Raw genomic sequence first — 144179 nt, 5'->3', positions numbered from 1 at the left:
CTAGCATGTCCAAAGGTCAGTTGTCAATCTCCTCTCTGGTCCAGCTGGTGAATCTGGGAATCTTGAGGCAATGTTACAACTGCCTCATGTACACAGACAACCCTCTCCTCCCAATAAATTCCAACACATGTGAGAGATGCAACCATATAGCCAAACTGGAGGCTAAGTTTTCTCAACTCAGTACTGGCGTAACCAGTCAGGAGGAGAAGGAAACCACACTCACTACAATTCCAGTCTCACATAGACCTACCATGACAGCAAACCAAACACATAAACACAAAAAAACATACTCAGAGGCTCTAAATAAAAATCTGCCTAAGCAGCAGAGACCTCCAAAGCAGACATCCAAGCAACCGCTATTCCAAAACAAAACGCGTGCAATGCATAGCTCACAAAGCCAGTGTGCCAAACAGTCACAGGTCTTAAGGCTAAACAACACACCTGATAGACTTGTAATAGGTGACTCTATCTTCAGGCACACTGACGTCCCGCTCACCAGGCTGAACAAGGAGAAGGTCACGGTGAGCTGCCTGTCGGGTGCTAGGATCCATCACATAACACAGGTCACTCCAAAGCAAGTACAAATATGACTCAGTCATTGTCCATGCTGGTGTGAATGACCTGAGACGTACCTCTCTGGACTACGTGAAAAGAGACATAGAGGAGCACTCTGAGCATGTAGCCCAGGCCGGTATGACCCTGACCTTGAGTAGCATCTTACCCTCACCAAGAATGATGCCACAATATGAAGACAAGATGATCAATTTCAACACTTGGCTTAAGAATTGGTGTCATTCAAAGGGGATCCAATGCCTGTCAGCCTGGGATGACATGCTCGATAAGCCACGATGCTTCACTAGGCACGGCTTGCACCTGTCACCCCTGGGCTTTTGGATATTGGCAAAGGCTCTTGCCACCCCCATAGTACCTTTTTTAGGCAAGGCTCAAAAGACAAACCCACCTCCATAGGTATCACAAGGGATAAGAAACTAAGAGTAATGCTACTCAACGCCAGAAGTCTAAACCTCAAGGTGCATGCACTCGAAATGCTCCTTAGCATGGAGAACATCGATATCTTTGCAGTAACAGAAACCTGGTTCAAGGCTCCCGAGAGCACCCCAGCACTACCAGGTTATACCTCATACCATGATTTTCGGCCCCAAAACTTGGACTGAACCACAAAAGGAGGGGGGAGTACCAATATTCGTCAAAGATACCCACACCTTCAGGTTGGTGGCACAGCACGAGGCATCAGAGACTATCCATGTGCAACTAACAGTGCGTAAAACTGCCTTCCAGTTTATAGCCTGCTACAGACCACCCTCCCAAACTCAGGAACCCCACTTGGCCTTCCTGAGAACACTGGAAAATAGGAAGGTCTCTCCAAACACCATTATATTGGGCGACTTCAACTACCCAAACATAGACTGGGAGCATTACTTTAGCTCCAACACCCTAGCCCAAAGGTTCATAGAATTTATAAACTCAAATGCTATGGAACAACTTGTTACCACTCCCACAAGAGGGGAAAACATACTGGACCTGATCATCACCAACATGGGGATTCTATGCTCCAGACCAGAAGTGTATCCCTCACTGGTAGGATCAGAAAATAAACTAATCTCACTGGATATTCATATCCCGACCCCACCCCCTGCCCAGAAAACCACAGTGAAAAACTTCTCTAAAGCAAATTTCACACTCCTCAAAACCAAGGTGGAATCCTTCAAAGCCTCTGGGCCTGTGGAAAATACATCCCAGACCGCAGAATCCTTTATAAAGGCATTCTATGAACACCTTCAGGAATGCATGGATCATGCAATCCCAAATAAAACCAAGACCCAATCCTCCAACGGCAGATGTCATGTCTGGTGGACCCCAGCCGTAAACAAACTATACAATAGAAGGAGGAAGCTACTACATGATAGAGCAAAATCCCAAAAAGGGAAGGCATCTCTGATCAGTATTAGCAAAAAACTACGGGCACTCATAAAATCGTCTAAGGCCAGCTTAGAGAGAAAAATTGCACAGGACACTAAGGATAATCACAAGGCTTTCTTTATTTATGTCAGGAACCTGGGTGGGAATTCCCAGATATGCTCAGAATTAGTCCAAAATGACAAAAAATACACCGAACCCACAGACATTGCCAACATCCTAGCTGACAGGTTCAGCAAACTCCCCACCAAAAGGGCAAATATCTATCCCAGCAGTGTGCTGCCCCCCCTGACATCTGAGATGCTCAGGTAAGAGCCGCCCTCTCCAAAGCAAAAAACACAGCATCAATGAGACCAGACGGTGTCCCGGGCTGCATCCTACATGAACTCCAAGAAGAGCTAAATCCAAACATAAAACTACTGTTCAATCTCAGCCTTACTACAGGATATGTACCCAAAGAGTGGCGTACAGCAACAGTGATCCCTCTCCACAAAGGTGGTGCCTCAACAGATCCTGAAAACTATCGCCCCGTAAGCCTGACTAGCTTGGTCTGCAAAGCTATGGAAAGGATCATCATGGACCTCATAAATAAAGATATTGGGGACCTACAGACACTGGATCCTACTCAGTTTGGCTTTGTTAAGGGCAGATCCTGTCTCTTAAACCTGGTCGATTTCTTTGAAACAGTCACCAAGGCCATTGACGAGGGGAAGGTGGTCCACACAGCCTACCTGGACCTCGCAAAAGCCTTCGATACAATACCCCACTCGGGCATTATAGATAAGCTCACCAGCTTAAATATAAGCCCCTGTGTCACTAGATGTTTTGCAAACTGGCTCAAGGACAGAACCCACATGGTTAGAATTGCTGGAGCCATGTCAGACTCCAAACCAGTTACAAGTGGTGTCCCACAAGGCTCAGTCCTGGGTCCTCTCTTGTTCGGTATATATTTCTCGGAGGTACAGGCCAACACGGAAGGACTGTGGCTGACCAAGTTTGCAGATGACTGCAAACTGGGTGCCATAATCGACTCTCCAGCCAACACAAGCATCCTCCAAAAGGGCCTCATAGAAACAGACAACTGGTGCCAGAGCCATGGCCTCAAGCTAAACGCCAAAAAGTGCATAGTCATCCCCTTTGGCAAAAACAAAGTGCCCACAAATTACCACATAGGTGGTAATCCATTAAGTACGGAAGAAGTAATTAGGGACCTGGGGACTCAAGTTGATAGCAATCTTTCATTTGACAACTATGTGGCCAAAGTGGTTAGAAAAACATTTTATATAGCCCACCTAATCATGAAGGGATTCACATCTAGATCAGGGGAGGTCATCGTGCCCCTTTACTCACCCCTCATCATGCCCATAATTGAGTACAATGCCCCTTTTGGGATGTACCTTACCAGACACCTGCAGCAACTGGAAAGACCCCAAAAGTGCTTCACCAAGAGGATCAAAGGGCTCAAACAGATGCCATATGCTGCCCGGTTAAAGAAACTCCAGCTCTACTCAGTAGCATACCGCCTGCTCAAAGGTGATCTGTGCCTGACATATAAAGCCATGTCCAACCCAGAATTAATGGGCATGCTGCACCTCAGAAAATCCAAATCCCGTCGAGCTACGCGCTCGAGAGACTTGAACCTCAGCACTGAAATAAAGAGGACATGCTGGAGGGACAGATTCATAACCCAGAGGCTCCCTTCACTCTGGAATAAAATCCCAGTCCAGGTTAGGCAGAGTCCCTCACTGACACTCTTCAAGAGGAATCTTGATGAGTGGATGGGAGATCGTAGGTTTACCCCGGGTATCACTTCTGTGTCACTGTTAGACAGAGGCACAGTATACTAACTTCGAAAAAGGGCATAGCAAAATTAATTTAAAATGGGTGGTGAAAGCCAAACACACTCTGACTAGGCTTATAAATGCCCTAGGGCAGATAGCCTAGTATGACCCTATGAACTTAAGCCAAACAAACGTCTTTCAGACCCCTTAAATTACAGAACTATATCAATCATAAATTTTAATATAAAGATTTATGCTTTCCTTCTAGCCAACAGACTTAAATCTATCCTCCCTACCATACCATCACCCCCTCCAATCAGGTTTCCTTCCTAATAGAAAGGTTAGCAATCATACACTAACTTGTGATCCTCTACAAAGCTTAAAATCTCAAAATGGTCAGGAATATTTCCCTTTGACAAGTGATGTTTCTAAAGTATTTCATGCAGTACTTTAAAACTTTTTATTTACAGGTATGTCCACATTTGATATTTCAGAAATGTTTTTCAATATATTCATATTCTGTATAAAACCCTACCACCAGAATTTATATTAAGTCCACCTCTCTCCCAATGTATATAAAATGTGGGTTTAGAGATCATTGTCTGCTATCTCCCCTTCTTTTAAATCTTTACCTAGAACCGCTTCTTATGTATCTGTCATCTACAACCTACTTCAATTTTCTCAAATTTCTGAACATTAATAATCCTTTCAGAGCTTTTGCAGATGACTTAAATATATAGCTTGACATTCCTAACTCAGGCATCCCTAAAATATTAAATACCATAGACTCTTTTGGAAAAATTTCCAACTACAAATTAATCTTCCAAAAATCATTATCACTTCCTCTTAAGACTAACTATAATCCATAAAAATTGCCAATATAAATCAACCTCAAATAAACACAATGTTAAAATATCTAGGAATCACATTTCACCAAGACTCATCCTACAGTTATACAGCTAACATCCTCAACATTTGGTTATATATTTTGGATGATATAATTAGTTGGTGCAACCTAAATTTTTCCTTTTCTTTCAAAAGTAGCCATTGTAAAAATGAATGTATTTGCAAGTATTCCTTTCTTTATGTGGTTTCCCTTCAAAAAATTCCCAAAACATTCTTAAATAACGTCACCTTGTCACAAAGCAAATTCATCAGTCAACCAAGTCAGTATGCATTTTATACAACAACTAATTTCATTTAATAGGGAAGGGTTAATCTTACTGATTTTTATCTTTACTACTTAATTATTAACTCAAGTAGATCACTATGTATCATTACTTACAATCATCTTAAAAATCTTTGTTGGTCATATTGGACAAGAATATAAGCTAACACCATAAGATCTTGTTCATCTAATCCTTTAGCCATCCCATTCCTAGATCCCCAAACCTTAAAGCAACTTAAAATTAATAAAGCTCTAATTAATTTAATCCTATCATTCAAAAGTTTATTAAAATTATTAAAGATTGACAAAGTTTTAAATTTATTATAATATAAAGCTATCAAACAAAATGCTAGACTTATCTAATTTTACTCTGACTAAAAATAAGCCAGTCAGATAATGTCTAACATTTTCCTCATCATCCTTTGATTAAATCAGACTTATACTTACCACAAGGGCGACCTCAGTGATGCAGCGGTTAGTGTTACCACCTCACAGCAAGAGGTTTTATGGCTTGATCCTTAGCTTGGGTGTCTTCTGTGCAGATTCTGCATGTCCTCCCTGTGATCACATGGGTTTCCGCTGAGTGCTCTGGTTTCCTCCCACATCCCAAAGAAAGTAGGTTGATCGGACACTCTAAATTGGCCCTAGGCATGAGTGCATGTGTGTGCCTTCTCTGGAAGGTTGGGCACTGGGCTGGCAACTCGACACTGTAAAACTTCACTGCCAATCATAAGCAGACAGGCGATCCACTGTGGCGACCCCTAACCGGGAAAAAACAGAAAGAAGAAGAAAAAGAAGAAAATTTATACTTACTAATAATTAATCAAATTATAAATATCCTTTCACCTTTATTTCCAAATGGGTCACATCTAGAAAACAACTTCACTTTTTTCAATGAACTTTATTCTTCCCTTTGTTCTGATAAATTTCTCTCTAATACATAAAAACTTATTATAATTTATGAATATTTGATACTCTCTGATTGGGCTAATATGCATTCTTCCATCTCAGATAAGGATACATTATCCTAAATATTCAAATTGAACAATACATTTATACCATTAAAGAAATTGTATTATACCATTTATTAAAATTAAATTACCCCTACTTAACCCTTTATAAAATGGCCAGTGCTACCCTTGACATTTAGCTTCCTGCACAGCCCATGGGACAGATAAAGCCAACTAATTCCACGTCATATGGGGCTGCAGATATTCCAAAAAGCCATGGACCACTCTGTCTGCCAAATTAAATTCTAATGGTTTTAAAGATTTACAAATTTTATAGAATTCTGCAATTCGGAGCATCCTGCCTATTGATATGAAATCCAAAGATCTTAGCCTATTGATAGCTATGTTCATGTATATTACAAAATTTGGTTAGTTTTAAAATCTTTAAAATGGAATGCATTCATTGAATGCATATTATAATACTATAACTGCTTGAAATTCTTAATCAGTTCTAAGAATGGCAAAACTAAGTGACAATCAGTTTCTAAAATAAAAGTCAGAAATCATCTCTTGAGTTGTCTTTTAATGAAAAATTTTCTAAACGGTAACTACCATGGGTCTATGTTCAGCCGTTGAATGAAAATTCAATTGAAAGGCTGAACATTGAAATCCAAATATCATAGGTTCACTTACCGACCATTAATTTCAGTGAACGAGTAATACTGGAAAGTATCTACTTGTCCAACACTTCCTCATGTCACAAAATGAAGTATTTAAACCTACCCAGGTGAGGGAGCTTCACCCCTCACACCCTCCAACATGAATGCCTTTGCCCTCCACACCCTCCTAACTATATATACCAACTCCAAGAACACACTACAGTGGAGAAAGGGGCAGACAGGGAAATGTTGGATAATTTGTTACTTTCCCTGTGTTACCCATTCACTATAATGAAAGTTCAGTAAGTGAACTTTCAATGTTTGGGTTTCATCTGATGGCTGAACATTAATCCAACTACCACATACACCCAACACATTTCACAAATGTATGCTATCAGTGAAGTATGATTCTACACATCCACTGAACAAGCTTCATTGTTAACTTTATATTTATTCCATCGTGCTTATGATAATAAATCTTGTTTGTATGTAGTGCATACAGTTATTTATGTTTTTCGAAGACCATTTTTACCAGTGTTACCACTGGTTCATTGTATTTTGGCTCATTATAACCTTCATTACTTGCTAAATTCACATAAAACATTTGAAATAAATGCCTACACTAAATTGCTGGCATTGTGCATTACCATAAATTGCCTTTATGAATCACCATCTAGTTATTTTGACTTTTGACATTGCCAATACTCCTAATGCATTTACACAAGGAGTATGAAAACTGGCCTTCAGTTGTTTCATAAATAGGATACATGCTCAAAGAGTTCTAGTATGGAAACCAATTTTGGAACTGAAATTGGATTTAAGTTAGACATGATCAGGCTGTGGAAACAGAAAAAATAGGGAAAAGAGGCTTTAGATTTGATGGAGGTCTATGAAGAGACCTGAAAAAGATGCTGTTAAGGTGAGGTGCAAAAGAAAAATCTAAAAAAGGGAAAGAACATAAGTTCTGGATGCCAACTTGGCATAAATCAAATAGTGATTCTACACAGACAAAGCTCCAGGGGGCGCAAAATGTGATACCACATAGACATAATTTCATATGGAAACAGAATTATGTAGAGAAAGTTCTATGTGTAAAGATAAACTGAAAAATGAGAATTTTTTTTTCAAGTTCCATAGAACAGGAGAAGATATTTCCCAGAGACCATAAATATCTACCTATGCAGCAAGGATGCCATACAGTGCACTGAGATGGCAATACTAGAGGGTGGTATAAAAGAAAGTGGAAGAATAGTTCCTGATGGTTATAGGAGAGGACCCTACAAAAGCTGGTGTCTAACTGGAGGTCCAGAATGACTATACTATGTCTGGAAAACTAAAGATTTCCATGGAAATGGACAGGGACAGAAAGAGGGAACATCTTTACAGTAAATGAGTCAGAAGCCTTTGTTGATCATAGAAGTCCACTGCATACTTACATAGGCATCTCTATGTCAACAGCCTATCTGCATCAGTAGCACAAGCTGGGTTGTATGCATAGGATTCAAATGACAGACTGGCACAAAACTGCACAACTAATAGGTAGCATCCTAATTATCATTTGCTCATAGGAAAGAGTTAAAAGACTCAGAGAAATATAGGATGATACCTGTTTTGTCATCTGCATGAAAGCCCATAGAAACTGCACCATGAATGGTAGCTACTGCTATGATGTGCAACCACTGGAGGGCATTTTTGGAGAAAATGGAAGAATGAAAATGTAGTGTAAGGGATTCTGTGCCAAAATCCTTATTAGTTAGGAAGATAGAAGACAGTAAGTTAAAGGCAGAGAGAGAGAGAGAGAGAGAGAGAGAGAGAGAGAGAGAGAGAGAAAGAAACAGAGGTAGAAAGAGAGATACAAATTCAATAAATAATTGCACTTACTACAAATAATAAAAAAGAGAAAGATAAATCAAGAGAGAGATAACTCCAGGGTATAACTACAATTCATCTAGGGAATAGGCAACAAGTAAGAAAGAGAGAGAGAGAGAGACTGAAAATTCAGTAACATCTGAACTGTTTCATTGTTTTTCTACATGGCTATGTTAAACAGGATTCAGTGGCTGGGAAGCCAAGATGTCTGAATTTCTTAAGCCCTGTAGACTGTTAAGAAATTGGGAATTAACTTTACTGAAGGTGCAAAACTAATTTTGTTTGCTAAAGGCATGAAGAAGCCATGAATGTTATAGTAACCACCTATACAATGTAAATAATCTCTGAACCTAAATTCATTAAAGTGTTTATTTTGAGCCAAGGGCTCACATATGTTGTCTGTTTTCTTTTCCAGTAAATAACTCGCAAAGTTTATAACAAATTAGCTGTTTCCTGTCTCTGCTTTATAAAAAGTGAAAAAGCTACAGAGACTCAATAGTAAATATACCCACATACTTTATGGATTGCCTTAAATTTCAGAAAAGCCTTTAACAATAACACAGCCCCCAAAAGAGTGTAATGCCCTCATATAACAACAGCAATTCTTTCATGAGACATTGCATGTCTGACTGTGAAATACATAGATTTAGAGAAAAGACTCAAAATAAACTTTTTTGTTCAAAATAAAAGTGCCATTATTTTTAAACTTCTATAATCCATGGGAGGACCCACAACCAAAAAAATGGCAACTGCCTTCTATTTACTTCAGGATTAGGTCGAAAATGTAACATTCCTAAAGCCCAATTTAAGCAATACAGCATGCTCTTAATTTCTGAAACAATTTTCTTGTATTCAGGGTCTCTGAGACTTAGAACATTTGATTTAAGTAAATTCCAGAAGGTTGTTAGCCAGATTATTCAGTCCATTGACATTTCATGCCATTACTTTCAATTTAATAGTATGGAACCAAAAAGCATAGTCACCAGATGCAATCACAGTACAAATACACAGTTTATCCAGAGAGACAACAATATAACCTTTTTTTTCCCCAGATAAAAATGGAGCTTCATCAGATAATCATCCCTGTCACTTGTGTGTTCAAAAGAGACAATGAAGCGTTGTAATGGGTTCAAGATATTTATTGTACATAAACACATCAGGAACAGTAAATGGAACACTTACTTAAACTAACTGACTCAATTATTACATCAAACACACTCGCATGGGCATCTCCATTCATGCCTACATTCACTCTGACTAACTGTAAAAAATGGCACTGATCTTGCATGTGCTCAGTAACTTATATGCATGTGCTATCTAATTACAGTGGCTGACTATGTACAATATATGTAATGATCTACATCCTCTCTCTTTAATTTGTGCAACCTGCAATTAGAGAACAAGACATTTTACATGCTAGATATCACATCAACATTTAACAACAAATTTGAACTGAAGTCTAAGTCACTGTGTATTTTGGAGTGGGTCTGGAAATTCTACCCGATCTGGTCACATAAAAAATTGGACTGGGTTTAGCAACAGGGATAGTCTCTGGGATTCTTTCTCAATTGGAACTTCAGGGATTACATCAGGATTACTTAAAGAAAGTACACTGTCCTCTGGAATTCAAAGTGTAGACGCATTGAGAGAGAGAGAGAGAGAGAGTCATCGGCACAGGCAATCTGTTGTGCCACTGGTTCAGAGACTGCTAATATATGTCTTCAATTCCTTCTGAAATCCATTCCTTCAGATTGTATGATGTAAGATCTCAGTTTTTCATAAAGATTTTTGATGACACCCACTCATTCATATCCTTTAGATGTTTGCATTCTCACAACTTTTTGTCTTAATGATGTAAGAAGTTTGCTGGACTTATCATAGTACAACTTTTGTGACTGACATTTTCTCAAAAGTTGAGCCTTGACCATTCTCTTGTTCCTTGCGTTTGGTACTACTAATTGTTTCCTGATCAGTAAAGTTGTTCTTGTCTGTCTGGACATTAATCTCTGAGCAGGTAAACCAAGCAAGGTATCTAGTGGAATGTTTCTGAGACTGAGTAAGTTAAGAAAAACATTGGTACCATCTCTGTTGGATTTCTGAAACAAACATTTCACACGTTAAACTGCACGCTTGAGTAATCCATTGGACTGTGGATACTCAGGACTACTAGTAACATGGATGAAGTCCCAAGATGCAGCGTATTTCTTTAACTTCTGACTTTTAAACTGTGCACTATTGTCAAATATAACTTTGTGCAGACTACCATGGGCATATAAATGTCTCTTCAACTTAGCAATGACTCTGCTGGACATTAAGTTGGGAAGAAGGTCAATTTCAAACTAATTTGAATGACAGTTAATGTTGACTATTCCATTTGAAAATATCAGCAGCAACCATCGACCATGGTAATCCAGGAATCTGGTTTAGCTGAAGTAGTTCTTTTTATTGGTGAAATTAAGTACTATTGCAAATTGTACATGCCAGAGTTTCCTTCTCTGTATCTTTTGACAAAGAAGGCCAAAATACTATGCCTTTTGCCCTTCTTTTGGAAGAATCAGTACCCAGGTGACCATGATGCAATAATTTGATGTATTCCTGCTGCAATGCTTTAGGAATTACCACTTTATGACCTTTCATGATGATTCTATCTTCCATCATGAGCTTGTCTTTGTAAGAAAAATACTTCTATATTTCAATTGGTAGACTAGTTTGTCATGCTGGCCATCCTTGACTGATAACATGTTTCAACAATGACAAAAACTTTCTGACTTCCATGACTTCAAAGTCTTTTTTCTCATTTTCATGTTGCTCTGTTGTATGTCTGGGTGCTCTTGACAAAGCAATAATAAGGTATAAATATTTTTTTGTATGCACCATATTGAAATCGTACTTTTGCAATTTTAACATCATGTGTTGCGGGAATGCTGGGCTGTATGCATTGGTTTTTCCAAAATTGTTACTAGAGGGTTGTGATCAGTCCCTATTTGGATAGGTCTGACATAAATATAATCACTGAACTTCAAACATGTGAACACTACTGCCAAAAGCTCTATTTCTGTTTGTGCATACTGCATCTCTGTTTGAGTTAAAGTACTGGATGCATAGGCTACTGGCACACCTTCCTGGAGACATGTTGTGCCAAGACCATACTTTGAAGCATCACATTATCAACATCATAATATCTCAATGCGGGTGGACTGGCAATTTTCTTCTTCAGAATATCAAGTGCTCTTTGGTGTTGTTCCAGCTAAGACCAGTTTACTTTTTTGCATGTCAACTCACGTAAGGGTGATGAAAGCTTGCTCAAATCTGGAATGATCTTTCTTAAACAGTTGACCATACCAAGAAAACATTGTAAAGATGTGACATTTTCTGGAACAGGCATCTCAAGAATAGCTGCTTGCTTAGATGGATGTGGTTGTAAGCCAGAACTAGTAATCAGATCACATAAGTAACTTCTTTCAGTTTGAATTTGCATTTCTGAGGATTCAGTTTAAGACTGACTTCACATTCAAGGTCTAGAACTATCCTAATGTTTCTATCATGTTCATCTTCACCACTGCCCCCACAATAATGCTGTCTATGATGGTAGCACATGGAAAGCTTGTAAAACTTTGTGTGATGGAGCATTGAAAGACTTCACTGGCAGAATTTATCCCAAATGGCATTCTCAAAAATCTGTCTCTCATTAACGGCGTACTGAAAGTGGTAACAATGAAGATTTGCAATCCAGGGAAATTTGCCAAAAGGAACTTTTTGCATCGAAGACTGAAAAAATAGTGGCATTTGGCATGAGAGTGGTTACTTCTTCTATGATATGCATCAGATAATGAGGATGTTTAAGTGCTTTGTTTAAATCTTTTGGATCAATACATAATCAAATATCATCTGAGCTTTTCTTATGAGCTACAACCATGGAGGATATCCTTTCAGTCTGTTCGTCTACTGGAGTAAGGAAACCTAAATTCACCATTTTGTCAAGTTCTACTTTTACTTTGCTCTGCATTGCTATTGGAACCTTCCTTGCTGGTCTGACCACTTCATGGTTTAACTTCATGGACTATGTGACTGGATGTTTGCCAAGCTCGTCTTTGAAAATATCAACATATTCATTAAAAATATTCTGTGTAAAACTATCATTGTTGTTTATACTTAGATGGTAGACTTCTTTATTACATTATATCAGTCCCATTCTCAAACTGTCTTTTAGGCCTAACACTGACTGCACATGTCTTTTGACTACATAAAACTGCAAGTCATAGCTCTTTTCCATCAGAATGGCATGCGAGAACTACTGCATCATCAGTTTGGATCTCTTCGCCACCATAAGCATATAGTCTTGCAAACTTTGGTGAATCAAGTTTCTCACCAGCTTTTGGTTTAGCAAGCATTTGTGCTGATATAACATTGCAATTGGATCCAGTGTCTACTTTAAGCTCTATAGGTTTCTCATTAATTCATACAGCACAAAATAGTTCACTCTTTGCTGACAACTGATAGTCTACTGTATTAACTGTTTCATCAATCACAGAGACACCATCCACATAAAAAGTTTGCTCCCAGCTCTTGGAATTTGCAACAGTTTCTATCTGATCTACTTGGTTCTTTGGATACTCTCTTTTAATAAAAGAATGTGCCTCTTTAGACTTGCAAAGCCTTTTGAAATTATTCCACATTTTACATCTGTGACATCACTGACCAAAAGCTAAGCACTTCTCTTGTTTAGGTTCACGACTGCCTCCACAATTACAACAGTTAACAATAAGGTTTGGTATGACTGTCTTCAGTTTATATTTCTTTTTCATGTTAACTTCATGCTGTACACTATCAACATTCACAATGTTAGATACTGTATGCATGCTTTTCTCATTTGTAAGCATATTCACATGCTTTTCTGTAATCTCATGTATCTGACAAATCTCTATGGCTTTGCTCAATGTTAATTCACTATCTCAAAGCAAAATCTTTCTCACTGCATCATTATTAACTCCACACACAAGCCTGTCTTTTATTAGCTCATCTTGTAAATCAACAAATCTGCACATATTAGCTTTATTTCTCAAGTCAGTAATATGTGCTGCTATAGTTTCAACAGGCTTTTGATCTCTTGTGCAAAATATGTGCCTTTCCATTGTAATATTCATTTGAGGGTTACAAATTTCTCTAAATTTACATTTTAAGCACTCAGGGTCTTCCTGTATTTCAGCGTGTATCACAAAATGGTGGTTTCCCCTCCCCTGCATATACAGCAGGTCCATACACAAATGAGCATTCCCTCTTAATGGCTTCCAAGCCAGCTAAATTAAGAAGTATAAATGCCCTTGCATGTGCATCTTTATCAGAAAATTCAGCCTGTATGAAAATATCACATTTTTGCTCAAACAATCTCCAATTTTCTGCAGTATTGTTATCAAACACCATTGGCCCCCGTCTGCAAAATCTCTCTGCCATAACAACAACATTTGTTAATTATAAGCACAGACCAGGTACAAAATCACAGCAATCTTTCTGAAATGGCTTTGCTTTACCACTGCAAACAATGTGAACATTCTAGAAACTTTGGATAATTTGAATAGCTTTAGTTTATGTGAAAAAGTAGTACATTTAAGAAATTTGGTTGTGTTAGCTTTTCCCTACCGTTTAAACTCATTGGAAATTTTTCAAACACTTCTGTAATTATTTTGAATATCATAATGTCACAATTTCAGACATTTCATTTATTTTTGGTAAATTACTTTGAATATTTTGAATGCTTGTCCACTTATTCAGTGACTGACAAATCATTTGAATGAGTTTAAGTACCTTTCAATAACCACTGACCTAATTCATACCTATATATTTTTCCACTTCTAACGTTGTGCCTCATGGTTTGTAAGCTGCTTCAACTTCAGATCCCATTCTGACACCATGTCACCTGTCTCGTGTGTTCAAGAGATGTTAAAGTGCTATAATAGTTCAAGTAACTTATTGTACATAAACACATCTGGAACAGTAACTGGAATATTTCTTAAGCTATATGAATCACTTATTACTTCAAACACACTCATGTGCATCTCCATTCATTGGGTTGGGAGGGTGGCTTAATGGCTAAGGTGTTTGTCTTACAAACACAAGGTGCAGGGTTTGAGTCTCACAAGGGATAATTGGCTAGGCTTAAAATGGCTCGTAAGGGCAGTCAGCTTTGTATTAAACTATGAACCTATGAATCCTGCATTCACTCTGTACAAAATGGCACTGAACTTGCTCAGTAACTTATATGCATGTGAAATCTAGCTACAGTGGCTGACTAGGTACAATATACTCAATGATTTACAATCCCCTCATAAAAATATCACTTTAAACACTTTCAAAAAGTTCCCTGTAGTGGACAGTTTAAAAATACTTGGTAAAAGTATATAAATAAAAACAACAATCTCATAACTGGCATTCTGAAAAGCTTTGCAAGTTATATTAAATAACAGTTAAATTGCTAATTAAAAGTTCTATAAATATTCTCTAAACATTTAAATACTACTTAAATCGTATTTCATGTATTTGTCAACAAACTAATAGATCATTTTTCATTTACCTTTGGCTTGCTGTTAACATCAAGTAACAATCACCAAAATAGCTCTTTTTCTTTGAGGTGAACTGAACAATCACCTCATCTTTTAAAGGAAGGAACCTTTTCCACAAAAAAAAATAAATAAATAATTTCAAAAGACTCACAAGCAATATGATGCTTATATAGTGCATTCCTTTCATCCGTATTGTTTATAGCATAAATGTGATGAAAATTATTTTTGTGATTGTTTTTGCAGTTTTGTCAACATAAAATACTGAACAGGTTAAGCATTGAACTACATATATTTTCTACATATATTTTTGTCTTTTACTTTGGAAAAGGTTTCTCTCTTTGATAGAGGAGATTATTCAGTTCACCTCAAAGAAAGACAGCTATCCATAAAGAATGAAAGAATACACTATATAAGCATTTTAGGGCTTGTGGATCTTTTAAGAATTTTTTTTTTTTTTGAAAAAGTTTCCTCCCTTTAAATGAGAAGCTGATTTTTCAGTTTACCTTAAAAAAACATAAGAGAGAGAGAGATTTTATAACCAAGACAGAGCGATCAGTGAAATTGAAAATTAAAATATTTATTTTCTGATAAAGATTATGGGTACGTAGTGTATATAGAAATATGTGAATGGCTGCATATAATCTGCTGTTCATGCCAGAAATAAACCCAAAGCAAAAAAAAAAATAAATAAATAAGTAAAATTAAACCTTGTTAGTGGAATTCTAACCTAAAATGGCTATATGATAAAAGGAGAAAATTCATAGTCAAAATCAGGAAGAGCATCTCCATTAAAGACAAGTACTCTCTTATACAATTAAATAAAAAAAATAAGAGATTTAATTAAATCCAACAAGATCAACTATGAGGTTAGGACAGTATCACAAGCAAAGAACAATCACTAGGCAATCGCATACCTCTCAGCTGTCCAGATTTTCGCAGAATGCCCAGATTTTTGCCTCTTATTATGGTCTGTTCTTCATAAAGTATGTGTGTTTCTGGCACATCAAAAGTCCCTAAATAATGACATACATTTGAGTTTCTGACGTCATACCCTTCAAGAAAATTCAAGAATGTGCAACATAACCCAAATCCTGTTATTCTAGCAACTTATTCAAAGGTGGCCAGCTCCAAAGAAGTATCTGAGAACCCTAAGGGACTAAGTGGTGGACATTCATCTTCGGACAATGGTAATATTAACAACAATTATAATGCACATGATTTGGACAAGTTTTTGGAACTGCCATATGATTTCAGTAATGTTGGTAAAAATAAGGAACAGCCCAAAGTCAATATTGACCGTGGTTCTATGAAAGACATGATTTTTAGTTTTGGGAAGAAGCTGAACAATATCAAAGCCTTACAGATGGACAATTTATATTTGCGTAAGTGTATAGATAGCGGAATTGTTCCTATGGGTTTACGTTTTTTTAAACAGCCCATAGGAGTTGATCTTAATGACACTAACATACGGGCATGTAACAAAATATTTGACAGTTTTGGAATTCAATTCATGGAGTTTATCATTTCATGTAATGACAGTAAAATGAGTTTGTTATTGAAAGATGTTGATGAATTCAACATTTCTACAACTAACGACTTATTATACCCACAATGGGAGAAATTACATATTAAACAATATCAATATTCAGACAGTAGTTGTAAAAAGATGTTTGACAGAAAGTGCAAAACATTTTTAAGGGATATGAAACAATATCAGAATCATTCTGCATATAGATGGAATAGAAATGTTTATGAGAGGAATGGATTTAGAATTAACAGAGGAGATCAAGATAGAGTGGAAACAAGTAGGGAACACAATAGGGGGACTTTTAATGGGAATGATTTTTTAGACGAAGAGTCATATGCTGGGGGAATCGCAAATGGAAAAATCAGGATTGGAGACAAGGGGAAAGAGAGAGACGACACTCTTATAGGGTTCAACTAGACAAGTAGAGGAACATCTTGATTCTATTGTCACTGAAGGAGTTATATGTAGTTTAGGGGATTGCAAAATATACAATTACACACAATATCCCATTGACAAGGAACTTTTTTCTCTGTTTTCAAAGGGTATGAAATACATCTCTAAGAGAAAATTTGATGTAGTAGATTCTTTAGTGGAGTTGAAATTGTATTTGAGAAAACTTAATTTGGGGGTATTTTTTCAGGAAACAGTTTATGATGACAAGAAATCCCAGGAATTGAGGAAGAAGAGTAATTTTACTCCACCTATGCACAATACTTTAAATATTTTTGAAAAAGTAGTCAGTAAGAAAATATATGAATTATCAAGTAAGGTGCAGAACAACAGAAGTTATAGTAATTGGAGTTCTACAGATGATAGGGTATTAAGGTCCCTTTGTGATGCTCATAACATCAGAATCATGACACCTGACAAATGGGGTGGAGTGGTGTTGTATGATATGGATGTATATGTACAGAAAATATTTGAAATACTTAACACATCTGAGCAATATGAGGCATCTTCCATAAACCAAATCAATATTGCTCATAGAAGGATTTATTTATATTTAGAGGAGTTCTTAATAGATGAGAGAATTGACTCGGATTTATATAGATTCCTGAAAGTAGATTATCCCACCTTGGCCACCATTGTCGGGATACCAAAAGTACATAAAAATATTAACAATCCCCCCTTTAGACCCATCATCTCCGGAAGTCGAAGTAAAACATTCCCCTTTGGTAAGGTTATAGACCACTGGTTAAAACACATATATTCCAGGATACCACATTTAGTTAAAGACTCCTGGGAATTTCTTGGTAAATTTAAGCATGATTTATGGGAAGAGAACTTGTTATTTGTCACCACTGATGTAAAAGAACTTTTTTCATGTATACCTCGTATTGATGGGGTGACTAGATTCATCAATAGTGTAAATAGGTACAGTCAATTGGACAAGGGCCAGGTTGAACTTCTTTCGGAATTCATTAACATTGTTTTAGATAACAACTACATATTCTTTGAAGAAGAATTTTGCAAACAGATCTCTGGAGTGTCAGTTGGGGTGGCATGTGCCCCCATATATGCTAATTTAGTATTATTGGATTGGGGGGAACAATACATATTGTATACCCCTTGGATGGAGCACATAGGATGTTATGTGAGATTTTTGGATGATCTGTTTGTATTATGGAAGGTAAATGAAGAAACCCTGGATAGATTTATAGAACATATTAATGAAAGTACATCATATTTAAAATTTATGTACAGTACCAGTAGGACAGGAATTAATTATCTTGACACCTTTATTTTCAGTGATGGAAGTACTTTTCAATCAAAAATATATAGGAAAGAAACTTTTTGTAATGCCTACTTGGAATTTTCTAGCAATCACCCTTATACACAGAAAAGAAGCATTTTAAAAGGGCAGTGTATAAGGGCAGCTAGAATGACGTCTAGAAGGGATGATATGATGGAAGAAATTAAACTGATAGGAAACTTATTTAGTCAAAGAGGATATCCCAATCAGTTGGTCAGGGATGATACTGAATATGTGACTAAGGAATGGGGGAAAAAATATCCACCTCTACTAGGGAAAGAATACACTTTACGTAGTGACAGTGAATTAACATCTACGAACAGGAGGTATCAAAAGGCATACATACTTGAGTATGGACAGCACGTTGGGGAGATTAGAAATATTATAGACAAAAATTGGAATATTCTAACGAGTGATGAGGGGATATGTGAGAAGATAGGGGATAGACCAACATATGTTTACAAAACAGGAATGAATCTTAAGAGATTGATAGAAATAAGAACTAACTACAGTAACAATTATGGGAAGAAGGGGCAGAAGGGGACCAGACAATGTGGACGTTGTAAACAATGTTCGAACATTTTGTTAGAGGAAAAAATTAGTCTGGAGAATAGCCTGAATAGTACCATAATTTTTAGAAGGGGTAATTGTCAATCACAACATGTGGTATACTTGGGGAAGTGTACCTCTTGTCCAAGTTTTTATGTTGGGAAAACAGATAGAAGGCTGCGAAATAGAATATACGACCACCTATATTGTATTAAGAAAAAGGATAAGAATAATGCACTATCCAGACATATAGAGAACAGTCAGGGTTGTGACACATTCAAATTTGCAATATTAGAAGTGGTCAAAAGTAATCCAAGGGGAGATAATATAAAAGCCATTTTAGGGGAAAGAGAGATTAAGTGGCAGATTAGACTTAACGCAGCCAGCTATCCAGGTATTAATGAATATATCCCCACAAAACCCCGCATCAAGGTTTAATGTAGTATTCATATGATGTTTTTTGAATTTTATTATTATTATGTACATATTTTATATATATTTTTTTGACAAATTCATATTTATTAAGTTATTACAGTAGTACATAACACATTATGTGGAACATCAAATACATTTTCATGTGCATGTACAATTTTAGATGGACAATATGTATTTATATTACTTCAAATAGGGATATATATATACATGTATTAGTCATGTTACTTCAGGTATATGGTGTATTTTATCATACAAGTAATTATACACTGTAAGTTTTTTAAGTACTATTATATTTTACATAGGAAATGGAGTTGTGGAAGATTGTACTTTTAAATTTTAATTGAGTACTTAATTGATCAGGTGGTATTTTAGGCGGTCTTTTTTAAACTATTTAAGGTGTGGTAATTGAGTTATTATCTGTTGGATAGATGAAAGCGCTCAACAGTGTTTGTATCGTACTACAATAAATTAGATCTTGGAATATTGTGGACTGTGACCTTTGTTCTGGGGAGGAACTTCTTATTCGTTTGATTTTCATTCTAGCAACATTCTAAGTTATAAGAGCAATATTTAAAATCAGTCCTTATTTTAGGGCATTTGTTTCTCCATTATTTTAGACTTTGTCCAGATGTCTAAGAAATTGAAAGGTATAGGTCTTCTTCATCTGTGTCTGGAGCTATACCGGTATCACACACCAGTGTGCTGAACTGGTGGTGAATGGTATCACATAGCAAATCTGTTGGTTGATAAATTCATCTTAAACTTCACCCCCCCAATGCACCCCCCCCAGTTTCACAAAGTGAAATTCTCTCGAACATACTTTCCCCAGCTAACAGCAGGGGCCAGATGCTGGCCTGGCAGCACTCCCTAAAGCCAAGAACACCACCTACATGGGTCCAGACAAGGTCCCCAGTTGCCTCCTGAACAGTCTAAAAACATGACCTACCAAGACCACTTGAGGCACTCTTCTACTACAGCCTTGAAACAGGCTATGTTACAAGTGAAGGACCACAACATTCATTCCCCTCCACAAGAATGGACCTTCAACTGATCCAGGGATATACAGACCCATCTAACCAGCCTAATATGCAAAGCCATTGAAACAAATTATTAGGGAAATTATAAACAAGGACACTGACAACTTACAGACACTGTACCCATCTCAATTTGGCTTTAATAAGGGAAGATCATGCTTAATTAACCTTGCAGAATTCTTTGAGAGGGTTATCCATGCATTGGGTGAGGATAAAAGAGTCCATATTGTATATCTTGACCAGGCTAAGGCATTCAATACAATACCCCATTATTTGCTTAACCCACTGAATTGCCAGCTAGCTCACAGACAGGACCCAAGAAGTCATGATCAGTGAGACCACCTCCACTAAGAGACTGGTCACCAGCAGAGTACACCAGGACTCCATGCTGGGCACACTCCTATTTGGCACCTACTTCAAAGAAGTCAAGGTTAATGTTCTAGGCTTCCGGCTCACCAAGTTCACGGATGGCTAAATTGGAAGCTATTATAGATCCCACAAGACACCGACATCTTTCAAGTGGGTTTGACAAAGATAAATACTGATGCCAAAGCATGGTCAAAACCTCAATGTCAAATATGTATTAAAATGCCCTTTGGGAAACTGTCAACCCAAGTTAATTACTCCATCAATAAAATGCCCATAGGAGTTAACCTAGTAGTAAGGGATATGGGAACATAGGTAGACAGCAATCTGGCTTTTAACCAACAGGTGGCTAAGATCATAAGAAAATTATTCTAAGACTTCCAGCTTATAGTCAAAGGTATGGCATCCAGGTCCAAGGAAGTTACAGTGCCACTCTACTTGGCACTTATCAAATCTGTCATTGAATACAATGCCCCCCTTGGCATGCATCTAACCAGACACTTCAAACAGTTGGAACATCCCCAATGGTTTCTTAGTAGAAGAATTTAGGACAGTAATACATTGTCCTGCAATGATAGCCTAAAGGCTCAGCCTATATATTCAGTCTCCTACAGGCTGTTGAGAAGGGATCTTTGTCAAGCTTATGGGCTTAAACAGACCTAGTCCTCATGGATCTGTTGCACATGAACAAAACAAACAGGGCTAGAAACACTACATCCAGGCATCTGAATGTTACTTGTGACATAGACAGAATGTGCTAGAGAGACATATATGTGTCACAAGTGATCCACACACTGCGGGAATAGGCTCCCCATTCATGTAAAATAGAGTTCATCTCTCACCCTATTTAAACAAAATATTGATAATTGGATGGGACATTTTAAATGTATCCCTGGTCTGGCACACATGTCCCTTATGGACAGATGCCATCAAAAGAAAAAAAATAGGCTAACACTGTCACCTAAAAGTCCTTAGTTACCATCATAATGACATGCCACCACCCCCACATGATTTGGGGAGTGTGGCTAGGCTTGTAAGCGACATAGTGATTATGTGTCTAATGGCAACCCATGAACTTATGAACCTATGAACAATAGTGAACAGGCCAAGCATGTTTTTGCTCAATAGCTTTTTTCTATATGCTGCTGGATTGCAACTCCTCATTTGTGTCTGAACTACTTTTTATTTCATTTGTAGTTATAAGGTTACATTACCATCCTGGATGCTTTACCTATGCTGCTGATGATAGAAGATGTTTACTCTTTGCTCAGTAGTATCCCTGCCCATCCTGTAGTGCTGTACTATCTCTGTTTCATGTAGTCTGTGACGACCGTGCCTGGTCCAGCAATCAAGGAGCCTCAATCCTCACCACTAACACCAGGGAGGTTGTCTCCTAGAAGAGAGGAAAGGATAACTAATACAAACAGTAAAGTACAATTTCCCTTAAGTGCACACAGAGATCACAGTCAGTTTGGGGATGGTTGCTCCCTTGCTCACCAGGTCCACAATAATACTCCCCACTGGCACAGCTATAGGGTCAGGGTCTCAGCCTAGCTGAGCAAGCTAAAACCACCAGTACCCTCTCTGTCCAACCAGTGCTTCATGACCCTGCCAAGTAGCTGACACAACACACTATCAGATAAGCATTTATATAACTTCACGGACACTCCTAGGAAAGGCTGACACAGATTCTCCAGCTGTGCCCCTTTACCCAGACTATACGGTAGTAATTACTGCCATCACCCAACTAATAATATCAGTTACTAAAAAGCCCTTAAAAGGACATCCAATTATTACTGTGCAATATTATAATCCAATGGTAGTATGACTAACAGTCAAGGCTTACTTTAGAGTGGCCTATTACAATAACCTCTATAAATATGCAATGTACTCTACAGCTTATCCATACACAAACCAGCCACAGGTAGAAGGATTTAAAAATATTTAATAATAAATAATTAAAACACAAGACAAAACTACTACACCACAGAGATATCTAAGAGTTCAGAGATCACACAGAAACTTAAAATAAAAATAGTAGTACAGGTCTGATTTCAAAGAAAAATACCTAATTAATCTATACTAGCTTTAACTATTCCTACAAAATGTCACAGTGCTAGAAACTTACATGTGAGCATAGGCAGAGTGCTGATAAGTTGGCTGTCCAAAGTCAAAATGTTTTTAGTCTCTTATGAGAAATAGTATTTAAACATTACTAACAAACATGTCTCTAAGGCCCTCCCAAATTACATCATTTTTGACACTTAGGTTTTCCCAGTATTCATATTGTATCATCTTAACACCTGGTCTGAGTTCTCAGGCCACAAACTGCATTATTTAGTAATCTAACACCTGCACAGAAACTTACAATAATACAAGACATTTCACATGTATATTCTAACAGAAACTAGAGCAATAAAGCACATTCCACATCTAAATTCTGGTCATAAACTTTACCATACTGGAGCTGAATTCTAACATGAAAGGGTCACAACATGCTTCACTGGGCCAGTAGAGTGCAATGTTGCCACATATTTTGCAGTTCCACATTTCACAATGTTTTTTACATTAAAAAAAACATGCTGTTTTTTACATTTATTTACAAATGCCAGAATTATATATCAAATTCTATTAGGCTAGGCTGGCGACCTTCGCCTATCTCTCCCCAATCATCACATAGTCCATGGTAGGTCAAACATGGTATGAAAACCATATGCCTTCTAGGCCAAGGTCTGGAAGCAGCTACAGCAGCACTGTGTTGTATTAGAACCTGTTGCACAGAAAGATTTATAATGGCTGCTGCAACACCTAACATTTTTCAAAGTTTCCCCATGGCTGTATTCCAGCATGTCGTGGAATTCAGAGCTAATGTGAGTGCAGTGTGTTCAGTCTTCTTTTATATATTTCTGAATCACTCCACCAAAATTATTTGCTTCATTAGCATGTACTTCAGCTATTTAGTCTCTGTTTATTTGCTCATTAGCATATTCATCTGCTAACCCTTGTTTTGCAGCTAGCAACAACATATACTGGAAATGAACTGATACTGAATTTATATGTCTATGATCATGGAGATGAGTAACAGAGAACTGATAATGCATGTAAATCAAGGATGACAGGGATCATTTAACAATGAAAGAGGAAAGGGATAATATTCTGATGCTGAATGAGTTTGCTGTTAGCTCAAAATGACAGAGGCCTCTTGGACTTTGGAAGAAAGGCATTAAAATATGATGATAACAGGTAAGTGATCTTGCTGAAACAGATACTTTTAGGATATTCAGTGGTTGTGGGCTAATATAACTATATCTTTTCTGGCTAAACTTGATGTGATTTTATATAGATAGATATACATAAAAAGCAAAGCTTACATGGAAAGACTTTCCTTACAATTTCACTGTAACAAAAACATGCCATTGATAGTAAGCTACTAAAATATTTAAAAAAGGCACAAGTACATAGCAGATTTAAAGACATTTCAAGATTATTATGATAATTAAAAAGGAGTCAAGAAACTCAGTCAGAGATAAAAATTAAAGAGGGCAAATATTACTAAAATTATAAATAACAGTTATTAAATATTTGTAAATATACTGGAAATACTGAATCATTTTTTTCAATTATGTATGCCAGACAATGAAAATGGACAGTATGAGACTATCTACTGAAGTTTTTAGAATGTAATGCTTACTAAAATTAATATTATGCTTTGTACTGCCTTTTAGTTCTAGTAATGGTTGTTAAGGGTCTGTGGACTAGCCAAAGTGCATGGTAAATAAATCAAACCAGTACAGAACAATCATCATCATCATTAACCACTTTTCCTCATTTTTCTACATGGAGTTGGGGTGTAACAGTTGCCATCCCTCACTATTCAATCCACATTCCTGTCTTCTTTGACACTTATGCCTGAATGTCATAGATCTTCTCTCACACAATCTATCCACTCTTTGTTGGATGCCTTTGTTTTGTCTTACCTTCTTCCTGTCTGTCCAAAATCTTCTTCACAAGATTTCTTCTGCTTTTATGCTCATGTGCCTTCACCACCATAATTTGCTCTCTTTGATCGTTTCTGTAACTGGAAATACTTTGACTTCTGCTCTTATGTCCTCATTTATTCTTCTGTCCCACTCTGTGCATCCTACCACCCTTATCAGACACTTCATTTCCATCACCTCTAGCTTTCTCATCTGCTCTGCCTTTACTGCCCAGGTTTCTGTACCATACAGTAGTAGTAGTCTCACCCCTGTTTTGTACACCTTACTTTTCAGCTTTTTTAGCATTCTTCTGTCATGCACAATACCTGACATTCTATGCCACTTGGATGCAACCTCTCTGATTCTAGCTTTGACCTCTTTATTCAGACTTATCTGTCAATCATCCCTCCCAGATACATGAAGCTATTAACCTGCATCATGATCTGAATCAAAACTGCTCATCTCCCATCTTACTTTGGATTCAGATCAGGACAAAATATAACTGACCTGATATTTGCAGTGAGACAGACAGTTGAGCAGAAGCTAGAGATGAGGAAAGAGTCCAGCTAAGCATTCCTAGACTTGGAGAAAGCAAGTGAACAGGTCCTAAGAAAGCTGCTTTGGGCAGTACTGCAGTGGTGTGAAGTCCAGAGACACTGGTAGAATTAGTGCAAGCTATGAACAAGGATCCAATGACTCAAATATAAACAGGGTTTCTACTGGGAGCAGGTGTGCACCAGGTTTCAGCTCTGAGCCCATTTCTATTCATACTGGTGATGGCCTACTTTAGCAAACAGGTTGAAGAGAACAGATCAACAAATTAGATGTATGCAGACAATGTGACATTACATTACAGGTGGACTCTGAGCAAGAACTTCAGCAAAGGGTAGGGGAATGGAATGCAAAACTGAAGGCACGTGGGATGAAACTAAGTACAGCTAAAACAGTGGTAATAACAGAGAACTAGGGAAATCAGAAGAAGTTTAGAACTGAGGTAGAATGAAAGATAGAATCTGGGAGGGGTGGTTGATGAAACGAGAAGTCTGAATGAAGAGGTCTGAGTGAGACTAGCATACAAACAAGCAAACAAATAAATAATCCTGCCCACACAATTGTTTTTTAATATACATTAGTCCCTTAATCATAGGTTCATAGGTTCATCGGTAGGTACTAGGCTATCTGCCCGAGGGAATTTGTAAGCCTATCCAGAGTGTGTCGGCTTTCGCCACCCCATTGATTAATTAACTGATCCTCTGTCAAGCAGAGCCAATGAAGTGATCCCAGGGGTGTATTTTCTGTTACCCATCCACTCGTCAAGGTTTCTCTTGAATAGTGTTAGTGAGGGGCTCTGCCTGATGTAATTTGGAATTTTGTTCCAAAGCATGGAGAGTCTCTGTGACAGGACTCTATCCCTCCAGCATGTTCTATTTATTGTTGTGACGAGGTTTAGCTCACTAGAGTGCATGGCTCACAGTGACTTGGATTTCTTTAGGTGGAGCATGTCCATCAATTCTGAGTTGGACATGGTTTTGTAAGTGAGGCTGAGTTCACCTCTGAGTAAGTGATATGCCACCGAGTACAGCCGGGCTGCATAGAACATATGTCTGAGACCAGTAATCCTCTTGGTGAGGCACTTTTGTGGTCTTTCCAGCTATTGGAAGTGTCTTGTGAGGTACATCCCAAATGGGGCATTGTACTCTATGATGGGTCTAATGAGTGACGAATAGAGGGGCACTATAACCTCTTTATTTCTAGATACAAACCCTTTAGTAATTAAATGGGCCACACAGAAGGATTTCCTAACTACTTTGGCAATATGATTGTCAAAGGAGAGATTACTATCTACCTGGGTCCCCAGATCTCTGATTACCTCTTCTGTATTAAGGGAGCTACCACCTATGTCGTAATTCATGGGTGTTTTCTTTTTCCCAAATGGGATGACTATGCATTTTGTGGCATTTAGCTTGAGGCCATGACTTGACTCCAGGTGCCCATCTCGGTAAAGCCCTTTTGGAGGATGTCCATGTCAGCCGGAAAGTCAGTTATGGCTCCCAGTTTGTAGTCACTGGCAAACTTGGTTAGCCATAGTCCTCCTGTGTTTGCCTGTACTTCTGAGAAGTATATTCTGAACAGTAGGGGTCCCAGGACCGAGCCTTGTGGGACACCACTTGTGACTGGTTTAGAGTCGGACCTGGAGCCTGCTATTCTTACTGTGTGAGTTCTGTCTGTAAACCAGTTGGCAACCCATCTTGTGATGTAGGGATTTATGTTCAGGCCAGTGAGTTTTTCTGTAATACCCGAGTGGGGAATGCTGTCAAAAGCCTTGGCGAGGTCAAGGTAGGCTGTGTGAACCACCTTTCCCTTGTCTATGTCCTTGGTGACTGTCTCGAAGAAGTCAACCAGATTTAGTAGGCATGATCTGCCCTTAACAAAGCTGAACTGGGTCGGGTCAATTGTTTGGAAGTTCCCACTGTCTTTGTTAATGAGTTCCATGATGATGCACTCCATAGCCTTGCAGACCAGGCTAGTCAGTCTTATGGGGCAATAGTTACCAGGGTCAGTTGTGGCCCCTCCTTTGTGGAGAGGAATAACCAATGTTGTGTGCCATTCTATTGGCACATAGCCTGTGGAGAGGCCGAGTTTGAACAGCGTGTTTAGGTGGGGGGTTAGTTTGTTCTGTAGTTCATGCAAGACGTAGCCTGGGACACCATCTGGTCCCACTGACGCTGTGTTTTTGACTTTTGAAAGGGCTGTTTTCACCTGTGCGCCTGTGATTTTTGGGACACTACACTTTTCCGGTATTGTTGTGGGCTCTTTTGGAGGTGAGAGGGGGATGAAGTTTGCACTGAATCTATCTGCCAGGATATTGGCAATATGACCTAATGTGCTATAATAATACTTAGATGCAAAGCAGAATTTCTTCTATTACTGCTGTTCAGAGTGCTGTAGCAAATTGCAGCTGTGCCTATATGAAATGTGTTGTTGATGGCAAGGCAATTCAAATTTCTCATTTTTTTACCTTAGGTTGTGGGCTCTCGTTTACGTCTTTGAAATACTGCTAATCAAGAGTACACTCTATCAAAATGCTTGTAAATGAGGAACACATAAAAATAAAAAAAAATAATAAACATTTTTTAGTAATAACAAATATAGGGTAATAATAATGAAAAGGCAGGAATGTGAAGTTTCCAAGACATTTGTGTGATACAACACTATGTGGATTTGAACCCTCAGGTCAGTGCAGTAACAACACTCACTCATTTGTGTTTTTATCTGTCTTTGCCACCAACACAGGACCACAAAAATGCTACTTTCTCATTTGATTCAACATGTCTAGATCAATGTGATATTGACAAATGCTTTATGGTAATAATAGTCCATAATATATTAATGTTAATTTGCCAACAGTGCCAGCAATTTTTTCTCTCTTTTGTTCTGAGACTCTTCCCCTCCTCTCAACTTAAATATAGAAATGCAATGTCATGGTAATTTATTTGCATCCTTTTTCAATGTGTAATACGGCTGATCAGAATTTCATGCACATTTTATGCTGAGGATATTGTGCTCTTACTAAAAGGATATCAGTGCTGTTGAAGTTGTTCTCATAGCTCTTAAGGTGCTTATTTTAAGTGTATTTTGCTTGATTCAAACACTTCAGTGAGAAAAATCACTTCAGTATTGCTTGTTATTGTAGTCAGTGCAATCAGAAACACTTGTTAGCAATTAGCAGCTATAATTGTCATTGCCATCTCTCTGCAGTCCTAAGGCATGTGCATACTATCATGTGGGTACTTATACTATGTTTACATACTGTTCACCATGTAATTTCTTGGTAATCAGGAATGCTAATGATTTCACACCTCATTTGAATCTTCACAGTACTCGAGGGATGCATCTGCAACATATAAAGGTAATAAAATGTAATGGTGTCACTATGGAAGTGGAAGGAGTGGAGACTAATTGGATAGAGACAGACCATTACAGCTAGCTACTTCGATGAGACTGTTATACATAAGATTTGTTTGTCCACTTCATAAAATGCTTTAATTTTCATATTTTGAATGTGCATCAAAATGCAATAATTTTTTTTTTCATATGTATGCGATTTAAAAAAATCATTGCAGGTATACTGGGCATTTGTCAGTTCTTACTATGCTTTCTAAGTTAGTTTGGTTAAATCACTGCATCATGTTATCATTTGCTATCAGAATTTCACCAGGTGCTGTCGACAACTGTACTGAGTTTATCATCCACTTCAAAGGGCTGTGCATGTGTAGGTGATGGAGGTGTTAGGCTTATCAAATGCTCTCTGACAATCTCCACAGCAGTGGAGAGACCAATGGAAATTGTCCAGGTAGTTGAACTTTACATTATTTCCTATTTATTGATAATACTGCCATCAAACAGACCTCTACAAACCTGCTGTCATCATTATAGACTTTTTCCTTTTTTCATGGTGCTGGGGCTCCTTTAACTTGTGTGTAGTCTGGAATGAGCATGGTGTGTTCAATTGATTTGTACTGAGGATGGGTGCACTGCTTTCATTTCAGAAGAATGCTTTTTGTATTTCCTGAATATTTTTTTGTTTCATGTCATCGCTGAAGCATTATGCCAGCATGGATCCTTCCTGCTTGACAGAGGCAGAGGTGATATGTCAGCCAGAAAAAGCATACGGCAGCAGGTAGTCATTGATATAAATGCAGTGGGAGACATGACAGAAATTATACTCAGGTGCTGCACCATGTCACTGATATGATTACAACCACAAGCAGAAGCGCAGCTGTGCTAGCATGAGAACAGCTGCCTATGGGGATGTCCTGCTACTGAACAATCACTCACAGAAAATGAGCATTTCCTCTCCCCCCTATCAGAGATCTAAACAGCTCAAAAGACGGTTTACACAGACTCATTCTGATGTGGACAATAGGCCACCTTTTATATATATATATATATATATATATATATATATATATATATATATATATATGTATATATATGTATATATATCTATAAAAAACATACTCGACGGCTCTAAATAAAGGTCTGCCTAAGCAGCAGAGACCTCCAAAGCAGACACCCAAGCAACCGCTACCCCAAAACAAAATACGTGCGACACATATATCACAAGGCCAGTGTGCCGAACAGTCACAGCCCTTAAGACTAAACAACACACCTGATACACTTGTAATAGGTGACTCTATCGTCAGGCACACTGACGTCCCGCTCACCAGGCTGAACAAGGAGAGGGTCACGGTGAGCAGCCTATTGGGCGCTAGGATCCGCCATATAACACAAGCACTCAGGTCACTCCAAGGCAAGTACAAATATGACTCAGTCATTGTCCATGCTGGTGTGAATGACCTGAGACGTACCTCCCTGGACTACATGAAAAGAGACATAATGGAGCTCTCTGAGCATGTAGCCCAGGCCAGTATGACCCTGACCTTGAGTAGCATCTTACCCTCACCAAGAATGATGCCACAATATGAAGACAAGATGATCAATTTCAACAATTGGCTTAAGTACTGGTGTCATTCAAAGGGGATCCAATGCCTGTCAGCTTGGGATGATATGCTCGACAAGCCACGATGCTTCACTAGGGATGGCTTGCACCTGTCACCCTGGGCTTTCGGATATTGGCAAAGGCTCTTGGTACCCCCATAGTGCCTTTTTTAGGCAAGGCTCAAAAGACAAACCCACCTCCATAGGTATCACAAGGGATAAGAAACTAAGAATAATGTTACTCAATGCCAGAAGTCTAAACCTCAAGATGCACGCACTTGAAACTCTCCTTAGCATGGAGAACATTGATATCTGTGCAGTAACAGAAACCTGGTTCAGGGCTCCTGAGAGCACCCCAGCACTACCAGGTTATACTTCATACCATGCTTTTCGGCCCCAAAACTTGGACCGAACCACAAAAGGAGGGGGAGTATCGATATTCATCAAAGATACCCACACCTCCAGGTTGGTGGCAAAGCACAAAGCATCAGAGACTATCCATGTGCAACTAAGAGTGGGTAAAACTGCCTTCCAGTTTATAGCCTGCTACAGACCACCCTCCCAAACCCAGGAACCCCACTCAGCCTTTCTGAGAACACTGGAAAATATGAAGGTCTCTCCAAACACCATTATATCGGGTGACTTCAACTACCCAAACATAGACTGGGAGCATTACTCTAGCTCCATTACCCTAGTCCAAAGTTTCCTAGAATTTATAAACTCAAATGCTATGGAACAACTTGTTACCACTCCCACAAGAGGGGAAAACATACTGGATCTGATCATCACCAACATGGGGACTCTATGCTCCAGACCAGAAGTGTATCCCTCACTGGTAAGATCAGACCATAAACTAATCTCACTGGATATTCACATCCCGACTCCACCCCCTGCCCAGAAAACCACAGTGAAAAACTTCTCTAAAGCAAATTTCACACTCCTCAAAACCAAGGTGGAATCCTTCAAAGCCCCCGGGCCTGTGGAAAATATGGCCCAGACCACAGAATCCTTTATAAATGCATTCTATGAACACCTTCAGGAATGCATGGATCATGCGATCCCAAATAAAACCAAGACCCAATCCTCCAAAGGCAGACGTCCGGTCTGGTGGACCCCAGCCATAAACAAACTATACAATAGAAGGAGGAAGCTACTAAATGATAGAGCAAAATTCCAAAAAAGGAAGGCATCACTGATCAGTATTAGCAAAAAACTACGGGCACTCATAAAATTGTCTAAGGCCAGCTTCGAGAGAAAAATTGAACAGGACACTAAGGATAATCACAAGGCTTTCTTTAGTTATGTTAGGAACCTGGGTGGTAATTCCCAGATATGCTCAGAATTAGTCCAAAATGACAAAAAATACACTGAACCCACAGACATTGCCAACATCCTAGCTGACAGGTTCAGCACAAACTTCTCCCCCCCCTCCCCACCAAAAGGGCAAATATCTATCCCAGCAGAGTGCTGCCCCCCTGACATCTCAGATGCTCAGGTAAGAGCCGCCCTCTCCAAAGCAAAAAACACAGCATCAATGGGACCAGATGGTGTCCTGGGCTGCGTCCTACATGAACTTCAAGAAGAGCTAAACCACAACATAAAACTACTGTTCAATCTCAGCCTTACTACAGGATATGTGTCCAAAGAGTGGCGTACAGCAACAGTGTTCCCTCTCCATAAAGGTGGTGCCTCAACGGATCCTGGAAACTATCGCCCCATAAGCCTGACTAGCTTGGTCTGCAAAGCTATGGAAAGGATCATCATGGACTTCATAAATAAAGATATTGGGGACCTACAGACACTGGATCCTACCCAGTTCGGCTTTGTTAAGGGCAGATCCTGCCTCTTAAACCTGGTTGATTTCTTTGAAACAGTCACCAAGGCTATTGACGAGGGGAAGGTGGTCCACACAGCCTACCTGGACCTCGCAAAAGCTTTTGATACAATACCCCACTCAGGCATTATAGATAAGCTCACCAGCTTAAATATAAACCCCTATGTCACTAGATGGATTGCAAACTAGCTCAAGGACAGAACCCACATGTTTAGAATTGCTGGAGCCATGTCAGACTCCAAACCAGTTACAAGTGGTGTCCCACAGGGCTCAGTCCTGGGACTTCTCTTGTTCGGTATATATTTCTCGGAGGTACAGGCCAACACGGAAGGACTGTGGCTGACCAAGTTCGCAGATGACTGCAAACTGGGCGTCATAATCGACTCTCTAGCCGACACAAGCATCCTCCAAAAGGGCCTCATAGAAACAGACAACTGGTGCCAGAACCATGGCCTCAAGCTAAATGCCAAAAAGTGTATAGTCATCCCCTTTGGCAAAAACAAAGTGCCCACAAATTACCGCATAGGTGGTAATCCATTAAGTACAGAAGAAGTAATTAGGGACCTGGGGACCCAAGTTGATAGCAATCTCTCATTTGACAACCACGTGGCCAAAGTGGTTAGAAAAACATTTTATATAGCCCACCTAATCATGAAGGGATTCACATCTAGATCAGGGGAGGTCATCGTGCCTCTTTACTCATCCCTCATCAGGCCCATAATTGAGTACAATGCCCCTTTTGGGATGTACCTTACCAGACACCTGCAGCAACTGGAAAGACTCCAAAAGTACCTCACCAAGAGGATCAAAGGGCTCAAACAGATGCATATGCTGCCCGGTTAAAGAAACTCCAGCTCTACTCAGTGGCATACCGCCTGTTCAGAGGCGATCTGTGCCTGATGTATAAAGCCATGTCCAACCCGGAATTAATGGACATGCTGCACCTCAGAAAATCCAAATCCCATCGAGCTACGCGCTCGAGAGACTTGAACCTCAGCACTGAAATAAATAGAACATGCTGGAGGGACAGATTCATAACCCAGAGGCTCCCTTCCCTCTGGAATAAAATCCCAGTCCAGTTTAGGCAGAGTCCCTCATTGACTCTCTTCAAGAGGAATCTTGATGAGTGGATGGGAGATCGTAGGTTACCCCAGGTATCACTTCTGTGTCACTGTTAGACAGAGGCAGAGTATACTAACCTCGAAAAAGGGCATAGCAAAATTCATTTAAAATGGGTGGCGAAAGCCAAACACATTCTGGCTAGGCTTATAAATGCCCTAGGGCAGATAGCCTAGTATGAACCTATGAACCTATGAACCTATATATATATATATATATATATATATATATATATATATATATATATATGTGTGTGTGTGTGTGTGTGTGTGTGTGTGTGTGTGTGTGTGTGTGTGTGTGTAAGGCTTGTAATACTATTGTAGTCATCTTTATGTGTTACTACTACTGCATATGAAAATATTGATACATGCACCTTACAAGATAGAAAAATCCAAAAATGCTGGGGTTGGGATGGTCAGTCTGATTCTGAGATATTTATTAAAGGGAAGACATGCAGAGCATTATTCTCTTGTCTTTGTGTCACTTGCATTGTGTTGCTTATTAGCTTTGTTTCCACTGCTTTCTCCTTTTGCAGGGGCATCAGAATTACCATGTGATAGACTTCCTGCAGATGGTTAAGCACAGACTTTCTTTGATTAGTAATAACCATTACTTAGGTGTAAGTCTGAGGAGAGAGTAAAAAGTATTGCATTCCTTTTACATCTGAAATTATTTAACATGAGTGCGAATAGCCAAGTTTGGATCATATCTACTCACTATTTTGCTCCTCCTCCTTGTGTTTATTGATTGTTATCAAGGTGATCCTACAGTAGCAGTGTAGAACTTGTGTCACCTAATGTCAAGGTATTGGTAGCCTCTGGTGATGATGATGGTGGTGATATAGAGGCACAGCCAGCAGGTGCAGTGGTTCAGTCTGACACTGATGTTGTGGCTGACACATCCACTGGCCTTATTTTCAACAGTCATTATGCCTGTGTGTATCCCTTCCACTCATGCCTCAACTACAGGAAAGATTGAGTGTGAGATGGTTGATTGGGGAAGTGTGGTTACCCCATTTGCAGTGCTGGTTGAGACATCCTGTAGTAATTGTGAGGATGGGGCACCACATAGGAGCATTGCTAGAGTTGCTTGGAGGAGGCCTACTATCCACTCTTGTCCTGATGCTGTTGTGTCATTACGTGCCAACAAATGAATATATAGAGCCTTCATGAAAGCACATGCAGATTTCACAAGGGCATCAGAAGAGACTGTGTCGGTCCTAAACATGGCACATTCTGACATGCAAATCAGGTGGGTGACTCATTGGATAGGATGAGAGACACACTGAATATGGCAATGTCTGTGATGGAACATCTGCTGGGGAAGGCAGACATCTATATGTCCATAGAGCTACAACATCCTCTGGTGTTAGCCGAAGTGGCCATGCCAGATCCCGCTATAGTGGTTGCATTACTTCCACTGCTTCATCAGTGAATGAGGTGTCCACACCCAGACTTGGCAGGCCACAGACTCATGGTCCTTGATGTAGTTGTGAAGAGAGCTCATCCAGCAGCCATCACTCATGGTCAACTAGCACCATACCTCTCAACCTCTTAGTACAAGAAATCTGGACAAAGCCTGACCAAATGGAGGGACAAAGGACCAAAAAGATGGACAGATTTTAAATATTACTCTTATAAACGTAGAAAGTTGCTAGAGTAATATGCTTGGTGTTAATATACATTTTCTGAAGGATTTGAAGTCTGAAACTCAAATGTACGTCATTATTTTGTGACTCTAGTCTTCAGATCATCCCAGACATTTGCCTGAAAACCACAAATGTTATGAGGAACAGACAAAAAATATGAGGCAAAAATCTGGACATTCTGCAAGTTTGGACAGTTGAGAGGTATGGCTAGCACCCTCAGTTTGAACTGGAAACATGGAAGCATCAGTGCAACTCCTTGCAAAGTCTGATTGCATGGTCGGGAGGGATGATTCTGAACTAACAACTCTACCATGCATGTCTCACACTTGTCTGACATGACAGTACATAGATCTAGCACAGAACTTGATTCTGTTCATGCAGAGATACACACACATTTCCCAAAAACTGCCCATACCAACCTACACATATTCAAGTTAAGAAACCCTTAATATTGATTGGGATATATCTCCTCATAGTGGCTCTAAGCTATTTCCTACTTTACTAAATGGTCCATGTTTCTTATTCAAGCACACTCATTACCTTAGTGTCAGCTTTGGCCTACTGCCTTCCCCACTCTGTATAAATGATGATTGTGTTATGCCTTTTGTTTATTTGGGTTTGATTTAGGATCTCATATATGTCTGATGCACGGACTGGATAACTAAGAGTCTTTCTCGGTATATTGATTATATGTATATTTAGTACATAACAGAAATGTGGATGTTTCTTTTAATACTAGGATGGCATAATGGTTAAGGTGTTTACCTTACGAACACAAGGCCCAGGGTTTGATTCTCACATGGGGCCTAATTGGCTAGGCTTGAAATGGCCCACAAGGGTAGTTAGCCTAGTACTAATCTATGAACTAATTTCAGAAGGCTTTTTTTCATTTAGTATTCTAATTCAAGTATTCAAACCACTGATATTGCATTCCTGCATATTGTTCTACTTGTGAAACTGTTGATATAACTTTCCTGTTGACGGTTTTCTATACAGTGGGAAAGTGACTGGATTGATATCAGTTATCGTGTATAATGCATATCTGTATGTTGCAGATATCATTCTTATAAGCAAAGAATGCCATTAGTAGACACCTCACACAGGTTCTGATTTAGTACATTTATGACTAACAGTATGCAGGTAGTTAATGTTCTTAATCATTTGTTCATATATTATGGGTTCTGCACTTACCTTGACATTACTGCAGTTATGAGTCATGTACTTTGGGGCCTGATACTATCCTTATATAGACATTACATGCATAAGAAAAGTTTATGGCCGTCAGATGGCACCACTTTTAGTATTTGTATGTGCTTAGGTTGTTATATGTATTCCTTCAGTGGAGAGTGTGTGTACAATCATCTATCTCTTAATTGCTGAATGTGTGCACTAACGTTCAAGTTTTAGGTGGCAAGTGTGCATGCTGTACTTTGATTTTAGCCAGGGCAAAGGCATATTGTCCACTCCTATGTCTGCCATCTACATCTGCAGTTGGAGGATCTCCCTCAGAATCCTCAGCTGTATGTGCTGGAAGTGCTGGACTTGCCTATGGTCCGGGAATATATGATTTTGGCCCTTGCAGCTGTTTCCTCAATATGATATTATGCAACATGACACAAATTGCGAGAATTTCTGTGCAGGTGCCTGGGTCATACTGCAGGGGACCTCACTTCTTCCAGCATGTAGACTTTGCAACCAGAGGAGAGAACATAGTGGATAAGGTCTATAACAATGTTAAGCTAGCATGTAAGGCAATGCCTCACCCACACATGGGCAGCTCTGACCACTTCTCCATCATGTTACTATCAGCATATAAATCAATGATAACTAGGGGAAACCAACAGTAAAACAAGTAAGGATATGGTCACAGGCTGCAGTCTCAGCACTTCAAGACTGTTTCAAGAGTATAGACTGGAGCATATTTAAAGAGGCAGCTACTGTGGATCAATGTATAAACCTAGAGGAATACACTGTGGTGGTGAAGGGCTACATCTCAAAATGTGTGGATGATGTAACAGCCACCAAAAACGTCATCAGATGTGCCAACCAGAAACCTTGGTTGACTAGTGAGGTGTATGAGCGCCTGAAAGCAAGGAATACAGCTTTGAAGTCTGGAGAGAAGGATGCTCTCAGAAAAGCCGGATCAAATCTGAACCAAGGAGTGAGGGAAGAAAAATGTGCCTATGGTAAGAGGATCCAGAGCTACTTCTCTCACCAAAAAGTCTCCAGGTGCCTATGGCAAGGTATCCAGCAAATAACAGACTACAGGCCCTTATCTTCACATTGTGAGGACAATAAGGAATACATTACATGCTCAATTTCTACTTCAGCAGATTCAAAGAAGGGAAAAAAACAACAGCAACAAAAATGCCCACCTGTCAAAACAAAGTGGCACTCACCCTTAATCCACCTGATGTCCAGAGGACATTGCACAGGGTTAACCCTAGAAAACCAGCAGGGCCTGACAACATCCTTGTGTAAGTACTCAGAGAGTGTGTAATTCAATTAACAGATGCCCATACAGATATCTCTAATATCTCTCTCTGAGTCAGGAAATAGTTCCCAAATACTTCAAAAACACAACAATAATACCACTACAAAAGAAAACACCACCATCATGCCTCAATGACTACCACCTTGTAGCCCTAACCTCCATTGGGGTGAAAAGCTATGAGAGGCTGGTCAAAGATGCAATAACATCTAAGCTACCTGCAGATCTTGACCCCCCTGCAGTTTAATTACTGAACAAACTGTTCCACTGCAGATGCCATAGCACTGGCACTTTACTAATCACTGGGCCATCTAGAAAGTAAAAACAGCTATGTGAGGTTACTATTCATTGACTTTAGCTCTGCTTTAAATACAGTCATTTCTTCACAGCTGGTAAGGAAGCTACTTCAGCTAGGAATCAGCACACCATTTTGTAATTGGATTCTGGACTTTCTGACAGACAGACCTCAGAAAGAGTACATAAGAAATAACTTCTCGGATAGCAACACTCTGAATACTGGTGTTCCTCAAGGCTGTGTACTAAGTTCCTTGTTATTCATCCTGCTAACACATGACTGCACAGTGATGTACAACACTAACTACATCATCACGTTTGCTGATGATACAACAGTGGTGGGCATCATCAACAGTGATGATGAGGAAGCATACCTGGTTAACGTGGAAGAACTGATTACCTAGTATGACAGTAACAACTTAGCACTAAACACAAACAAGACAATGGAAGTAATTACATACTACAGAAAAAAACTGAAAGGAACATTCTCCTCTTACCATCAACAGAGAAATACTGGAGAGAGTAAGAAACACAATGTTTCTAGGGGTGCATATTGAAGAGGACTTGTCCTAGTCTACCAATACAAATGCCATTGTCAGGAGGGCATATCAGAGTCTGAACTTTTTGAGAAGGTTGAGGAGAGCAATCATACCATCTACAGTTCTCACAACCTTCTATTGGGGTACAATAGTAAGCATCCTGGCAAACAACCTCACAGTATGGTATGGAAGCTGCTCTATCTCTGAGTGCAAGGCTCTCAAGTGACTCATGAAAGCAGACAAGAAGATAATCAAGATCACCCTACCAGCTATCCCAGGACCTGCACTTGTCCAGATGTCTAGGCAGGGCCAAAGGAATAATTAAGAAATGCACCAACCCTGCTCACAGACTGTTCGTCTATCTATCATCTGGTAAGTGCTTCCATAGCGTAAGATGCAGAACTATGGGATTCAGAAACAGCTTCTTGCCACAGGCCATCAGACTGTTGAACTCTTGCAACAATCATGCTCCATGCCATCCATCTGGGCCATTATTTCAATGTGGATGACCGTCTCAAATTGTGTACTAACTTAACTGCATGTCTCAATCCAATATTAGTGCAATGCTCAGTAAGTCGAAACAATTCACTGGTCATCAGGGACAGTAGTAAGGACAGAGAAATTTCTCATTATACTACATAGGACAGAGAAATGTCTCATTATACTACACTATCTAATGCTAGTCTGTAACTATGTTATCAGTGCAATACTCATTCTGGCAATACTCAATGTAAGTCTTTAATACAATGTCTTACCTCAAACTGTGCAATACTCAAACAAACAAAAGAGATGACTGTATAATAAATATTAAAGATAATTTGATTTATGTGCAATATTAGGATTACAACATTATGGTATAGACTAAGTGGTTATTTATTTATTATTTATTAATGTCTTGTCATGTAAAGTCTATGTGATATCTGCACATTTGAGTCAAAAGAAATGGAATTTCATTTAATTTTTGCAGTTGTGTGATTCTGAATGACAATAAAGTTTACTTTGACATTGACTTGACTTTGACTTTGATGTGCCAAGACAATAGAACTGTGTCTTAAGCATGCCAAACACATGCTCTGTGATATTTCTAGTTTGAACACGGGCATCACTGTATCCTTCTTCTGTGAGAGTGTGTACATTTCTGGTGGATGTCATGAACCACAGTTCCAGTACATAACCTGCATCATCCAGTAGAAGTCCTTGTGGAACATCACACCTAGCTAACCTTGTGTAAACCTGTGAGGTGTGCCATATGTGAGTCATGATAACTGCCTGGATTGCCTGCACAGACATTGAGGATGACCTTTAAGGCAGTACAGGCAACCTGGCAGCTGACTGAGTTGAATCCCTCCATGTTCTCCAGATGGTGCTTTTATTTCTATGTGAGTACAGTTTATGGCCACCAAGGCTTCAGAGAAGTGTGCTACAGCATACAATTCCTGCATTGTTCTTGCTGTCCCTTTTCAAGTGTGTGGAAAACAGATGCACTCTCTTGCATGTTCTAGCACAGCATTGAGATATTGGTGAAATATTCTGGATTCTGAAGCCTGTGATATAGGTTCATAGGTTCTTAGGTAGGTACTAGGCTATCTGCCCAAGGGCATTTATAAGCCTAGCCAGAGTGTGCCGGCATTTGCCGCCCCATTGATTAACTGATCCTCTGTCAAGCAGAGCCAATGAAGTGATCCCAGGGGTGTATTTTCTGTTACCCATCCACTCGTCAAGATTTCTCTTGAAGAGTGTTAGTGAGGGGCTCTGCCTTATGTAGTTTGGAATTTTGTTCCAAAGCATGGGGAGTCTCTGTGACAGGAATCTATCCTTCCAGCATGTTCTATTTATTGTTGTGATGAGGTTTACCTCACTAGAGCATGTGGCTTACAGTGAATTGGATTTCTTCAGGTGGAGCATGTCCATCAATTCTGAGTTGCACATTGCTTTGTAAATCAGGCAGAAATCACCTCTGAGTAAGAGATATGCCACTGAGTACAGCCAGAGTTTTTTTCAGTTGGGCTGCATAGGACATATGTTTGAGGACAGCAATCCTCTTGGTGAAGCACTTTTGTGGGATTTCCAGCTGTTGGAAGTGTCTTGTGAGGTACATCCCAAATGCGGCATTGTACTCTCTGATGGTTCTGATGAGTGACAAGTAGAGGGGCACTATACCCTCTTTATTTCTAGATATGAACCCTTTAGTAATTAGATGGGCCACATAGAAGAATTTCTTATCTACTTTGGCAATATGATTGTCAAAGGAGAGATTACTGTATACCTGGGTCCCCAGATCTCTTATTACCTTTTCTGTATTAAAGGGGCTGCCAACTATGTGGTAATTCATGGGTGTTTTGTTTTTTCCAAAATGGGATGACTATGCATTTTTTGGCATTTAGCTTGAGGCCATGACTTTGACACCAGGTGTCCATCTCAGTAAGGCCCTCTTGGAGGATGTCCTTGTCAGCCAGAGAGTCAATTATGGCTCACAGTTTGCAGTCATCAGCAAACTTGGTTAGCCATAGTCCTCCTGTGTTTGCCTGTACTTCTGAGAAGCATATTCTATACAGTAGGGTTCCCAGGACTGAGCCTTGTGGGACACCACTTGTAACTGGTCCAGAGTCGGACCTGGAGCTCACTATTCTTACCATGTGAGTTCTGTCTGTTAGCCAGTTGGCAACCCATCTCATGATGTAGGGGTTTATGTTCAGGCTGGTGAGTTTTTCTATAATACCTGAGTGGGGAATGGTGTCAAAATCCTTGGTGAGATCAAGGTAGGCTGTGTGAACCACCTTTCCCTCATCTATTGCCTTGGTGACTGTCTCAAAGAAGTCAACCAGGTTTAGTAGGCATGACCTGCCCTTAACAAAGCCAAACTGGGTCGAGTCAAGTGTTTGGAGGTTCCCAATGTCTTTGTTAATGAGTTCCATGATGAAGTGCTCCATAGCCTTGCGGAACAGGCTAGTCAGGCTTAAGGGGCAATAGGTACCAGGGTCAGTTGTGGCCCCTCCTTTGTAGAGTGGAATAACCATTGCTGTGTACTCTTCTATGGGCATGTAGCCTGTGGAGAGGCTGAGGTTGAACAGCGTGTTTAGGTGGGGGGTTAGTTCATTCTGTAGTTCGTGCAAGACACAGCCTGGGACACCATCTGTCTCCAATGATGCTGTGTTTTGGCTTTTGAAAGGGCTATTTTCACCTGTGCGTCTGTGATTTCTGGGACACTACACTTTTCCAGTATTGTTGTGGGCCCTTTTGGGGGTGAGAAGGGGGTGAAGTCTGCACTGAATCTAGCTGCCAGGATGTTGGCAATATCAGTAGATTCAGTATATTTTATGCTATTTTGCACTAGTGCAGTGCATATCTGTGAGTTGCCAGTTGGATTCTTAACATAGCTAAAGAAGGCTTTGTGGATATCTTTTGAATCCTTGGCTATTTTTCTTTCAAAGTTAGCCTTGGATGATTTTATGAGGGACCTTAGTTTCTTACTGATACTGATCAGGGATGTCTTTCCTTCTTGGGATTTGCATAGTATATCCCCTGTGGGTCTCTGGAATGTACCAGTAGCTAATATCCTTAATGCTACACATACCTTAATTTCTACTAGTATCGATTTTTATCGATTTCCTGTGGGTCTGAGGTGGGCTAGCAGAGGTTGCAGAGTTACTGTAGTGTTTCCTGCCAACCCCATATTATTGTATTATTTCAGTGTCATGCAGTCCATTATAGGTTACACAAGGTCTGAATACCCTTCTTCTCTTTGAACAAAGTCTATCAGCAGCAGCAGCATACATTTGAGCCTGATGCACACACACATGCAAAAGAGCACCACAGCCCCTAACATTGTTTTTTTTTTTTCCCTAAGTGTAATGGTGGCTTTATTGCAATAGGTTTTTATGTTCATGACAAGGGCTACAGCATCTCTATTTTGTTATACCTTCATGAATGGCTCCGCCCTAATGGATTGGGTCATTAAGATGTAATTCAGCTGATTATGTTTTCATTAGCACGCTCTACTGTTAACTTTATTTGGCAGCTCTACATGATGTGTAGAACCATTTAATGATTACAAAATGGCACACTATTTTGTGCTTGCATCATAGCAGCATGGAAATTAGCCATATATGAATCCAGCCCATACTCTGTATTAAAAATAAATCTTTTAACTTATTGTCAATGAATTTTGTTAATGGCTCTGTCTTGGATGTAAAATAACTCTCTTTGAGGTGAACTGAAAAATCACCTACTCTTTCAAAAGGAAGGACCTTTTCCAAAAAAAAAAAAAATCTTAAAAGACTCACAAGCAGTAGAATGTATGTTCCTTTCATCCTTTATTGATAGCTCACTTTCTTTGAGGTGAACTGAACAATTGCCTCCTCTTTCAAAGAGAGGAATCTGCCAAAGTTAAAGATAAAAATATTTGTGTAAAATATAAGTAGGTCAATGCTTAACCTGTCCAGCATTTTATGTTGCCAAAACTATGAAAGCGTACAGAAAAAGAATTTCCCAGCACATTCACACTATAACCATCAGTTTCCTACTTCCAGATAAATAAATATAATGAAAAACAATAAATACATTGGTGTTTCTCTGATTCTTGAGACTCCTATGATTTCCTCAGGGCCTGCTCGAGACTTATGGCTAATAAGCCCTAGGGATGTGAACTGAGGGATGACATTGTGAATGACAGATTAAGACTAGGAGCCATGATTCTAAAATGATAGATCAGGATCCCTGAGTAAGTGATATGCAATGACATCAGTACACATAATGTGGTATACACATGCAGTGCACAAGATGTCTATTTATGGTTTGCAGCTTGCAAGGTATTTACTCTTCATCAACAATTTCTGTATATTAGGATAATTCCATTCTGTGTTAGAGCTCTATGGAGCTTAGTTTTTTCCAATTCTGGTCAAGGAATTTTCCTGGTAGGGTATTATGTGTGACAGAACATCTGAGGTTTTCCTCACATTATTCCTAGAAATACATTGATGGTAATTGTGTAAGGTGCTTGCACTTGACAATCATGAGTTAACAACTCTTCAGGGAGTCATTTTTATTAATCCTGGTACTGCACTGTCTTTTTAAAGAAACACTGGAAAAATAATTATCCTCAGAATCAATAAGGGCTGCTCACATAAAACAGTTTCAGTCATACAAAGCTTATATAGTGCTAGTCTTTTAAAAACTGAAGAAAACCCACACAATAAGATTTCATTTTTGTGGTGACATTCTATTCTACAAGATGTGAAAAGGAAGCCCCAAGACAATGTTAATAAAATGACCATGCCAACCCTACCAATTGTTGGGCAATTACCTAGATATTGTTGAATGCCAATGTCCTGATTTTCTAATGCTGCCTGGTCTGAGATCATGTTCTGAAGAAAAACAATGCAACTGAGGCCATGCATCTTTCACTGTGTATGCATTTATTGGGTACCAATTTAAGTCAAAAATGTAATTTCTACTTTAAGTGACTCCTGTTCACAGAAGTTTTTTTTTTCTTAAGATCTTTAAAAGATGAGCACAGTTTTAATTTCAGATTGCTGTCCAATTTCTTCAATGTATTTTGTGCACCACCATTTCCCTCCCAACTATCACAATCCTCTGGCTAGTAGTTATTCACTTTTACTCTATCTTCTTCAACAATCGCAATGCCTTCATTCTTAGTAATCCCAGATGTTTCACTTTATCATTTCATCCTCTCAACTTTTGTGTATAGAGCATTTTGCCAACCAGGGCCTACTACAAGCTTGTGGCTAATAAGCCCTAGGAAAGGTAGGGCTTATGTTGGGATTGACAAATAAAGACTAGAAATAATAGTTCTGAAATGACAAATCAGGATTCCTAATTGAGTGACAGCAATGACATCAGCACACATATTGTGGTATCCACAAGCAGTGCACAAGATTGTCTGTCACTCGCACTGCTTACAGTTTGCAACTTGCAAGGTCTCTATTCTCAACCAATGATCATGCATACACCTATAGACAGCACACCCACCCCTCAGGATCGGATGGGATAGCTGGCCAGAGACAGCTTCAGGTGATCTTTATTGGGCTACAAGTCCATTTCTCAACTTGAGTTACCACTGACAGAAATGAATGCCTTTGGTACCTGAGGTACGAATAGATTTCTTCGTTTTTTTTAAACAACCTTGAGTGCATTTCATCAGAATTGGAAAGAGTGTGGCAGTATTCTTATCCTTAAAACTGTATGGGTCTGAAAGTTCTAATAAAAGCAGTGAGTGACTTCCCAGTGTTTTTAGCAGTTCTTATTTGGCTGCTCCAGTAGTTCTGTCTTCTTAGGTGGGGGTAGTAATGCATTGTCTATTAAAGACGACTTAGTTTTTATACAACACAGCCAAATCTGGTATCCATTCCTTCACAGTTGTTACTTCAGAGATAAATTATTGTTTTCCAGAAGAGGGGGTACCTAACACTACTAAGATTAGGATCTTCTATGTTTCTAATGGAAAATATTAATATAATGGAGCAATTTTAATTTATTAAATATTATTAGACAGAAAAGACAAAGGACTTGAAATACCTGGTTTACCTTTCTATTCTTAGTTTCCCTTATCCCCCCACTAGAGTGGAATGTTTATACTTTCAGTGCTTTTTTGAGGGATCTAATTTATTTTTCTCTTGTCACTGATACCTGTTGTTGGTAATCATTCTTCAAAACATGGGCACTAAGATGATTTTGTTCAAAGGGTGCACTCAGCTTAAAGGACCACTACTGTGTTTCTTTCCATTTCACAATATTTAAACTCCTGTGTTAATGAGACCACCAAAGACCATTTTTTCTTTATTTAATTTGAAAGTGCAAGGAAATTTCACCAAACAGATCAGCTGTTTGTTTTTTGATTCCCAGTAAAACGGACAAGCCAGTGAGAAGTTACAGTGTTGTTAAGAGGGTAGCAATTATTTTAAGCCAATTAAAATCCTATTTTTCAAGTGCTTGTGATATTTCTGTATCCTTTTTCACAGTAGCAATTGATGATTTCTGCAAAGCTACAGCATGGCCTTCTTTTCAGCTATTAGTTTAACATTCAACTTGGACATCTAACCTACAGAAAAGGAAAGTATCTGACATATACATCAAGGAATTTTAGCAGTTTTGGTCTCCTTCTCCAAAGGAAATTTCTTATGGTCTACACAGAAATAGTGAAGGCAACCAGGAAATTAAGAGATGTACCTGGTCTAAAGACTTAAACCTTGCCTGTGATATAAATAGGACCTGCTGGAGAGGCAGGCGTTTATCCAAGAGACTACCCCATTCTCTGGAACAGCTCCCCATTCATGTTTTAACAGAGTTCCTCCCTAACCCAATTCAATTGTAACATGGAAAATGGGATGGTGAACATAAAATTCATTCCTATTTTGTCCCACATGTCTCTAAAGGACACAGGCAGCCTGTAAATGATTCATCCCCCTGGACCCCACTTTTAAAATGTTTCATCTCTCAAGCCCCTTCTTACACTTATCAAGGTTACCAAAACTTGTCACAGATTTGGGATGTATGGCTAGGCTTAAAAAGGCCCTTGTGGTTATTAGCCTAGTACACACTTATGAACCAATGAACCTATGTCACATAGTGCTTTTCTTTGAGCCAGTCATCATAACCATAGAAATGTTATACCCTTTTTATTATCTCATTATTTGAAACCAACATCTTCCCAATTTCATTTTTAGTTTGCCTTTATGCATGTTTTGTGAGTGCTTTATTGTAAATGCTTTTATAATGTTTGAGGTAATTTGAAAAATGCTTGGTCTCCCTCTGATGATGGGGTAGCATGACACATTTCTATCTTTTTGTGCAAGTGATGTACATGACCTTTAATCATATAACTTGATGACCATATTACAAAGTTACTTTCAATGATGACCTGTGAATTCAAAATACTTGCACCCTTCACAGTTTCAGTGTTTCAGTTGTCTGCTGAAAAGACTGATACTAGAACATGAGTGCACTGCTATGTATACGGTTCCTGCCAATAGCAAGTATGGAGTAAACTTTATATTGTAGTTTTTTTCAGATATTTTATTACAGGAGTTCTTAGTTTTTCAGTGATGTTTTATAGCAAACATTTGTAAGAAACCTATGTGTGGAGCATCACATCCCCTTGTGAACAGCATTGTACCTGCACCTGCAGTGAGCATAGAATTTAAAGTTATGGAGCTTTCATACAGGTAATGCCAGGTGAGAAATGATAATTCTTATGGTGAGTTTTGTCAACTTCACTATCTGGATTATACATCATATCTTTAGTCATCACATTTATAAAGATAGAAGCACAGAAAGCCCAGTTGAAAAGATGCAGGAAAAATTACAACAAATGAATCAGAAAACAATAAGTAAATTCCTGGCACTGTAAACCAAGTGGAGAAAGTAGTGTTAATATAAAAAACAAAAATATTTTTGGTTTTTATATTAATACTGCTTTCTCCACTTGGTTTACGGTACCAGGAACTTTCTTATTACCTTTATAATGATCCTTATTTGTACTTATACTTTATTAAAAAAATGATAGAAAAATGAGATGGTAAATGAGTATTTTTATTAGCAAAAGGATCTACAAACAAGAGTTAAAAACAATACTATATTTGGATATCAGAATGTTTCTGATTTACATTGAATGATCTGATGTGAAACTAGATAACCATATTTGGATTTTAGTTATTTATTCTAAATCATTAACTCACATTAATGGCAACTGAATTTGGTTTTGCACTAAGAATCTTTGCCTTAAACATCGTAGCTTTTGAAAAGTAAGAAAAACTAAGCACATTAACAGTTTCCAGTAAATATGTTATCGCCAGACAGTTTCAGACCCATTTGCTCAATCCACATCTTCTCAATTTGTGAAATCAGGTGATTTTAAGCAGCACCTGTGAATAGAAGAAAAATAAAGTGTGAGATAAATTGTTAAAAAAGACAGCATAATCATGACCTTACTTTTATATACTTTCAGACATCATTCAATAGAAGTTATAATTATATATAATTTTGTGTTTTACCAAAACATTTTGCTGGTTAACAAGCAATTAATAGTATCATAAACTGTAAACTGCTTTTCTTATGATATCTTTACTTTAAATATAATCCTTCAGGCTGAACAAACTAGATTTAACTTATAGTTTTGTAAAGTCATTTTGAGCTACTTCATTTCAACTGGGAATGACCTATCAAACAAATGTGCCTTTTGTGACAACTGGGGAGAGATGGGCGAAGGCTGCCAGCCTAGTCAAATAGAATTTGATACATAATTCTATCAACTGCATAAATAAATGTAAAATACAGGCATGTTTTCCTGATAAAAATGTAAAATACTGATATGATTCTTGAGTGTAAAGAATACTGTGAAATGTGGAATTGCAAAATATGTGACAACATTGCCCCTACTGCCCAGTGAAGCATGTTGTGACCCTTTCATGTTAGAATTCGGCTCCACTGTGACTGGATGAAAGTTTCATGCCCATTGTTTTAAGGCTAAAGTTTATGACCAGAATTTAGATGTGGAAGATGCTTTATTGCTCTAGTTTCTGTTAGACTATACATGTGAAATGTCTTCTATTGTTGTAAGTTTCTGTGCAGGTGTTAGATTGCTAAATAATGCAGTTTGTTTTCCTGGGAAAACCTAAGTGTCAAAAATGATGTAATTTGGGGAGGGACCCAGCAAACATGTTTGTTAGTAATGTTTAAATACTATTTCTCAGAAGAGACTGAAAGCATTTTGATCTTGGATATCCAACTTAACAGCACTCTGCCTTGTGCTCACATGTAAGTTTTAGCAGTGTGATTTCTTGTAGGAATAGTTAAAGCTAGTAAACATTAATTAGGTATTTTTCTTTGAAATCAGACCTGTCCTACTGTATTATTTTAAGTTTCCGTGCAATCTTTGAACTCTTAGATATCTCTGTGGTGTAGTAGTTTTGTCTTGTGTTTTAATTATTTATTATTAAATATTTTTAAAACCTTCTACCTGTGGCTTATTTGTGTAAAGAAAAGCTCTAGAGAACATTGCATATTTATAGAGGTTATTGTAATAGGCCACTCTAAAATAATCCTTGACTGTTAGTCATACTACCATTGGATATTAATATTGCACAGTAGTAATTGGACACCCTTTTAAGGGCCTTTTAGTAGCTGATATTATAAACTGGGTGTTGGCAGTAATTATTACTGTATAGTCTGGGTAAAGGGGCACAGTTGGTAAATATGTGTTAGCATTTCCCAGGAGTGTCATTGAAGTTGTATAAATACTTATCTTAAAGTGTGTGTGTGTGTTGTGTCAGCTACTTGGCAGGGACATGAAGCACTGGTTGGACAGAGAGGGTACTGGAGGTTTTAACTTGAACAGTTAGGCTGAGACCTGGACCCTATAGCTGTGCCAGTGGGAGTCTTATTGGGGACCTGGTGAGCAAGAGAGCAACCAGCCCCAGACTGACTGTGTTCTCTGTGCACTTAAAGGAAATTGTACTTTACTGTGTGTATTAGTTATCCTTTTCTCTTCTATGAGATGACTCCCTGGTATTAGTGATGAGGATTGAGGATCCTTGATTACTGGGCCAGGGCACTGTTGCCACAAGTGTTTGGTAGTGGTGAGATCTACTGCACATACTAATTGGCTTGTAGTGGTGTGGGTAGAGTGAATTCCTGTTACTTATGTACAGTGATCTCTAAATGTGTTTTGTACTCTAAAACAGCCACTCAGTTTATACTCAGAGTTCAGATCACAATTGTTTTATTTCTTTTGTTAGCTTAGTGTTAGTTAAGGAGAGCAGGCAGCATGTCAGCAGAAGATTATGGGAAGCTGACAAGGAACCAGCTGGCGGAGATGTGCCAGGCTAGGGGACTGGTGCATGGAAACCTGACTAAAGCATATCTGATTGCAGCCTTGGCTACAGCTGCATCAGACAACAGCAGCCTGGAGGATAATCAGACTGACAGTGGAGATACAATATCCTCAGAGAATGGACAGCTCAACCTTTCTGCAGTGGACTTAAAATCTAGCGGGAGCTAAAGAGACTTGAATTGGAGGCCGGCGTATGGAACTAGAAGCAGCCGAGAAAATGACGAGCCTAGAAGCTGAAGAACAGCAACAGCAGAGAAAGCATGAGGTGGAAATGCTGACTCTTCACCAGAGTCGTGGAGGTAATGGGGAAAGGAGTAACTGGACCCCAGAAGCACCAAAGGTCAGTAAATTTCTTCCACAGTTTAAAGAAGGGGATAATTTTAATGGCTTCATTCATATGTTTGAGTGGGTATGTAAACAGTATGAAGTTGACCAAGGGCTCTGGGTATGGTTCCTGATCCCCTTACTCCATGGTAAAGCTGTAACTTATTTAGCAAAAATGCATGACACTGACTGTTTTGATTATACTGCTGTAAAAATACATTTGTTAGAATGTTTTAAGCTAACACCTGAAATGTATAGGAAAAGTTTAGTGAGCATAGATGCAAAGCAGATGAAAATGTATGTGAATATGTTGTTGAACTGAGCACTTATTTTCATAGCTGGGTGAGTGGATGTCAGGTCATCACTTTTGAAGGGAGGCAGATGTTTTGGTAAGGGAACAAGCCCTTAGCACTTTGTCTAAGGACATGAGGATCTGGTTAGCTGATAGTGTGCTACTTCAGAGGACTTGGGGAAGAAGGGAGAACTATACCTTGCAAGCAGGGCAGCCCTGCACAGGAAAGGGACCCCAGTACTGCTCATGGGACTAAAGGAACCCAAGGTGGGCAGCACAGACTGCCCCAACAGAATCTGACAGTATCAGGGGAAGCTACTAGTCCAGGTACATGTCCAGGAGCTAAGGTTAAATGTTTTGAATGCAACCAGTGGGGCCATGTGGCATACAGATGTCCACAGAAGCAGGGTGGGGAGCCAAAGGTGAGGGAGCCAATAAGTGGGAAATACAAAATGTCAACAGTAGGTTGTCTTGAGACAACAGGGGTATGGAACTATGATCCCGCAAATGTCCGGAGAGGGCAGGATTTGGATGAGGCAGTACAATGTACCTATGTGGTTACATGCAGTGAGGCAAGGAGACAAGCATGAGGGTCTGCTAGCCTGGGGGAGACCCAGACAGACTGCATACTTGCAGCCAGGACTGCTGAGGTGGTTACTTCAGGGAGTGAGCTATGCTGTAGCAGTGAGACTGAATGTGAGCCACAACTGCTTGTGGGTACTGATGTTCCCTTGGAAAGGTAGAGGTGAGCAGTAATACCCAGGCTGACAGTGAGGCACTGCTGTCAGAGGATGCCAGATTCCTGTGGAAGGGGAGTTGGGAAGGGTTACAAGGAGAGACTTGAGACAGGCTCAGCTCTCAGACCCTACATTGCAAGGCCTGAGGCAGGTAGCTAGGGAGGCACCTGATTCTCAAGGGAAGGGGAAATCTGTATACTGGAACAAAGGGTTACTGTACAGAGAGTGGACCCCTGAGGGAGGGCTAGAAGGTGTGAGAAGACAGCAGTTGGTAGTGCCTAGAGCTTACCATCTGGTGCTTCTAGCCATAGCCCATAATATCCCCTTTGCCAGTCATATGGGCATAAAATGTACAAAGAGATGTGTTATGCAAAACTTCTATTGGCCTGGAATTTCCAGAGATGTAACAGGGTACTGCAGGACCTGTGAGCAGTGCCAAAAGGTAGGCAAGTCAGGAGACAAGGTGAGAACTCCTTTGATGCCTTTGCCTGTGATTGAAGAGCCATTTCAGAGGGTAGCTATGGATATTGTGGGTCATCTGAGTACCCCAAGTTCTACAGGGAAAAAGTATATCCTAGTGATTGTAGATTATGCTACACGATACCCTGAGGCAGTGGCTTTGTCCTCCATTGAGGCAGAGAAGGTAGCAAATGCTTTGCTAGAGATTTTCAGCAGGGTAGGTTTCCCAAAGGAAATACTGTCTGGCAGAGGTGCCAATTTTATGTCAGACCTACTGGATTGTCTGTGGAGGTCCTGTGGGGAGAAGCACACAAAGACCACCCCCTACCATCCCCAGACTAATAGTCTTTTTGAGAGGTTAAACTCTACAATCAAGTCCATTCTACAGGCATTCACAGATCAGTTTAAGAGGGAGTGGGACAAATATTTGCCCCATCTGTTGTTTGCTTGCAGAGAGGTTTCCCAGGAATCCACAGGTTTTTCACCCTTTGAGCTACTGTATGGTCATAGGGTGAGGGGATCTCTAGATTTAATTTGAGATGAATGGGAAAGTGTGTGTGAGTCTCACAAGGAGTCTTTTGTGGCATATGTCCTGAACCTCAGGACAAGGCTCAGGAATCTCATGGGCATGGCCCAGGAGAACCTGGCAGAAGCCCAACAACAGAACAAGGTGTGGTATGAAAGGAATGCTTGAGCTAGAGAGTATGCTGTAGGGCAGCAGGTGATGGTTCTCATTCCTATCAGACACAAGTTGCAAGCAGCTTGGGAGTGACCCTACAAGGTGGTAAGAAAGGTAAGTGATGTTAACTAGATGGTGGAAGTGCTAGGCAGACAGCAGGGGCACAAATTGTACCATGTTAACATGATGAACCTTACCATGATAGAGAGGCCCTTGGGCTGAGCATTTGCAGTGGATTGCAGAAGGAGTCTGAGGAAGATCTGGAGACTGATCTCCTCAGTGAGTCTCTGGCTAACACCTCGGTGGAAGGGGTAACAATGTCCCAGCAGCTATCTTTTACCCAAATTCGAGAAATCCAAGCAGTGTTGCAGGAGTTTGGGGGCATGGTCACCGGGAAACCTGGGAGCACCCACCTGGTGCAGCACCAGGTGGATACGGGACCCCAAAGACCTATCAGGCAGGCCCCTTATAGGGTGGCTGAGAGAGTCAAACAGACTCTGAGGGAGGAGGTACAAAAGATGTTGGAACTAGGGGTGATTCAGGAGTCCAACAGTCCCTGGGCCTCACCAGTGGTACTGGTGTCAAAGAAGGATGGCAGCATCAGGTTCTGTGAGGATTACAGGAAATTAAATAGTCACACAGAGTCACATGCTTACTCCATGCCTAGGACAGATGAGGCCCTAGAGCAACTGGGTGGGGCTAAGTATCTTGCAACCATTGATCTTACCAAGGGTTACTGGCAGGTGCCCTTGACTCACAGTGCTAGAGAGAAGTCAGCCTTTGTGACTCCTTTTGGTTTGTATGACTTCACAAAGATGCCCTTTGGGAAGAAGAATGCCCCAGTGATTTTCCAGAGGCTGGTAGATCATATCTTAGCAGGAGCAGGAGGGTTTGCCCTTGCTTATATGGATGATATTGCTATCTACAGCCATTCCTGGCAAGAGCACCTTCAGCATGTCAGGGAGGTGCTGGGCAGACTACAGAGGGCAGGGTTGGACATTAAGCCAAGCAAATGTCAGGTGGGTATGGCAGAGGTCTCCTACCTAGGACATAGATTGGGGAGTGGTAAGATAAGGCCAGAACCTGCCAAAGTGGAAGCTATTCAGGCATGGCCTGTACCTGTTACCAAAAAGCAGGTGAGGGCATTCTTGGAGACAGCAGGGTACTACAGAAAGTTTGTTCCCAGTTATAGTACCATCGCTGCTCCCCTCAAAGACCTGACAAGGAAGAACAGGCCAGATAAGGTAGTATGGACCCCAGCATATGAGCAGGCATTTCAGAATCTTAAGGAAGCTTTGGGAGGACCCCTGTGTTAGCCAGTGCAGACTATAACAAATAATTTGTTGTGCAGGTGGATGCTTCAAACTATGGGGTGGGGGTTGTACTTAGCCAGATTTATTCAGAGGGAGAACAGCACCCAGTGGTTTATCTCAAGTCGTAGGCTCCAACCCGGGGAGGAATACTATGCAGCGGTAGAAAAAGAATGTCTAGTCATAGTGTGGGCACTACAAAAACTTCAGCCTTATCTGTATGGAAGAAAATTCACTGTGATAACAGGTCACAACCCTCTAACATGGTTAAACAGAGCCAGTCAGCAAAATGCCAAGTTGCTAAGATGGAGTCTAGGGTTGCAAGCAAATGATATGTCAGTGCAGCACTGCAGTGGGGGTAGCAATGTCAATGCAGATGAGCTCTCAAGACAGGGAATGTGGTGAAGTGCACCCAGATAGACCTGATATTCTCAAGTGATGTTTCTCAAGGGGCACTTGAAAAAATTGCTTGAGTTCACCAGAGGAGAAGAGATGTGACAATTGGGGAAAGATGGGCGAAGGCAGCCAGCCTAGTCAAATAGAATTTGATACATAATTCTATCAACTGTATAAATAAATGTAAAATACAGGCATGTTTTCTTGATAATAAATGTAAAATAAAGGCATGTTTCTTGAGTGTAAAGAATACTGTGAAATGTGGAACTGCAAAATATGTGACAACATTGCACTCTACTGGCCCAGTGAAGCATGTTGTGACCCTTTCATGTTAGAATTCGGCTCCACTGCGGCTGGATGAAGGTTTCATGCCCATTGTTTTAAGGCTAAAATTTATGACCAAAATTTTAAAATGGGAGGTGCTTTATTGCTCTAGTTTCTGTTAGAATACACATGTGAAATGTCTTCTATTGTAAGTTTCTGTGCAGGTGTTAGATTGCTAAATATTGCAATTTATTTTCCTGGGAAAAACCTATGTATCAAAAATGATGTAATTTGGGCAGGGACCCAGCAAACATGTTTGTTAGTAATGTTTAAATACTATTTCTCAGAAGAGACTGAAAGCACTTTGATCTTAGATATCCAACTTAACAGAACTCTGCCTTGTGCTCACATGTAAGGTTTAGCACTATGATTTCTTGTAAGAATAGTTAAAGCTAGTAAAAGTTTAATTAAGTATTTTTCTTTGAAATCAGACATGTCCTACTGTATTATTTTAAGTTTCTGTGTGATCTTTAAATTCTTAGATATCTCTGTGGTGTAGTAGTTTTGTCTTGTGTTTTAATTATTTATTATTAAATATTTTTAAAACCTTCTACCTGTGGCTTATTTGTGTAGAGATAAGCTCTAGAGTACAATGCATATTTATAGAGGTTATTGTAATAGGCCACTCTAAAGTAAGCCTTGACTGTTACTCATACTACCATTGGATATTAATATTTCACAGTAATAATTGGACACCCTTTTAAGGGTCTTTTAGTAGCTGATATTAATTACCGGGTGGTGGCAGTAATTACTACTGTATAGTCTGGGTAAAGGGGCACAGATGTAAAATCTGTGTCAGCCTTTCCCAGTAGTGTCTGTGAAGTTGTATAAATACTTATCTCAAAGTGTGTGTATGTTGTGTCATCTACTTGGTAGGGACATGAAGCACTGGTTGGACAGAGATGGTACTGGAGGTTTTAGCTTGCACAGCTAGGCTAAGACTTGGACCCTATAGCTGTGCTAGTGAGGAGTCTTATTGTGGACCTGGTGAGCAAGGGAGCAACCAGCCCCAGACTGACTGTGTTCTCTCCGTGCACTTAAGGGAAATTGTACTTTACTGTGTGTATTAGTTATCCTTTTCTCTTCTATGAGACAACCTCCCTGGTGTTAGTGGTGAGGATTGAGGCTCTTTGATTGCTGGGCCAGGGCACGGTCATCACACCTTTTATGCAGGGAATATTGTTCTTTTTGTTACATCATAAAATACCTCCTTTGTCTCATATGAAAACATCTGAAAAATATGTATCCTACAAGGCTAAGGTATCTGAGTAAATTATAATCAAATCATTATTCTTTAAAAAAAAAAGTGTCGCCATACCTAAAATAACCAACAGAAAATTAAATTTAAACAATTGAAAGTCTTTTTTAAGATGTTAATTTAGAAGTATATGCAAAAAGGAAAGTTACATGTGCCTTTGAAAGAACATTGATAAGACAATTTGCATACTCCGGGTGTTAACTTTGACAGAAAGAAAGAAAGAAAGAAAGAAAGAAAGAAAGAAAGAAAGAAAGAAAGAAAATTAATTTGAATTTTCTCTTACATAGAAAACTAATTTCATGACCATTTAACCATGGGGAAAAAAAATAAAATTTGAACCTCTGCTGACACATCCATAAAACCACTCACACAGCGACTAGTAACTATTGGATTGCAACTCATGGAACTGTGCAGGTAAATATTAATCAACTTTTCACAGAACTAAGAATAGGGAAGACATAAGTTGCCTTCTCATGTTTGCAGCCCATCCACTGCATCTCATTTCTCTTCAGCTTATTTCTCTCTTTCCTTCCTATTTTCATTGATCATCATTTGCACACTTTGTATAAACATGCTGATCTTTTTATAGTCCTCCACTCCAGCATAATGCAGTTGTTTTACTGTAGAGAATATGTCCACCTTATGCTAGATACAGTTATGAACTGCTGCTACAGGCAGTCCCCAGGTTAGAAACATCTGACATGTGGACAACCCATAGATACAAATGGACTGCCGCAATGTTCATAGGTTCATGGGTGTTTAGTAGGCTAATGACCACAAGGACCTTTTTAAGCCTAGCCATGCATTTCAAATCTCTGACAAGTTCTGATACCCTTAATAAGTGTAAGCATGGGCCTGGGAGATGAACCATTTACAGGTTACCTGAGTCCATAAGAGACATAGGTGCCAAACCAGAGATGCATTTCCAGTTTCCCATCCTGTTGTCCAAGTTGCACATTAACTGGGTTAGGGAGGAACTCTGCTTCACATGGATGGGGAGCCTGTTCCATAGAAGGGGTAGTCTCAGGGATACATACTTATCTCTCCAGCAAGTCCTATATATATCACAAGCAAGGTTTAAGTCTTTATAATGAGTAATTATGATGATATTTGTTTTGTGGATATGCAGAAGTTCCATCAGAGCGGGGTCTGACAAAACCTTGTATGCCAGATATAGATCTCCACTCAAAAGCCTGTAGGAGACAGAATACAGGGATAAAGCCTTGAGGCAGTCTGCATAGGACATTTTACTTATGCCCTGTATTTTTTTAGTGAGGGACCTCTGTGGACCTTAAACTTGTTAGATATGGCTGTTAGATTGATACCAAAGGGGTTAGTGTAGTCAATTACAGGTCTGGGGAAGGCTGATTACAGTGGAACAACAATTTCCTTGGACCTAGATGCCATACCTTTGTAGACATATGTTGGAAAAGGCTAGATTACTATGTATGTGTGTTCCTAAGTCCCTGACTACTGGGTCAACTCTAAAGGGTATGTTGCCAATGTAATAGTCACCAAGAACTGATGACTTCCCGAAGGATACTATTATACATTTCCTGGCCTTTAGTTTTAGTCCATGGCTCTGATACCAGTTGCTTGTCTGTGTCAGCCCCTCTTGGAGAACATTTGTGTCAGTGTGAGATTCAATGACAGCTCCTAATTTACAATCATCTGCAAACTTAGTCAGTCAGAGACCACTGACATTGACCTTGACTTCTAAGAAGTAAATGCCATAAAGAAGCGGTCCAAGAACTCATCCCTGTGGGTCTCCACTTGCAGCAGCGGCCTTAGGTCAGCTGGTGCCCTAGGCAAAAGTGCTCCACAGCGCCCCCCCCACACCACCCAGGTGCCCCCAACCTGGTCTACCTACACCAAATAAATGCTGGAAAAGTGCCCCCACTACAGCGGCGCCCTAGGCGGCCACCTAGTTGGCCTATGCCTAATGCCAGCCATGTCCACTTGTGACCTCTTTCTAGAGGTAGACTCCCCAATTCTAACTAAATGTCAGAAATAACAATGAAAGAAATAAAAATCTGTAAAGCCAAAAAAATGTTACCTTAAAATAAAAAATTCTGATGTAGTTTCCTTCTCCCTGTTTTCCCCATACATGAAGCTGCTCACAGTTCTTGTTAGAGCAGTTACTTCTGCCTTCTTGGAGAACAAGAGATTTGACTGGTTAAGAGATTGCTGTGCTGGCAATCTGATTGGTCAAGGCTGCTGGCTTGTACGTTACACCAATACACAGTATTGAAGCAGTTACTCTACTGTACAGTTGAATGAGCAAATGACATTGTGACTCACTAGGGTCTAGGTGGTAGAAGGAGGTCTGTCTGAGGTCTGAAAGATCAGGAAAAAGTAGAAAACATTCATGGGCAATACCTGTAGTACAAAAATGTGAAGTGAAGCTTAAAAATAGGTAAGTTTAACATTTTATGGAACATTCTACTGTACTGTACTGTACTGTATTGCATTTTTATATATTGTTATTTATATAAAACAAGTGAATGTCTGGAAAATATTGCTCTGAATCAGTTGAATTGAAAACTTAATTACATGTAGATAGTGGTAGTATTGACCAATCAAATCTGAGAAGTGTCTGGCTGCAGACTCCTGTACTGTGTTCTGTATGTGTATCTTGTGGAGTTCCACTTTAGTAATCTACTGTACTGCAACCAGACACTTTAGTGAACTGCCACATTGGTGAAATTGTGACATATGCCTCCAAAACATAAATCCAATGCACGTGCTGGTGATGTGCCAAACAAGAGGAAAGCAATCACCCTGAAAAATAAAGTGGACATAAAAAAAAAGATGAGAGAGAGGAGAAGCACCGTCTGCCATTGGAAAGACATTAGGCTAGATCTGATCAACCATCAGAACAATTTTAAAAGACAAACTAGGAATAATGAATCGTGTAAAAGGCCATACCCTGATGAAAGCTGCAATTATTACAGAACAATGCAGTGGTTTAATTCTTGAGATGGAAGGGCTATTGCTAATTTGGACCGAAGACCAAATTCAGAGGAATATCCCAATTAGCCTTTTAATAGTGCAAGAAAAGGGTCAAAGCCTTTTTAATGATTTAAAAGCTGACAGAGCAGCAAGTACAGGTGGGTGTGATGAACAAGTTTTTGTGAGTAAGAGTTGGTTCCATCACTTTAAAATGAGGGCTAATTTACGTAATATTGAAACCCAAGGTGAAGCGGTGAGTGCCGATGTAAAGGCTACAAGGGATTTTGCTAAAGTCTTGGAAATAATTATTGAAGAGGAAGGTCATTTGCCAGAATAAATATTTAATGTAGATGAGACTAGCTAATGTTGGAAGAAAATGCCTGAAAGGACCTACATTTCAAAAGAGGAAAAAAAGTGCAGCAGAGCATAAGGCAGCAAAAGATAGGTTTATGTTATTGTTCGGTGGTAATGATTCTGTTGATTTTAAGCTAAAACCTTTGCTTGTGTATCAAACCTTAACTCTGAGGGCACTATAACATGTCATTAATGCATCTCTTCCTGTTATTTGGAAGGCAAATGCAAAGGCTGGGGTTACAATTGCCATCTCTGAAGATTGGTTCTTGAACCATTTTGTTCCTGCTGTTCAAAGCTATTGTTTGGCCAAAAATATTCCTTTCAGAATTAGACTTTGACCTGACAATGCACCTGGACATGCAACAGTTTGGATGACTCACACTCCAATGTAAAGGTTGTATTTTTACCCCAGCACCACATCACTACTTCAGCCAAAGGATCAGGGAGTAGTAACCTCATTTTAGGCCCATTATCTACATCAGATGTTCTCACAATCAGTCAGGGCTACCCAAGATAATGTGATGAGCTTATGGGAAGAATTATAACATCTGTGATGCCATAAAAAATATTGCCATTCTTGAGATGAAGTGAAGCATTAAAATATGAAAGGAGTGTGGAATAAACTGCACCTAAAATTTGCATTTGTTTTCCAGGCTTCTGCAGATGATGGCATTGCTGAAGCCAGGCAAGCTGTGGTTGCTATTGGTAACCAACTGCAATTAGACACCAATGACATGGATGTCATAGAGTTACTTGACTCCCATGGTAAAGACCTTATGGAAATGGAGCAGCAGAAGATAGCATTTGAGGAAGAAAACAGGGACTCAGATACTTCAAAATCAAAAATGTTTTCGACAAAAGAGTTAGCTGAAGCCTTTCATCTCATTGAAGCAGGAATGGCAAAGTCAGAGAAGCAAGATCCTAATACAGAGAGGGTCACCCAAGTTTACTGTACAGTTACTGAGAGCCTCAGCTGCTATAAGGCCATTTATGACAAAAAAAATAAAAGCTCTGTACAAACCTCCTTTGATGCTTACTTCAAGAAATGGACTCCAGTAGTAAATACTCTGTCCAGCATCAGAATCAAACCCTGACTCTGCACCACCAGGCCCATTTTCTCCAATAACAAGTTCATCATTTTCTGCATCATCCAATTAATAAAGGTATCATAATGTTAACTCACAAATGAGTGTTAATCTTTACAATAATTGTTATCCTTTTTCTTTTTTTCCATTTGAATTGTGTAAAGAACTGCTTGTTTAATGATTTTTTTTAAAGTGCACACAGTACTGTACTGTAGTGTGTGAACGTAGTTCCTGTAGTGTTATTCCATTGTACTTACAGTATTGGTATTATTACTACAGTACACAGTATTATGTATAAAGAACTGTTTCTTTAATAGTACTGTACTGTAGTGTGTGAACATATTTACTGTAGTGTTATTCCATTGTACTTACAGTATTGGTTTTATTACTACAGTACACAGTATTATGTTTAAATAACTGTTTCTTTAATAGTACTATACTGTAGTGTGTGAACATATTTACTGTAGTGTTATTACACTGCACTGAATAGTAGTGAGACAAACATTCTTGTGTTCATTCTAACATATGGGAAACCCCTTTTTAATAGTGCTGGTTCAAATTCTGGACAATCAAAATATCCCATAAGCATACAATTAGCTTATTCGGGAATATCCATTAAAACTAATATCTAATTATGGATGCTTTCCTGGTATTATCTCTTCCCCTAGAGTAGTATGATTAACAGGAGTCCAATTCAAAGCAATTCCAATGCGGACAGAATCCAAGTAGCTATAGAAATCTAAAACTGCGGGGCGTGGCCAAGGATGAACACAGGATAGCAGCAGATTTCTTCAGCTCCACCAATTTCATTACACTGACAGGAATTAATTACTTAAAAAATTTATTTTTGAAGTAATTTTCTTTCTAAATATGTTTGTTTTATATAGTTCTTGAACTATATCTAAAAAAGAAAGGAAATTCTAACAATATTCCTGTCAGAAATCACATTGGAAATTTTCCTGTCAGTTTATCAGTCTGAAATGAGTTCCAGTAAGACAAATTCTCAAGACTCCAGCATCAAGAAAGAACTTCAGTCTCTGATAACTATAATCCAGCAACTTACTGCTAAGATGGATAAAATGGATACTAAAATTGATACCTTCATAGAAAAAACTACAAAACAAATAGACTTGTTACATATAGACCTGCAACAACAGAAGATCCAGATGACAGACATAGAAGAAGCTGTGAATGACAAGGAAAATAGAATCCAAGAAGAGGAAATCAACATTGAGTTTCTGCTGAAACAAAATACACATTTACAAACAAAGCTGGATGACTTGGAAAATAGATCTAGGCGCAATAACATTAGGATTTTTGGACTGCCAGAAAATATTGAAGGTAACAATATTACTTCTTTTTTAACAACATGGCTCCCTAAAACTTTAGACTTATCAGAAGCATTCTCTTTTGGTATCGAAAGAGCACATAGATCTATAGCTAATACTAACTCCAAAACTATCCTAGATCAGTTATAGTTAGATTTCTATCATCTTTTGATAAAGAGATGGTTCTTAAATCTGCTTGGGCTAAAGCTCCTGTTAAGATTAATGAGACAACTGTGCGTTTTGACAATGACTATTCTTCCTTGGTAATAGCTAAAAGAAAAGTTTTTCTGCCACTAATAAGGGAGCTTAAAAAAGCACAGTTTAAAACATACCTTCTGTTTCCTGCCAAGCTAAAAATCTTCCTTCCTGATGGTCCTAAAATTTTTGATGACTTAGACTCTGCTTTACTGTTTATCAAAAAAAAAATAAGATTTTGGATAAAATAGAGGAAATGGAATGGGGTAGTCCTTCATTAAAGAGACTGGCAACTGAAACTTCGTGGAAGACTTCAGAGAAGAAGAAGAGACTAAAGAACAAATGATTTGTTCTATGTTTTTTTTCTCTCATCATTTTACTTCATTATTAATCTTTTTAAATATAGTTCCTGCATTTCCAGAAAGCCACAAATGTTCTGAAAAAGATTTAATCAAAGTTATTCTCTGTGTGCAAAGAAATGTTTTGTTTCATAACCAGTCAAAATATCTGAGGAACTAATAACAAGCTATTATTCAATTTGTTTCTCTTTCTGAATGACAATGACATTCTATTTAGATTATGTAGTGGGTAAAGGGTGGGGGAGGGCAGGGAGAGAAGAGTAATGAAAATATGATAAATGGAATAATAACATATTTATTCCTTGTAAAAAGTTTATATGTTCTTCAAATGCTATTCCTAATTATACTTTCTTGATTATACTGCTTATGCTTGTTGTAAATAATCTGTCATGCTTTAACTAATAATAATTAGAACTAAATAATAGTAAATAATATGTTTTATTTTTAACTCTATTAATATAAAAAGTAAGTAATATTCCATTGTATATACTTCTTATAGCTTTCTCTTACATTTTTTTTATTTCTGCTTTACACTCTTTTATTTTCTACTCTCTTTTCTTTTCTTTATTCTTTCTCTTTATTTTTTTTCTCATATTAATATATAGAAATGCTTTTGATCATATAGACACAGTAAATAATAAGATTTGCATAAAATTGAGTTTGGACAAAAATATTGAGTTTTATTACTTATTAATAACGTTGGGCTTAATTTCACTTACATAGAGGCTGTAATAACCTGTAAAATACATCACAAAGGTTTTGTCATGTTTAGATACATTTACACTGCTAAATGAATGTCTGTCACTAGTTTTTAACAAGTTTCCCGCCAAAATGTTAAGGGAGACAATCTGGGATGTGGGCTACCTCATGAACAGTGTCCATGAGCTGTTTCAAAAGCTTCAACTCTCAGAATTCTCACAGAGAAGCTGAAAGCAGTCAATCTGACCTTTGACCCAGATATCACACTGACACATCACAGATTCAGGAAGAACACTCTACCAGGAAGTAGAACTGATGCAAATGCGACTATGTGAAGGAAAATGAACTCTTTGACATTTAAATGTGAGTTATTTTATATAATTACTTAAATATCTATGTTATAATTCATAAAATATGTCAGTTATGATTTTAAATGATGCAGTTTATTGTAGTAAGTAAATGTCTTATTTTAGAAGGCATAGAAAATGAAACATTTATTCAAGTGTTTTTGAAAATCTACTTGACTGCAGCATACTAATCTGTGTTAAAAACTTATGTTCCAAACATATACATTACTATAACTTATTTAATTCATCTGATTGACAAGCATAAATAACTTTATAACTCTATACTGGAAGAAATTGTCATGTGATATATTTTAAAGCAGTAGTATAGACATACAAAATACAGATGTTTTTTTTTTACAATAATGCAAGTGTTTCTGAGAATTTGCATAACTATGCAGTATGATTTATAATAATTTCTATAAATATATTTTATTCTACTGACAATAATGAGTATGAGTAAAATGCTCATATACAAGCAATTCGAGGTTTTTTTTTTTGGAAGCTGTTGACTGCATTTACATGACAGAAAATAAATGCATCTTAATATATGTAATGTCTGAACCATATTAGCCAAAGTTTTTGATTTAAATGAATGTTAGAACTTATTTTTACATACTTTGAATAAATTAATATGTAAATATGCCTTTTTTTTTTCTCTTTCTTTCACTCTCTCTCCCTCCTTCACGTCTTTTATTTCTCTCTCTCCTCTTGGTTCCTAATATCAAGTTTATTTGAATGCTATTTGAATACAAGTGTATTATATTACATAGATGTATATAGTAGTATGAATAGTTTTTTTAAAAAAAAGTTTATTTTAGTTTATATGATGCTGTTTTATCAAATGTGTAGTTTTGTCTTGCTAGATAATTGAATTGGAAGCTGTTAATTTAAGTTAAATATAACCAGTATTAAATTGATAAGGTGGTAGCTGAGGTACTGCTGCTTAGGGTAGGGGGTTAACTTGAGTGGTAAATACTATTCTAAGTTGGAGTTTTTAACTCCAGGCTGGATGCAAGGTTTAATCCTTACATTATTTTCACTTGTTCATTGTTATATGTATATAGTTTTGACATCCACAATATATTTTGTACACTCATTGTCACTACAAACAAAATTGAATCCTATACAAAATCCCATAAGAGATTCAATAAATACAGCTATATTTAAAGGTACACCTAAAGGAGGAGATGTAACATTACTTAGGTTGTTATTTGTTATTTTGATCATAAGATTCTTAAGTTTTAAAAATGCCAAATGACATCTTTAAAAGGAATTTCTTTAAACATTAATGGATTGAATAATCTGTGTAAAAGGGCAAGCCTAATAAGATACATTAATTTACATAAGGCCAACTTAGTCTTCCTGCAAGAAACTCATCTCTTGAAAAAGGATATTGATAAACTAGCCAGAAACAAATATGCAGTATTGGTTAGTTCAGAGCACACTCAGAAAAAAAGAGGAGTGGCTATTTTATGGAATAAAAGTATGCCCATTCCTAAAACCATTAAGTCTTATCAGGATGACAAAGGAATGTTTTGTATGGTTACAATACAAATTAATGGGAAGACTTACACTTTAATTAATGTATATTGGATACCTGGAATTGGTATTAATACAGTGAAACATCATCTTGATAAGATCATATCATTCTCTATAGGAGATATTATTTTAGCTGGTGACTTTAATTGTATACTACATGAAAGTGATACTACCACTATAGGAAAAAGAAGAATTACATCTAATGCAAAACACTTAAATGATTTTGCTAATTCTTATCATTTGAATGATATTAATAATCAGATAGATTCAAAATCATTACCATACACCTTTTTTCTAACAGATACAAAACTTATTCAAAAATAGATAGGGTCTTTATTTCTAACCAGATGGTAACAGATTTAATTAATTCCAAAATCATTTTATGTCCTATATTTGATCATAATTCAATTGTTTTTGAATTCATGATAAAAAATACTCATAATGTTCAGATCAAAAGGATACCAGCATACTTAACTCAACTAAAAGACTATAAAGAATATATACTTTCAGAAGTACAACATTTTCTAGACATAAATAATACTCCTGAAGTCTCCATTGTCTATGTTTGGGATGCCTTAAAATCATATCTATATGGACAAAGTATAAGATGGTATAATAATAAAAGGAAATCTTGGGATAAGGAATTGTTAGATATTCAAAGTAAACTAGACTCATAAACATAATAATAAAGAAAATATTATGGATAAGAAAGTCATTGAAGAAATAAACATACTAAATGAGAAATACAAAGAAATTTTAACTCATAAAGTTAAAATAACTCTAGAGAAATACAAGTTTTTGTCTTACTCAATAAGCCCCAAATACTTACATTGACTTAAAAATAAAACAAAAAGGTTGAATAAACAAAACCATATCAAAGAAATCTTTTCTCTAAGGAAAAAGAAGAATGTTTCTAGTCTACCAGAAATACTAGATGAATTTAGAAATCACTTTCACAATATTAACAATAATAACATTAACATGGAACCTAAAGATAAAATAAAGGAGTTTATAACCACAAACATAAATAAAAAGCTTAATAAACAACAGATTAAACTATTGGACAAAAGTATTTCATATACAGAGTTTATTACACAAATAAATAAGCTTAAATCAAACAAAGCACCGGGTAATGATGGTATTATACCAGAGATATATAAAATCCTTTCTAAAAGTACATATTCATTAATACATAAGGTTTTTATTTTGGCCCAAACTGAGTTAATAACCCCCCCCCATCTTGGCAATATACATTTATTTTGCCAATTTTAAAACCCAATAAAGATCCAACTAGATGTACTTCATATCGGCCCATCTCATTACTTAATGTTGATTATAAAATGTTTATGAGTATTTTTGCTGATAGATTGAAGACAATCATTCCCGGCATTATAGATATAGATCAGACAGGCTTCATTGTAAATAGAAATACTTTTGACAATATAAGAAGAACGTTAACATTAATTGATTTTGCAAATAGGAAAAAGAAAGATTTAACACTTATTAGTCCTGATATAAGTTCAGCATTTGATTCAGTAAGTTGGGACTATCTGTTTACCTTACTGAAGTGCACAAACTTCTCAGATGCATTTGTAAATCTAATTGAGCATTTATATAAAGGAACGTTGGCTTATATTAAGGTAGGAACATATGTTTCACAAAAAATACCCATTCTTAAAGGTACAAAACAAGGATGTCCACTTTCTCCACTATTATTCACTTTAGTAATGGAGCCTTGGGCTAATTTGATCAGAAACAGTACTGACATAGAGGGTTTTGAAATAGATGAAAATACAACATCCAAAATTCAATTTTTGCAGATGATGTTCTAATTACATCAGCAGGATCTAATTCTTCTATGCAGTCTCTATTTGATAAAATGATGAATTTTAAAAGTATTTCTGGTTTAATATTCAATGAAGAAAAACTAAAATACTACCTATATATACACGAAAAAATATTCTCATTAGTGATTTTACTAAATATGTACCCAATTCAGGTCAGATAACTTATTTAGGTATAATACTATCTAAAGATATTAAATCTATTATATATAATAATTATAATACCTGTTTTCTTAATATACAAAATCTTTTTAATACCTGGAATAATATGTTTTTACTATGGAGGAGAGACTTACAATTATTAAAATGATAATATTCCCCAAGATTTTATACTTAATACAATCAATAATACTTCCACCTACAAAAATAATTATCAAGAAACTGAATACACTAATGTTAAATTTCTTATGGGCACCTAATAGACCTAGGATTGCATTAAAGAAACATACTAATAGCTGGTCTCAAGGGGTATTTCTTTTCCAGACTTTAATTTATATACTATCTCTTCTATTGTAAAAGTTATTACTTTATTAATAGATCAGTCATATGTCGCAAAATGGAAAGATTATTGGGAGCTAATTAGTATGCACTTCATGAAAATCTCCTTAACACATAAAAATATGATTGTAAATAACTCCATGTTATGGTTACTAAAGGAATTTTGTACTTCACCTATTACACCTAAACATATGGTTTGTTACCCATTAAATATTATTATTAGCTATCGTAACTTTATATTCATGTACCCTAAGTATAGGGAATGGAATTTTATTATATTCCCTATAATGTATACTCAGGGTATGCTTTTGTCATCTACTTCTGAAGGAACTCATTTAGCTATAGATAATGATCTAAAGTACTGGTATCAGTTGATATCTGATAATAAAGTTAAAAATCTAGATTTCTTAAAACAAGAATTTGATCTAAGAGAAACTTGCTGGTTAGAGGTTCAGACCTTTAGACAACATCTCATTGATAGAATGGATCTAATGTCTATAACAGTTAAAGAATCTATTCCAACACTGATTGATTACTTGATATTAAATTTACAACATAAAGTTTCTGATAAAGGTAAACTTTCATACATACATAAAATTATCAGACAAGAAACTTTTTACAGTGTAGATACATACTGGAATTATTTCACTTCTATTAATGGGGACCCACCAAATCAACAAGATAAACAATATATATTGGAATCTGCTTATAGAACTACGTCTTCCATTGTCTGGAGACTTTATACATGGAAATTTTTACATAGATCTTTTATACACCTTTGATGATGAATAAAATAAATAATAAAGATAATCTATGTAAGAGATGTAATGTAGAAATTAATGCTGACTGGGCTCATATGTTTTATGACTGTATAAAATTGAAAGAATACTGGAAGTCAGTTAATGAATTTTGCAGGCTCTTTTACAGATAATTTCATTATTTCTAAATCTCTTATATTATTCAACACACCTGTACCTCAAGGTGTTAAAAAGGTTAAGCTTCCCTTGTTATGGTCTATTCTAGCAGTGGCTAGGAAAATAATAACCAGAAATTGGATTTCAGATACACCTCCTTTGTTCAATGAATTTAAAAATGTTATGAATATAGTGTGCCATATGGAAATAAACACAGTTAGGTCAAGAACAACTAGAAAAACATCTTATTATATTGTATGGGATAATTTACAAAATTTGTTAAAAAATCCTAATTTCAATAGCATGGTATTTTAGTTTAATTAATTGATCTGATTGTAGTGGATGTCTTTGTAAATACTTTAGTTGTTTTGTTGAATGTTATAATCATATCTATTTTTAATTACTTGTATAAAATTGTTATGATATTTCTCTTGTATGTTAAAACAATAAACCTGTTTTTAAAAAAAAAAGAAATCTAAAACTGCCAGAGTTTCTACTTTTGGTTTAGAATCTTTGAAGAAATCATTTTGCTTTCCTGTTTAGATGAACTGTTTAAGCAAGGAAGTGATTTGGTTTCTACATGCTACCAGTATCCAGGATGTAGTACATTAAGCAGTATATGCGACTAAAGTAAAGTCATTATATGCATGGCTTGAAATATTTTTCAAAGAGAAAAGAAAAGTGTTTTAATTGGCTGTGTAATAGTAGTTGAAGATAGTTTAATGATGCACCCTGAAATGGGATAGGTGGAAAACCATCAAGTGTTTGAAAAAACAGAACGACATTAAAAAGTACTGAAAGTCTTGGAGTTATCCAGGACCAGTACAGTGTTATCATTTATAAGGCCTTCACATAATCAAGAACAGTTTCTACAGTAAAGGCATTCATGTAGGCTAGTAATTGTCTTTCTGTAAAGGATAGGAAATACGTTCAAAGAGGTTATCACAATACTGGAAAACTTTTATGGGTCCAAGGTCGGTGCAATATTATCTTCTTTGGCTGAACATTGTATCTACAACAAAACCAATGTCATGTATTTGACTGTATGACATCAGCATTGACATGAGTGAGTTTATATACAAAATGGCTGACTTTTTAAATGGTAGCTAATATATTTGTTTCTCAGATTGGAGGAGTTACAATTAGTGACATCCTTTCATATTAAGGTATGTGTTAGGTTTATTGATGAGATTAGCTCTTGACTGATGCATAAAGTTTTTAATTCTTTTTCCATGATATGGCTGCAGTTTTATAAATAGAAAAGACAGTTCTGATAATATCTGGTGAGTGTAGTGAGAATACAAACGAAAAGTATCATATGTGTTAGATAGTTTCTGACTGAATGTGACAAACAGTATTTCTTTGATTCTGAATGGACTAGCAGTCATACTGGCCTGTTCTGACAGAATGAGACATGATATTTGGTTTATATAGCTGTCTATATTGTAGCTTTATTCTTATACTCCAGGGCTACTTGGTTTATGTTTATTCAAATGAAGTTATGATTTTAATATCAGTTATTGTAATGGAACCATCCAAGTAAATATAACTGATGCTATTTTTACATTTAGTGGGGTTTTAGATGTTAGCTACTATAACATATTCCCTGAAAGAAAAATAAAGCTGTCATCTTCATCTCTTGAGAGTTTGCTGCATCACCACAGCTAGATATCCATTCTGGCTCAGGCTTCTTCAATTTTCCTTCATGGATGTGATTCATTTTAGGATAACAGTGCAGTCTGGAAATGTTATGTACAATTCAAATGTATTTTATATACGTGTTTATTTGTCTATCTATATACTTATGTATGCATTTATTTATGAAGAGCTATAGCCCTTCTAACAAGAATACTTGTAAAGGTGATCTTCAAAGAGACCCATTTAACAGGAAGAGGTGTATCTGAATCCATATTTCACTAGGAAGGTGATTTAAAACTAAATGTCACAAAGTATTTATTTATTTATTTATTTTATTTTTTTTATTCACTTGCATTTATTTTCAGGGAGGTCTACTGGGCCAGGGTGAGCCCTTTTTCAGTAGAGGCCTGGGTAGAAAATCTCCAAAAACAAACATGATAAGCCTACAGAATTAAAATACAGAAATCAAGCGGTGATTGTACAGAACACTACATTACAGAATATGTGCTACAATAAAATAGACAATACTAGTTATACAGATGTTAGATTTTAAGTACACAAGCCAAACAAGAACACAGTTGATGACATGGGATAATAGTGAATGTGTGAACAATACAGTATTGCAGTTTATCAGTAGAGAGGGCCAGATGGAGAGCAGCAGATTAAAGATTCTGAGTGTAAGGTATATAGGCAACAAGACTGAATAGAAGATATGGTACATAACTGATGTAGTAGATTATTTGTGGCTGGATGGCACATGTTGGACTTAGTAAGTTTGAAGCACTGACTGTATATATGAAGAGTCTGAGCCATAAGGGAGATGGGGAAGAAAAGTAGGAAGGTTCAGAATACTGGGGTTTTTATAGTCAATGCTGGTACATGTACATAGCCAATGGGAGAACAGGTGTTGTTTCAGTGAAGTCTTAAAGCATTCAGGGTTTCTAGTAGGCCTAATTGAAGGAGGGGGAGAATTCCATAATTTTGCTATAGCATATGGGTAATGCGTTTGACTTGCAGAAACGTTAGGTTTTGCTACATTAAGGAGCATCTGATTGACTGATTGCAGAGGACTATTTGGGTGACACATGGTGAACAGAGAGGAGAGGGCAGAACAACTACAAGGCTTATATATTAGCTTATGAGCTGTGGTTAGTTGCAGGTATGTTAGTTGTTGGTGAAGTTGTTTGATGGTGCTGTAGTACAGCAGTAGCATTGTCACCGCACAGCAAGTGGTTCTGCTGTTTGATGCTCGGCTGGGAAGACTTCTGTGCAGAGTCTGCATGTCCTCCCTGTGCTTGGGTGGATTTTCTCCATGTACTCCAGTTTCCTCCTGCATTACAAAGACCTGTCTGGAGCATTTCTCCCTGGGCCTCCACTGAAAATGGGCTTTGCTCCAAGTTGGACATTCCTGGTTAACAAATGTTAAGTTTTAGCTAGTTTAGATGTTAGAGTGATAAGCAGTGGTGGGAGGAGTGCTTGGCACTGGTCACAAATCTTGCAGTTTTACTGTAGCATGAGTCCAGTTTGGATTTAAGAGAGGATTGTATATTAATAAGGAGAGGTGCACCATGGAGCAAGGATGGAAGTACAAAGGAGGAGGCAAGGGATAGTCTTGCTGCATAGGTGAGGAAGTGTTTGCCTGTACAACATGCCTAGTTTCTGACAGATTTTTTTGCTGTTTGTGTTACTGTGCTGGTAGAAAGTTAGGCATTCTTCTTTGATGATTCCTAGAAGTTTGGTATATGGGACTACTTCGAGGCAAGTGTTTTTGAGTGAGTTGATGGCAAGTTCATTTTTAGTTAAGGGTAATTTTTTTTTTTTTTTGTGATGAATAACATGAGTTTGGTTTTATTAGCCTTTAAGGCTAAATGGTTATTATGTCTGATTGTCCACAATCTAAATAAGGTATTATCACTAGAAAAAGACAGCTATTGATATATAAGAGAATGGGCTTAGAACTAAATGGACAATATATACACTGAATGAATAGTGATATAGAGTGATATGATAACAGAAAATATTTTTTTCTGTGTACTTTTTACCTCTCTATCTGCCAACCATCACCACCCCTCAACCCTTAACCTACTCATTCACTAGTCTGTAGGCAGTGTGGCCTTTGAGATGTGTGAGATCTGACTATAATTGAGGAGATCCTACAATGGTTAAAAGATAACCTCCCAGAGGAGACTATTTTATTAGGGGCCTATACACTGACTGGCTAGCTTGCAACTCTAAAAGCCCACCAACCACATCAACCTGTATGGATTCTCTCAACTAATTCAAGAACCTACTAGTGTAGATAAAGATCCCATAAAAAATCTCTACTAGATTGGACATTAGTAAGCTACCCTGAAAATAATTACCAAGTTGGTAGTCTACCAGACAGTCTTAGCGATCATTGTACTTCTTTCCTCCTACGAAAATGTGTTAACATACCCAAACCTACAATCTATAGACAAGTCAGAAGCGATCGCAATGTTAACCCTCTAGAACTTAACACTGTTAAAAAAATGTAACTGGGAACCATTACGCATCCTTGACTCTGACCGAGCAGTGAACTATATTAATAGTACTCTTATTAACATCCTTGATTCAGTTGACCCAGTAAGAAAAATTAGAGCTAAAGAACACCATGCTCCATGGCTTAGCAAGTCCACTAGAGCCCTATTAAAAACCAGAGATAAGGCATGGAAAACCTGGAAGAAAGTTAACACTAGTCTATCCAAACAAAACTATCAACACCTTAGGAATCAGGTCACAAAACAAGCAAAGCTCGATAAACAGAACTACTTTCTAGGTATCCAAAACAAACGAACACTCCAAAACCCCCCAAAGGTTCTGGCATGCAATTAACTCCCTACTAAAACCTGATAAAACCTCCACACCAGCTTTCACTTCCACCTCTGCAAAAACATAGCAATATAGCCTCCCAATTCAGTCACCACTTTACTGAATCTATTAAATCTCTATCAACTCAACTATCTAAAAAAATAGCTACTCATCCATGTCAACAGCTTTTAGCAACACACCTCCCTTTACATTCTCATCTGTCCCAACCTCTACAATAAAAAACTCTTAAAACTTAAACCCAATACTCTTGCAGCAGATGGTATACCTGCACATTTTCTAAAAATGGCTGCTGACTCCCTATCCTACCCAGTCTCAATCCTAATCGACCGTTCCATACAGGAATCCCATATCCCTCAAATGTGGAAAATCTCTTACATTATTCCCCTTCATAAGGGTGGGAATTTCTATATTTTTTCCAACTACCACCCCATTGCCATTCTATCTCCTTTATCAAAGATACTTGAGAAATGCATACATTATCAGGTCATGCATTTCCTAGATACTAACAATCTCCTCTCTTCTACACAACATGGCTTCTACCCACACCACAGCAAAACCACAGCCCTTCTCTCCTTCACAAACCTGGGTAACCAACATAGAAATAACAACAGATTAGTAAATGCTATAGTCCTGGACCTCTCTAAAGCATTTGACATGGTTTCTCACTTCATACTAATAGATACTCGTACCTATTTATCCTTTGCCCCTGACACTATTGTATGGTTTATAAACTATCCATCAGACAGACAACAAGATGTCCAGTGGCAAGGAGTTATATCATCTTTACTCCGAACCACCATTGGTGTAACTCATGGTTCCATATTCGGTCCACCTCTCTTGTCTATCTTCACCAATAATCTAGACACCTCTACCCTGCAGGCCTCACTCATACAGTATGCTGATGATTGCACCCTAATCTGCTCTGCCCCATCTCTCACCACTCCACAGCACCTCTCCCAAGAATCTTTTGCCTCAGTAGAAAGATGGATCACAAATATTCAACTTATCTTAAAATCCCAGAAAAACTAAACTACTTCTATTTACCCCAAATAAATCAAAAACCTCCCCACTCTCCTTCTCTATCTCCTCCAATAATGGAACTGTCATTCCACCCTCTCTCCACACCAAGCTGCTTGGTGTCGAAATAGATAACAGCCTACACTTTGACATTCATATGTCTCAAACTATTAAAAAGGTACACAAGAAAATTGGTTCCCTATACAGACAAAAATCTTTCTAGCAGATCAAGCTTGGGTCACCATAGCTCAAACCCACCTTCTTTCCACACTAATGTATGCAGCTCCAGTTCTCACCTATGTAAGAAAATATGACCTGGACAAACTTGAGTCTTGTTATATCAAAATTGCCAAGTTTGCTAAACATTCCTGCTTTAGAACACACCATTGTATACCTCTTAGGCAACTTCAGTGGCTTGAGCACCCTCAGTTATTAACCTATCACCAACTAGTAATAACATATAACAACCTAAAACATCCTGAAAAAACTCCAGCCTTTAGGCAATTACTGAATAACTACATACCAAATTGTTCACTCCGCTCTGCCATTAAATCACTCCTCTCTATCTCTACAGCCAACAATACAGCAGGTAAAGCTCTATTTTCTCACAGTATAGCAAAAAGTTGGAATAATCTCCCTCTCTCCATGACTTCTGCATCAAATACTGCACAATTCAAAAATTCCCTTAAGGCTCATCTTATAAGCTCTTGGCTCTGTCCATGTGTTACATAATCCTAAAGGATGTTACCTCAATCTTTCTCTCTTTCTCCCATTTTCAGGCCCTCAGCAACAATGGTTGTAACAAATGGTATCCCTTGACATACAGTAATGTTGTTATGATCTCTCTCTAGATATTTGATGACTAACATAATGTTCACATGTAATTATTGCTGATAAGAACTTTTTTGTACTGTTATATTATTTACAAAATACTGTTCAATAACAAAGTCTTTTTTTACATTATGTATTATGTTCACTATTTGTTGTATTAATTAAGTGGAGCTTTTCTCCCCGAGCCTCCTCTGTAAATGGACCCTGTCCAGTCGGACAATCCTGGTTAACAAATGTAAAATAAAATAAATAAAAAATAAAGGGGGCTATCATCCAGAAAAATATGAAGGCTGCTTGTCCCTACTGTCTGCAGACTATCAGTAGACTCCTGTAGCCTAATGCAACAGTATTGCTTGCTTAATCCCTGCCTCAGTCTGTCTTAGTCACAACCCATTGGCCTACAGGGGAGGGGATTGTATTGGCTTCATCCTAGCCCTTCAAACCTTAGATTCCACTGAATGGATTGTCTGTCTTACCTCCGCCATACCTTAATACCACTGCCACTCTTTTTAACAGCCCACAGACCCAAAGAGTGACCTCACTGATGAGGATGGCAGTGTACTTATCGATTACATCCTTACCCTACCCCCTTGATAGTATGATAAGCACTTGTGTCACAGTGAGGTCCTGATATGCCCCTGGTTGCTTGTCCACATTCTCTCCCTCTTTCTGTGAGTATTACTATAACTGGTTTGGTGGAGCAAACCTACATCCCCAGTCTATTGGAGAGCAGCCATAAAAAACCTCCACTGGCTGGGTAGAACTGCTGCAAGAACTGTAACTTTCAGGCTCTCTGCCCCAGTAAGGGCAAACTGGCAATGGATATTGCATGCTATTTCCCAGAATGTCAAGTGCCCATGCGGGTTCCTATTACGTTATTGAAAGATAACGTAATCGAACGCTCAGAACTTTGAAACGGCCGCATTTTGAAGATCGCATTGTGGGATCACAGTACAGTGACAATTGGGATCTTTGCCCTTTCCTCACTGTAGTGGGATCTCGGAGTTAGAATATATATTTAGTGGGGGTTGTGGTTGGCACAGCCCTCCACAATAAAAGCTTTGAAATGTGGCCTTTTTGACATTTTGGGTGTTCAATTATGTTACCTTTCGATAACGTAATATGAACCCTGCCATTGCCACTAGTGAAAATAAAGTAATCCCAGTCATAGTCATGCTTTTACCCTTGTATACCATGCAGGCAGCTGGAAACTGAAAAGTAATATCAGAATATCTCACAAAGGGACAGTAATGAGAATTCCTTCCTTGTAGAGTTTAAGGGTTTGCATGGGTTTTTTAATACACATGCAAAGCAAATAATACTTAAAAGCCTGTATAGCAAATGTCTGGGTTAGAGGAAAAAAAAATCCTCCTTTCAATATTGCATTTCAAAACCATATTTCAATCAGCTGGTGGATTCATATAATATTTTAGAAATTCAGACAAAGCTTTTATCAGGTACATCAAAAAATAATTCACGGGGCATATAGTGAGGACACCAGCATAGGCCTTGGTGTATCAGAAATACTAAGTCTTCTAGCAGAGAAAGTACTCACCCTGTTCTCCATGAATATGTCAAAAAGATGTATTGAGTTGTTTGCATAACAAGACCAGCACTTCCAAAATTAATATCCTTAAATGATTCCACAACATTACTAATCCATATTTATGATTATTTGCTAGTTTATTGGGAAGCAAAATGATTTCTTTCAGACATTCTGCTGTAGCAGATATTTGCCAGTAGAATGAATCTATTTAAACTGATGATGGTTTCATATGTTGGGATGGTGCAGTGGTGCAGTGGTTGCATTTTTGCATCACAGCAAGAGGTTATCTGGTTTCTCAGCTGGGGTGCCTTCTGTGTGGAGTCTGCATGTCCTCCCTCTGTCCATGTGCGTTTCCTCCCACATTACAAAGACATGCATCCAGAATGTTTCTCCCTGACCTCTGAGGAAAATTGGCTTTGTTCCAAGTTGGACTTTTCCAGTAAAGAAATGTTAAATTAATAAATTAATACTACCACCCTTCTGTGCACAACTAAATCCATCGAATAATTTACAATCCCACTTCCAGCTACTCTGACACACCCAGGTTACATAACCCTCCCATGACTTTGTCCTGCCGAAATACATAGCCCACTCAAAACATCCGCTCTAACCCTAAACCTTACTTCCTATTTCTTAAACTTCCCAATCACTCCCTAAGACTCACATTTAGATACATAAACCTAAATGGCACAATCACTATCGGTCCCTAACTCTCATGTCCCGTCCTATAACCTTAAAACACTTATCCCACTTCAATTTCCTGACCCTAACTGTAACTCTCTTTTAGCAGTGTAAGTGAGTGACAAATACCCATTTACTTACAATATTAACTGATAACAACTACATCTTGTTGAACACACAGTTTGATTACAAATGAAGCAGCAAACCAACACAATTCAACAAAATGCTGAAAAACTTATCTTCAATGAAATCTGACTCAAATAAATTAATGATACCCACTGTGGTTGGGACACTACAAAAATAAATGCCAGAAAAACATTTCCCTTTCTTGTTTTCTTTGTTTTTATTTCAAGTTCTACTTAACATTTTTGTTCCAGAATATGACCTGGATGCAAAGAATGAACTCAAACATAAGATGGGTGTCCATTTAACTTGCACCTAAAGCACAAAATCTTGCTACCTCTGAAATATTATGATCCAAGAAAGCTAATAATATCTAATATTTAATACTGTAATGTTATAGAGTGGTATAACTTCCTGAAGTCCAGTTCTTTTCCAATCATCCACAAAAGCACAAAAATTTAATAACTCCATGGAACACCTTCCCCAACCTGGTGAACACTTCCACCATTGTCAAATTTGTCTATCAAATTTTATACAATACTAGAATAACAGATTAAGACCGCGGTGGTGGTGCTGCGGTAGCGTTGTCGCCTGACAGTTAGACATTGCCAGTTAGATTCTCAGTTAGAGCATCTTCTATGTGTTGTCATGCGTAAATGGGCATTCCTTTGTTGAAGGTTGTGTGTTAGGCCTGGCAAGCCAGCACTTGAAAGTCTACTGCCAATCATTAGCAGATCGGAGTTCTGCTGTGGTGACCCCTAACTGGGAAAAAGCTGAATGACAACACACACACACTAGAATAACAGATTAAATTGTAATTCAGCCAGATACACCCTGAAAGAAAATGACTAATTTAACTATTGAACATTCTCTTCTGCTTGGATTTCACAGATGATATAAAACATAGAGCTTCTAAAATGCTAGCAATAAAGTTGATACCTTTTAATTTGTATCTCTTTGGATTTCTCTGTATGTGTCAATCAAGCTATAGATACAAACACACATGCAGTGCACACACACACACACACACACACACACACACACACACACACACACTTGAATGTGCTAGGAAATTTATATCTATCTTTGTGTGTGTGTGTGTGTGTGTGTGTGTGTGTGTGTGTGTGTGTGTGTGTGTGTGTGTGTGTGTGTGTGAGGAGAGAGAGAAAGAGTTTGTATCTGCTCTTTTTGTCTGTCTGTCTAGATATATTCATCTAAGAGGAACAATAAGAGGGGGAAATGCTGGCTGGGACATGTAACTCTAAGATGAAGATCAGGAAAAAGAACTTTGGTCATAACAGCAGAAATTAATCTGTAAGAATAATATCAGAAAGTTGCATCAAAAGACAATATGTTACTGAACTGCACACTTGCTGGAACTGCCTGCAGGAACAGACAGTTTAATTTGTATTATTGTATTCCTTTCTTGTTCCATTCAGGAATATGGATGTCAATCTAATTGACATGGAACAGATAAAGCTTATTACGGTGATAAAGGAAATATAGGAGTGATGTTACAGGGAGAGGTTACAAGAGCTAAATGAATTCTCATTTAATGACAGACATAAAAGAGGAGACGATATTGTGATGGTGAAACATGCTGAACCAGAAAGAAGAAGGAGTAAAGATACACTCACTTACCCCAATAAAGTTGCAAAATAATTGACACTACAAAACACTTTTTCTTACAGTAAGAGTAGTACGACCCCCAAACAAAGGCTTTAGATGGAAGGCAGACCAAGAGAAAGGGCAAAACAAGGGGAAAATGAAAAAAAAAAACTAGCTACCAAAAAATGCACTTTAAATAGTCATCTTGCCTTTTCTGCCAAAACAACTAGGTAATGCAAAGTAATATGAATTTGTTGTTTATCTGCACTCTCTATGGCCAGAGTTATTCATTATTTTTAAATTATCTGCATTTTATCTTTTTCTTTTCATTTATCATATTTTCTGAAAGAATGCATTTGTATATTTAAAACCAGATTGTTTCATGTCATTGCGTATGAAAACGTAATGTAAATATAGTTTTGTCTTCTATTTAAGACATGGCTGGAATCAGTTGGCTGATCATGTTAATTCCCCTGATTAAGAAATAAACAATGGATGGGAATAAATAATTGATGTGATTTTGATGTTTATCAGTTGTCTGGTAACTGTAACATGATTAACCAATTGCTATCAAACATTAAGAAATGCTATGGTGGAAGTAATTTACTTCATAGTCTCCAGTACTTCTATATCCAGCATAGCAAACCTTTATAGTTAGAAATCTGGTAGAAGAAAGAAAAAAAGTTTGGCTGCCATAATTTCTATTTGTTTGATGAGAAAAACAGCTAAGAGTCTTCATTTTTATAATAGCAGAGATTCTTCATTTATCTGATAGGAGTGAATTTGAAAAAAAAGCCTGCAAAAAATAATTTTGCAATCACATGCACTGAAATAAAATCAGTACATGTGTTCCAAAGACAAACTGCATCTACTTACACTTTATATCTTTTTATGGTAAAAGAAAAACCTTTAACGTTCCAGAAATAAATGCTTATAACAAAAGACAGTCAGAAAATATTAACTTTCCAGAAGTAAATGTTCACAAGTGAGTCAAAAATATCAGTTTTGACTCATATATAGTAGGATTCTACCCTGGGATTCAGAAAGATTTGCCCCTCCATTATTAATTGACTAATGCAGGAATGTCAGTCAGAACAACGGCATGAATCACTGCTGTAGCACGTCATTATTATATCTCTGAATCATATACAATTCTACCAGAGCTGACAGCACTAGTACTTCCTCTATCATTTCATGCATGATGGATGAAAAGGCACTTAAACACACACACACACACACACACACACACACACACACACACACACACACACACACACACACACACACACACACACTCACAAAAGAACATCCATGCACTCTCAAAAAAGCACAAGCTACTACAGACTTGTTGACATTCACAGAACGACTCACTCAACACAAACACACACACAGATACAAACCGACACACATACAGACACAAACACATCCACCACCCCCACACACACACACATCCAGGAAGCTGCTTTTATGACCCTACTGACAAACACACATGGTTCAAAATACACACAGACATATGCAAACAGAGACACATGCATACACTCTAAGGAATGGCTCTGTGATACTTACCTGTGGTTGCTGCATGACCCATGCCTATCTCATATGGGTGAAGGGCCATTGCCATTTCTGTGGGACAGCACATGGCTAAGTAGCACTAGCTGTTCCTTTGCATGTGGCTTCACCAGCTGGGCTACTTTCAATACTATGGTCAGTGCCAGCATAAAGCAGTAGCAGTAGATTAGCCACTGCATCATACAGACTTACCACAGGTGGCTTAATGGCTACGGTGTCTGCCTTACAAACACAAGGTGTAGGGTTTGAGTCTCACAAGGGATAATTGGCTAGGTGTAAAATGGCTCGCAAAGGCAGTTAGCTTAGTGCTAAAAACAAAAAAAAAATGTGGAAACTTTTGGAGTTAAAACTTCTTATTGTGGTAAGCCTTTCTGAAACCCAGAGCTAGTGCCAGTCATAGAAACATGATTCATCTATTTGTAATTTGGGGAAAAAATCAAAACTGGATTTTAGTTTCACGAAGATCAGCAAAGTAAACTCTGAAAATATATTGATAATAATAAACAAATACCTTTAACCTCTCTGTGACATTCTCTGACACAATAGTTCCTTATTTATAAATTCTAATTCCAAGTCATCCCTCCTTGAAAAAAGTAGAAAAACACTTAAAGCCTAGAATTTTAAGTTGCCTGTAATTATACTATATTCATTTCAATAGAGACAATAAAATTAAATTCACTTCAGCAGACCTCAGAAATGCTGACAGGGGGTATTCAACACAATTTGCATATGGTTGTTTGGTATAATAAAAAGGGGAAAATGATATGTGTAGAGATGTTAGACCACCACAAAAAAATTCATGAAATATCCTTGAGAAAGTGGAACAACTTAAATATTTTGCTATGCCATTAGAATCATAATTTTTATGGCATCCCGTTGCTAAAGGATTTAGTCTAAGATTCATGAACATATTCATTAACATCTATAGGTCTTGTTATATCTTATGCTGTTTACTGTATTTTTAACATATTGTTTGGAAATTCTCTTTATACTGTATTTTAACAAATTGTGTAAAATTTTACTTACCATGGAGCTTTTCTTCCCGGGCCACCACTGAACGTGGACGTGTGTCCAGTCGGACCATTCCGGTTAACAGTGTAAAATTAAATAAATAAATAAAATAAATAAAATATTCAAATCACATTAAACGAGATGCTATTTCTGCAGAAGAAAGAAAGGTGGTTCTTGTCTCAATTTTGATGACATCTTTGTAACTAATAAACATACATTTCCTTTTGGTCCTGTGGAATAATGGTTGCCAGTTTGTCCTGCTCTAATGACAGCTAGGCAACATCTGGAATATCAGCAATAGGGCAAACTGGATCTCTATATAATAACAAGACATATTACAAGATATTCATTTATGCACATGCTTCTTCTTCCCATATAACATACCTCTAATAATAAGAATCTGTATTTTTCTGGATTTTTCATGGAACATCTACATTATCTTGTGACATATCACTGTAGAATTGTATTTCAGATATAATCTTTTTCTTATTTCACAGCCATCCCTGTTATCTAATGGACTGATCTGTTATCATTAAATAACTGTTAAGTTATGTCAATTACTGTAGAATATAAGATTGAATAGTATAACATTCATAAATTTTAAACGGGTCGTGTATACACATTTTCTCTAGGGATTGTAGACCTGAGCGAATATCACTGCTGTGAACATGAGTGACTGTTTTTAAACTAGATATTTTATATATATATATATATATATATATATATATATATATATATATATATATATTTATATATGTATATATATATATATATATATATATATATATAAATATATATATATATATATATATATATATATATATACATATATATATATATATATATATATGTATACATATATAGGTGTTGTTGTGTTGTGTCTTTTGGCTTTTCCCTGTTAGGGGTCGCCACAGTGGAACTCCGGTTCGCTAATGATTGGCAGCAGATTTTTACATGCTGAGTTGCCAGCCCTGATGCACAACATTCAATGAAGGCATGCTCATTCACACCTGTCTCCACACAGAAGAGGCTCTAGCTGAGAATCGAACCGGACAGCATCTTACTGTGAGGCAACAATGCTATCGCAGCACCATATTTTACTTTAAAATTCTTTAATAGATTTATCATTTGAGATGAGTAGACAAATATATATATATATATATATATATATATATATATATATATATATATATATATATATATATATATATATATATTATCAAGTGTTTGGTAGGTTTTTTATTTAGAATTTGTGTTTTGTACTACATTTTCTTAAATAATATGTATTGTATTTAGCCCAACAAAATTTAGTGTTATGTATTGTTATTTTCCTTTTAATTTTTAATTTTCCATTCCTTTCCTCACTTGACACATAGACCTAAAGCAGGTCTAATAGATGAAAGCAATCTATGTTAAAAAATGTTAAAACATGTTTCTGAATGTATGTAGAAAAGTTTTCTTAGGAATTTTGAAGACTTCTGTTAACTTTTTCTTTTTTGATACTACAGTGAAATGCTTTCAGGAAATTTTAGCAATTATTAATGCATAATTTTTAGTTTAAATTTTAATTTAGTTTAGTTTAGTTTAGTTTCATTTTGTTTTGTTTTGTTTAGTTTAACATATCCTGGAATCACTCCTTTTGAAGTAGGGCAGCACTGTGTTGAATATCATACTGGTGTGTTAACAACAGAGCTACCTAGTAAACCACTCACATGCTTTTAAACCTGCTTTTAAATAGGTTTAAAATAGGTATCTACATGGAATAGTGAATTTCTACACTTTATTCTGTTTTTTTCAACTGCTATTTAGATCACTTGTTTGTGTGTTTTTAATAAAGAAGATTCAAATTGCTTGTGCTTCCCTACTTTCATTAGTGGATATAAACATTGGAAAGTTTTTAAAGAAAGTATTTATACCACCTTTATTAGGTGGGGTATTCACATTATGTTTTTTATTAGGTGCCTGAACTCTAAGAAACTGTAGGGAATCTTAGATATTCCACACAGAGACGTTTCCTCATTACTTTTTGTTAGAATGTTAGAATTTATGATTCACAGACTACATATATGGAACTGCTGTATTGTATTGTATAGTGTACCTTGAACGACGATCACATATTCCATCAACTCCAGTCCAACCTAGGGGGCAGTGGTAACTTTGTAAACAAACTCCCTTTAGCCGTGGTCCACATCTTTCAAATTCTTCTTCTGTTCTATCTCTTTCACCTTAGAACAAAAAATGCATAAATCATATTAATAAAAACAGTGGCCTACATGTAATTTCCTGAATAGCTATTTAATGCTGACAACAAATATATGCACTGTAAATAGAAATCTGTGTCTTTACATCAAACAAGATTCAGTTTATTTACATCTTTTGACCAGGACAGAGCACAGATCTGCACGGAAGCTTTTCAATCTCATTCTATAAGCACTGTCTGGTTAAGTAATTAAATGAGATAACAGACAGCAGCTAAATGGAGAACTAGAGAATCAAAACCTGGACTATAGGTGGTAGTTTGTTAATAGTCAATACATTTAATCCTCTGTACTAACTGCCAGTGACAGAAAGGGAGATATTAATCAAGATGTTTTAATTCAAAATAGGTCACAGAATCATAAAGTGTGTAAACAACAACTAATTGCACTGTGTGTATTTTTATTCTGTTTGCCAAACTTTACATGTGACTTAGTTTTTCAACCATATTATGGTTTCTTAATTAAAATTCAATATGTCTGGTAGTTAGCACCAAGTATTATGGCTCAGAGCCATTAAAAAGCTGCTTCTAGTACCCATTTATTTTTCCATATTAATTTGCTACAGTATGACTCTGAAGAATTCAGTTATCCAGGCAGTGCACCTGGGTCACCCCTGTAAAGGAATATGTCTATAATAATAATAATAATAATAATAATAATAATAATAATAATAATAATCATAATAATAATAATAATAATGATGATAATAAATGTAAGACATTTACAGGAAGCTGAACAAAATCTGCATGAGACAAAAGATACTTAAAGGAATATTTCTTTATAAAAAGCATATTAAATGAGATTCAATAGACTTATCTAAACCCACCAAGCACATTTTTACATTTTGATTTCATTGCCCAGTCATCCAGTCTTTAGTATATGTTTTTTTAGCTGAATCATGATACTTCAAAATTACCAAATGGCATTTTCTCTTTAAGAAATTAAAGATAAATATTGTTGCAATAAATCCAATCCTATTTAAAAAAATAATGCAATATTTCCTTTTCAGTTATATATGTTCAGATTATAAGATAATGATTGGTGAAACAGGTGAAACATTTCATAGAAAATAACCAAAATTGAAATATGGGTGAGGTTACAGCATTTTAAAACATACCCATAACTCCTGCAGAAAATCATGAATGGTTTATAAAAAGCACTCCTTCTGAGATGTGTCATAAAATCTAGTCACAAAAGTTTCAAATATTTCTTTTTTTATGTGCACTTTTACAGCAATGTCAAATGTGATACAATATGATAAACATTTATGGCAAACTAACTTATTAGGAAACTGCCAGTGGTATAGAAGGTAGAGCTTGCTTCCTTATGACAATATAATCCATCCAAAATGAATACAGCAATAAATATGTGAACAACTAGACATAACATTAGACTACAGGACTCTCTTTCAAAGCATGTGGTATGGATGTATGAAATCTGAGAAAGCTGCCAGGGTTTTATTATATCACCTTTGTATTTCTTTGAATAAGCAATAATATTAATTATAAAATAAAAGGAGAAAGGGGAGACTTAGTGTGGATTACTGAAGAATCAGAATGATTGATAGTCTTGTTCAGTTATCTAAATAGTTTTACTGCAAAACACAGGATTTTCAAGCAGATTCATCAAATTTTCAGTGACAGCCTATTTTTCTTCTTGAGCAGCTTTCATTGGTTGATTTGGTTCCTCCTCTGGTTGAAATCTGACAAATTAGAAGCAACATTTCACATAAGTTTTAACGTCTTCTTCTTCTTCCCAAAGAATTTTAGTATGTTAACTTCTTACTCAGGATTAACATGCTCTTAGGAACAGTAAATGCTGTCACCAATTCACATGTTTCTCAACATACGCCTCCTAACAAACAAACTTTAGTATGTGCAATAAACTATGAACATAATTAAGAAACAGGAAGAAAAGAAAAAAAAATAAAGCTATACTCCAGTAATGTAATTCTAAAACAATTATCATACATTTCATCAGAATCAGTTAACACTACTTCTAACAATAATCGCTCTTTGTGTCATAGCCTTCTGTCACCACTATGTGGCAGTGTTACCTCCACTCATAGTAGTTCTACACAGTCTGAGCTACTCATTATTTTTCTCCTGGGCTGCCTACGCTTGAACTATTTTCACTCTTTCACCACTGAGACACTAACTTTAATCTTGTGCTGTTCCTCCCGCGTTTCTAAATATCTGCTTTAAAACTGCTATGTTTTTTGACTCTGTTCCAAAATGTCTCCACACTAAAGAAGTGACAATAGAGACACAACTTTTGATAAATTATAGGGTACATTTGCCATAACTAACAGTTATTCATTTTGGGAATGTTTCAGAGAAACTTAAAAGCTGAAAAGTGGAAGGAAGCCACCCATCCAGGGGTGGGAATTGAACACAAGCCTGTCACAAAACAGTTAACAGGACAATTATATCAACAGTTTCACAAGTGGAGCAATAAGCAGGAATACAATATCACTAGTATGGATGCATGACTTAGAATACTAAATGAAAAAATCCTTTCAAAATAAGTATTGAGAAAAATCCAAAATCCTGTTATGTACTAAATATGCATATAATCAACATACTGAGGAAGACTTTCATAGCTATCCACTCAATGCATCAGGCATATATGAAACCCTAAGTAAAACTCAAATGCACAAAGGGCATAGCACATTTATCACCATTTGCACAGGGAGCATTAAGCCAAGGTTTACACCAAAGTAATGAGTGTGAGTGAGTACAAAGCACAGAACATTCAGTAAAGTAGAACAATTCTCAGGGCCAGTAACAGGAGATATATCCCAATCAATATTAAGGTTTTCTTCACTTGCATGTGTGTGGGTCGGTATCAGCAGTTTTTGTGAAATGTTTGTGTGTGACTGCATGATCACAATTAAGCTCTGTGCTAGCACTACATCCTAATATGTCTGACAGGTGTGAGCTGTGAATGGTAGAGTTGTCAGTTTAGTGTTGTTGCTCTCAAACAAATGAATTGTCTCTACCAGGATTTGCACCATCATCACTTCCACATCCCTGATTTGAAGTGGAGGTACTACTTAAATGTGAGCGATGTGGGTTGCATGAGCTCTGTTTCTGACTACATCCAGGACCATGACCCATGGCCTACCACATCTGGGTGTGGACAACTCAATTACTGATGGAGCAGTGGAAATAGTGGCACTACTGGAGTGGGATCTGGCATGGCCACATCACCTAACACCAGAGGATGTTGCATTTATATGGACACATAGATGCTGGCCATCTCCCAGCAGGCATTCCACCACAGACAATGTTAGATTGAGTGTGTCACTCATCCTATTGAATGAGTCACCCAAATGGCTGAGTCAGCCATGCATGTCAGAATGCGCCATGTTTAGGACTTACACAGTCTCTTCTGAGGCCTTGGTGGAACATGTCTGCGCATCCATGATGGCCCTATAGTTAACATCTTATGGTACATAATGGCACAACTGCATCAGGATGAGTGCGGATAATAGTCAATCTCCATACACCTCTAACAACCCTCCTGTGTGGTGACACATCCTCACAATGACTGTGGGAAGACTCAAACAGATCAGCAACTGGAGTAACCACATTACCCTGATCAATCATGTCACCATCAACCTGTCCTATATCTGAGGTCTGAGTGGAATGGGTATGAGAAGGCATACTGACTGTGCCTGAAATAAGGCCATTGAGTGTGTAAGCCACAACTCCAGTATCAGACTGAACCTCTGTACCCCCAAATGTGCCACTATATCACTGCCATTATCATCAGAGGCTACCAATACTCTGACATCAGGTGGTATGAGTTCTACACTGCCCCTGTCAGGATCACCTGTGATAATAATCAATAAACACAAGCAGGAAAGAAATAGTCAGTGGAAATGATCCAAATTTGTTTCTACACACTCATGTTAAACAATTTCAGATGTTAACAAAATACAATACTTTTTTACTTTCTCCTCATTCTTATGTCTAAATAGTGACTATTACTATTAAAATGAAATTTGTGCTCACTATCTGCATGTGGTCTTTCATATGGTAATTGTGATGTCCCTGGAAAAAGTGGAAAAGGGGGAAGGCATTGGAAAGAAGGCTTGTAAGCACCACAATGCAAATGACACAAGAACAAAAGAATACTGTGTTGACTAACTTCCCTCAAGAAATATCGCAGAATCAATCAAACTGACTATTCCCGCTGTCAAAATCTCTGTTGAATTCTTCTCTCTTCTAAGGAACACATCTTGATGTTTTCAGATGTAGAAGTAGTAACACATAAAGATGTCTAGAATTACATATATATGTCCTGGGACTTTTTCTTGGGACCTGCTTGGCCTGTTGTCCACATCATGAAGTCTGTTTGAAACCTCTGCTAAACTGTCTAGATCTCTCACAATGGACAAGAAATGCTCATTTTCAGTAAGTGCTTGTTCCATAGCAGGACTCCTCCCCCATAGCCATCTGTTCTCTTGCTACTGTAGCTGTCCTGCTGAGTGCAGCTGTAATCATATCAGTAGCATGGTGTTGCATCTGATTATAGTTTTTGTCATGGCTGCCCACTGCATTCACTTTAGCAACCACCTGCTGTCATGTGTTTTTTCTAGAAGGCATATCACCTCTGCCTCTGTTAAGCAGGAAGGATCCATGGCAGAGTAAGGCTTCAATGAGGACCTCATTCTGTGCATAATTGAATGGTGGCTAGTGTGTAACAGATGGTCTGTGTGCCATAATCCTGTATGACATGAAGTAGAAAAAAATATTTATAACATATACAGAAAGCATTCTCAAGCTTAGAGTGCCCCCCCCCCCCACCAAAAAAATGAAACATTGATATACTAGCATTATATCCATACTGTTAACATTTCTGTAAAGATAGCAGTTGTGTAATGACTGTTGGAGGCAGGATTATCAATAAATAGTCAAAAAATTCAAAGTCCAACTGCAATGACAATTTCCATTTGTCTCTCTACTATTGTGTAGGACACTATGGGACATCTGAGAAACCTAACACCTCTGTTACCCACACATGCACAACCACTTGAAGTTGATAATAAACACAACACAGTTGTCTGCAGTAAATGGGAGATGATGGTACTGAATTTACAGTACAGAGGTGGGGTGTTGAAGAGTCCAGGATTTTTTTTTGCCATTCCTTGTGGAGCACTATAGGTTTAGGATGTTGCAGAGGGACAATACTGGGTCTCAGTATAAGACTGAAGCTTGGAACAGAGTAGCCAAGGCTGTCTGCAGTGTAAATGTCATCCCTCACATTGGAGGGAATTGTCATCACCACTATAATGACCTGGAATGGCACAAGAAAGACCCACTTAGCTGATGGAAGGATGTGTTTAGAACTGCTGACATCTGTGAGTTGTTTAAGTATACTGGCCCATCAGTATTAAATGATACAGAGTGCAGGACACAGCCAACACTGTTAATGAATACATTTTCATTTCTCATATTTTCTTCTTTTCTTTTCTACAGCTGCTGAAAATATTGCTGTGAACAGGTAGTCACACCAAGAGAGGTTAACTCACCTCAGAAATGCACAGGGTATGTATGCATCAGGTCTTACTGTAAGGCTAATAAGTATTACAATTTTATGCACTACGGCAATACTAAAATAAATAGTTTTATTTATGATATCATAGCAGTGCAACTGATTAATGGATGTGGTAAAGGTGCATAGACTGGATAATCATAACTGTCTAATTTCTGAATGTATATAGTCTTGCCATATGCCATGGATCTAATTCTCTCTCTTTTTTTGTCTCATCCCACCCCTTCTCTCTCATTTAACTTTTTTTGAGGGGGCATATCTTATATCCCTTAAAGTTTTTTCTGTTGTTATTCATTTCTGCTTACAAAAACTCATATGTAGCACAGAGATGTAGACCAACCACTGCATATCAGCCCACCATCCCTTCACAGGTTGCAGCATGGACACCCACCACTGCAGGGTCCCATTGTGTCAGTGCTGTCAGTGCTGCTTGCACAACCCCTGTCCTATCAAGTCCATGTGAATCGGGTACCTCTGCCTGGTAGCTGGTGCACTGGTACCATCAGGGAATAGTAATGGTGGTGGTGATGATTTTGTCACCCTCCAAGAGCTGACAGGGCTGGTCGAGGGTATAATGGAAAAGGTCCTCACTGCCTGATTTGGCTGTGTAGAAAAGGTGCTTCATTACATTGTCAAGACAATGCCATGTCAAACACTGATTCAGAAAACTGAGACCAGAGACAGTGATGACAGTTTGGAGGATGAAGATTAGATTATCATTCTCAGGCTTGACAGGGATGCATGTCTGATATCCCCTACCTATCCCCAGTCATGGTCTTCTCAAACATTTTGTATCTATCATCATCCTTGTCTGTCTTGTTTGACCTGTATGTCTGTGCCTGCTTCCTCACCTAACCTTCCTACCAAACCCTCAAATTCCTAAGCCCCTTCCCCAACATTCCTCTCTCTTTGAAAGGAAAACAAGTAAAATATGGGCAGCAGTCCCACACAAAAATGACCCATACCTAGCTCTCCACTTCATCTTTGTACCTTTTCGACACAGTTGATTTGGTACAATTGGGGTGTGGTGACAGTCCAAATTCAGCAAACTGTGTCTAAACTTCTACATTTATGTTGTGAAGAAGTGGATAGCTATGGGTCTCTCCAACCACCTTCCTGCAAATTCCTCTATTCTTTCCCCTGTGTCCTCTCCTCTGCTTGCCTCCATTTCACCACCTTTTGTCAACTCTTTTTTCACAATTAATCTGGTCAAAAAATAGAATTACACACAACAAACATGGACAGAAATGGCCCATAAGAAAGCCTTCACTTTTTCCTCTCTCAGCATTTACACATACATTGGCATTGTGCACCAATGGTGAGTGATGGTAAACAGCTGTTCATGTCCTATGGCAAAACCTGGTCAGTTTGCCATCACCCATAGTAGTCCAGTCTTCCTCGAGCAATGGTGCTTAAATCTGCTGCACTGTCAAAATACAGAGTAAAGTCAGAGTAAAGGAAGTCATTGGCAACGTTTATTCTAACAGTTCTCTGCTTATTGGATGAAGCCAACTGCAGCATCCTCTGTGGAGTGCTGAAATAAACCAGCTCTCAGAAGATTTATTTTTGACTATAAAGGGTTTGATTCCAGGTGTATGTTGCATTATTTCATACTGTGATGTTAAACCTCTATGACATGTTTCATGACACATATCTTATTTGTAAACCAGTTAAGCATTTGTCAACACATCCATGACCATAATGAGGATTTAATAAATCACCCTTATTCAACTCATGTCTCCATCAGGTTTTGCCCTTCCTATAGCTTCTTGATCCCCAGAGCCATCAGTTACTGATACATAATATGACAGATGAATACTGAGGAAACTCCATAAGATATGCAATAATGACCCATAACACCACCCTTTCATATGTGTCTGTATATATGTGTCTATCTTCATCCATTCTCTCTCTCACCCCTTTGTACTGTTGACTGTTCATTAGGCTGATGAATCTAAATGTCATTTTATGGTATTTTCAGACTACCATTACTTTGCTGAAGAATAATAACTACATCTTCCATTTGCTGAATAGGTTATCACTGTTCCTTTGAAAGGTATTATTTTCTCATTCATGAAGTAGGATTGTCTTGTTGGGGTGCTGCAATAATGATCAAGTCTGTAAATTTAGTTTTTCATCATAACGGTTTGAATCTAGCATTAGCTTAAACTCTTACTGCCTCTTTATATAAGTGTCTTTCCTATATATGTGTTGCCTATGTATATCTGTCTAAGCCCCTTCTGTTTATCAGTTGTTGTCATCAACATTTTAGTGAGGTCTGAAAATGAACAACTGTAGTATGTGATACTAAATAGCATTTCAAGTGTTATTGCGAAATAGTGAGTTTTTGCCTTACACTGCATTGCAATCCAAATTAGCTTGTGATTTCCTTGAAGTATGTCTCATATGTAGTAGGTATAAAATATTATTTCAGTAGCTATTACTGACACAATTTGACCAGGCAACATATTTATAATAGTAATTTTTAGGTATTCTTAAAGTCATGATAAAAAGTAATTATAATAATCACCAACTGACACCCTTTGTAAAATTATGGTATGTAAACCTTAATTTTACTGGAATAAAACTTTGCTTTTTCATTTAGCTCAGTGAATTTACACTTTGTGCCACAGATAAATGTAGGTTGACAGGTGGAAATTCTTCACTAAGTACTGTCCTGATTGCTGATGACCTCTCATCCCCACTAAACTTGTTTGTGCTATAGAAGTCAAAGCAAATTAAAGTTTTTCACTTTTTCCTTCTGCATAGCACTCTGTTTACTTACAGCCTAATGTTGAGCAAATGGAGACTGCAAGCACAACACTTTTGCATGGAACTTTGTCCCTAACATGTAAAGATATAATACAACATATGGAGCATATGTATGCAACATGTTAAGATAAAACAGCTCTGTTGTAAATGTGACTGGAATCACAACATTTCCTCGCTGATTTTTATTTGTGCAAAGGCTGGCAAGGAGCACCACTGAACACCACTAAGCAGTTGTACTTCATGGTCCAAGTTCAACACATCAGTGTATAGTCACACATGTGATAACACTTTGCCAACATCTGCACCAATACATTGCCATTTAGAAAGAAATTTTGAAAACACAAATAAGTATTGCTACTGAATTATATTACTTAATTACATGAAAATTGTTTAATGTACTCATTTGAAATGCAGTGGACTGCGTGATTAACTGACCACTTCATTCTGGACAGTTGAGTCTGCACTGCAGCACTGACACAGTAATATACAACTACATAAACCTTAGTGAACATAATTCATTTTTATCGATCCTGCATTGGAACATTAAGTATTGCTTGGTATTGACAGTCCACATTGCCCATGCACAAGCACATAACATTGCTAATCTCGGGTTCCTATTAGCTTGTTGAACACTCAAAAGAGCAAGTGCTCTTTGATTGACAGCTAACAGATGAAACCACAAAAAGTCGAATGGCCGGAACAGCAATTTTTTTCCAGGGAAAAAAATCGCTGGGCCATTATCAGGACTTTGTAGCTTCCTCCACTGTGGTGCAATCTCGGATTTGGCATATTTAATTGGGGGGGTGGGGGGCACAGCTCCCCACATACCGGGGTATGTGGGGCAAAGCCCCCCCACTTAATTTTGTTTGTGGATTTGGTTTTTTTTTTTTTTTTTGGGAACAGTGATTTGTTTCTCTGGCCCATTCAACTTTTTTTGGTTTTGTCTATTAGCTGTCAGTCAAAGAGCGTTCACTCTTTTGAGTGTCTGACAAGCTAATAGGAACCAGCTAATCTCAGTACCATTCATTAAGGTTTACATGCCATCATCATAACCTGATGATGCTTGAATGCTTCATTGTCCATTCTGTGTTTCATAAGTGTGTGTGTCTCATTTACACATCACAGGTGCATGTCATTCACACTTCTGATATATATATATATATATATATATATATATATATATATATATATATATATATATATAAAATATATAAAACAGCATAGCTGACATAAATCAGCAGTATGTATGTATTATTGATCATAACATTGCTCTTACTCAGCAAATCTTCTCCAACACATAATGAGAAGTTAATCCTATCTGTACTGCACTGTCACAGTATAAAAGTCAAACTTATGGGGTAGCGATTGATTTAAATGTTGTGTTCTTTGGACTGGATTGTCAAAGGGTTTTAGTCGCACATTAATCAGTGTGTGTGTGTGTGTGTGTGTGTGTGTGTGTGTGTGTGTGTGTGTGTGTGTGTGTGTGTGTGTGTGTGCGCGTGTGTGTGTGTTTGTGTGTAGCTTTGTGTAAGTACGATCTTAACTACTGCTAGGCTCAATCAATTAGCAGCCTAGAGTTAATGTTACACTGTGAGATGAGTCCACATCACTGTCAGACTCTTCTCCCAACATCATCTCTGCAACACAATGCTGATGTCATTCTCTATAAATTGCACTCTCACACAGTTGAAGTCATACTTCTGCAGTGTCACTTGCATTAAGTACTGTGTCCTCTAGATATCATAGTTAGGGGATTTTGATCTCACAGCAGTCAACTTGTGCGTGTGTGTGTGTATAGTGTGTAACTGTGACCTGACCTACTGCTTACCTCAATAAAATATTAGTCTGGAGTTAATTTCACACTATAGAGTGAGTCCACATCAATGCCAGACTCTTTTCCCAACATCACCTTCTGTGCAACACAACACTGATATCATCCTTTATAAAGTACAGTTTCACACTATTGAAAGCAGATTACCGAAAGGTAGTGGGTTCTAATCTCACAGCAGTTAAATTGTGTATATGATTGTGGTTCCATATCATCACTGGAGAATTCATTCAACAGCTGTTCTCTTTGACTTCTACTCATAAGAAACATTTACATTATCAGAGCAACCTCACATCCCCTTTTCACTCTGTCCACGAACAGATATTGTTGACAACACAATGATGAGGTCTTTTTTTCAATAATGCACTCTCACACTGTTAATATCAGACCTCTCTTGTGGCAAATGTGTATAATACACTTGTGTATAGATTGCATCAGCTAATAGGTAGGGAGTTTGAGTACAGCAATGACATTCTCCTAACTAGGTGTTTGCATGAATGTAAATGGATGCAGGAGTGTCTTTCACCTCTTAGTAGTGACATTTTCAATTCCACATAGCTGTAGAGGTCTGTCAGAAAATATTTTGTGTTATTGAAGGTTTTGTGCAAATCCATATTTGTTGCTATGACAGATCTGAATGGAGAGATGATAAAATCAGCAAACAAAGGAGAATATTATTGCTTGGATTGAATTCAACCTCAAGTCTTGGTGAGTACCTTCAAGAGGTAGACCCTGTGTTTACAAAATCTCATCAAGATGAAACTGATATATAGACTGTAATTTATATAGTATATATCATGGACAGAAGCAGATAAAAAAATAAAAAAGACAGCTGGGTGCACAAGTCCCAAGATAAAAATGTGCCAAATCCTGGTAGGCACACTTGGTTTAGTACTGGAAAAAATGACAGTGTAGAATCCTAAATACAAGGAAACATTCTTACAATGGGGCTAGGCCAGGCTCAGGGGAAAGATGGCCTCCCTGTTGAAGAAAGGAGTAGTAGTCCACAAAAAACCCCCACAAAAACAGGCGGGCCAGAAAAGAGCCATAAAGATGATAGAGTTGACTATTTAGGATAAGAAAGAAATTAAGTATTGTTACTATTATGCAAGAAGCCCAGACTTGTCTGATAGAAGATATACAAAAAGATTAAGAGAGAAATTAAAGGAAAGAAACATACCTGCACAAGAAAAACTATCAAAAGCTTCAAATGTAAATCTGTATTCATTAATACAATAGATTCATGAAGAACATTATATAGACCAAGAATGGAAAACGGAACAACTGAGGAAGTACAAAAATATAAAGAACAGAATCTAGAGATTTTTGAAAGATATAAAAAAGAAATACGGATGTGGGAAAGCAAGGGGTATCTGATATAGAGCAATATTTATGCAAAGGAGAATGCCAAACTAATCAATACAAAAATACAGCTCCAAAGATATTTTTAAAGAAATACAGACCAAGGCACCCAGATATGGCAAATTTCACAATACAAAAAATAAGATCTCAAAGAGGGAACATAGAATAGAAGATTAGTAAAGTAGAAATCATACAAATAGAAGCTGAGGTTACAGAGTACCTGTGAAGTGAATGATTTAGTGTAGAAAGACTAACACTTGTTATGTCACAGTATGATGGAACAATGAGTCCCAAGAGTAAAGGGATACATGAGGAGTTGGAGACATCTGAGGAAGAATTACAGACATGGGAAAGAAAAATAAATTAATTTGGTGCAATATTTATGCAAAGGAAAAAGCAAAACTAAAGGTAAAGGCATCCAGATATGGAAAATGTTTCAATGCTAAAAATAAGAAAACAGAGAGAAAAGGTAGAGAAGAGGATCAGTAATGGAAAAGTTAAAGAAATAGAAACTGCAATTATGGATTAACTGTAAAGTGAAGGATTTAGTGTAGAAAATCCAACTCTGGTCACATCACAACATGATATAGCAATGAGTTCTCAAATTAAGGAGAAACCAGTGGAATGGGAAGCATCTGATCAGTTGCCACATGAAGATACTTTGGAGACTTCAGAAGGAAAACAGTACAGAGAGCACTTCTAATGCTTAAAAGCCAAATAAAGGCAAGATGGTATTCATAATGGTATTCTGTTGTTAAAGGCAAGATGGTATTCATAATGGTATTCTGTTGTTAAAGGCAAGATGGTATTCATAATGGTATGCTGTTGTTAAAGGCAAGATGGTATTCATAATTGTATTCTGTTGTGTTCCATTTTTCTTTTGCACAGCTGCCATGAAAACGGAGTGCAATGTTAGGACCAATACCACTAGACTGGCAAGTATGAGGGAGGCATGTAATATGTATGCAGCAGAAGAGTAGTATTGTTGTAACACTAAAAGTTAAAGATAGCTTGTTTGGTATTTTATACACTTGTATCAACTTGAGAATGCATATCTCATCTGTAAAAGAAAGTATGCATGCATTAGTCTGTAGCACAAACCAAGACAACAATATCAAACTTTAATCAGAGGCAGTGGGTTCAAATGCCACAATTTCCAGCTATACAGTACTGTTAATTCTTACATGATGTGTAACTTAAATGTTTAAAGTAAACACTCTATACCAGTGGCACGTATGTCCTGCTGTAAACTGTAATCTCTATAACTGGAACATGCATATGTGTAGTATATGCACATGTAAAGGAGTTCATGCCGCAATCTGTAGTAAAGTGTGCATCTGGTAGGAGCTGGTAGTCTTAAAAGGAGTAGTTATCTGTTAGGGGGTGGTAGTCTTAACAGTAAAGGTTAAGGTAATAGAGTCAAATAATTGTATTAATTCAGTGTATGTTACATATGAAGGTACTAATCTTATTTCCATTTTTTTCTTTAACCCCAGCCCTTATCTCTCTAATTGTATTTATTTATTTATTTCTGGCTGCATAATATTATTATTAGTTGTCAAAATGTGTCTATGTCATCCATGTGTACCACATCATGAAATGCTCCACAGTACAGCAGGGTAGGCCTGCCCCAGAGGATCTGCCTGCCTCCACTCCACTGGCCTTGGCATCATTGCCCAGTATGTATGGGAGTCAACCTGGGAGCACCACCTCTACAGCCCCTGAATAACTACTCCCTCAGGTAGTTCTGCCCCAGAGGATAGTCCAATGGCTCCCTCCAGGAGCAGTGGCAGAGGTGGTGAGTTTATCACCTGTGCTGAACTGCCAGTGATGGGGTGTAGGGTTGTGCACCACACTTTTAGTGCCCTCCTACACCGGATAGATGGGCTGCTCTTCCTCATTTTATATAGGACCAAGAGGAGGAGAAGCAGAAGTTGAGTGCTTTAGCCAGTGGCAGAGTAAAGAGACAGTGATGACAGTCACGTTGGGGAAGACTGAATTCTTACTGTCACCCAGCTTAACCATCATGGGTCCAGGATGTCACCACTCTGACCCTATCCATGGTGTCCACTGACTTCTTGTTTCTATAAATGTCCCTGGTCTCTTGTATTGTTTGTCTTGTCTGTCTGTAATTGCTTCTTCACCTACCCAACTTTTCAGATCCAGACATACTCATGTTCTTTCCTCAGCATTCCCGTCGCTCTCTCCAAAAAAAAGGGCACCTGTCCCACAAAAAAAAAAAAAAAATGTCCCATACATAACTCTCCATTTCACAGATGTGTCTTCCTGACACACTTGATGTGGTCCAGTTGGCTATACAACATGATTGTGTTGAGGTCACCCCTCTCTCTGGAGGTGATATTGCAAATTCAGCTAATAATTTGTATATATTATCAGTTTTTACTGTTGAAGAAATGGTTAGCTATGGTTCTTTCCTATCTCCCTCCTGCACATTCCTGGATTGCTTTCCATTTTTTCTTCCCCTGCTTGCCCCCCATTTCATCACTGTCCTATCTTTCCAATTTTTTTCTTTAATGCATTACTGTGTGATGGTGCACATCATGCACCAACAAGCAGGGCAATGCAAAAGTAGTTACAAGTATTAGATACAGTTGTGTTTGAACCCAGTACCATCTGGCCCCAAAAAGGAAAGTATGTCTGCATTAACTGCATTAACATATGCTATCACAGAGTCAGTCAAGAAGTAAGTGCATTCCAGAGACTCAATTCTAAATGTCAGACTTTTTTCTTCCCCTGCTTTTGGGCCCCACATTTTGTGAGGAGGTGCACATCGCACACCAATGCTCAGCGATGGTGAGCATGGCAAAATGCACCAGCACATCTCTTATCAACAAGTCATGTCATTGCATTATCATTTTATAATAAAAAGTATTTTAAAGTATTACATTATGCCTGCATTCAAACCCAGTACCATCTGGACCACAAAAAGGAATGTTGCAATGCATTAACATGTCCTGTCACAGAGTCAGTTAAGTAGCAGGTGTATTTCATAGACTCGATACTAACTGTCAGAATTTAGCAATGCGGCTTGTGTTTGCACACTGCTTACATACATGCAAACATGTATTCCACATGCTTACGCACTCTGTTAACCATCATGCAAATCCACTGCTCATTGCGCTATGGAAATGTTTATATTATGCTGTATTACTGCTGTTTACTCTCCATTTCCTTCATATGACATGAAATTACATGTAGAAGCATTACAAACTGCGGGCCTATCTGACTGTATATCACATATTTAAAATACATCCATGTGCTGGCACCCCACCAAGCACTACAACCCTGGGGTCTCAGTACTTTTTCCACACATATATCACTCACAGTACAAAATATAATAGCAAATATTGTGTGCTATGCAATGCACATCAATCTGTTAACATGCAGAGCTACAACTGCTGACTCATGCACCTATGAAGCCTTATCTGCAAATCTACTGCAGGATCAGCATAGACCATATCCACAGGGACAAAGGTGACCTTCAAAACAATTCAAATGAGATAACTACCGTTTGCTCCAGGGTTCTCAACCTAGCTTGTGACATAAACAGAACATGCTGGGAAGACAGATGTATCCCTCAACAATTCATATTCCTCTGTAATAGGCTCCCACTGTGTGTGAAGCAGTACTCTTCAATGACCCTGTTCAGGTGCAACCTTGAGCACTGGTTGGGCAATTGTAAGGTCATCTCTGGGCTGGCAACTATGTCCCTCATGAACCAGGCCAGCTGGTGCTGCTCACAAACATGCTATGCTAAAAAAAGACCATCATACTTTGCTCAGTAAAGGTACTTGTGTTTTTACACAGCTAGATTTCTAAACACCCTAGTGTTAGGCTAGTAGCCTCATAGGTTCATAAGTTCATAGGTTCATAGGTTGGTACTAGGCTATCAGCCCTAGGGCCTATACAAGCCTAGCCATAACAATTCCCTGGCTATTTCTTCCCACATTATTTACTTTCCTGGACCCCTGTCTAGCAGGGCGACTGACGTGACCCCTGGGGTGAATTTCCTTTCTCCCATCCAATCGTCAAGGTTCCTCTTGAAGAGGTCCAAAGAGGCACTCTGCTTGACAGAGTCTGGGGAGTCTCTAGGTCAGGAACCTATCCCTCCAGCATGTTTTGTTTATTGTGATGACAAGGTTTAGATCCCTGGAGCGTGTAGCTCTGAGGGATTGGGATTTATTTAAGTGTAGCATGTCCAACAGCTCTTGGTTTGACATGGCCTTGTATGTTAAGCAGAGATCGCCTCTGAGTTGACGATATGTGACAGAGTATAGCTGGAGTTTTTTAAGGCAGTCAGCGTAGGGCATCTGCTTTAGGCCTGTGATTCTTTTAGTGAGGTATTTCTGAGGCCTTTCCAGTTGTTGCAGATGTCTTGAGAGGGACATACCAAATGGGGCGTTGTATTCTATAATGGGTCTAATGAGGGATGAGTACAGTGGGACAATGACCTCCTTTTTTCTGGATGAAAATCCCTTTGTGATGAGGTGTGCCACATAGAAGGATTTCCTGACTGTTGTGGCGATGTGGTTATCGAAGGTGAGACCACTGTTCACCTGTGTCCCTAAGTCTCTTATCACACTTTCTGTGTTTAGTGTACTGCCACCTATATGGTAATATGAATTCATATGAAGATATGAATCTATGTTGCCTTTGCAAACCTCACAACCTGCTGTCTCCCCACATGGCATGCTGATGTCATCTACTATAAGTTCACCTGCACTCTTTTATAAATCAGACTTGAGCCATGTCACTTGCATTAACAACTTTGTTCTCTAGTCCATGTAGTTATGTAAGTAGGTGTTCTGTTCTCATTGCAGTCAACTGTGTGTGTTTTTCTACACAACAGAGCAGACATGGGTATCCTGAATTAACTTCTACAATTGCATGGATTGCCAGCATTTTGATACTTGTTCATGCCTATACATCAGTTTACTACAGCCTTCTCAAACTCTTGTCTTCCACATGTCTGCTGATGTCATCTACTATATGTTCACCTGCACTCTTGTATAAATCAGACTTGCACTGTGGTGCCTGTGCTAAGCACCATGTACTTAGATTGATATGGTTTCAGTTCTCATTACAGTTGTGTGTGTGTGTGTGTGTGTGTGTGTGTGTGTGTGTGTGTGTGTGTGTGTGTGTGTGTCTACACAGCATAGCAGACATATATCCTACAGTTACTTCTTCAATTACATGGATTGCCAGTATTTTGATACTTGCTCTGTCTACACATCCTTTTCATTAAGCCCTCTAACCTCTTGTCTTCCTCATGGCCTGCTGATGGCACCTACTATAAGTTCAATTGCATTCATGCATAAATCAGATGTGAGCTGTGATGCTTTTAAGTACTGTGTTCTGCAGTCTGTGTACCTAGATAGATAGGGGTTCTATTATCACTGCAGTTAACTGTGTGTGTGTGTGTGTGTGTGTGTGTGTGTGTGTGTGTGTGTGTGTGTGTGTGTGTGTGTGTGTGTGTGTGAGAGCTGATAGTTGCATTACAGAGAGCATTTTATACCAGCATGTGGGACACTGTTATCGTCTCCTCAACAGACACTGCTGACGTCATCAGCTATATCACATTTTTGGATTTCCAGTACTCCTACCAGGGCAGGGTCAGAGACTAGCTTTGGGGCCAAGCAGAAGTCACCTCATCCTATACAATAAAGTTTGCAGTGATATGGGTTTTAATTTATCCACACATATCATGACATGGTGTGTAGGCTGTGTGTTATCTTGCTGAGAAATCCCTGTGGTCTCTCCAGCTGCTATATGGGTCTGGTGAGGTACATGTAAAAATGTGCATTATACTCTATTAGTGCTGTAATGTGGTTTGACTACAGTGCTGTCATACCATCCTAAGATCCCAGTATGATGGCATGACTTATGAAGTGCACAATATAGGCTTTCAGTAGCAGTGTGGACACTTTTAATTATTTATGCTATTTATTTATTGGCATTTGATTACCGAGAAAGTCCACTGGGCCAGGAAAAACCCATTTTTGGTGGAGGCCTGGAGAGAAAAGCTCCAAGTTATATATAAGCAGTCGATTTTTTTAAGACAGTTTACCAGATCTACACAAAATACAGTTGCTTGAAAATTATACAAAAACTAATCAAATATATGCATAAGAATCACAAGCACAAGCGAATAGTTACAGTATTTACAACAATGGAGTATTGGTTTGAGTAACGTCCGTAAGGCATTTAACAAATGCAATGAACACATGGACTATAAAGTGTAAATTGGCAGAATGTTAGTGATGAGTTATAGTACTAAAATAGTATGTAAAGGTGGAATGCAAGTTAGAGAGAGCAATGCAAGTAAAAGGTAATAGTTTTCTAGAAGTGAAATGAAAATAGAGGTAGGTTTAAGAACAAATTTGGCAGCAGATAGAATATATTAGTGGAGCAGATAAGAAATATTAGCAGGGACTAGGGAAGGACTGACCTGTCCACTTGAGGGACAAAGTTCAGATCGCCTATCTAAATGTGCTCCCAGTGCTTGCATCACTGGGTTTCTGCATAGCAGGACTGTTGTCAATGCTGTGATTAACATGGAACTCTACGTTTCTGAGAAACAACATTACAAACACACATTTCTGCATTTATTTGTAGATTTTGTGTCTTTGTCACCATTCAAATGTGTATTTGCTCCTCCTGTACTATGTTATCACCACTGTTGGGCTGTATGATTGAACCCAATATGCAAGAACCTGCAAACTTGGTAAGCCAAAGGGCATATACTTCAGCCTGAACTGTCAAGAAGCACAGTTCAAACAGTGAATGGCCAAGCACAGATCCCTGAGGTTTGCCAGTGGTGACAGCTCTAATGGTGCAGGTTAATTCACCAACTTACATGTGATGTGTTCTGTCAGTGAGCCAATTTACCCATCAACTGACATAAAGCATAATCCCCAGTGTGAGAGTTTCTTCAGTGATACCTGTATGTGTGATTGTATCAAAATGCTAGGCCAGATAACAATACAAAGTATGCACTGGCTTACCTTCATCCAGGCCTATCACATTGAATTAATGTACTATGAAAACATCACCAATCACCTATGGTATGACCCAGCACATACTCCTTCCTGATTTGGTTGAATATACAGTTCAACACACCCTCCACATGGCCTATGTTCCCATACAAGGGTATATATCAACATCCATCCACCTGAATTGGGGGGACAGCACCTGATGCATACATGTAAAGGGATATCCTGACTCTCTTCAACTGTTAGTAGATCAACATGTCATCATGGACCTCTTCTATATGTACAGTACTAATATTCCAGGTGTGTGTAACAGACCTGTGTGAGTTGTTACTGCTACATCAGGTCCATTAAATCCTATAGAGCATGCATGATGACAACAGTATCATCTTGTGGCATTTGAACAGGTCAAGACATTTGACAAAAATCCACACTGAGGTATTCAATCAACACTGCCATATGTGGCCATGAACAGTTATATCACCAAATGGGTAGACCAGTGTATGACATATGTGGCATCTCACTATGTTGAAATTTGTGACATGGCATATATCTCAGGTCAAGTGATCAGGTTGGTACATCATGAGTGTCTGCTAGGCCCTTTCCTGCCACTAGTAAAGTGATTGGCATCACAGATGACATACACATGCTGTGTCCAAACAGTTGCCTGAAGGACTACAGCTTGTGGGCAATAATTGACTCCAAATGTTATATTAGTATAATACAAACAGTATAAACACATACCAGACATGGCTTCCACAGCCATGATAGCACCTGCATTGATGAGACATATGGAGGAATTTTTTGAATCAGGAAACACACACACCACCGAAGTATAATGCAGACATCACACCCTATAATCAGAACAATAGATATGTGACCTGTGTCCTGGGGTGGACAGTAAGTGATACATATACCAGCATGTGGTCACAGTGCTGACTACTCCCTTGAATGTAACACAACAACTGAGTATGTGAAGGACATGCACGTCAGTGGCCATAATAACTTCATGGTTCCTAGCCTTCATCACAGCAATAACTGTGTACAATGCACCCTTCTTCAAGTACCTACCTATACATATTCCAGTGATGTGTAAGTGAAGTGTACCACCTTTGTCACAGTGTGCTGTCACACAGCTTATTGGCCATATCTAGTTATTATTTCTGGGGAATATACATGACTGTCTGATGGTGTGGAACACAAATAGGTTCTCAGGTTCATAGGTGTTTACTAGGCTAAGGACCACAAGGTCCTTTTTAAACCTAGTCATGCATCCCAAATCTCTGACAAGTTCTGATACCCTTGATAAGTGGAAGTAGGGGCTTGGAAGATTAAACATTTACAATCAGGGGCCTGAGAGATGAACCATTTACAGGTTGCCTGTGTGCATTAGAGACAAAGGTGCCAAAGCAGGGATGCATTTCCTGTTCCCCATCCAATTGTCCAAGTTGCATTTGAATTGATTTAAGGAGGGACTCTGCTTCACATGGATAGGAAGCCTGTTCCAGAGATGGGGTAGTCTCTGGGATACATACCTGTCTCTCCAGCAGGTACTATTTATATCACAGGCAAGGTTTAATTCTTTAGAACAAATAATTCTGGTGCTGTTTGTTTTGTGGATATGGAGCAGGACCATCAGAGTAGGGTCTGATAATGCCCTGTATGCCAGGCATAGTTATCCACTCAAAAGCCTGCAGGAGACAGAATACAAGGATAGGGCCTTGAGGCAGTCTACATAGGACATATTACATATGCCCTGTATTCTTTTAGTGAGGAACCTCAGTGGATGTTCCAGTTGTTGGATATGCCTGGTTAGGTACATACCACTGATGGCATTATACTCAATGATAGGTCTGATGAATGACAAATAGAGTGGAACAATGACTTTCTTGGACTTGGATGCTATACTTTTGTTTATAAGCACAACACAAAATGACTTCTTCGGTACTGTAGACACGTGATGGTAAAAGGCTAGATCACTGCTTATGTGTGTTCCAAAGTCACGGACTACTGGGTCAGCTGTAACAGGTGCATTGTCAATATGATAGTTAACAGGGATGGATGACTTGCCAAAGGATACTATTATGCATTTCTTGCCATTTAATTTTAGTCCATGGCTTTGACACCAGTTGCTTGTCTGTGTCAGTCCTTCCTGGAAAGCATTTGTATCAGTATGGGATTCAATAACAGCTCCTAATTTGCAATCATCGGAAAATTTAGTCAGCTAGAGACAATTGACATTGGCCTTAACTTTAGAGATGTAAATGTTAAAAAAGGGGTGGTCCAAGGAACAATTCCCAAGGGATTTCACTTGTGACTGCCTCTTTGTAGAGGTGGACTTAACAATTTTCTTTATTTTTACTTCCTGGGTCCTGTCTGTGAGACAGTTGCTATCCACTGTGTGACATATGGGTTTGTACCTAACCTCTTGAGTTTGTCAACAATGCCTAAGTGGGGTATTGTGTCAAATGTCTTGGCTATGTCAATGTAGGCAGTGTGAACCATTTTGTCCTCATCCATCACTTTGGTGATCTTCTCAAAGAACTCCAAAAGGTTGAGTAGACACGACCTGCCCTTGATGAAACTAAACTGGGTAAGGTACAGTGTCTGGAGGTTTGCTATATCACTACTGATCATTTCCATGATAATTCTTTCCATTGCTTTATGTATAAGACTAGTGAGACTTATGGCTATGTAGTTTCCAGGGTCTGTGGATGGGCCACCTTTGTGGAGAGGGGTGACTAGTGCTGTTTTCCATTCATGAGGTATGAAGAATGTTTGGAGGCTACAGTTAAATAGCAATTTCAGACAGCCTAAGTGGTCATGCTTCATGCTCTTTAGAAGGTATCCCATCCTGGGATATTGTCTGGGCCCATTGATCCAGTGTTCCTGGACTTAGAGAGTTGTTACACCAGATGCATGTGTGCTACCTGCTCAGCTTATGCACACACTGCATACATAGGTGTTTGACAACATTAATGGCATGTATATCATTTGTGACAGTGTGGATTGTGCCATAGATGCCATAGATATATGTCATGCACACAAGGCAACTAGCTTGTATTGGCCATACTGTCACATGAAGGTATAGCAGTGTCCCTCCTAATACCTCCTGCAGATATTACAGTACCAGGACAGTGTGCATGGTTATCCTCATAGAGTGTGGCTGTATCATAATTGTCAAGTGTGTGTGTGTGTGTGTGTGTGTGTGTGTGTGTGTGTGTGTGTGTGTGTGTGTGTGTGTGTGTGTGTGTGTGTATGCAGGCTCATTTGTTTTCACTCCACATCACATATCTTATCTTATGTCAGAGGCAGGGATTAGTGATGGTATTATTCTGATATTGCCCATGATTGTGGTTGATCAGATGATACTTTACCTGTAGCCACCTTGCTGGAGACCTCTTCTGAGAGTACACTCATATTCACACAACTTCCCAATATGCACCATACTCCAATTGCATGTCAGATCCCTGATAGATGTTCTCTGTATTATTCATGAAAGATGCTTATGTCACACACGCATCTGCCCCATTGTTATGTCACTTTGTGTGAGAGTCACAGATAACACATTTTCACTGTACAGTCTGTACTATACCATAAAGATATGTTCTTGGTGTTGCTACAACCATCTTCCACTGACATGCCCTCCTCTGCTGTACATGTGGGATTTTCACATGTACTTTCCCCTTATGTTCATTCCTACAATTTATCTGTGTGTCCCTATTCAATACAGCCAGTTCTTCTGAGGGATCATCTTACATGGCAGTCTCATGCCCTGTTGCAGATCATTAACACAGCTTCAGTACAGTATGCCAGTAATGGAAGGTACACTGGACAGTGTAGGTACACTGTCCAGTAATATGTTTGGACCATATACTTCACATTCATACCTCTCATCTGTGCAGATATTTCCGGATGTCCAGATGTTTTCCTTATCAAATATGTGGCTTTCTGCCATATCACTGGGATGATCTATGGACTGATGTGACTCAATAATACATACACTTAACCTTTCAACTGTCCTAATCTCTGCAGAATGTACATTTTTTTGTCTCATATTTGTGATCTTTTCCTCATAACATTTTTTCCTGGCAGATCATTGGCATGTCATTACAGAGTGCAGTCAGAAACCAATGACTGACATTTGAGCTTCAAACTTTGTACTCTTCAGAAAGTTCATGTTAATGCACAACCTATATATTCTATCAACTTCCTAAGTTTGGAAGTGCAATATTAAACATCTGTCCCTATTTCTGCCTCTTTGTCACCCCAGTTTTATGGCTTTGTACACATTTCTCCCTCTAAGAGGTTGAAAGTGTTAAATTCTAAGACATCCCTATGTGACATCTGTGTCAAATATGTCTCTGTTACTAGTTATTTGTCCTCTGATTAAGTTGACCTCAGTGCATGTACACATTTCTCCCTCTAAGAGGTTGTGAGTGTTACATTCTAAAACATTCCTATGTGACAGCTGTGCCAAATGTGTCTTTATTACTAATTATTTGTCCTCTCATTAGGTTGGTCTCAATGAAGATGTGTTGCACTAACAGAATGACAGCTGTTTTAAAGCCTGGTGATCATTGTGGTATTTCACACAAATCTGTGCACCGTTGGTGCACTCCTTTAAATGGAATCGTTATCTGTGTTTGCGAACAAAAGGTTTTGTGGCCAGCAACACTGTTCTGAGCCACAAAACATACCTGAGATGCTGTGCCTCATTAATATGCATTGCACGCTGATGGCTGCCAAGTACTGTCTCTCTAATCCGTATACTCCATGTAGCTTGTGTGTGAAGTCTAGATGGAGTTTATTGAATCTCCCAGTGAAATTAATACTGAAAACAGTCCTGACATCAAGGAACAAAGTCCAAGCTATAAACCAATTTGCTCCTCCTGTTTTAACTTACAATTTTAGAGTAACTGACTACTTTCAAAAAGTATTGGATTAGTTGGACAGGAAAGCAACAAAAAAGCTTCATTCTTATCAAATGATTTATAAAAATCAGTGTATACCAAGATTATATATTCCCTGTTCTGAAGGAGGTATGGGTTTCCTCAAAATTGATTACATGTGTAGATCTGCAATCATAGGAGTGTATATGTTTCTGCTAACCTCACAAGACCCAGATATAGTGAAACTTATAAATCATAGGAGAATAAGTCTAGGATGACTTCCTTGATTAGTTTAGCAGAAGCATATAAGTATCAAGTAGAAATAGAAATCAAACCATAAGTAGACAAAAATAAGGCAGAAACTGAATGTGCCAAAAAAAAAGGAATGTAAGGTGAAGGACCAGATGAGATGTGAAGAAATGTGAAAAAGGCATAAATATAGTTGCAAGTACAGAAAAATTCTGGAACAAGATCATGTCAATCAGGATCTGACACAGGAATGTTAAGTAGAGGTGAATTTAAACCAAAAGATTAAAGGTTAATATTGACAGCCCCCAGGATAGTGGAGTACATAAACATTGGCTTAGAAAGTCCATTGACTATGTCAGAGAAACAGACAAGTGCAGGTTTTGTAAAACAGAATTGGAAACAGTTGCACACTTTGCTGCTGGGTGTAATACATTAACAGCAGAGGACATGTATATTAAAAGGCATACTAATGTTGTGAGTCTGTTGCATTGGAGATTTAAAAAATATATATAATATTGAAGTAGTTGAGAAGCATTAAAAACATGAGTCACCAAGTATTATAGAAAATGATGTTTATATCACATGGGACCACCCATTACCAACAGTTCAAAAATAGATGTGAGAAAACCAGATGTAGTAGTCCACGAAAAGAAGGTAACAGTAGCATTGATCATTGAAATTGCCACAGCTAGTGATTACAGTATCTTACATACAGACAGAGACACAAAGCCACAAAATACCAGTATTTGCAGGCAGAAATGAGGGTAATATGACCAAAGGCTACACAGACAGTTTCAATAGTAGTAGGAGCAATGAGTCTCCTAAAAAAAGAATTTACGGTCATATTTACATATGCTGCCAGTACATGTAACTCTATATGAATTGCAGAAGGAGTCATTTATGGACACTTTTTGGGTGCTGCGAAGAACACTTTGGCTAAAATCAAAGAAGGAAACAATACTAATTTCATAAACTTTAAACTTACTTTGACTTAAGAATGGAGTCCATTCCCATCATGTTATTAGAAACCCAAAAGACTTGGAGAAATTAAACTGCCAATAACTCAAGTCATTTTAGCAGATGCATTTTCTTTGCATGGCACAACTGATGTTATCCTTCCCAAGATGTACTGTGGCTCACATGCAGTTGTGGCATGCGTGTATAATAGACTTGTGTGCAGATTGTTTCATTATATAGGTAGCGAGTTTAAATACAGGAATGACTGTCATCTGTGACTGTGTATTTCTTCCTCTTCCTCTCCAGAACAAACTGCAAATACATATATAAGGTACAGCTATACAGTGTGCTTGTGCTGTGCAACCACCTTTTAGCAGAACATGTAGGTAATACATAATGATGTTGTCATCCATTAAAATGTGCAGTGTCACAGTTGTCAAATAAATCTGTAGCTGAGCTTGCATTTCAGCAAACCTTCATTAGCCTATGATGTTAGCTATATAGTTCAAATCCCAACATCCCTGCTTACAGTCAGTGTACATGTTGTTAATGTTTTCACTCACATGTGCTATGTTCATGGAGAGATGTTGTTTCCTGTTACAAGAGTTTATTCTACTTTTCCTTTGTAAAGGCTGAATTGAAGACTAATGCTGTCATTTGACTAGATTGTCATTCCATAAAAGTTGTAGTGAGACATCTCCTTGGGAATGATGACATAAGATGATGTAATGTATGTTGTTACCTAAGTATGACATGTGTTACAATATGGGATTATAGCTACATTATGCATAATTGCTGTTCTGTCATCACAGTGATAACAACAGGGGGCTAAAGGTATATTTAGGTATATCTAGCATCAGGCAATATTCTTTGACATACAGCAAGATTCTTTCTTAGTAATTATAAGGGCACATACCTTAATTCATATATATATATATATATATATATATATATATATATATTAATATATATATATATATATATATATATATATATATATATATATATATATATATATATATATTTATTTCACATGACCACATATATGATAACTGTGGATACACTTATACTATGACACATTTATAGATTCCACTATAGTGTTGATTTCCACAATGCTTAGGCAAGGGTGCCAAACCAGCATTGAGTAACTGCAAGCATTTGTGTCCTTAACTGTTCTGCAGGAAAGGCATCCCACCACAATTATACTTTGTACATAGAGTGTGTAGAGGTCTCCCCCATCCATTTTAGAAGATACAAATTATGGTCAAATAAAGTACAACTGATTAAATGGCTTCATATAGGTGGGGTTTATCAACTGTGATAATAGTTCCACTGTGGCACATGTGATTAGTAGCCAAATTGTTAGTTGGAGGACTTGTGCAGCTTCATGTTCAGTTCTAGCATAGGGATTAATTGTGTGTAAACATACTGATGTCACACAACAACAATTATATCATATCAGTCTTATACCTTGATATGTTGCACCAACACATTTGAATGCAGCTTTGGATTTCATGGAAGTAGACATTTGTTCTGCCAGTTTCATGATGAGAGTGTTACTGTGGCACATGCATTGAGTACTGTGGTGTACTTGAGTGTGTTCTAGTTTATGGGTGGTATGTGTACAAACATAAAGATAAATTTCCTTGACCAAGGAATGTTGATATAGGACTGATCATAATTGTGTGCACATGAGCATACTCATTTTATTGCTATCAGTATGGCATGTCGATATGACATTCGTTATTGGGGATCCTTTCTTAATTTACATATTAATTTCATTTGTTTGTGACAATACACATAGTTACTTCCTATGGCACCTGCTGACAATACATAGGACTGGGGAATAAATTGCATCATAGTGAGGTGCTTTCATCTGTTCTTATCTATCTACACAATAACTATGTCATGTAGAAGTGCCTTACACAAGGGTATTAAGTATGTCACATTGTACACCCACATTTGTAACACCGCACACAGCTACATATGAGATGCATAATCATTAGAATATTAAATTGCATAATTCTCTTAATACACCTGTCAGTGGTAACATAAATGAGATGTGTTTGATTCTTGCAGAATGAGATTGTGGCTGCTAAGCCATTCCTATTTTCCAACATGCTGTATTGACGAAATGCAACCTATGCAACTATCCCGTAATGTATGCACTGTTCTTGCAAATTGTCATGTTAACACATCATGTTAATGATATTCATATCTCATAATCCCCTCTGTTACAATGTTAATTTGTGTAACTGTCACATTCTATAATATCATGTCTACTTTTATTTACTTGTATTTGCTCAGGAAGTGTGACCACCATTAATTATTATGACATACATGTTGCACAATTTTATTATTACAAACGTGTCTTTGTGACATAAACACCTTTAAATGAATTATCTTTCTATAATTTGAACATTCACCCCTTGTTGTTACATATTTCTGTATATATCTCTTTGATTTCTGTGTACATTCTCCTCAGTATACTCTCCCTGTCTGGTTACCCAGCTATTGTAATTGCCCTTGCTGTTTCCCCTACCCTCTTGCTTACTTCTTTATTCATATGTTTGAATTATATCCACATTACACTCAGTACACTTTCCCTACCTGGTACAGCTTGCATTAATTGCCTATGTAGTTTTTTGTACTGTCCGTGAGAACACACAACAGGTTTGCCCATAGGCAAGCTTGTTAGTTTATTGTATGTGCTCATGCTGCTCAACACAGTTTCCTGTTCAATGACACTCTTACTGGCCATACAACATGCTTCCAATTGTATTAGCATGATGAGCAGCATGCATATGGGATTATCACTGTTAATCATCCCCTCTAATAGGTAAACATCACATAGGCTTTGCGCAAAGTTTACGTGATTGTTTATGAATCCCACAGAGTGTTATTTTTCCTATTTTCACTTAGTTTTATGAAATATAAGCTAAACAGGCTAGTTATCCATGTGACATACTTGCAGCATCACCCAAATTTATAAAGAAATCATCTTTCTTTGACTTGGTTGAAATTGTAATACAACATAATTTATGTGATAGAAAGGATAGTATCCTCAGTGACCTAAATACATTATCTCATTAGATTATCAATGACTGCTATGATATTATTACCTTTTGTTTTCCTGAACATACATTAATAAAACATAACTGTACAGGTAAATTCAACAACTCCCTTTAGTAGAATTAAAAATTAAGCTATAAAAAGTAATCTATGCTTAAATGTAAACAACAATTTGTCAATTAATGATTTACTTATCACTTTATTAACTAATGGCACCATGTCTTCTGCACAATAAAATATAGTTTTATCATATCCTGGAAATTTGACTTTATACAACTTTTTCACACCCTAATTTCTTGCTTTGTTATTTCTTTTTAAATCAGTGCCCATATTGAAAGGTTATGAAACAGTAAGACTTTGTTTAAATTGGCTACTTCAAGAACATGTGATGCTCTGCAGGTGCTTTAGGGGACTATATTAAATATTTAAAAGTACAAAATCATGAGTACCTTTTAATCAACACATGTGTCAAACGTCCTCTTGAGCAAATGGCCACATCATCTTGGAAAGAAATCAGTTAGCCATTATTTTAAATCTGCCCTTTTTCCCACTGTAGTACAATCTCAGAGTTAGTATATTTAGTTGGGGGGCATCACCCACTTAATAGTGTTTATTGTACTGTGTCATGGGTTGTTGGAGTACTGATTTATTTCCCTTGGAAAGAAATCAATGATGTGGACGTTCGGTGAAAAGGACGTTGAACAATTATGTGTTGATCAATGGGTATTCGTGATTGTGTATCTTCGAGGTTATAATATAGACCCGTGATTTAGAAACTCTTAACTGATTGGCAATGATTCAAAAATAATTGCATTCAACTATATTAATATAAGTAAAAGCCAAAAGGTAAAAAATAACATGTCCACCACAACTGAAGCAGAAAAGCTTGATACAAATGTTAGCGCTTTCACGCTCAAAGTTTCTTCTTTAGACAAACAGTATAAACATGAAATCACTTTAGTAATCTTATAATTACAAGTAGTTTTGTGTTTATTTTTTAGAAACTTAAAAACAAGTACTATAACTTCACTTGTGCTCTATACTCAGCTATTTCAAAGCTTTGATTTAATAAAGATATTGAAATTATGAAGGCAGATAAAGGTGGGGTCTTATGTGTTTTGGACTACAGCTGTAACCTATACGAAGTGATAGATTTTACTAAATAATACCACTACTTATGAACCTATTATGAAATTTGAAGTTAATAATTTATTTGCTAAAAGTGAAGACTAGACTATATGATTTGCGTGGGTTCCTATTACATTATCAATGTTCTGAAACATCAAACACCATAAGGTTGAAACCTTATGTTCGAAGTTTTAGAACTTCAATTACGAAAAAAAAGAAAGAAAAGAAATAAAGTCTTGCAAGCAAGAGGGCGAGCCCCCTTGCACCCCCCACACCCCCTATCTTTAAATATACCAACTCCAAGATTGCACTACAGTGCGGTAAAGGGAAATCTTTCTGTCTGTTTCTGTCTGATGTTCTTTATTTTTATTTTTTTGTTGTTCGAAATTATAAAACTTCGAACATACAAGTTCAATATTGTAGTGTTCGAAGTTTTATAATTTCAACAACGTAGTAAGAACCCGATATGAGTACTTTGATAAAAAAAATTATTTCTTTGAATATTTCTTTGTTAACAATCCTGTTATACATTTGTTGTATAGGTTACCTAAAATACATGTATCTTACTAACCAATCAGTGAGACCTATTGTAGCTGGTTGGGGTTGGGTTATGAAATATTTATCCATTTTCATAGAAAAAGCTATTTTAACCCTATTTAAATTCAGAATCAAGTCTGTTAATGATACAAATCATTTATTGGTACTTTACACACTTGTTATAAATAGCATAATATTTTTATGGATTTTTGTTTTGTAACATTAAATGTGAAATCTCCATTTACAGTGATTCTTAACACTCGAGGGATAGCGTATATAAGACTAATGGAGAGAATACTAGCATCAATCTGCTTTCTTTTTTATTGGAGTTGATTCTTGAAAATAAGGTTTTCTTATTTAAAAATCATTAAAAAAAAAAAAGATGTTGTTATGGGCACTTCCTGTGCAAATATGGAGAAAATGTATGTTTACAGTACTAATGAATTACTTTCCTTTGTTGAATGCTATATGCAGTTTGTGGATATTTTTTATTTGGATGGGGTAGGTTGAACAGTTTCTGTGTTATATATAATACTGACCTGAAACTACTACTATTTTTAGAATTTTCTATTGAATATTGGTAGTCTCAAATAATTTTTTAGATGTTTGTTTATCTAAAGGATTAGGGGGTAATAATCATTGTCACCTCTTATAAGAAAAAAAAATAAGAAAAAGGTTTACATGGATAGGCTGTGTAGGTACCCTGCATTTATATTCAGAAATATTCTAAAAGGTCAGTCCTGTGGGCTTTAAGACCTGCTACTGAAGATTCAGGCAAGTGCAGTATTTAATCAATTGAAAAGCGATTTTGTAAATAGAGAGTATGATAGAAATAAGGTTAATCAGCTGAGACTGAAATGATGGGATTAAGGAATTTCTCAGCAGCACCTTTTTTTGGAGAAGATGTATTTTAAGATAAATCTGATAATTTGACTAACGAATACACCCTTAAGAGTAACGTTAACCCTTTTTAGAAACATTAGATATGTTTGCCATATTATAAGGTACAATTGTCCGGTTTTAATGGCTGATGAATGCATTAGGTCAATTGTAGGTTCTACAACAACCTTTGCATTTAGGAAGTCATGATCTTTAAAGGGATGGCTACACAATAAAAATAAATATATTTTATCAAACGTTAGGTAAAAGAATATTAGTACCTTCCCTTGTTAATATTGTAATTTTTGTGCTTTCTATATTAAAAACAACAACTTTCTTACATTCTGTAACTAGCAGGTCATACAGATATAACACTTATGCTTATTGTAACATAGTGAATGTAATTTACCTGACTACCAAACGTATGTTTATATGTTGGAAAGACACATATAACGTTAAAGGAGAGGATCAGTGAACATGCATATGATATTAAAAACATTAAATTACCAAATGCTTTATATAAGCATGTGAAAATGCTGGTGGCAATCATGTTCTTAGATTTTGTTTTAAAAGTTACCAATGTGTCCATATGTGGTGGTGATGCTTTAAGTACAACAGAAAAAAGCTGACCTTGAATGGATTGTTAGGCAATGAGCTTTGGCTACACCAGGTTTAAATGAGTTGTTTTTTTTAAGACGTTTTTTAATACAACATGGTTTATTTTATTAATTGCAGTTATATGATTACTGTTTAATGCAATTTTATGTTTATATCGCTTGTTTGAAGATGTGCATGTGAGCATGAAACCACTAGCATTTAATATTAAACTTGTATACTTTGTCTGTGGTGGACATTTTCTTCTTTATCTGCTGTTCCTATTTAGACTAGACTGCCATTACTCTCACATTTAGCTGGCTTTCTATAAGTCAAAGTCAACTCTTTTATGGATAATTTTATTTTTGCTGGTGGCATTATAGGCTTACTTTTTAGGGACTGTCTCCAGGTATTACTGTAATAATAGTACTGTATACATTCCAGTGTAATCATGTTTTACTATGGTCTGCTGCTCAGCAAAATACAGAATCAAGACTACTTACACAAAAAACTATTTTATCAAAAAGAAGAATATAAATTTATAGCAAGCAATATATCAGATGGAAGGCAAAACATTAAAAGATGAAAGCAAATCAATCACATTGTATATGTCTGGGTCCTGAAAACTTACCTTTAGAGTTTTTTTGCCTCTATAATGTATTAAGCTTAGAAAAAGTCTGAGATCAGTATGATTTTTGAGAAATAAGAAGAAATATATAGATACCTTCAACTTTCATTAGTAATAATAATAATAATAATAATAAAATGTGCAGCCTGTGGCATAATTAATAATATCTCAAAAACCTTCTTTAATCAAATACTCAAATGGTTTTGTATTAATCTAAGGCCAAAATAAATGTGATTGTTTAAATGGAACAAAGTTAATCTGCCATCTGTTTGAACTTGATCTTGTATTAAACACTTAGCCCCTCAGGCATATTTTGTTCTTATTATTTATAGATGGTGATATAGACTGCGTTATAAGGTAATCATTTCAACAGTTACCTAGGTGTAATATACACATTTAAAATGCATATAACATAAATGAAATAGCAAGAGAATAAGAAAGTATACATACTAAACAACATCATATATCAGGCAGATGTTGATTAAATGCAATGTGTGTAGGGATGTGTAGATGTGTAGCACATGTACAGAAAAAGAAAATGCATGTTAAGCAACAATATACATGTGCACTACAAATGTATGTAGTCTAATAAAACATGTCATGCTTTAAACAAGGACAGAAAATGCAGCTATTCATCTGAGTACTATTACATCTGTGACATTTTATTTTTGTAGAAGTTTAAGTAAGAAAATTGAACAATTAACACTATTTATACTATTTGTGCAGCTCCAGCAATACCAATATGAATTATTCCTGCTAGAAACTTGTTCATACAAAATTACTCTGTTTCTGTGAATTTTTCAAAGAATGCAACTGCAATCTTTATAATAGTTAATTAAGCATATCCATTTCAAAGCTATTTAAACCCTTTCATTTTTCAAATGGCACTTTAATTCATGAACTATTTACTGGTTATAAGTAATGTATTCCTTACCAATAACTCCTGCTACTGCAACAAGGAGAATCAGAGCAAGTGCCAAACGATTCATGGTGGCTTTCAATGTTCACAGAAGTCTGAGTTCTGTTTTTCACTCAGAGTCTGTATTTATTGACAGTGAACAGAGATTGGATATGTAGATAAGGAAGTGACATGATGACTGCATAACCTGTGCAACTGGCAATTATGATTAGGTTTCCCATCAGTAGTAGCACTATATATTTCATCAAATATGATAGACATCTATATTGTTCCTCTTTTGTCAACGGTCATGCCAATCTTTTAATATCAACTAAACATTTAATAATAAACATACATTTTGAAAGTGGGAACAAAAAGCTTCCTGTTGACTTTTCATTGTAGATGTTGCACTAATCATTACTATGCTTGAACTATTCATTCCATATACAGCCTTATAAAATCTTCAAGGGATGTTTTATTTGTTTACTTAGTGACATACACTCAGCTGAAAGTAAAATGTAAGTATATAATCTGAGCTCTTTTCTTTCTCTGTTTGTACATGTACCAAAAGCCTTAACAATATACATTTTTTCAATCTGTCTTTGTTATCTTTTATTTTTCTTGTGCTTTAATTCCAGGTGTTCATGAAACTTAATGTCACTTCCATCATGTCAGTCAGAGGATCTCTTTGTAGGTTTCTCAATACTCTTTCTGTGTAGACATTTCCCACTCAAGTCATCTGAATTCATTATCTTACAGTGGCAGCATGCATTCCTTTTCCTGTATTAGAAGAAATACATCTGACAGTTTTTAATTTTTGAAATGCTATTATTTGGACTGATTTTTCCTTATGTTTTCTCAAAAATATGGTCTTTATTACTAGCCATGTTATTCTAGATAGTATCCTGCTACCAGTTTTAATGCTTGCAGCAACAACTCACTTTTTTCAAACATTTTCCTTATATATTTTATTCTATCAAATTCCCATACCATATTGCCTTATCAGATTATGTTACCACACTAATTCATTCATTCATTCATTCATTCATTTATTTATTCATGTATTGTCTACAAATGTCCATCTTAAAAGTTACATTTTCATTTATGTCAAAGAGAGAAAGAATCATTATAAATATAACACTATTGAGAATTTAAGTACAAATACATTATTGGTGAAGAAAGTTAAGTATATAGCATCAAGATATTAAATATAATTCCCAATGTCAGTGAAACAAAATGCCTATGAGTAATTTTCATTTCTTCCCACGTTTTCATTCTACACACTGAATATATAACTAAAAGTACTTCCACAACTATTTTTAAATAGTCATCTTCTCTCATTCAGCAGTAGCCAACAAGATATTATTGCCAGAACTGCAATACAGTCTCTCATTTCTAGTCCTATATCCTTCCTATAACACCCAAGGACTACAGATAGCTAAAAAGAACATTTGCAGGTTTATACATCTGGCTGCCCTGTTACAACACCACCTGCACTTTTACTAACTCCCCTTATTTACAAGCAAGGCTACTGTCCTCCAAGTACCTACATTCTCAGACGCTCACAAACAGATATTTCCTTCTTGTCTGCTTGTGCTTCAAAACTACCTTTGGAGACAAAATATTCCACAGACTTGGACCTTCTAGACAGAACTGCTGATTCACTGAATCACAAATCAGGAAACCTTCACGGACTTAAGGACTCTCTTAAAGAACATTTCATTAATCCATATGGAACTACTTTCATGACAAAGGATAAATATTTTGGCTGTACTTTCTAACCTCAGTTATGCATCCATCTTTATGTACTTATAAATCAAACTGCTGTTCGGTACAAATGTGTATACTATATATTGTCTGTAAATTGTAGCATAATTATGTACATTTTCTGTCCTATGTCTTTCTGAAGTCATAGGACCAAGTATCTGGGTTGTGACTGAAAAGGCTCATAGACCAGCTCACTTACTCAGATAACAAATAGCAATGAACAAATAAATAAAATAATATAAAAATAAGACAGAAAATTCAGTGCCAAGAAGATTACCATCTGTCTGTTTACTGCTGATGCCTTTTCCTTTGTATTCCAGAATCAGATTAGCCTGCCTGCCTTCAGTGTTGAAATTTTCCATTTCTTTCAGGAAATCTAATATGACTGCTACCATGTCCTTTTATAAGTTCATTGATTCAAAGGCTAGCTGCCCTAGCGGGACATTTAAGCCTAGCCAGCTTCCCTTTTTGTGCTCAAATTATCTATCCCATTTGGTTAGATATTGGCCTGTCCATTCCATGTTTGATAATTATATAATACCCCAATAATGAGAATAACTGTGATCATACCATAGATAATTTGAGGGGACCCATGCATCGGATAAAGCATTTAGGAGCTGTGTCAGTCCATTACTAGTACAGAGTGCAATCTTGGGGTATATTTTCTGTTTCCCATCCATAGATCAAGTTGCGCTTGAATATCAACAGAGATGAACTTTGTTTTATCTGGATGGGGAATCTGTTCCAGAGCAGCAATTTCCTCTGTGAGATATACTTGCCCCTCTAAAGCATTTTGTTGATATTGAAAACGAGGTATAGATCCCTAGTGTGATGCCAACTGACTTGCTGATGTACAGTAAATCTGTAAGTGTTGGGTTGGAGGGTGTCTTGCATGCCAGATACAGGTCACCTCTTTTCAGTCTGTAGGATATCAAGTCACAGGGCTTTGAATCTTTCCATGTAGGACATGTTGTTTAAGCCTTCTACCCTTTTATTAAGCTATTTCTGTGGGCATTCCAGTTGTTGCATGTGTCTGTACAGATACATGCCAAAAGGGACAATATATCCAATGCCTGATCTAATGAGGGTTGAATAATGAATGAGTCCTGCCAATTACTGTAGCTAGTGCATCCCTTCCAGATATGAATACCTTTCATAAAATTTTATTTCTCACATGCATAATCTCATATTTTTCTTTTAATTAAGTTTCCAGGCTACTGTTCATCTCCCCAAAATTGCCCCCTATATTTTTATAGTTGAGCCCATTCTTGTACATCATTTTTTTGTTTTTTGTGTTTGTCTTGTCGTATATTAAAACAGTTACTAACATAACTACATCATATTTCTTCCTTGTTTATTTTTACAGTCAAAATATGAGTTTTGCTCATTTATACATCAAGAAAACAGCAGAAGAAAAATAAAAAAAAACATTTTTAGAAAAATAAATTTTGAGAAAAATAAAACAGCAGATGTATTGTTTAAAATCTTCATTCCTAGCCATGTACTGAAACAATCTTTTCATTGTCTCTGCTGCGAATAAAATGGCAGTCTCCAGCACAGATTCTTGTATCAGTAAATCACTTCTCCCTCTCCCTTATATTAACTTCACTCTATAAACCATTTTTATTTTATTACCAAACTCAGTTTTGCCCTTCAAACAAATTTGATCTACATACAGTATATGCACTGGTACATTCTAATTTTATTAACAGAAATCATAATAACATCGTACATCTCAGAATCTGGATATATTTCACACTTATATAGCAAAATCCCTGTTTTATACTTTTTTTTTAAATGGGATTGAACACATTACCTTATAAAAAGAATCATGATATGTGCTATTAGCAAGCAATCATAATGCTTCTTTTTAATTATATTAAGTTTATTCTAACTAAAATGTACTCAACATCTAACATACATATAGTATGTATAGAGAAACAATTATCAATTTTAACAATTGCTTAAGCTTCTGGTGTCATACAAAGGGGATCCAGTGTATGTCAGCCTGGGATGACATGCTCGACAAGCCATGCTGCTTCGCTAGAGATGGCTTGCACCTGTCACCCTTATGCTTTTAAATACTGGTCAAGGCTCTTGCCACCCCCATAGTGCCTTTTTTAAGCAAGGCTCAAAAGACAAACCCACCACTGTAAATAGCACAAAAAACAAAAAACTGAGGGTAATGCTACGCAATGCCAGAAGTCTAAACCTCAAAATGCACACACTTGAGGCACTCTTCAGTATGGAGAAAATCAATACATGTGCAGTAACAGAAACCTGGTTTAAGGCACCAGAGAGTACCCCAGCACTACCAGGCTACAACTCATACCGTGCATTTTGGCCACAAAACCCTGACTGAAATAGAAAAGGTGGGGGAGTATCCATATTCATCAAGGATACCCACACCTCCAGGTTAGTGGCACAGCACGATGCTTCAGAGATCATCCACGTGCAACTAACAATGGGCAAAAGTGCTATTCAAATTATAGCTTGCTACAGATCACCCACCATATCCCAGGACCCTCACTCCACATTCCTGGAAACACTGGGAAACATAAAGGTCCTACCAAACACTCTGGTATCAGGTGATTTCAGTTACCCAGGCATTAACTGGGAGAACTACTCAAGTACAAACTCTCTTGCCCAACATTTCCTAGAATTTATATACTCAAATGCCCTGGATCAACTGGTCAACACCCCCACCAGAGGTGACAACATATTGGACCTGGTCATCACCAACATGGGCAACCGGTGTTCCACACCTGAGGTCACCCCCTCGCTGGTTAGATCTGACCATAAACTAATCACTCTGGATATCCACATTCCGCCATCACCCCTGGTCAAAGAAACCACTGCGAAAAACTTTTCAAAAGCAAACTTCACGTTACTTAAGACCGAGGTGGGAAGTTTCAAAGCACCCATGCTAAAGGATAACACTGTCCAAGCTGCAAAATCCTTTATTAATGCACTCTACGGGCACCTACAAAAAATGCATGGATCATGCTATCCGAAACAAAACCAAGACTCACTCCTCCAAGAAAAGGAAACCAGTCTGGTAAACTCCTGGCATAAACATGCTAGACAATAGAAGGGGGAAACTAGTACAGAAAAGAATAAAATCCCAAGAAGGGAAGACATCCCTGATCAGTATCATCAAGAAGCTACATTCCCTCATAAAATCATCCAAGGCTAGCTTCGAAAGAAAAATTGCCATGGACTCCAAAGATAACCACAAGGCATTCTTTAGCTATATCAAGAATCTAAGTGGCAATTCTCAGATCTGCTCGGTGTTAGTGCAGAATGGCACAAAATACACTGAACCGACTGATATAGCCAACATCCTGGCAGACAGGTTCAGTGTAAACTTCACCCTCATCACCCCCAAAAGGGCCCATAACTATACCAGAAGAATGTAGTGCCCCTGAAATCACAGACACATAGGGTAAAACAGCCCTCTACAAAGCCAAAAACACAGCATCAGTGGAACCGGACAGTGTCCCAGGCTGTGTCCTACACAAGCTCAAAGATGGACTAACCCCTCACGTAAACACACTGTTTAAACTCAGCCTCTCCACAGGCTATGTGCCAGCAGAGTGACACACAGCAATGATTATTCCACTCCACAAAGGTGGAGCCACAACGGACTCCATGAACTATTGCCCTATAAGCCTGACTAGCTTGGTCTGCAAAGCTATGGAGCGCATCATCATGGATCTCATTAACAGAAACATTGGGAACCTACAGACACTGGACCCTATCCAGTTAGGCTTTGTTAAGAGCAGACCATGCCTCCTAAACCCGCTGGACATCTTTGAGACAGTTACCAGGGCTATAGATGAGGGAAATGTGGTCCACACAGCCCACCTAGACCTCGCAAATGCCTTTGACACCATTCCCCAATCAGGTATTATAGACAAGCTCACCAGCCTGAACATAAACTCCTAGGTCATGAGATGGGTTACCAACTGGCTCACAGACAGAACCAAAATGGTAAGAGTTTCAGGAGCTAGGTCTGACTCTAAACCAGTTACAAGTGGCATTCCCCAGAGCACAGTCTTAGGACCCCTGCTGTTCGGCATATACTTATCAGAGGTACAGGCAAGCACAGGAGGACAATGGCTGACCAAGTTTGCAGATGACTGCAAACTATGGGCTATAATTGACTCTCCGGCTGACACAGACATCCTCTAAAAGGGTCTCACTGAGACAGATACCTGGTGTCAAAACCATGGCCTCAAGCTAAATGCCAAAAAGTGCTTAGTCATCCCCTTTGGAAAAAACAAAGTACCCACAAACTACCACATAGGTGATAGCCCCTAAATACAGAAGACGTAATAAGGGATCTGGCGACCCAAGTAGATGGTAACCTCTCCTTTGATAATCACATTGCCAAAGTGGTTGGAAAATCCTTCTATGTAGCCAACCCAATCACAAAAGGGTTTGCATCCAGATCAAAAGAGGTGATTGGGCCCCTCTACGCATCACTCATCAGACCCATCATAGAGTACAATATCTCATTTGGGATGTACCTTACAAGACACCTGAAACAACTTGAAAGACCACAGAAGTACCTCACCAAGAGGATCACTGGCCTCAAACAGATACTCTATGCAGCTCGACTGAAGAAACTCCAGCGGTACTTGGTTGCATACCGCCTACTCAGAGGTGATCTCTGCCTGACATACAAGGCCATGTCCAACCTAGAATTGATCGACATGCTCCATCTAAAGAAAGCCATATCCCCTCGAGCCACACCCTCCAGGGATCTAAACCTCACCACAACAATAAATAGGATGTGCTGCAGGGATAGATTCTTGTCCCAAAGACTTCCCATGCTCTGGAACAGGATTCCAATCTACATTAGGCAGAGCTCCTCGCTAACTCTCTTCAAGAGAAACCTTGATGAGTGTATGGGAAATAGAAAGTTTACCCCAGGGATTACTTCAGTGGCTCTGCTGGACAGAGGCACAGGGAACTAATCTAAGGGGGTGGCAAAAGCCAACACATTCCAGCTAGACTTATAAATGCCTTCTGGCAGATAGCCTTGTACCTACCTATGAACATATCCAAGGAGTTCTTAACTATTTCATTCATTTTAGAGGGGACTGCTAAAATAAACCACAATGTATTACACATATATTAGAACAAGACCATAGCACATTAGCCCATTGCAGTCTTATTTATACAAGGACATTCATGGGAGATATTTTTTTGTTTAGTGCTTATTTGTGTTACATATTGGAGCAAAAATGTAAATAACTGGTGAGTTGAGGTCAATAGGCAAATAATAAGGAGAAATGTATTAAAGAATGGTCCTTTGGTTTGATAGCATATTTTAACACCCCCTGACAAGAATTAGTGGACAAATAAGCCCTTCTAATAACTTGAAAATTATATCCCCTAACCTCAAAACATTGCATTAAGTCATTAACATGATACTCAGAATCAGTCAAATAAGAACATATCCTTTTAATTCTAACACATTGTGACTTGGGGATATTTTTACATGTGGAGGATGACAGCTAGATACATCTGTGAAAGCTGCCAGCCTAGCTAGATAGAATATTGTAGATAATTCTATATCATTTGTAAATATTAATATAATCCACTGGCTTGGTTTACAAATGTAAAGAGAACTATTATGGTTAAACTATATGTGGTATTGAGCTTCAAAAACCACCATGCACTGTGCTGGAAGAAAGCTTATAATTCAAGCTTGTATAACTGTTTGATCTCAAACTCTGAGACAGGATGTCTTGGTCAGGAAATTATTTCTATTGTCTTAATTTAAGAGATAATTACTGAGGTTTTACATGTATAATGCATTTTATTGCTGTGGCTTCCTAGCCAAGTGCAGCTTACTAAGAAATGTAAATTTTGAGTTTCTTTGACCCTGGGAAACTAAATCAGAACTGTTAAGAATGATGTAATCTGAAATGACTCAGCTGTACTGTGTTATCAATTTAAGACTTTCCCAAGAGAAAGAAAAAACATTTTGGATTTTGTCTGAAGAACATCCATTCACCAGCACTTGCTTTGCTCTGTAAGTAAGATAGTTATTTAGAACAGTGATTTATCTTAGAGATAGATAGAAATAGCCAGATTAGTCTAGCTGTTTTCTATTGTTATATAAGACTATTCTACAGTATTATTTTAAAGCATTCTCCTGTGATTTCTGAACTTTGTATCAGCACTGTGTTGAATTGATGAGTATTGTCTTGTTGTTTTATTATTTATTATTAAATATTTTAAACCTTTCAACTGTGGCTATTTTGTGTAAAGATAATTTAAGCTCTAGAGAACTTGCATGTATTTAATGATACTGTCCAAGCAACTCCAATAGCTTTAGCCCTGGGTCACAATTACTAGTTGGATAACAGTAATATTACACAGTGAAAATTGGTCACCCTTTGGGAAGGGCCTTATAGTAGCTGATAAGAATAATTGTTGGTAGTGGATTACTACCTTATAGCCTGGGCATCATTTTTTTGTCTTGTCATATTCCTTCAGGAAATCTAGCTGGAGAACCTGTGCCAGCCTTCCCCAGGAGTGTCTATGTGGTTGCATATAACTCAAATCTCAAAGAGTGTGTGTGCCAGCTACTTGGGCAGGGACACAAAGCACTGGTTGGACAGAGAGGGTAGTGGAGGTTTTAGCTTCACTAGTCAGCTGGGACCTGGACCATACAGCTGTGCCAGTTGGGAGGCTTATTGGGGATCTGGAAAGAAAGGGAGAAACCAGTCCCAGACTGACTGTGATCTCTGTGTGCTCTTAGGGGAGATTGTGCTTTACTGTGTGTGTACATGTTATCATTCCCAATGTGCATGTCCCTCACTGATGTTAGTGGTGAGGATTGATACTCCTTGATTACTGGGTCAGTGCATGGGCATCACAACATCCACAGGGAATTACAATGAAACTCCTTTCTAAAAATAGAAGTTTAAAGTTGCATCTAAATTTTTATAACCAATCCAACCAAAAAAGGAATTTGGTTAAGATTATAATTAACAATAAACTGTACTTCAGTCTTACTGCCATTCAGATACTGAACAAATTCCTGCAAATATGTCACATCAGATTTCCAAACCAACCAACAGTCATCTAGATATCTGTGCCAGATATCCATAGCATGTAAGTATAGATTATGATTGTTGTCATATATTAGTTTGCCTCTCCAGATATCCCATAAATAAATCAGCATAAATTTGGGTGAAAGAGGCTTCCATAGCTGTGACTTTAAGCTGTAAAAAAACACTCATTGCTAAAATAAAAAACACATTTTTAGTTAAAACATGTTCTGCCAAACATATCAAAAAAAAGATACTAAAACCTGAACTATATAGGGCATTCTATCAAACCAATATTGCAATGCCATAAGTCCCACCTAATGTAGGATATTGGTATATAAAGCTTTAACTTCAAAGGTACACATGTACCCTTTCAAGTCTAATTGTGTATCTTGTAATATTTTAAGAAACTGAGTGGTATTTTGTATCCTAGATACAACACCAGATAACAATGGTTTCAAATAATGTGTAAAGAAAGCAGATAAAAGTTATCAAACAGCCATACCCCAAAACTATTGGTGTACCAGGCAGATGGGAGAGATTTTCCTGTATCTTAGGAAGCATGTAAAAATATTGTGGAGAAGGGTCTTGAACAGTAAGATGATGAACCGTATTTTTAGATGTAATGGTTCCTGCGCCAAAGATGTTAAAAAAGCATTTATATCATGCTTAAATTTTAATGCCCAATCTAAATACAACTTTTGGTAAAAATGACAGTCCAGTAATTGGGCCATTGCTTCCTTCACATAAGTATCCCAATCACAAACGACTACTGCCACATCCTTGTCCATAGTATTGACTACTATGCTGCAAATTCAATAAAGCTCACATGGAGATTTCTTTCCATGTGTGCATTGAAGTACAATGTGAAGACAGGCCCAGCGAGTTTTAGATTCAGTAAACTCCATGCTGCAGCACACAATCACGAGTATTCATGTGCAATTACAGAAGCTTTCATGGAATGCAAATTTCAGCATACTAGAATTTATGCTAATGAAGTTCAACAGCACAGTGGAGTGATAAAACAACCTGAAATACAACCAAGTAGACTCCATGTCTGTGTTAGTGCATGTGGAAATTTTCCATGTACAGGAGTTCACATGGAAGTAAGTGCATGTAAAAGTCCAGAAATATGGGCAGATATCCCAGGAAAAGGTAACAACACTCATATAATTGTGATGTATATACTGTGGATGCCCAAAAGTATCAGAGGTGTGTGTCAGATTACTATAAAAAAAATTGTATTGACCTCATGATTGCACAGTGTGCCAATTGCTGCAAAAGGTGTTAAATAATTTTTGACATGGTTTACCTTCCTTATGCCCAGCTGCACTCTGCTGCATGATGGTGTGCACAGTTCACCACTGCTCAATGAAGTTGGACTTTAAATGTTGTTAATTATATCCTAAGCAGGTGAATTTCATTTTAATTAGCCAATCTCACATGTTGGACCTACTCAAGAAATGTATAAAGTATGCATACAGCTTACATTATGATTTCCCATACATATTTCAAGACCATTGAAGTAGAAACTTGGACATTTTAACACAGATATTGCTAGGGGCTGCTTCAGCTATTCTACATTAAAAGTGCTAGAGGCTGAAGTCAATGCTGGCAGTGCTGCTGACAACAGGCCTAGGCAGAGAAGGAAAACAGTGTTTACTCCCAGGGTAACCTTCCAGGTGCTACATGAGCTGGAGATTATAGAGAGATACAGGGTGGACAGGGACATATTACAAAAACTCTGTGAGCCCTGCTACCCTCAACTCAGAGAGAGAACCATCCAAGGGGTACAGAACCATCCAAGGGGTACCCATCCAGGTGGAAACTAAGGTATGTGTAGCCCTTAGGATATTATCTACAGGTACTTTTCAAAGACCGATTGGGGACATGATGGGGGTGTCACAGGCATCAGCATCCAGGATACTCCACTAGTTCCTGGCTATTATGCTCATACATGCCAGAGAGCACATATCTTTTTTCCTTTCCCCTGAGGAGAGGGCCAGCAATATTCAACGGTTCTACCATGTAGCTCACTACCCTGAAGTACTAGGTGCCATAGACTGCACTCATATACACATCAAGGCACCACCTTGTGAGCAGGGTAGAATATGCATTGACCTCAAGGGATACCACGCCATCAACTGCCAAGTTGTGTGCAATATCCAGGGGATTATCTTGAATATGTGTGTCCTGCCAACCCTGGCAGTTATCATTTTTCCCATATCTGGCACAAATCACAGCTGTACCAGATGTTTGCAAGGATGGACATCCCACAGGGCCATTTATTGAGGATGCTAGCTATGCCCTGGAATTGTGGATGATGCACCCATCTGAAATACACACACACACACACACACACACACACACACACACACACACACACACACACACACACACACACACATAGAAGAATGCCATAATGTGTCGCACACACACAAACTAGGAACATCACAGAGTGTGTGTTTGGACTTCTGAAGTCACGATTCTAGTACCTAGATATATCCAGTGAGCCTTGCTGTATACTCCATGCACATGTACACAAATATTCACAGTATGTGTTCTTTTCCACAATCTGATGCTGTGGAAACAGCTGTGGCAGGATCAACAAGGTGAAGGGACACACATCCTCCAGCAATGCCTAAGTCACCACAGTTACGTTTCAGGAGGACATGGAGGAGGAAACCGCAGCTACTGTCCCTGTAGGCAGATGTAGGTGTGCTCAGTATGCCCTTGCTTTGACTAAGAGACAACACATAGCACATTCACTAACCCTTAGGGACCTAGGTACTAATACCTTTCTTTTACTCACATACATACATTAAAAATGATGCCAGGTAACTCACACAACCTGTACCTGGCCATGTATTGGCTGTGTACTGCTTGCATCAGACAGGGTCAGCCCTAAACTAAATTTGTGTCAACCACTGCATTTGTAAGGTAGGCCCTTAACCTGCACTGCATTCTTGTAGAGCATTATGACATATCCTTTGTATCTATGAACTTGGTATAGTATGCAAGCAAATAGTGGGGTATTTGTACAGAAATCAAATAAATATGACTACAGATTCTATTTTACTATTATGTGTCCATTTGTATTTAACAGGCCTCATGACTGAAACATTCATGCAGTCCTACTGCAGTGGATTACTTGTACATCAAGAGTGAAGTTATAAAGTGTGACTACACATTGCAGTCTCTAACTTCAGACTTGTCTATATCCTAACAGTAAATGTGGTTTGTTCCCTCATCCCCCAAAACAGGTGTATGAGTGTTTGTCACAATTATTATCCCCACATTTTCAGAACATTAATACAGATTTGATCATACATTGTATGTGTTAGGTAAATAGCAATGTACCTTTTTATGCAGATGGTTATGTGGTGAATTACTCCAGTTTTGGCAAGCTGCTTCTGTGCCCAAAAGGACTAAGGCAATCACCCTGTCTGATGAAGCTGTAATGTTGCTGAGAGTGCTAATCCTGCTATAAGTAGATGTTTTGGAGGTGTACTAGCAACAGGGTGTGTTTTATAGACTGTGACTCTGTGTCCCATACTGTTATCAACTGTGTCCTGTTTTAATTCCACATTTGCACAGTGTGCCACATGTATAAAACCTTTTTGATAAGTCTTAGTGGGTTTGCATAGGATGTAGCATTGCAGAAATAGTGAAAGAGGTAATAGGATTTATGTCAGGCTGCCAACCACAGTCAGAGGGTACATTCAATTATTGCCATTCATAACTGGGAAATCCAGGCCTGGAGTAGAGATAGGAGTGAGCTGTAGTAGTATGTAAATATTACATAATAGTACATCTCAGACATGAGCACTGCGCCTTGCATTTGCTCACTGCTTACCTATGTGCAAGCAGGCAAATAAAGGTAAATGAGCATGTATGTACACTTAGTTAACAACAGCGCAAAACCGATGCTTCTCGTGCTATTGGAATATATATATATATATATATATATATATATATATATATATATATATATATATATATATATATATAAATATAATGTCCTTAGTGCCGTACATACCTCTCAAGCTCTTACAGCAAGAAATCTAGACAAAGCCAAAAATAATGGGGAGAAAAAGGCCCAAAATAGGGACACATTTAAATACTGCACTTACAAGGTTGATTGAATAACATGTGTTGCATTGGCATGGCTTTTCTAAAGGATATAACGGCTGAAATTCAGATGTCTGCCAATATTTTCTGATTTCATTTCCGAAAGACTTGCCATCGATGTTAGAGGAGACCACAATTTTGTGAGAAACAGACAAAAATATGAGTCAAACATCTGGACATTCTGAAAAAATCTGGACAGTTGAGAGGTATGGCACCCTATCATTCTCAGACCACATGTCTCCTAAGACTACATGTGAAAATGTTGCAAAATGAGGGCACAATATAAGTATATGTACATATACTGACACGCCATCCATTTATTTCCCCACCAGCAACAACACCAACAATCTCAACAACCCTGGGTCACCTTGATTTTTCCACACATATATCAACCACTGTACATGTTGTAATATATAATGTTGTGTAGCCCCTCATGGGCAGAGCCAATTGATGGTGCTCAGATGCTTGCCCATCCAAATGCAGACAAATATGGTCAGTAAGAGTATTTTTGTTACACAGCTAGTCTATTAAACAGCATTCATCTGCTAAGCTACTAGCCTCAGATGACACTATGAAGCAATGTGACTATGCAGGCCTCCCAAGCTGTTGTTCAACACATGACATGGTTATGTCAACTAGTATAATTTCACTTGCAGTCCTACATAAAGCAGACTTGTGGTGTGGTGTGTGCATTGAGTACTGTGATCTGTAGTCCATAAACATATGTAGGGGTTCTAATCTCACTACAGTCAACTGTGTGTGTTTGTGTGCATGTATGTATAAACAAAAGTGGAAGTGTGTATCCCAAACCAATTTCACAACCAGCATGTTTTTCTATTGTTTTTCTGCTTGCAGAGACATCCAGTTGAAGCAGACCTCCAAAATCTTGCCCTGCCTCCGTGGCTACCGATGTCGTCTGCCATACCATCACCTGCAGTTCTCTTAAAAATAGACTTGTGCTGTGGCACGTGAGTTAAGTATTCTGATCAGCACTATGTAAACCTAGATAGGTAGGAGTTCCAGGATCACTGTAGTCAACTTGGTGTGTGTGTGTGTGTGTGTGTGTGTGTGTGTGTGTGTGTGTGTGTGTGTGTGTGTGTGTGTGTGTGTGTGTGTGTCTCCATAAATAAGGGTATGAATGTGTATCCCACACTGTCTTTTCAAATGGCATGGTTTTGCACTGTTTTGGTGTTTGCTTAAACATCCAGTTGAAGCAGGCCACCAAAATCTTGTCCCCCACCTGGCCTGCTGATGCATTCTACCATAAGATCACTGCAGTCTGCTTAATATCTGACTTGTACTGTGGCAGATGCATTCAGTACTTTGACATGCAATCCATACACTTAGGTAGTGCTTCTATTCTCACTTTAGTCACTGTGTTTATGTATGTAAGCTGTTAATGGATGTTACAAAAAGCGTTTTACAGCAGCCTAATGAATACTATATTCTTGTCTTAAACATACACTGCTGATGTCATCAGCAATATCATATTATTGGTTATGTATACATCACAACAGGCCATGGTCACACACTGGCCTGACAGGTAGATGTCACCTCATCGTATATAAGACAGACAGCAGTGACATTTCTATTATTCCTATTATTGTATGCCCAAATATTATGCCATCTATTTGCAATGGTGATTGACAGGTTGGCACGTTAAATGACAAAGAAGTCCCGATGGACTATGATGTTTGTGAATGATATTGTGATCTATATTAAGAGTAGGGAACAGGTTTAGGAGATCCTGGAGAGGTAGACATGTACTCTACAGATGGAATAAAGGTCAGTAGGACTAAGTATATATGTGTGAATTACAGGGAGGATAGTGGAATAGTGAGAATGCAGGGAGTAGAGTTGAAAAAAAATGTGTATGAGTTTAAATACTTGGGATCAACGGTTCAGAGTAATGGTGAGTGTGGAAGACAGGTGAAGAAGAGATAGCATGCAGGGTGTAGTGGAGGATAAGAGTGTCAAGAGTGATTTTTGACAGATAGGTAAAAATATGAGTGAAAGGTCTACAAGATGGCAGTGAGACCAGCTATGTCAAATGGGTTGCAGATAGTGTCACTGACAAAAAAAGACAGGAGTCATAGCAGGTGTTAGCAGTCTCAGATGTCAAATTTGCAATGTGTGTGGACAGGATGGACAGGATTATTAACTGTATATTAGAATGTCAACTCAGTTTGTACCATTTGGAGACAAAGACAAAGTGCTGGCATTGTGTTGGTTTGGACATGTGCTGAGGAGTGATGCTGGGTATATTGGGAGAAGGCTTTTGAGGATGGAGCTGCCAGGTAAGAAGAAAATAGGAGGCCTAGCATACGGTTCATGGATGTGCTGACAGAGTACATTTAGGTGGTTGGTGTGACAGAGCAAGATGCAAAGGAGGTGTTAAAATGGAAGCAGATGATCTGCTTTGTTGAGCCCTAATGGTACTGTCCAAAAGAATAGGAGAAGAAGATGGACATCTGTGTTTGGAGAAAACCCATCTGGACACTTGTGGTAGGAGTGCACAGCAGGAACATCTATTTGAAGTTTAGTGTGTCTGGACTTAGCTTGGGCTTTAACAGTGTGTCTTTGTGTTACCTGCTCTAGATTGTGTGCAGAGGCTGTAAGACTAGCCCTCATACATGCAAAAACATCAGTACAGTGGCTTTCAAATACAATTGGTTGTTGATATGTAACAGAGCATATCTAGCTGTCAGAACCTCTACTGCATAAGAAGCAGCAATTCACAAACTTAACTGTCAATAGTAGAGGTACTGATCCACATTATGAAGTGCCTCAGAATGTATACTCCATAGAATAGTCACCTAAAAATAGCAGTCAGGATACATATATCCCTCCTATTTGCACTTTCTATGCAGATACCAGGTTCAAACCTCCCTTTATCAACTATCATTCCCCCTCTATTTCCCCTGCTAGCATAGCTGACATAGGCTTTGAACTCATTACAGATAATGCCTCATGTTAATTGAATATCTTGCATCTCCTACATCACTGTAGTACATTTTTCAACAGATCCACCTATAGTAGGAATCATACACTAAACAGACTGTCTGCTTACACACCTTAAGTCCTACTGATAATATGCATCCAACACAAGCCATCATGGGCAGAGGTACTCCACACAAACCAACCTAAATAGCAGACACATCCTAAACATAATCAGGCTACCAGCAGACAATACACAAAACATATCATCACTGTCTCACCATAAAAATGCTTAAGTCAATGGGCATGTATCGCAAAGATTTTCATAATAGTTGACTGAATAGTGAGATGTACAGATGACCCATTCACCAGCTTAAACAAGGATAAGTTTAGTGTCAGCTGTGTGGTAGACATAGTCATCACAGCACACATGCTATCAGCTGTGTGGTAGACATAGTCATCACAGTACACATGCTATCAAGTCTCTCAAAAACAAGCCCCACTCTTAATCTAGCATACTTCATCTTGCTATACACAACTTGAGATGGGATTGTATGAAATATATGAACACAAACATGATTGAGATATGTAAATATGGGTCCGAGCCAGGTATGTCCCTATGCTTGAGCAGCATTATACCCTTGCCTAGGATGATACCACTATATAAAGAACTACAGATTCTTTGAACTTGCCTAAGTTTCTGGTGTCATTCTAACTTGATACAGTGCCTGCCTGTCAGTGTTGGATGACATGATAGAGCACGCTGCTATGCCAGACATAAGGCACTTAACTGTACCATAATCCCTTTATTAGGCAAGGTCACAAAAGCAGAATAATCAATTTGAAAGTAAAGTAAGGGCCATGGTAATCCTTAGAATTTTCATCTTAAACCACACTCTCTGTAAGCACTCCTCGCAGTGAAGATGTTGATGTCTGTGTAGTCACAGAAACCTGGTTCAAGGCTGCAGTAAGGTCTTTGACCTTGCAAGGCTACAATGCCTTCCAAACATCCAGCAAATGGAAATTATGTGAACCACAGGAGGTTTCATATCTATTTACATTGAAGATTAGTACGCCTCAAGACTGTTTAGAGAAGATAAGTATATGGAGTTATTCTATGTCTAGCATACTGTGGATAGGAAACCACTTCATGTTATCACCATTAATAAGTCACGGTCCATAAACACAGCCACACAGCCTATATATTACTGCATGGAAAAATTAAAGTGGAACAGAACAACCCCGGTAGGGGTGGGTGAAAGTATTCATCCATTGAGCAGGATAATTGTAGGACATTGAACTCATTAACACAATATTACCGGGAGTTTGTGAACTAAAATGCCATGGAAGAAATGTTTGTGAACTAAAATGCCATGGAAGAAATAGTATACCACCCCACTAGGTTATCTTATATTCCAGACCTGTACTTCAACAATATTAGTGAACAATGTAATGGCACAAGTGTAGTGGCTGCATTGTTACTCCAACCACAAAGCAGTATGTTTTGAAATAGACATAGCTACTGAACTCTGCAAAGTTGGAGTCAGGTTCAAAACATCATCCATGGTAACTACACTCTCCTAAGGGATGGTCTAATCAACTTCCAAGACACAGTTTCCCTAAAGGACATTGGCAGCCATAGGAATTCAGCCACCGATGCCGTCTACAAATCTACACAAATGTATATATGCAGCCATACCTAATTGCCTCAAACAAAGAGCCTCCAGAAAATGAAACCATACTGGTGATATCTGCCATTATTACATTATACAGTAAGTGAAAGAAGCTACTGTTTACAAATACAACACTAAGAAAACAGGACTGGAGGGCCACTCTCCTCACTGTAAACATGCAAATAAGATGTCTTCAAAAACCCTTGCAAAGCAACTATGCTGATAATTTGCACAACAACATGTCCAAGGATAAGCATAAGACTTTCCTCATGTATATCTCTAAACCAATAATTATAACCAGATGGTTGTGGATCCACTTGTGTATGGTAATGCACATACTGACCAAGGTAAATTCCAAACTTGCTAGCAGACAGGTTGGTCTGAAATGTATCCCACCTGCCACCACCAAACCTGCTACAAACCATGTGTGCAACACCACCTCCAGCCATTGGTTTGTAAAATGAGAAAGTTATAATTGCCCTCTCCAATACTAGGAGCACACACAGTCTCCATGTGGCCAGATAGTATTCTGGCCTGTGTTCATGATCTTCAACAGTGAGCTATTCCCCTAGGCACTATATTCAACCGCATTCTGAATACTGCTGTTGTCCACAATGAATGGAATACACTGAGCATTTTCCAACTACACAAAGGATGATTGGCAAAATACAAGTGTAATTATAGAACCCTAACTTTATGTAAACTCTGACATAAGGCAATAGATACAAGTTGCATGCATCTCAGACACAAGGAAATAGGTGACCTCCAATCACAAAATGTGTTCCAGTTATGTGTTCTCAAGGGTATCTTGTGGATGCAAAACCTGGTTGAATTCAAGACTGTGACCAGAGATATAAACAAAGTCAAAGCTGTGCACACATCCTATCATAACTTGGCCAAGGCCTTCAACACAATCCAACATTTGGTCTCAGATGGAAACTAACCAAGGTGAATATCAAACCCTATGTTATCAGTAGGTTTGCAAATGGGCTCGCAGACCAACAACATTCAATCACAATGTGACACTTCATCTCAAGCAGCAGACATGTCACCTGTGTTTTAACAGAAGTGTTAGTGCTGTGGCCCCTCATATGTGACATATATGTCTCAGAAGTCCTGAACAAAACAAAGGGTCTGTGGCACTAATGACTGCTGATGAACCCATGGGTGTTACATGACCTGTACAGAAATACATCAGTATACCCTCTGGTAATAATAAATGTTCGTGCTTATTATAAAATAACTACGAGTACACCATTCTTCACTTCGGTATTGATAGATCTTGGAACACATGTCAACTGCAACCTGGGTCTGCTGTGGAGAGGTAGCCATTCTACATCTTACATCTGATTAGCAACGGCATTAAATCAACAGCAATACATGCTATCAATCTCCTATACTCATGCCTCATTGGTTGTATTAATGAATATCATTTTATCTTGGATATGTACAGTACCAGACCCCCTGCACCAACTTGACGGACCTCAGACATGTCTGAGAAATAAATCATCACAGATACTCCAACACATCTTCTGTGGACAGACTGATATAGCTGTCACTGTGTGCAGTATCATATAGATAGCTTTGAGGCAGATTATGTATGACTTTTCAGGGCTACCTGTGGCCAAAATGGGATGAAAATGCTGCGCACCTATATGCAATGTGGCACTTGAGTTACCTGTCCCAGAGAACTCAATGTACACTATGACATACATAAGACATGCTGGAGAGACAGATACATCTTTCAAAGGTTGTCACTCCTCTACAGTAAGCTTCAAATCCATGTCAAGTAGACCATCTCCATTACCCTGTTGATGAACAGGCTGGATGACATGATGTGAAAATTTTATCTGCCATGGATCACTGATGCTTCTCTGCTGGACATGGGTGGTTCTTGATAGACATAACTACGCCATGCATTATATCTGCCTTTGAATACTATATTGTGATATATCAGCTATGCTTCTAAACATCATCAGGTCAATAGTCTAATTGCATCTTATGAACCTTGGAACCTATGGTGATGTACATGCAAAAAGGAACATTATACTGTATTACCATTCTGATGAGAGTTGTTTTCAATGCTAACATACAATCCTGAGCTCTGAATATGATGGGTGGACTATGGATGTGCACCCATATGTTTGTACTAAATAATCCTTATAGCGAAAGTTAGATATATTAATGAGACGCATTTAATTGTCCGACTTACCACTTACAAAAACATCCACTATAAACTAGATAAATTATTATGCTAGCAATTGTCTAAATGGTTACATACAATATAAATGAGAGGTACAATTATCAGTTCAACAGCACAAAGTAAGTAATAAAATCATGTTAATATAGATGGTTACCCTATGCATCAGACACATAGGTTTAGTATCCCTGAATCCAAAATATAGATTACAGGGATGTGCCACAGTTACCATCACTTACACATGGTATTGTGTGGGGGTGAAGGAGGCCTAGTCTGATACAAAAGGATGATGAGTGTGTGTGCGAGTAAGCAAGGAAAGGAGGCAGGATGAACCACATAAATGATGGGTGTGTGTCTGTAGGTGCTCTCAATGTAACATTGGTGTGTGAGTGTCTGCATGAACATAGCCAAGCTAAGTGCTAGCCCTATGTGTCTGTATGTTGACATCTGTGAGACATACATGATAGAACTGATAGTTCATTATCTCCTCCTCCCCCAAACATGAAAAGTGACTCTGCCAGGAGATGCACTGGCACTTCCACACCATTCCACACCAAAGATCAGATGCTGTGCTACTACCTGAAGGTGACCAACGTCTGCTGGATGTGCTCCCTTCACAGTAATGCCCAGGACCATGATCCTACAACCTGCTACATCTGGGTATGGAAAGCATACTCCCTGCTGGAGCAGTGGATGTATTGTCACTATGGGATCATGATCGGGCACGGCCACGTTGGCTCTCAGCAGATGTAGTTGCTGACGTATGCCCAAGAGACTGATGCCCCCTCCTGGCAGATGTTCTATTACAGACAATGTGCATTCCATGACAGATACACTGTGCTCCCTCACAGACTCATCCCATTCCAATGTGCCATTCAACAGATCCAAGGAATCAACAACACAGTGGAGGCAGTCATGGATGTGAGACTGGGCTGCATCTATAACCTTGAACATTCTACTGGAGTTCCTTTCAGAATGTTCATGTGCCTCCACGATGGTCCTAAACATATGTCAAGTGGCACGTGCTGAGACACCTGCAACAGGTTGATAGACAGCAGGTCTCTTCCTCCAAGCACCCCTATCAATCTGCCTGTGTGGCACCTTACCAACAGTTTAGCTATGGTCAGTTTCAACAGTCACTGAGGCTGCAGTACTCACACTTGCCTGGTCAATGTCCTTGCCCTCCAACTGTCCAATATCTATGGTCTCAGTGGACTGGGTATGCATAGGCATACTGTGTCTGGTGATATTGAGGAGGGTAACTGGATGTCAACCTCTGTGTCAGAATCAGCCTTTGCAACCCCTGGCTGTGCTTCATTTTGGCCACCTTCATCATCAAATTCTGATGAGACACTGACATCAGGTGGCGTAGAGAACACAGACTATCCTCCACGTTCACCTGTAATAAAAGGAAAGAAAACAGGAAAGGAATACATTAATACCTGCACTATCGTGCTGCAATATATGTTAAGCATTTTATGCTATTGCCATTATTACAGAAATTCATACCTCTTAGAGCAAAAAATGTAGACAAGGCCATGAATAATGGGTGAACAAAGATCCAAGAATAGGTACCATTGTGACATATTGTCCTTACAAACCTAGAAAGGTGAAAGAATAACAGGCATTGCCTCACCATGACATTTCTAATGGGTATGCAGTCTGAACATGAGATCTCTGTCATTATTTTATGTCTCCATTCTTTAACAAATTGTCAATAGTTTGCAACTCAATCCCTATGATCTTAAATACAGGCCAGATGTATGAGTCACACATCTGGACATTCTGCAAATATCTGTACAGTTCACAAGTATGCAGACAGTACAGCAATCATTACAGCAGGCCCAAGATGGCACTTTAGCAGATATGTGGGAATTTTTCTACAGTACCAAAATAAATGTGTTCTGCTTACCAACTGCAGGAGCTCTATATCTGTGGATCTCTAACAGTCCTGAAAAAAGTAAAGGAAGAGGCAATGGCAGTAGCACCTCATTTAACAGTATAACAGGGGGTAATACTGTCAATAATGTATATCTGCAGTTATTGCAATGATAACAAGAATGCGGCTGACAACCTCTGAATGACCTGAAAACTGCAGCTATCTTAAATACCCTCACCAAAAACCAATTTGACACATATAAACTCTATACACTATTACAGAATGAATGCAATGGTAATCTAGTGATGATCTAACAAAGCCTACCCGAAGCTCCTCCTGAGACGCAGGAGTGGCACCCACATCTAGAATGTATTGGCTAATGGAATTCTGGTAGCTGTTCTGTGTGGAGATGTTTGCCAGGAATTCCTCGGTGGTGGTGAGAGGTTGTTCTGCTGCAGGCCCACTACCTGTGACTTGATGATCACATGCCACTTCAAAAGCATACCTCCTTGCAGCATGAATCATGTCAGTGGGTCTGTGTCACGCCTGCTTGTAGCTGCGATTGTGATGCTCAATTCCATTGACATTGTGAACCAATTTGTCCCACAGTGCTGCACATTCTGACATATTGGCCCACCCTCTAGACATCAAGACTGCATGATGTTAGAGAAATGCTTCAATTATGAGGTAATTCTCTGACTCAGAAAATGGGGGCCTACAGCAAGTGGGCATATTGTTTCCTGAAAGACAAAACAATGATAACACATATAAGGATCACATAAATACAAATACATTTTGTACAGATAAATCAGTATAGGAAGGCTGCCAGTATTCACCACTTGACTACAGCTGAAAGATTCAACAGTGGTCAACAAATAACACAAGGGCTACAAAACAAGGAAAGTAGTATGACAAACATGCCCTTGTTTGTGCCATAACAGATACTCACTTATACTCACTTATGCTCACACACCCAACACAACAGTCTATTCTATTATGTGCCATAGCAGGAACTCATCTCCCTCCACCAAAAACAAAAAATAGCAGGCTAAGGAAAAATGTGCTAACCAAACAACAGTCTAATGTTAAAAGAGCTGTCAAAGGGCCTTTCCAAGAAACATGTGTGCATAGTTATCACACAGCATTACACTTTTGGTCTACTCTACATTCTCTGTACCTCACAAATGGCTGGAGAACAAGGCCATGTCATGAATACACTTCTAATAAAACAATGAATTACTTCACATTATTCCTAAGTACATTCCAACACCTGCATTATTTAGGTAACTACATGGATAGATACCTGATGGAGTACAATACTCTTCTGTTGAAATACACTGTTCCAAAATAAATGTGTAACTGAGCTTGAGTTATTGAAACAAGTCTCATCCACACTGGTTTGTCTAGCTACACATTTGCCTTTTTATAATGGTGTACACTAGTAATTGATTGCATCTGACCTAGCCTGTACTTCAGAGAAGCTAATTGCAGCATAAACAGTTGAAATGCATGCTAATCAACCAATCCGAAGGAGCTACTCAATAAGATGTAAGGTCAATGTAGACACCATGTCCTTTCTTATATGCGGAGTGAGAAAATAATGTAAACATTGATAGATTGTTAGTATCAGCTACAATTTTACATACATTTGTGTGTGCTACAGGCTGAAGTTGATGTAGCTGCTGCTCCTGTCAATATCCATAGACAGAGAGGGTGAAGACTTTGCAGGCTGACAACACAGTAGAGTAACTGTTGGACCTCTAGCAGCCTTGGTTGAACTCATCGAGTGGAAAGTAAGGTATCTGTTAAAGTTAGTATGTTAGACACAGGTACCCTTAACAAATTACCAGGAGACAAGGTTGGTGTGTCATAGGCAGAAGCATCCAGGATCTTCCAAACATTCCTGCATGCATTCCTGTTTCCTTGCAAAGTACCTTGCTAAGGAAACAGCTCCTATACTTTACAAAGAAAAAAAAAAAGCCCCAAACCAGGCATGTCCAAGGGTCAGCTTCCAGTGATTTCTCCTGTCCACCTGGTGAATCTGGGCAAACTGGGGCAATGCAGCAATTGCCTCATGTACACAGACAACCCTCTCCTCCTACCACCCAACACTACAACCTGTGAGAGATGCACTTATATAGCCAATATGGAAGCAAAGCTCTCTCCACCCAAGATTGTGCTAAACAGTCAAGAGGAGAAGGTTAATACCCACACTACACCTCAAGCAACACACAGCCCTTCTAAACCCGCACCACCAACACCCACATATAGCAACACTAAATCCACATATGCAGAGGCCCTTAACTGTAACCTGCCCAAGCAACAAAGACCTCTGAAGCTGAAACGCAAACAAACACCAATCACAACCAATGTGTCACATAGTTCACAACACCAGTGTGCCACCCAGCAACAGCCCCTAAGGCAAGACAATGTACCTAACACTTTAGTCATAGGTGACTCTATAGTCCGGCACACCGATGTCCCTCTCACCAGGTTGAATAAGGAGAAAGTTACAGTCAGCTGCCTGTCGGGTGCCAGGATCCGCCACATAACGCATGCACTCAAGTCACTCCACAACAAGTACAAATATGACTCTGTCATTGTCCATGTTGGAGTGAATGACTTGAGACGTACCTCCCTGGACTACATGAAAAGAGACATGGAAGCGCTCGGATCATGTGGCCCAGGCAGGTATGACCCTAGCCCTGAGTAGCATCCTGCCTTCGCCCAGAATGATACCACAATATAAGGATAAAATGATTGACTTCAACAATTGGCTAAGCTTATGGTGTCATTCAAAGGGGATCCAGTATCTGTCTGCCTGGGATGACATGATTGACAGACCACGATGCTTTGCCAGAGATGGTCTGCACCTGTCGCCTCTGGGATTCAGGTTACTGGCTAAGGTTCTTGCCACCCCTATAGTGCCTTTTTTAGGCAAACTTCAAAGGACAAAACCACCACCATAACAGGTACAAGCATGCAAAATCTGAAGGTAATGCTACTCAATGCTAGAAGTCTAAACCTCAAAATGCACTCTCTCGAGGCACTCCTAAAAATGGAGAACATCGATATCTGTGCAGTAACTGAGACCTGGTTCAAGGCTCCAGAGAGCACCCCGCAATACCAGGCTACAACTCTTACCACACTTTTCGCCACCAAACCAGGACCGAAACACTAAAGGTGGAGGAGTGTCAATATTCACCAAGGATATTCACACCACCAGGCTAGTTGGCCAACACAATGTGTCTGAAATTCTCCAAGTGCAACTAACACTAGGTAAGACTGCAATCCAAATTGTAGCTTGCTACAGATCCCCCACCATACCCCAAGCTTCTCACTACACCTTTCTAAACATACTGGAAAATATTAAGATAGAACCAAACACCCTAATACTGGGTGATTTTAACTACCCTGCCATTAACTGGGAAAACTACTCATGTCCCAACACCTTTGCATAGCGGTTCTTGGAATTCATAAATTCCAACGCCCTGGATCAACTAATCCATAGTCCCACCAGGGGCTCCAATATCATAGACCTGGTCATTACCAACATGGGAAATCAATGCTCCATACCTATGGTCACCCCCTCGTTAGTCAGGTCTGACCATAAGCTAATCACCCTTAACATCCACATCCCACCCCCCCCCCCCAGTAAAGAAACCACCATAAAAAACTTCTCTAAAGCCAACTTCATGCTTCTCAAGTCAGAAGTGACAAACTTCATGACACCCATGCAGATGGGAACCGAAAGTTCAACTGCTGAATCCTACACTACGGCACTGTACGAGCACATCCACTCATGCATGAATCGTGCCATCCCAAATAGAACCAAAATGCTCTCATCCAAAAAAAGGAAGCCAATCTGGTGGTCCCCTGCCATAAACAAACTTTACAACAAAAGGAAGAAACTTTTGCAGAAAAGAGGAAAATCCCAGGATGCAAAAAACTCCCTTACTAGCCTCAGTAAGAAACTGAGATGCCTCATAAAATCCTCCAAAGCTAGTTACGAAAATAAAATTGCCAAAGATTCCAAAGACAACCACAAAGCATTCTATAATTATGTCAAGAATCTAAATGGCAATGCTCAGATCTGCTCTGAGCTAAAACAGAATGGCATTAAATATACTGATCCGAAGGATATTGCCAATATCCTGGCAGATCGATTCAGTGCCAACTTCACCCCACTCTCACCCCCTAAATGACCCATCTCAATGCCAGAAGATCGCCAAATTCCAGTAATAACGGCCACACAGGTACAAAATGCACTCTCTAAAGCCAAGAATACAGCATCCATGGGACCAGATGACATCCCGGGCTGTGTACTACATGAACTACAATATGAACTGGCACCTCACCTAAGTGTCATGTTTAATCATAGCCTCACCTCAGGTTTCGTGCCCACTGAGTGGCGCAGAGCTATAGTTATCCCAATCCACAAGGGGGGATCCACCTTGGATCCCGGAAACTACCGTCCCATCAGTCTGACAAGCCTTATCTGCAAGGCCATGGAGCGTATTATCATGGAACTTATAAACAAAGACATTGGCAACCTTCAAACACTGGACCCCACCCAGTTTGGGTTTGTGAAGGGCCGATCTTGTCTCCTGAACCTGATTGACTTCTTTGAATCAGTCTCCAGAGCCATGGACAAGGGTAAGGTGGTCCACACAGCCTATCTAGACCTTGCCAAGGCCTTTGACACCATCCCCACTCTGGAATCATAGATAAACTTACTAAGTTGGGCATTAATCCCTATGTCACCCAATGGGTTGCTAAATGGCTTACTGATAGAACCCACACTGTAAAAGTAGCCGACTCCAAATCCAGCTCCAGACAAGTGACAAGTGGAGTACCTCAGGGTTCAGTCCTGGGGCGCTCTTGTTTGGCATCTACTTCTCTGAAGTACAGGTCAACACTAAGGGACTCTGGCTAACAAAGTTTGCAGATGACTGCAAACTGGGAGCCATTATTGAATCCCCAAATGATGTGGATACTCTACAAAAGGGCCTTACAGAAACAGATGCTTGGTGCCAGAGCCATGGGCTCAAGCTCAATGCCAAGAAATGTATTGTTATCCCTTTGGGAAAAACATGTATCCATGAATTACCATATAGGTGGCAGTACACTAAACACAGAAAGTGTGATAAGAGACTTAGGGACACAGGTGGACAGTGGTCTCACCTTCGATAACCACATTGCCACAACAGTCAGGAAATCCTTCTATGTGGCACACCTCATCACGAAGGGCTTTTCATCCAGAAAAAGGAGGTCATTGTCCCACTGTACTCATCCCTCATTAGACCCATTATAGAATACAATGCCCCATTTGGTATGTACCTCTCAAGACATCTGCAACAACTGGAAAGGCCTCAGAAATACCTCACTAAAAGAATCACAGGCCTAAAGCAGATGCCCTATGCTGACCGCCTTAAAAACTCCAGCTATACTCTGTCGCATATCGTCTACTCAGAGGCGATCTCTGCTTAACATACAAGGCCATGTCAAACCCAGAGCTGTTGGACATGCTGCACTTAAAGAAATCCCAATCCCTCAGAGCTACACGCTCCAGGGATCTAAACCTTGTCATCACAATAAACAAAACATGTTGGAGGGATAGGTTCCTGACCCAGAGACTCCCCAGACTCTGGAATAGATTGCCCATAAATGTCAAGCAGAGTGCCTCTTTGGACCTCTTCAAGAGGAACCTTGACAATTGGATGGGAGAAAGGAAATTCACCCCAGGGATCACGTCAGTCGCCCTGCTAGACAGGGGTCCAGGAAAGTAAATAATGTGGGAAGAAATATTCAGGGAATTGTTATGGCTAGGCTTGTATAAGCCCTAGGGCTGATAGCCTAGTACTAACCTATGAACCTATGCCATGCTATAGCATGGCAGACAGAACATATATTTTAACATAATTTCTAAGGTGAGGGTCACAAGTATGCTATATTTGTAACATAATATTGTACTACTCTACAGTAATGTGTGCCATACATTGCAGTCATGTAAACATGAGAACAACACCTGGGGAGCAGGGTAGGGTCACATAAGCCATAGGGTCTCCCACTCGAACAACTGCCAAGTCATGTGTAATGATATGGAAATCATTTGTAACATGTGTGCTGGCAACTCTTGCACTTAGCATGTCTTCCATATGTGCCAACATTCTCCAAATGCACCCAATGATGTGCTATGGGGGATATCTCCGAGGCTCACTTAGGTGTGGATGTATGCTATACACTGGAATCATGCCTGAGGAAACCAATCAGAGATGTACACTCACACACACACAGACACAGACACACACACACACACACACACACACACACACACACACACACACACACACACACACACACACACACACACACACACACACAAACAGGTACAACTTAATGAGTCACACAGTCCAAACAGTAATGCCACAGAGCACATTTTACAGCTACTGCACTCCAGTGGCAGTGCCTACATATCTCTGGCTGAGGTTACCATTACAATCCACTGACATGTCCCTCAATGCTCATAGTATCTGCAATGCTACACAAGTTAATATACTGGAAACAGCTGTAGCAGGATCATCAAGGAGGTTGGGAACACATCCTGCTGACAATGCCAAGGTCACCACAGCCACAGGCCAATGATGACTCAGAGGAGGAATCAGCAGTGTGTGTATTTATAGGTAGACATTACCATGCTCAGTAAGTCCTTGCATTGGGTATGAGACAAGCCATAGTGCACTCACTTTCTGATCTAGGAGGCTAGAACCTTCCTCTGATATCAGTATTTGTACTAGGGATACAAAAGAGGTAAAAGTTCTCAACCATAACTAAATCATACGACAAGCAGGATGCCAGACATGTAGAGTAACAAGATAAACACAGTCTTGTTAATGCCATAGCAGGCACACATCTTTGCTCCCCACCCCCCAAATGAACAGTCAAGGCTTGTTGGTGACATCCAACCTGTCTTTCCTTAGTTGGCAGCTGCATGTCACATTATTCCCAGTTAATATCCTTTGACATTGACAATGCAATGATATTGAGTGATGTACACACTGTATTTCCCAGATTACTGGATAAATGACTGATGAATGACTAATAAACACAGACATGTAAATAATGTTGTATATTTGCACGAAAACATCATAATTGGGTGTGTAATCAGTAAGTGCAGTATTGTAAAAGTGAAATGTACAGGTAACATAATATTTTATTATGACTGTACATTTTTTTAAATTTGGTTGTGTGCTAGGCATCCCTCTCAACTGTACAGATTTTCACAGACTGTCCAGATGTTGGACTGATATATTTGGTCTGTTTCACATAAAATTGTGGTTTTCTAGCAAATCAATGGCAAATCATTGAGGACTAAAGTCAATAAATAATGGCATACATTTGAGTATCAGACTTCATAGCCATCAGAAAAGTCATGCTAATGTATAACCTGTTATTTTGCCCACTCCCTAAGTATATAAGAGCAATATTTAAAGAGTGCCACTATTTTTAGGCCTTTGCCCCCCCCCCCCATTATTTGTCCTTTTTCCAGATCCCTTGCTGTAAGAGGTTGAGAGGTATGGTGCTGCATGCCTGTTGCTGCTTGCTACAAAGGTGTATGTTTGAAACACATGGTTAAGGCACACATCCTGTATTTGGCATGTGTATTGGATATTGAATTGGATTGTACAACTTTGTGGGGATATTTTCTGTGTAGTAATATAGCCTAATAATGTATGTAATACACTGAGATTATATTCTGCCTACAATTACATGTATTTATATAAATATCTGGGGCCACTGTTTTGCACATTGCTCTGCATAGCACAAATGGTGTCAGCTAGGTGCAGTTGGTTTGCACACACAGTGGCAGTGCGCAGACATTAGGAGTGGACCACCCAGGTAGCAGATGGGACCCAGACATCTAAAAATAGATCTGGGATGCATTCTCTCTAAGTCAGTCCACATAGTACAAACCCACTAAGCTCAGTTGTGCTGTGTGTAACAGTGAGAACCTCAGGATATATTTTAATCTAATAGATTCTCATATAACCTCTTCTGTAGGTGCAGGTGTTAAGTGTTAGCATGAAGTCCACATGGTCCTGGGCTCTAATACAAGGATTGTAACTTGTATTTTACTAATGTGTGTTGAATTATATAGCAATGTAGTTACACATACATGTGCATTCTTAAATCATTCTACTGGCAACAACTGTGAGTGTACAACTACCATGGATAAGATCCAGGGTTCTACGGCAGACATCTGCCTTTTTTCAGTGGTGTCTCACCTCACAT

General features: G+C 38.2%; 1 long non-coding RNA gene across 1 annotated transcript; it reads right to left on the bottom strand.

Annotated features, from left to right (window-relative positions):
- Positions 1-46517: 46517 nt before the first annotated feature.
- LOC122802832 lies at positions 46518-114364 on the bottom strand. The gene is made up of 3 exons (XR_006364988.1): positions 114267-114364; positions 81703-81829; positions 46518-46870 (listed from the first exon to the last, which is right to left on the bottom strand). It is a non-coding gene; the product is annotated as an uncharacterized LOC122802832 (long non-coding RNA).
- Between the last annotated feature and the right edge of the window lie 29815 nt (positions 114365-144179).

This window comes from Protopterus annectens, chromosome 5.part0 (genome assembly GCF_019279795.1).
Source record: "Protopterus annectens isolate FY-2018-M chromosome 5.part0, PAN1.0, whole genome shotgun sequence".
Lineage (NCBI taxonomy): Eukaryota > Metazoa > Chordata > Ceratodontiformes > Protopteridae > Protopterus > Protopterus annectens.
The sequence above is the reverse complement of the archived record's forward strand: the minus strand, read 5'-3'. Positions and strand labels throughout refer to the sequence as shown.